General features: G+C 55.4%; 3 protein-coding genes across 11 annotated transcripts; 2 read left to right on the top strand and 1 right to left on the bottom strand.

The window, feature by feature from the left end:
• Positions 1 to 10,070: 10,070 nt before the first annotated feature.
• KLHL26 (kelch like family member 26) lies at positions 10,071 to 38,426 on the top strand. The gene is made up of 3 exons (XM_045081402.1): positions 10,071 to 10,230; positions 33,114 to 33,296; positions 35,529 to 38,426. The coding sequence occupies exons 1-3, from the start codon at positions 10,154 to 10,156 to the stop codon at positions 37,108 to 37,110; spliced, it is 1,842 nt and encodes a 613-aa protein (XP_044937337.1). The 5' UTR covers positions 10,071 to 10,153; the 3' UTR covers positions 37,111 to 38,426.
• A 9,229-nt stretch (positions 38,427 to 47,655) lies between these two features.
• On the top strand, positions 47,656 to 125,721 carry CRTC1 (CREB regulated transcription coactivator 1). 9 transcript variants are annotated; one of them, XM_013060611.2, is made up of 16 exons: positions 47,656 to 47,863; positions 91,632 to 91,748; positions 92,980 to 93,027; positions 94,569 to 94,706; positions 95,705 to 95,766; positions 97,502 to 97,596; positions 99,800 to 99,885; positions 104,217 to 104,257; positions 104,746 to 104,966; positions 109,846 to 109,979; positions 112,450 to 112,761; positions 114,852 to 114,956; positions 117,079 to 117,153; positions 117,978 to 118,064; positions 118,670 to 118,850; positions 120,119 to 125,721. In XM_013060611.2, the coding sequence occupies exons 1-16, from the start codon at positions 47,738 to 47,740 to the stop codon at positions 120,328 to 120,330; spliced, it is 2,040 nt and encodes a 679-aa protein (XP_012916065.1). In that variant the 5' UTR covers positions 47,656 to 47,737; the 3' UTR covers positions 120,331 to 125,721. The 9 variants fall into 9 exon arrangements, with proteins under 9 accessions (XP_012916065.1, XP_012916067.1, XP_044937327.1 ...); XM_013060612.2 differs by lacking the exon at positions 92,980 to 93,027 and having other exon boundaries at positions 47,657 to 47,863; XM_004760922.3 differs by lacking the exon at positions 117,079 to 117,153 and having other exon boundaries at positions 47,657 to 47,863.
• Positions 125,722 to 126,162: 441 nt separating this feature from the next.
• LOC101694423 (cartilage oligomeric matrix protein) lies at positions 126,163 to 133,756 on the bottom strand. The gene is made up of 19 exons (XM_004760918.3): positions 133,630 to 133,756; positions 133,296 to 133,381; positions 132,827 to 132,878; positions 132,246 to 132,415; positions 131,406 to 131,543; positions 131,050 to 131,124; positions 130,800 to 130,958; positions 130,597 to 130,701; positions 130,402 to 130,509; positions 130,034 to 130,193; positions 129,386 to 129,504; positions 129,131 to 129,183; positions 128,851 to 129,032; positions 128,554 to 128,732; positions 128,394 to 128,442; positions 127,857 to 128,053; positions 127,041 to 127,213; positions 126,440 to 126,579; positions 126,163 to 126,354 (listed from the first exon to the last, which is right to left on the bottom strand). The coding sequence occupies exons 1-19, from the start codon at positions 133,706 to 133,708 to the stop codon at positions 126,308 to 126,310; spliced, it is 2,271 nt and encodes a 756-aa protein (XP_004760975.1). The 5' UTR covers positions 133,709 to 133,756; the 3' UTR covers positions 126,163 to 126,307.
• Between the last annotated feature and the right edge of the window lie 4,729 nt (positions 133,757 to 138,485).

Here is a 138,485-nt window from a genome sequence, read left to right as displayed (position 1 = left end):
TGCCTGGCGACACTCATAAACAGATGGAGGAAAGGATAGGGACTAGGGGTGCCCAGGTGGCTCAGTCATGTAAGCGTCTGCCTCCCGTTCAGGTCATGATCTGAGGGTCCTGGGATTGAGCCTCGCATGGGGCTCCCTGCTCAGCGAGGAGCCTGCTTCCTCCGCTCCCTGTCGCTCCCCCTGCTTGTGCTCCCTCTCGCTCCCTCTGTCAAATAAATAAGTAAAAATCTTTTTTTAAAGATTATTTATTTATTTGAGGCAGATTGAGAGAGAGAGAGAGAGAGAAATCACAAGTATACAGAGAGGCAGGCAGAGAGAGAGGGAAAGCAGTCTCCCGGCCCAGCAGAGAGCCCGATGTGGGGCTTGATCCCAGGACCCTGGGATCATGACCTGAGCCGAAGGCAGAGGCTTTACCCCACTGAGCCACCCAGGCACTCCAATAAATAAAAATCTTTAAAAAAAAAAAGAAAAAGGGGCACCTGGGTGGCTCAGTGGGTTAAAGCCTCTGCCTTCGGCTCAGGTCATGATCCCAGAGTCCTGTGAAAGATCCATTTCTTTCTGAGTGGTACAGTACTTTTGGCGTAAAAATCTGTAGCCTATGGCGCCTGGGTGGCTCAGTGGGTTAAAGCCTCTGCCTTCGGCTCAGGTCATGATCCCAGAGTCCTGTGAAAGATCCATTTCTTTCTGAGTGGTACAGTACTTTTGGCGTAAAAATCTGTAGCCTATGGCGCCTGGGTGGCTCAGTGGGTTAAGCCGCTGCCTTCGGCTCAGGTCATGATCTCAGGGTCCTGGGATCGAGTCCCGTATCGGGCTCTCTGCTCCACAGGGAGCCTGCTTCCCCCTCTCTCTCTGCCTGCCTCTCTGCCTACTTGTGATCTCTGTCTGTCAAGTAAATAAATAAAATCTTAAAAAAAAAAAAAGAAAGAAAGAAAAAGAAAAGATGGGGACTCATGTCTTTCCCTTGGGGCAGAGTGGAGGGACAGTTCAGGCTGGATCCCAGCTGGGGGTTGCCCCAGTTCCTTCTCAGGGCCAGGAATGAGCCCAACAGGGAAGCTGAAGCTTAGCGGGGGGAGGGTCCTTTGTCATGTAACACTGCCCACCACCCCCTTCCCACCCAGTGCTGCCAGGCTCCCTGTGGATCCTGGCACCCTCCCTTCTCAGGATCCCCTCACAGGTTGTTCTCTCTGCCTGTACGTTTCTGCTCTCTTCCTGGCCAGCTCTTCAGCCCAAATATCCCCCTCTGACCTCCAGGCTCAGCCTGGCACTCTAAGTCACTACGCCCCAAATCAAACCTCTATCATGTTGACAATTAAGTTATTGCTTCTTTGCTTGTGTGATGATTGGTTTAATAAATGTTCCCCCTGCCAGATGCGACACACTAGCAGTCTCAGTCACAGCTGTGTCCCACACACCAAGGAGGCTGCTTTCAATACGTCATTGTTGACACTCTCCCTTCTCACTCCAAGCCTTGCCTACAACACCCCAGACAATGTGGTCTCATCTCTGTCTCCCAGGCTCTTTCTGGCATCAGGCTCAGACCCTACACATTACTTCTACCTGGAATGTTCTGAAACATTCTGGGCCCTTCTACAATGTTCTGGAATTTCTCAGAACATCTTAGACCAGTCTGTTCCTTTATTAAAGCTGGGACATCACCTTCTCAAAGAGGGTCTCCCCAACCTCCTAGTTAAAGCAGTCCCTTGTCTACCTGGTCACTCTCAGCCATTGCCTTTATGACAGTTACCACCTTTTAGAAAGGCCCTCATCACTGGCCCATTTAGCGTCTCAGGTCTGTCTTTCTCTGCTGTAATATACACAGCAGAGTCTTCTGTTATGACCCCCATGCTATTGAGTGGAGGAGTCAGGAATGAGACTAGGAGTTGGGACAACTCTGATGCTCTCCTGCTGGAGCCTTGGGAGAGTTACTTACCTCTCTGAACCGCAGGGTCTTTCCTTTTAATTAAGGTTTCATCTGCAAATGGCGAGGTGTGCCCATTTCACATTTCCACCAATGTTCACACTTCTGTGACCCAAATACAGAGCATCCCCCAGTCCCGGGGGACTCCCTCATGTCCTCTTCCAGTTGGTCACCTCCCAGAGGTAGCCCTGGGTCTGACCTCTATCACCTTGGCTCCATTTGACCAGTTTCATTTTTTGTTTGCTTTTTAATAAGTCAGCTTTAATGAGACGTAATTTACATCCAACGACACAACCATTTTAAAATGCCCAGTTCAACAAGTTTTGACAAATGTAAACCTCCCTGTTCCTCCATCGCCAAGATATAGAATGTTTCTATCACCCTAAGTGCTTGTGCCTCTTTGTGGTAATAGCCTTTCATCCCCAATGATCTGTCCCCCGTCACAGGTTAACATGGCCTGTGTGTGTCATGTTACTTTAAATAAACAGAGTCAAATGTCCTCTTTGTGCCTGCTTCTTTAACTCAGCATTGGTGAGATCCACCTGTGCGATGTACACGGTGGTGCTTAGTTCTTCTTCCTTGCTGTATAGTATTCAATTGTGTGATTGTGTCACGGCTTGCTTACCCACTGACCTGTTGACAGACCTCTGCGATATTTCCATTTGGGGCTCCTATGACCACTTGAGTTCATGTCTTTGGTAAAACCATACCTTCCTTTCTGTTGGATAAATACCTGTAGTGGGTTAAGTGGTATCCCCACTTAACTCACATCCACCTGGAACATTAGAACGTGACCTTATTTGGGAATAGAACCCTTGCAGATGTAATTTAGCTAAGGATCCAGAGGAGATAGTAGTAACTGCTTCCTTCCCTTTGTAGTTATGGTGAGAATACACAGTTTGGGGCATTGAAAATACTCTGTAAATGTAACTGATTAAAAAAAAAAAGTGACAGCCAAGATGCAACCTGTCTCCATCTATCTTTATGATTTTATTTATTTATTTGACAGATAAAGATCAGAGAGCAGGCAGAGAGAGAGAGAGAGGAGGAAGCAAGCTCCCTGCGGGGCAGAGAGCCCGATGTGGGGCTCGATCCCAGGGCCCTGGGATTGTGACTGGAGCCGAAGGCAGAGGCTTTAACCCACTGAGCCACCCAGGCGCTCCTCCATCTATCTTTAAAGTCGAGTTTTTCTGCTTGTCCCCAGCTGGAGTCACACACAGATGGGGACCATCACCTCCTGTAGGAAGAGCCAGTAGAGGCTGGGTTCTGGGGTGATGGTGGGGATACTGGGAGGCCTGAGAAAGGCCACAGGGCTGAAGGTAACTAAGGTGAAGCCAAACATAATCAACACAGGAGAACCCCATTCATTTATTCATTCATACATTCATTCATTCACCGACAGATTTGCTACCAGTTGATGTAGGATGTAGGAGTCTAGGATCCTGGAGAGGTCCCAACCTAGACACAGGCTAGGCAGCCAGGCTGGGCAGAAGGAAAATAACCCTCCTCTGCTGGGCAGCCAGGAAGGCTCCCTGAAGGAGGAGACCTGTGGTGGGTGTGAAAAATGTGGGAAGATGTCCAGAGACCTCTGTGTTCCTCACCTCCCTGGAAGCCAGCAGTCTGGAAACAAAGTTTTGGCAGGCATGCTGCCTCTGTAGACTCTCGGGGAGAATGTTTCTTTGCCTCTTGGAGCTCTGGTGGACCCAGGTGTTTTCTGGCTTGTGACAGCATCACCTCAGTCTCTGCCTCTCTCTTCACATGGCTTTCTCTCTGTTTGAATTTCCCTCTTTTTTTTTTTTTTTTTAAGATTTTATTTTTAAGGGGTGCCTGGGTGACTTAGTCATTAAGCATCTGCCTTCGACTCAGGTCATGATCCCAGGGTCCTGGGATTGAGCCCCACATTGGGCTCCCTGTTCAATGGGGAGCCTGCTTCTTCCTCTCCCACTCCCCCTGCTTGTGTTCCCTCTTTTGTTCTCTCTCTGTGTCAGATAAATGAATAAAATCTTTAAAAAAAAGATTTTTTTTAAATTTTAATTTTTTAAAAATATTTTATTTATTTATTTGACAGACAGAGATCACAAGCAGGCAGAGAGAGGCGGATGCAGGCTCCCTGCCGGGCTCTATCCCAGGACCCTGGGATCATGACCTGAGCTGAAGGCAGAGGTCTTAACCCACTGAGCCACCCAGGCACCCCAAAGATTTTATTTTTAAGTAATCTCTGCACCCAACATGGGCCTCAAACTCCCAACCCTGAGATCCAGAGTCACAGGCTCCCACTCTAGCGACTGAGCCACCCAAATACCACCCTCTCCCCCCCACCGCCCTGTCTTTCCTTCTTTTTATGAGGATACCAAGTTATGGGGTTTAGGGCCCACCCTACTCCAGGAAGATCTCATCCTGAGATCCTCACATTAATTGTATCTGCCAAGACTCTTATTTCAAAAAAAGTCTTTTTGAGCCTCCAGGTAGATATGTCTTTTGGGGGGACACCATTCACCCAGTATACTGAGAGTGTTTGTTCAATGTCTTTTCAGCGAGACTGTTTCCTCGAGGGCGGGGCTTCCTTCGTTTTGTCTGGTATGTGTGTCCCACGTCCACCACGGGGTCTGGTGAACAGGAGGCCAACAGCAAACTCTTGCTGAATGCCTGATTAAAAGAAAGGAGAAAATGGAGCCCCAGCATGGGGCCCTGGAGAGGCCTTGAGCCTCAGACTCAGAGAGTAAGGGTCCCATTTCTTGCTCCCGAGCCTTGGCAGCCTTCTTCCACTCTCTGAGTCTTGCTTTCCTTGTTTTGCAAGGTCATCGTGAGGACCAGAGGAAAAGTCTGGGGGACACCAGGCCCCAATAGGCCCCTAGGAGATGTAGCTGTGGTTGTGGTAGGAAGGGACACAGGCAGGCAACCTTCTAGACTGCAGGTAAGTTAGAGAAGGTGGACCTAGCTCAGACCTGCCTTGAAGGAGGCACTGGAGGTGCTGCCAGCTGAAGTGACAGAGAGCCCAAGATCAAAGGCAACTGTGTTTATTCTTCACTGAGCCCACGCATAATCCTGGAAGGAAGTGGTCTATATGCCCCTCCTTTTTTTCCCACCATTGAAGCGAGAGTCACATCATGTAAAATTCACCATTTTAAAGTGAATTCTGTGATGGCATTTAGTGCATTCACAATGTTGTGCGATTACCATGGCCAGGAAGAAAAGAGAGTCCTCGTCCCTTGGGGACCTGACATTCCTGGGGGAGGATGGATGGTAAACAAGAAAAGGAAATACAGGGGCACCTGGGTGGCTCAGTCATTAAGTCTCCCCTTTCAGCTCAGGTCATGATCCCAGGGTCCTGGGATTGAACCCTGCATCGGGCTCCCTGCTTGGTGGGAAGGAAGCCTGCTTCTCCCTCTCCCACTCCCCCTGCTTGCGTTCCCTCTCTTGCTGTGTCTCTCTGTCAAATAAATAAAATCTTTAAAAAAAAAAAAAAAGAAGGAAATACACGACAATTCCTCAGAAAGTTCCTCCAAGAGCTACCCTGTGATGTAGCAATTCCATTCCTACAGAGGCACCCAGGAGAAGTGAAAGCAGGACTGAGCTAGTCACAGCAGCGCTAGTCACAGTTCACAGCAGCGCTAGTCACAGTCACCAAAAAGTGAACACCCCAAATGCTCATCAGTGGACAAATGAAGAAATGACATGTGGTCCATCCGCACTACAGGATATTACTCAGTCATAAAATGGAAGGAAGCCCTGATAACATGCTACGACGTCGAGGAACTTTGAAAACACTACGTTGAGAAGGTCACGTGCAGTAGAATCCCGCATGTATAAAATGTCCAGAATAGGCAAATCCATAGAGACATGGGGTGCCTGGGTGGCTCAGTGGGTTAAGCTTCTGCCTTCAGCTCCCGTCATGATCTCACGGTCCTAGGATAGAGCCCCATATCTGGCTCTCTGCTCGGCAGGGAGCCTGCTTCCCCCTCTCTGCCTACTTGTGATCTCAATCTCTCTGTTAAATAAATAAATAAATAAATAAATAAAATCTTAAAAAAATAGATTTTAAAAAATGCATAGAGACAGAAAGCAAACTGATGGTTCTCAGGGGCTGGGGGTGGTGGATGGGGATTGACTGCCCCTGGGGACAATGGAACAATAAATTTTTTTTTTTAATTTTATTTGTTGGGGCACCTGGGTGGCTCAGTGCATTAAGCCTCTGCCTTTGGTTCAGGTCATGATCTCAGGGTCCTGGGATCTAGTCCCTCATCACAGGGAGCCTGCTTCCCCGCCCCCTCTCTGCCTGCCTCTCTGCTTACTAGTGATCTCTCTCTGTCAAATAAATAAATAAATCTTTAAAAAGAAAAAGATTGTATTTATTTATTTGACAGAGAGAAAGACTACAAGCAGGGGGAGTGGCAGGCAATAGGAGAGGGAGAAGCAGGTTTCCCGCTGAGGAGGGAGCCTGACGTGGGGGTTGTTCCCAGGACCCCAGGATCATGACCTGAGCTGAAGGCAGATGCTTAGCCAATTGAGCCACCAGGCACCCCTCAATTTTATTTCATTTTAATTTAATTTAATTTTTAAAAAGATTTATTTATTTATTTATTTGAGAGAGAGAGAACGTTGGGGGGCAGAGGGAAAGAATCTCGAGCAGACTCTGTACCAAGTGCAGAGCCCAAAGTGGGGCACGATCCCACACCCTGAGATCTTGATTTGAGTTGCAATCAAGAGTCTTAACTGACTGAGTTCTTCTTATTTTTCAATTTTATATTTATTTATTTATTTATTTGACAGACAGAGATCTCAAGTAGGCAGAGAGGCAGCACAGAGAGAGGAGGAAGCAGGCTCTCTGCTCCACAGAGTGGGGCTCGATCCCAGGACCCCGATATCATGACCTGAGCTGAAGACAGAGGCTTTAACCCACTGAGCCACCCAGGAGCCCCATATTTTTCAATTTTAAACAAAGGAAAACTGAAATACCATGCAGTTATGGGGAAAAAATCAAGCAGTGGTTGGGACAGAGAGTGGGCGTGGGAGGGGAAAAGTACTGAGAGCCGCCATGAACTTGGCGCTTACCACCTGAGCTGCCCTGAGTGCCCTATGTTTACTTCATCCTGGCCTTGCTCTGTCCTACAGGGATACTTTCAACATGTGGAAACTGAGGTATAAAAAACTATAAGGTATATTTTATAAGGTATAAAAAGCATCCTGCCCAAGGACTTGAGGCTTGCACGAAGCGCGTGCCGAACAAAGGGTAATAGCAAAGATAGCGGGCGTTTGGGGCGCCTGGGTGGCTCAGTGGGTTAAGCCTCTGCCTTTGGCTCAGGTCATGATCTCAGGGTCTTGAGATGGAGTCCCACATTGGGCTCTCTGCTCAGGTAGGAGCCTGCTTTCCTTTCGTTCTTTCTCTGCCTGCCTCTCTGCCTACTTGTGATCTCTGTCTGTCAAATAAATAAATAAAATCTTAAAAAAAAAAAAGATAGCAGGCGTTTGTCTTGTTGACTGTCTTGTTGACAGAGAAGCAAAAGGAGGTGCTGGAAGCATCAGCAGCTTTTTGTGAGGTTTCTCAGCGGGGAAGGGCAGACGGGGCACATGCTGGCCCCAGTGCAGGGCTAAGGGAAAACAAGGCATCCCCCAACTTCCAGGCCTCCATTTCCTCCTCTGTAACACCTGGGGGTTACAAGGAGGCCTCTGAACTCTGACCTGGGGCTGCAAGGCCCACAGCTGGTGTGGAGCGGGGGAGCAGGTGGCGAGGCCCCCGCCTCTGGGAGAACAATGCCAGCTGCGGGCCAGATGGCGGCCAGACCTGTGGACGCTGTCTGCTGTGTCCCGCTTCCAAGCTCTGCCAGACCACGGGTCAGCATTCTTGGAGGAGGGTGTGCAGTAACCTCCATGGGCCCTCCTGGTCCCCTAACCTGCCTGTGTCCCATCCCAGATATGACAGCCACCAATCAGGCTTCAGTCTAGAACCCTGGGGGAGGTCCCCCGCCTCGCTCTGCCTCACCCTCATATCCCATCTGCTGCATCTCCTGTTGGCTTCACCTGCAAAGTATATCCCAGCTAAGACCACCCTCTCCCTGGCCACTACCTTGGGATGAGCCCCATCACTTGGCCTGAATATTTGCCTTCTAAGTAACATCCCTAATTCAAGATATTACCCCTGACTGTTGGTGTTGGTTACACCCCTCTGCTCATAAGCTCCCTCCCCGTACTCTTCATTTCGTGGAGGGGAAATGCTTCCATGGTGGTCCACAAGGTCCTCTGTGACCTGGAGCATACCACTCATCCCTACCCACCCCATCTTCTCCCCTTTCCCTCTCCCTCAATTTTCCCCTGCTAGGCAACACTCCAGACATGCTCCTGCCTCAGGGCCTTCGCACAGGCTGTCCTGTGCCATGTGATCTTGGAATACCTAGTAGGTCCCTTGCACTATGCGTCTGCAGCATGCTACATGTAAGCACACAGCCAGGGGCCCAGGGAACCTCTCCTTGCTTATCTTCAGCCGTATGTCTGTGTGTCTGACATGTGGGGCGGATCTTGGTGTTTATGAAGTGTGAGTGCATATGGATGCCATTGACTGCAGCTGTATGTGTGGCAGGCGTGTGAGCTGTAGTTCTCCGCTGAGCGGAGTTTGATGCCTGCATGGGGTTCATTTGGAACAAAGGCTCAAGTGCCAACCTCAGGTGGGCAAGGGTGTGTGTGCAGAGCTTGCCAGAACTTGAGCTGCTCACGCATGCACAATTCAGCATTTATAGAGTGCTTATTGTGTGCTGGAGAAATCAGCGGGACCCCTCAGCACCTGATATCTGTCAACTTGCACGATGTCAACTCCTGAGCATTTAACACAAGCAATTGAGTATCTACTGTGTACCCACCTGATCCTTTGTGGCAGATGGATCAGTTGAGTCTGGTTCTAGCTGCAGGAGCCCACCCAGGCAGCCTCCTTGCTTCCTCCTTGCCCCATGCATGTCTAACCCTCTCTCCTAGCACTGATTGCAGGGAAAACTCTGAGCTTCATTTGGACACCTGGACCCTGCTCAAGGCTGCACGAAGGGAGGGTCTTCCAACTCAGAAGGTGTAAGTATAAATGGGCACAGGGCCGGAGAGAGGATCCTGGGAACTTGGACCCTTCTAGGATGGAGATTTCAGGCTTTCAGTGGATTGGGGGTGGGGAGTGGGAAATGTCCTTGAAAGGCTCTGGAAGCTTTACAAAGCACTTGCTGGCCCTGGGCTCCATGGGGTCTGGAGTGGGGAGCAATGAAAGAAGGAAGGGGAGGAAAAAAGAAGGAGGGAGAACAAAGAGAAAAAGGAAGGATATAGACGCACAAACTTAAGCATTGGCTGAAGATTGGGTAATTGGGGAACTGGAATTTGGGGAGTTCAAGGCCATTGGGTCTGGTGGTGTGGGCTTTGGGGGTGTAAGTATGGGTATGAAGGGCCTGTAGGCAAGAATTTGGGGGATTGGGAGTTATGATTGGAGTAGAGGATGGGGGAGATAATCTGAGGGGAGGGGTTTGGGGGTGTGAAAACCAGAATTGTGGATGAAGCAGGAGGCTTGGGGATCTAAGGGCAGATGACTAGGGTCTGAAGGTAGAGGTTTTTGGGTTTGAGGGTGGAGGTTCTGGGAGGGTAGATCAGGGGACGGTTGGGACCCAAAGCCGGGTTGGAAGTCTGAGGCCTGAGCAAGGGATGAATTCCCACATCTGAGGGAGGTCTTGGGGAGTGAGTGGTCATGGAGGGGAAGGGAAAGTTATCAGAGCTCTAGGATCCGTTTCTTCTTGTTCCTCCCATCTCGGCCTTGCCCCTCCCCCTTCGTAGAATAGACTCCTCCCAGACCTGCTGCACTTCACCTTCGAGCCCGCCCTTACTTTCTGAGCCCCCTCCCAGGTCCCATCAACCCCTCACAACTCGCCTTTGCCCCGCCCCTGCCCGGAGTAGGCCCCGCCGCCTAGATAACGCCCCGCCCCTCATCAAGAGTCCGCCCTCCATCCAGGCCCCGCCCCCTCCCTCAATTGAGCGGGCCCCTGCCTTCACAGTTTCCGCCCATCCGCAGACTCCACCCTTCTCCGCCCAGCTCCACCTCTCGTTAGGCCAGGCCCCATCCCGAGCCCAGGGCCCCGCCCCCTGCAGAGCCGACCCGGTGCCGCCCCGCCCCCCGCCGCGTCTCTGTCTCCCGGGCCGGCGCGCGCGGCTCCCGTCACTTGAACGCGCGGCGGTGGCGGCGGCGGCGGCGGCAGCGGCTGCGGCGGCGGCGGGAAGATGGCGGAGTCCGGTGGCGGCGGTGGCGCTGGTGGCGGCGGCTTCGGCACGGGCCCGGGCCCCGAGCGCCCGAGCAGGTGAGACCCGTCCGCAGGGTGGGCCGGCACCTGCCCGGGGCCAGGGTGACGTGTGGGGAGTCCTGGGGGTCGTGAGTACTGAGGAGCCATCTGGGCCGGCTCCAGGGTCTTTACGGGGGATTGCGGGCTTTAGGGGGTCATGGAGTACTGGGGGTACCGAGGGCTGCTGAAGGGCAGCTGAAGGCCGGCTGGGGACCCCAGGACCTCGAGGTATCTGCATGCGGCCCTAGGGGTTCGAGGAGGCATTGAGGAGCATGGAAGTCTGAAGGGAAAGCCATGGACTCCTGACTGATGGGACCATAGGGGAACTGGGGATGCCAAGGGATCTGGGAAGCAGAGAGGGCCTGAGGAGGGGGCCATGGGCCGTCTTGAGCTTGTTGAGGCTGTCTTGAGGACTCTAAAGGAGGAGATTGATGGAAGCTTGAGGGGCTGAGGCCTAAGGCTTCCTGGAGTGTGCTGTAGGACCCTGCCCTGAAGTGTCTAAAGGTGGTCCTGTGGGCATGCGTAGGGGTTCTGTGGAAGGCTGGAGGTAGGGCCTCAAGCGAATCTGAGGGCCTGAAAGAGGCCTTAAAGGGCCTAGGAAAACCTGAAAGGGGAGGCTGAGGTTGCTGCCCAGGGGTCCCAATGAGTCCTTTTGGTCAGGGAAGCATCTGGACTTCCCGGGGTCCTAAGTGCCTAGGGTGGGTCTTGGAGAACGTGTGGTTGATGAGAAAACCCTGAAAGTCTAAGGAGAGTCCATCCTTGGTGCTCCGGTCTCCCATCCCCATGGGGTTCAAGCTAAAGGACTTAAAGCAAGGTCTGGCCCACAAACCAAGGGGGCAGAATTCACCCCCTTTGGTCAAAGGGAAGCTCCCTTTTCCTTTGCCCAAGTCCGGAGACGGGTTGCTTGAACCCCAGAATTGGTGTAAAAATTGAAGGTGTTGATATGCATTGTTATGGCTTTTCAGAGGGGAGGAACATCTCCCTTAGGTAGCACAATCTCCCTCTTCTCACAGGGCCAGCATGGCCCAAATCCTCCCATCCCGGCCTCCCAGGAAAGCCTGCCACCTTCGATCGGCCAAAGAGGAAATCTGGGCTCTTCCTTGATGGTGAGCTTATGGGAACAAATAATTCCAGTGTGAAAAGTGAGGAAGTTGTTTACTACTTTTGTCCTGTGGAGGCATTTCTTATTGTGGAGACTTGGGCTGGTACAGGCCTGAAAGACCTGATGGCTTGAGGCATGATTTGGGCTTTAGAGGCCTACAGTGGGGAGTGAGGAGAGATCAGAAGATTTTAAGACATTCAGAGGGTAGATTTGGCAGGGCTTGTTGACCAGGCCTGAGGTGACATGTAATGAACAGATAGAAGGGGACAGCTAACCCCAGGTCCCTGCCTTGGGCCCTGGGATGGGATAGTCTGGGGGCAACAGCAGGGTATAACTTATTACATACCATATAAGTCACTTATTTTAGCTGAGCATTTGATTGAGTTTTAATTAATTTATGGCATTTTGTACCCTTTAAAACAATCCAGTTTTTTGAGAAGGTTTCCATCACCCCAAAGAGTTCTCTCAAGTCCCTTGCAGTCAACCCCCAGCCCTCAGACACACCCTGATCTGCTTTTGCTCTCTAGTTTTGCCTTTTTAGAAATTTTATATGCCGGCAACCCTACAATATGTGGGTTCTTATGTCTGGCTTCTTCCCCTCAACTGAATGGTTTTGGAAGTGCATCTAGGTTGTCACAAGTATCAGAAGTGTTTTTCTTTTTCATTGCTGTAGAGTATTCCATTGTGCGGGTGGACAGTTTGCTTATTCATTTACTGGTTAGTGGACATTTGGGTTTCCATTTTGACAATACAAATAAAGTCCCTGCGAACATCCAGATATGTGTTTTTTTATTCTCTTGGGTAAATACCTAGGAGTGGACTGACTGGGTCCTATGGTAGATTAGGTTTAGCTTTTTAAGAAACTGCCAAGCTGTTTTCCAGAGTGACTGTACTATTTGGACTTCTACCAGCAAATGTACAGGAGTTCCAGTTGCACTGCGTTCTCATCTACACTTGATGTAGCCAGTCTTTAATTTTAGCCATTTTAGTATATACTGGTATCTTATTTTGGTTTCAGTTTCTATCTCCCTAATAAGTAATGATGTTAGACACTTTTTCATGGGCTCATTGTCTATTCATGTCTTTGGTAAAGTGTCTTTTCAAAGCTTTTGCCCATTTTCTAATGAGTTGTCTTCTTATTGTTGACTTTTAAGAATTCTTTATATATTCTGGCTACAAGTCCTTTATCAGATATATGATTCGCAAACATTTTCTCCCAGTCTGGCTCCTCTATCTTTCTTTCATTCATTCATTCATTTTCTTTCTTTTTTTTTAGAGATTTTATTTATTTATTTTTTTTTGTCAGAGAGACAGAGAATGAGAGAGGGAGAAAGAGCATGAGAAGGGGGAGGGTCAGAGGGAGAAGCAGGGAGCCCGATGCGGGACTCCATCCCAGGACTCCAGGATCATGACTTGAGCCGAAGGCAGTTGCTCAACCAACGGAGCCACACAGGCACCCCTCATTCATTTTCACTCATTTTCTTAGTGATATCTTTCACAGGGCAAAATTTTGTCATTTTGATGAAGGGCAAGTTTATCAGTGTTCTTCCCTTATGGATTATACTTTTAGGGTCATATCTAAGAATAGTTTCTTTTTTTAAATTTTATTTTAAGCAGGCTCTGTGCCTGGCATGGAGCCCAGCATGGGGCTTGAACTCATGACCCTGAGATCAAGACCTGAGCTGAGATCAAGAGTTGGATGCCTAACTGACTGAGCCACCCAGGCATCCCCTAAGAAATCTTTTCTAAATGGAAGCACTTTTAAAAAATAAATATTTTATTTATTTATTTATTTATTTATTTATTTATTTTTCTTCGGAGATTGTATTTATTTATTTATTTATTTGACAGAGAGAAATCACAAGTAGATGGAGAGGCAGACAGAGAGAGACAGAGGGAAGCAGGCTCCCCGCTGAGCAGAGAGCCCGACGCGGGACTCGATCCCAGCACCCTGAGATCATGACCCGAGCCAAAGGCAGCGGCTTCAACCACTGACCCACCCAGGCGCCCCTATTTATTTATTTTTAAGATTTTATTTATTTATTTGACAGACAGAGATCACAAGTAGGCAGAGAGGCAGGCAGAGAGAGAGGAAGGGAAGCAGGCTCCCTGCTGAGTAAAGAGTTTGATGCGGGGTTCAATCCCAGGACCCTGGGATCATGACCTGAGCCAAAGGCAGACACTTACTTAACCAACCGAGCCACCCAGGTGACCTGGAGGCACTTTCCCCCACTTCTGAGATTCCCATTTGTCCCCCTCCATCCATCCTAGTGAAAAATTACAGTTGTCCGGAGCAACTGATAGGAGAGGAGCTCTTATCCCTGTGGTGCTTGAGTGGGGCAAAGGGCAAGAATCCCTTAAATGGTGAGATGGATCATGTGGGAAGAGGAGCAGGTTTTTTTTGTTGTGGTGGTTTGTTTGTTTTTTAAGATTTTATTTATTTATTTGAAAGAGAGAACACAAGAAGGCAGAGAGGCAGGCAGAGAGAGAGGGGGAAGCAGGCTCCCCACCAAGCAGAGAGCCCAATGCGGGCCTCGATCCCAGGACCCCGAGACCATGACCTGAGCTGAAGGCAGATGCTCAACCCACTGAGCCACCCAGGCACCCCAAGAGGATCAGGTTTTGAGGGGGATTGTGGCACACAATATTTTGCCAGGGATCCCTTGAGATATAGAAGCCCTTGTAACGTTCTTTGATTCCTTCCTTCATTTATTCCAGAGGGGCCAGCAAGGCCTGGTGTATCACTTGCCCATGCCTCATTTCTCTTCATCCTTCCACACTCCCGGGTCCTGGCGTCTCAGAGCCATCTGCCTGACCACCGAGCTCAGTTAGCTCCCAGAATGCTTTTCCTGGTCACCTTGGATTGTTCGGTAAAATTTATATAGCATAAAACTCACCTATTAAAACTGAACAATTCCGTGACATTTAGTATGTTCACGATGTTGAGCAACTATCCCATCTGTCTAGTTCCAGAACATTTCCACCACTCCAAAAGAAAATTCTGTACCTATTGGCAATCATTCCCCATTCCTCCTACCTCAGCACCCTACAGCCATTCATCTCATTTCTGTCTCTATAAATGTACCTGTTTCATAAATGGAATCATACAATATGTGACCTTCTGTGTCTGGCTTCTTCACTTCGTATGTTTTCAGGGTTCATCCGCACTGGAGTGCGCATCAGTACTCCATTCCTCTTTAGGACTGTGTGATACCTCACTGTGTGGATAGACCACATTTTGTTTAACCATTTGACCAGCAGGTGGACATTTAGGTTGGTTCCACCTTTTGGCTATTTGGATAGTGCTCCTGTCACCACGCATGTTCCAGTTTTTGTTGGAACACTTTTTTTTTTTTTAAAGATTTTATTTATTTATTTGCGAGAGAGAGAGAACACAAGCTGGGGGAGCGGGAGAGGGAGAAGCAGGCTCCCTGCTGAGCAGAAAGCCCGATGCGGGGCTCGATCCCAGGACCCTGAGATCATGACCTGAGCCGAAGGCAGAGGCTTAACCCACTGAGCCACCCGGGTGCCCCTTTTGTCGGAACACTTGTGTTCAGTTTCTTGGGGTATGTATCAGGAGTGGAGTCGTTGGGTCATATGGCTGTTGTGTGTCCTTGATCATGTTCTCTCAACCCAGTGCTCCTTGGTGTGTTTATTAGTGGAAATGCTAATCTGCCTCATGCTGTCATGTGCCTGGAGCAAGGGTTGCACAGACGAAGTAAATGTTCAAGAAATATGGCTGGAGGTGGGGAGGGAAAGAGAAAGGGATGGATGAAAGGGGGGTGGAAAAGCTCTCTAGGGCTTGCAGTCTGGCGGGTAGGATGTCCCTTCTGTGGGATTCGGTCAGTCCTTTGCCTTTTCAGGGAGACTTGGGGGGTTGCGGAAGACTGGGGGAGGCTGGCCTTATCCATGAGGTTGGTTTTGCAGTCTGCCAGGAAGCGTCTGCATCTGCCTTTTTGTCCCATGAAGGGCTTTGTCATTTGGCCAGGGATGGGGGCGGTTCCTGTCTTCCCCTTGGCCTTTCCAACGGTCCCACAACTCAAGAAACTGTCCTCAGGAGGGACTGAGTTCCTCCATCCCCCACCGCCCCCAGCGTTATATAACTTGTTTGTTCCAACTTCACTTTTCTGCAACCAAGGGGGAAAAAAAGAAAGAGAAAAGCTTATTCTCCTTCCTTCCCATCTCGAGGGATCAACAAAAAACTCATTGCCTAGTAGAGATGGTTGTTAATAACCAGGCCGAAGCTTCCGGATGGTGGGAGTGTGGCTGTCTCAGCCGAGGGCTTGCAGAGGGGAGGCGGGGTCCTAGCTGTAGGCTCACTCACAAGAAAGACACTTGTTCTCTAGTGGCCCCCTGCCCAGCTCCACCTCAGGCCTTCCACAAGGGTCCAGGCTCAGGAGGGAAGACAAGTTTATGGCCATGTTGGGGGTTGAGTGGTGTGGCGGGGGGAAATGGAGGAACTCTCCTGGGAGTTGGATGTCCCCAGCTAAATTTGTCACTGTGAGGTACCTGGATGGCTGAGTTCCAGAGGCTTCTTGCCACAGAGGCTTTTCAGATGTTGGGTTATTGGCATCCTCACTCCTCAGCCCATCTTCCTGAAAGGTGTCTGGAGGGGGCACAGTCTCGCTGACTCATGCAGCTCCCGGGGGTTGAGACGAAGGCATCGGGTGAGCTGTGCTTGCCACAGGTGTTTCATGGGCAGTTAGGGCCCACAGTGTGAGTGGGTTCAGCACAGTTCAGCGAGGCAACTATCTGCTTCTGGCTTGGTGATCTTTACTTGTTTAAACTTTCTTAACAAGCCCTCTCTGGCAGTGTCCTAGATTGTAGCCACTCAGCCCTGAGGCCCTGGAAGAGTCCAGTCCCCCAAACCTTGTATGAAAGATTGGGGGACCTTTTGGCCTTCTGAGAAGGTTCTTGTTCCTTTGGCTTTGTCCTCTTTTCAGCCAGGAGGGAGGTATAGGGGTTTGACCCTGCAGAGATGGGGCCTCAGCTCATCCTCTTGAGAATTCTGGGAGATTTGGTGATAGCAGGTGCCTTATCAGACCCACCTGTGTCTGTGGCCCCTCCTCTGGCGAGCAGGGCCACCCCACATACTCACTGTGCACCTTGGGCATGTCTGCAACTCTCTGCACCTCAGACTGCTCATCTGGGAAGTGGGACCATAGGCCCACTGGGCAGGGTAGCTGGGATAAAGGAAGCTAGGACCAGGGTGTAAATGTGAATGCAGAAGTGGCTGAGTTAGCCTGCAGTCCTGTGTGCCGCGCCCGCCTGGGGCCTGACGGGGCTGCGGGCTCTTGTTGGCAGGTCTTGCCTGTGAGTCAGTGTGGCAGGTGGGGAGAAAGAGAAAGTTGGTGTATTAGTCCATTCTGGCTGTGGAATACCCAAGACCAGGTGGCTTATAAACAACAGAAACATGTTTCTCAAAGTTCTGGAGGCTAGGAATTCCAAGATCGAGGCACCGGCAGGTTTGGTGTCTGGTGAAGCCACTTTCCAGTTCAGAGATTCCTGTTTCTTCAGTGTATCCTCACCAGGTCGAAGAGGTAAGGGGGCACTCTGCGAGTCCTCCTCCCCCTTTTAAAAAAGACTTTAAAGATTATTTTTTTTTTTTAAGTAATCTCTACACTCAATGTGGGGCTCAAGCTTATAAACCTGAGATCAAGAGTCACATTCTTGGGGCACCTGAGTGGCTCAGCCATTAAGCATCTGCCTTTGGCTCAGGTCATGATCCCAGGATCCTGGGATCAAGTCCTGCATTGGGCTCCCTGCTCCTTGGGAAGCCTGCTTCTCCCTTTCTCACTCCCCTCGCTTGTGTTCCCTCTCTCACTGTGTCTTTCTCTGTCAAATAAATAAAATCTTTTTTTTTATTTTATAGATTTTATTTATTTATTGGACAAAGAGATCACAAGTAGGCAAGAAGCAGGCAGAGAGAGAGGAGGAAGCAGGCTCCCTGCTGAGCAGAGAGCCCGATGCAGGGCTGGATCCCAGCACCCTGGAATCATGACCCAAGCTGAAGGCAGAGGTTTAACCCACTGAGCCACCCAGGTGCCCCAAATAAATAAAATCTTAAAAAAAAAAAAGGGTCATATGCTCTACCAACTGAGCCAGCAGGCACCCCAGGGTCCCCATTATAAGGGCACTGATCCCATTGATGGCTCCACCGTCATTACCCAATCACTTCCCAAAGCACCCCCCTTGGCCATCTTAGTACCATCACTTTGGGGGTTCGATTTTAACATATGAATTTCATGCAGTTGGGAGGATGGTGGCTCCGTTACTGGGTGGTCATGAGAGAGGGTCAGTGGCAGGGGCGGGAGGAGAATGGAACATTCCGTTCCAGGCTGCTTCTGCAACGGATGGCTCCGTGCAGGCCTGGCACCTGGCAGCAGAGCAGAGCGCAGCTCTGTGGGTCTCTGCAGAGTATTGGGATGGGGGCAGCTGAGTCTGAGGCAAGCTGTGGGGAGTGTTGGGCTGGAGGCGCTAGAGGGCTGGGCCAGGAAGCTCAGCTCCTCCTCAGGGAGAGAGGCGCCCCTTTCCTCACCTTCTCGCCAGCAGGGCCCTGCGAGCTCATGATGTGCAGTTGCTCTGCAGACTGCTCACTTCGCCCTGATTGTGGAGCATTTGTCTCACAGCTGGACCGCTTCCACCTGGTAGCTGCGACTCCCCTGGGGGACGGCCTTCTTGTCGTCGGCCATTGGGGTGGAAAGGTTTTATTAGCCTCCGCTATCATAGTGCCATCTCCAGGGAGCCCATGCCGTGTGTCATCCCGCTTTTCTTCACGCCAGTTATTTTTTATTGCTGATCCGCATGGGAGAGCTTAGTGAGACCAGGTCGGAGGTTTGTGCTCGCATACCCCCACCGCCCCAGATGCTTTAAAAGTGGGGCTTTCTCTGCATTCCTGCCCTTTGGTCTTAGGACATGTTGCAGACTTGGACTTGAAGGCCCCAGAGAAAGGTGGGAGGGGTAAGGGGACGGGGAGGAAGGACCCAGATAGAAACAATTCATCAACGGAGGTGACTTCTGGCATCCCTGGCTCCTTTCTCTTGTGGTCAGGACTCATTTGACAGCTTTCTCTTCCGCTGGTGATCATCGCATGGTTCGTGTACATCTGCTGCTGTGCTTGGTGCTGGGCATGTGGGCCCCCAGGACAGTCCGGCCTTGCCCACGTGGGACATGCCAGCAGGGTTAGCAAGACAGTTGTGCAGTCATTTCTCCATGCTTGCCATAAATGATCCTGAGGCCAAGTGGGAGGTTCCTACCTTTTCTGGGAGGTTCTGAGAGCCTCCTCATGAATGAGATTGAGCTGAGTCTGAGGGTTCATGTCATCAGCTTAGGGGGAAGTGGGTCATGAGGAAGTAGATTATTTCCTGGGTATAGGCAAGTGGCATGTGTAGGTACTGAAGGAGGAGCAACCTGGCTTTTCAGGGGTCATGAGGGCAAAGAGGAGCTGGAAGAGGTGGGAAGGAGGAGGCTGGGAGCCGGAGTGGGGGGTGTAAAATTTGAATGGGGGCAGGGACCTGGGTCAGAAGAATCCCTCTTTCAAGAGATAAGGGGGCCCAGGCCTAGGTGGGAGTTGTAGAGATGGTAAGATAGGCATGAGTTTTGGGGAAGATTCAAAACTGAACTCATGCCATGTGCTGATCACCGGGTCACTGGCTTTCAGGTTTCCTCCAGGGACGGAGGAGTGAGTCCTGGGGAAGAGGTGGACATCTGGCCTGGAAGGCTTGAGGGCTTGTCTCTACTCTGGAAAGCCCTTGTGCCTCTTCTTGCTCAAAGGCCTCAGGTCTTCCAGCGAGCAGCTCCTGATCCCCGGAACGTCCCTTCTTCTGAGAAGAGGCTTTGGCCTAGACTGAGCCAGCCTGGGAGGTCTCCCCTGTTACAGTTTTGCCGCCCTGCTCTGAGCTTTGCCTGGAGAGCGCTCACCACACTACTGTCTCCTCCCCTCACCTGCTGGCGCATCGTGCTGGTTCCACCTTTGAGCCACATCCCCGTCTGGTCCCTTCTTGCATCTCTTCCTCATCCCTGCTCTGAGCCACCATTGGCTCTTGCCCTCTAACTGCTGCCCCACACTCTGGCCAGTGAGCGGGTCCTTCCCAAGATAGGTATCAGACCACATCACTCTGCCTGCCACCTGCCAGGGGGCAGGGTGGTTCTTCACTCTCAGAACAAATTTTACTTCTCCATGTGACCCCCGCTCCCACCCTCATAGTGAGACCCTGCCCACCCGTGGGGCCCTCCGTGTTTCCACAGCCCTGCTGTTCTCCCAGCAGCACTCCTCCGGCACTCCTCCTGGAGGTTTGACCTGGCTCTTCCTTGGCTGGAGTGTCCTCTGTCCCAGTGCTTTGCACAGCTCCACCGTTGCCTCCTCGGGGCCTGGTGGCTCTGTCCACCTGCCTTTCTGCATCCATTGTCCTGTGCTCACAGTACATTCTGTAGGCTTAGAGACCCACATCCCCTCGAATGTCTGCTCCCTGGGGCAGAGCTTTGCCGTGGTAGCCCTGATTTGCTCCAGCAAATACCCCAACACATAGTCTGTGACAGGATTTTGAGGGGACCTGGCCTGACCTAGAGGCTTCTGGAAGAGCGTGCTGCACTCTGCTGGGTGGGGATCCCCCTTTTCCTCACTGTATTTAATGGCATGGTCTGGGTAGAGAAACAGAGGCAGGCATGTTGGCAGTGAATCAGCCCATTAGAGTAGAAGCCAGCGAGCAGTGCTCTTTTGCGTGTGCTTCGTGTAGTTAATGAACAGGATCTCAGCCCTGTGTGCTGAGGACGGGAAACGGCCAGCCGCTTGCTCTCCCTGTCCAGCTGCCTTCAGTGGGGAGTGGGGGCCGCGGGGTCCCCACTGCCGGCAGAGCCGCCTCCCTCCTGTGGTAGCCGCTCCGCAGCTGTGCAGCCGAGCTCTTAACACTTGTTAACCCCAAGTCTCCAGTCTCTTCCTCCTGCCCCCTCCCCTTCCCCATTTCCCTCCAGGGAGGGCTACTCAGGATTCACAGAACTCGTCCCCCACGGCTAGGAGAGCCGCTTCCCCAGCATTCCTCGTCTGCGGAGCAGGAGCGGGTGTTGGGGCGCCGCCAGCGTGGTTTCAGAGCCCCGGCTGACCGGCCAGTGGCTGATTCCTTCGCACACACCATCTCACTGCACACTGAAAATATTGTGATTCGGGAGGAAGTAACCGGCACCTTTGGGGAATCACAGACCTTTCCTGTGAGGGAAGCAGCTTCCGGAATTGAACAGCTCAGCCTAGAGGAAATCTTGAGGGGCGGACCTTTGGGGTTTTAAAGGCCTCCAGGGGGGTCACCCGAGATCAAGATCGAGGCTGAAGATGTTTTCTGATACCACAACTGCAGAATTCCACAGGGGTCAGAGACGGATCGGGTGGGAGCGGGCTGGGCTGCATATCCGGAGAGCTGTCCTCTCCATGGGATGTTCGAATTTGAAGCAGCCTGCTGGAGGAAGCGGGAGCAGAGAGACCCGATCTCCAGAATCTACCGAGATACTGGAGCTGCGAGTAGGGCGGTCTCCCGAGGTGGGGTTGAGGAGGTGGCGCTGTGTCCTGGAGGCGGCAGGCACATGAAGGAGCCCACCGAAGCCCCCCGAGGCAGCCCCCACATAGAAAACTGACAGGACTGTGTTTGAAAGTTGTAACTGTGTGCTTGCCTCGGTGAAATCTGGTGGGTCCTGGGATGGTGTCTCTTGCTCTTTTCTCCCCCTCTCTGTCATGCAAGGCGGTGAGGCAGGGCAGTTGGGAGCACGCAAATGTTTACGCTCCACGTGAGTCACTTACAGAAGCAAGATGTGGTGTTTTTCTTGCTGAGGCTGATGGCATCGCACGGCCCTGCAGCCCTAGCCTTGGGCTTGCTTCCAGCATTTTAGCATTTAGAGTTGCTGAACTTTTGCAGTGGGGGACACGAGGAGCTTGCTGACCTTTCGTGGGGAGCCGGCTGTCTTGTCACAGGCGGGCAGGACTTAGGCTGGGTACCGCCACTACCCACTTGCTGCACATCGCCCAGCTTGGACTTCCGCCCTGCCCCCCACCCCCGTCCCTCCTCCCATCCCCAGAGTAGAAAGCCTGTTGCAGCGCAGGGAGAGGCGGCAGCTGGAGAAGCGGTAACTCCCTGGTGGTTTTTTTCAGAGGTTCATCTGGAACGTGGTGGACAGGAGCCCTGGACCAGAGTCTTCTGACATTGAAGGTCCCCTTTGGTTATGAGTGCCAGAAATTCAATTCTCTGCCTTCAGTTAGAAAATAAAAGTTCATTGTTCACATTAAAAAAAAAAAAGTTCAGGGAGAGTTCTAGTTTTAGGTACATTGAGATTCAAGTCTGAGATGATTCCCTTGGACTCTGTGACTCCTTTCTCTCGGCTCTGCCTTCCCTCCTGGTTCTGCAAGGTGACCTGGCCTTGCAACCCCAGGGGGAACACTAATCTCCATTCTGGTCCCTCCAGCAAAAGTCCCAGGGAAGGCTCTGATTGGATCACATGGGTCACACCCCGATCCTGTGGCCAGGGATCTGGGAGGCTCTGATTGGTCGTGAGTCTCCCTTTTCAACCCAGTGATGGGGTCTCCTGATTCCTACCCCTGGGGAATAGGAGGTTCCCTGAGGAAAACAGGAGGCCCTTATCAGAAGAGGGGAAGGATGTTGGCACCCCTAAAATGACAGCAGTCATGACAGGCCTCTTCCCATGCCTCAATCTGTGCTGCTGTTGGAAGGGCCAGGCTGAGCCATCTCTGTATCTGCATCTGCCTGTGCCTAGCCCAGCACCACTGGTCGTGAGCATGTGCCGTTTGGCAGAACTGTCTCTTTTGGGCCTCAGCCTCTGTCCTTCCAGGTGAGGTAGCCGGACTGGACACTGAGATGCTGGAATTTGGCAGTGCTGGAATCGCACTGGGTTTATTGGTTGAGTGATGCTTTGGGCCACGTAGTCATGCCCCTACTTGCCTGACCTGTAGAGTGAAGAGGTTTTGCTTATTCGAGTGGCTCCATTTCCAAGCCCAGTGCCATGTGAGGGGATGGGCTCTGCCCAGGATCAGCCTTGTGTCAGTGGGTGGGAGCAAAATAGGCATGGCCTCAGCCTGAGCCTGGTTCCCTAGCTTGTCCCTGCCCCTGCCTCACGTGGAGGCCCTGGCTGGGCTTTGAGGGGAAAGAGAGGCTGTGGAGAACCCTGGCTGGGTCAGGAGGGCAAGCATGGCCATAGGGGAGACCTTCTCCTTTCTGAAGGCTTGGAGGGTAACATGGCAGAGGTGCATGGAAGAGCTGGTGGACTTGGAAGTGTGGCATAAGGAAGAAGGTTGGGTCGGGGGACAGGAGGAGTCAGCCCTTCAATATGGGGAATAGTATGAACAAAGTGTGGAGGTCAGACATTCTAGAAAAAAATCCTGCTGAGTGCTTCCTGGATTGAGCCCAAAGGATAACATACCCAGTCCCAGAACTTGGACCAGAAGGTTGCATGGAGGGGATGAAGAGAGCAGATCTCTGCAGTATATATCTGCAGCAAGCAGAGATATGAGTCAGGCTCCAGCCAGCCCATGCTGCCACCTGGTAACCGTCAACCATCCACCTGGCACCTCACCCATCCATCTACCCACCTTTCCACCCACCTATCCATCCGTCCATCCATCCATCCCTCCGTCTACTTACCTACCCACTCACCCATTCAGCCATCTAGTCAGTGGGCATGACAGCTCTGAGCACGTGGTGCCAGGTGCTGGGACACAGCAGGAGACGGAACCTGCCCTGTCCTTCCCTGGTGAGGCTCCTGTTTCAGCCTTGGAGAGCTAGGCTGTAAACGGATGGTGCACCAGACAGAGCACTGAGAGGGAAGGCAAATAGAGCTGGGCTGGGGTCAGAGAGACACAGGGGCCCGGGTGAGGCTCTTGCAGGGTGACCTGGCAGAGTGGGATTGTGTCCCTCCTAGTGGCTGGAGGGTTGGTGGGATAGTCCACATCCTTGTCCTGCCTGCATCGAGGAGCTACATCCTGCCCTTCCTGCTGGCCAGCTTTATATGCAGTCATGGTTCAGTGCCCTTGGTGAGTGGTCTCAGCCCAGCTTTGGTCTCCCCATCTATATCATGGAAGTGATGTGGGGCCTACCCATCTGAGGCTACAGAAAGGCCGGCACTAGCCAGGGCCTCTTGTGTGCTGTGTGGCCTTGGGTGGGTGCCCGAACCTCTCTGTGCTTCTGTGTCCTCATCTTGATAATAGTGGTATTCTCCTTTCCATATTGCCCACCAGGAGGTGAGCTGGGAGCCACATCTGCACAACCCTGGCCCTACCTGCATGGAGTAGGTGCTCATTCTGCAGGGCAGGGAGGGGTAGAGGTACAGTGAAGGCAGAGAGCTTGCTGCTGGTGAGGGAGGTAGGGTCTGGAGGTCCACTTTTCTTTCTAGGCTTGAGAAATGGCCAGAGTGGGACAGGTTGGGGATTGGAGGAGTGCTGCCCCTGGGTCTTCCTGTCCATCAGCAGTGGCTAGGTCCCTGTATGTCCTAGGCTTAGTCAGAGGCTGGTGTGATGGCACAGAGCCCAGGCAGGGGGTCACAGCCCAGCTTGCGGGACACTGGGCTGACAGTGGCCCATGAAGAAGGAGGCTGTGGAGGACCACGGGGCACTGAGGTAGGAGAGTGATGGGATTCAACATTGTTGACCTGTGCAGGTGGGAGATGGGCAGTGTCGGCAGAGTTCTGATTGTGACCCAGTGGATATTTGGGGAATGCAGGGCTCCATGTGGTTTGTCCCTGTCATAGAAGAGCGGGACAACCGAGCTGGCAGCGCTTGCCTTGAGTGGAGCTGGCACCTAGACGAGTCCGGGCTCTGTGGACATGGAATCTTGGGCGGGCTTCTGGGTGGGTTCGACGGGGCCTCGTTGTGAGGCTTGTGCTGTGCGGGGGCAGACCCCAGCCACTACTCCCAGCCCTGAAGTGTTCCCTTCTCGGGATGCCTGGGTGGCTCAGTTGGATAGGGTCTTGCCCTCAGCTCAGGTCTTAATCTCAGGGTCATGAGTTCAAGCCCCGCGAAGCTTTACTTCTCTCACCATGCTGGGTTCTTGGTCCTTGGGAGGGTTCGGGATGGTTCTTTCAAGGTAGATGGGGGTTCCAGAACCTCTGCCTGCCTGTCTTGATGACCTTTCCACCCTTAGGCTCCCCAGCTGTCACATGGGGGCTCTCTGAGTTGCCAGCCCTCGGGCCCTGCAGGGGGCATGGTTACTTCCTACTGGGATCTCTTTGATACCCCCTCTCTTCTGTCACCCTGTCACTGTTTGGTGAGCCCAGACAGGCAGGAGCCAAGGACATACACGTAGGGAGATGGCTGTAGTGGTGATGCCATGAAGAAGGTGAAGTGAGCAAGTGTGGCCTGGGGCTCTTTGCAGGACCCTGAGAGGGCGTCTTCATAGGCAGCGTGTTTCCAGGATGGACTCAGAGGGCTGTGGCCATGCTCACGCCTCCGGCACTTGGAGGCAGCTTGCGTGGGAGGGAGCGGATGAGACTCTGCCCCTGTCCATCGGCCTGGTGCACCTGCCCTCCTGGCACAGATCCACTCACGGGTGCACAGATAAGCTTTGGCTCTGGGCCTCCTGTTGAAAATTATCTCAGAAGATGTGGGGGAAAAAACAGCATGATGAGCAGGAATGAGAAATAAACAACCACTGATGGCATAGAGAGGGCCCAGGCTCGGTGGGGCGCATGGGATCCAGGGGCCCTGGCTGGATTTCTTCTCTCCCGTTCTAGGTCTTTGTCTCTTCCCCCCGCCCCGGCTGTCTGTCTGCGTCTGTCTGGGTCTCAGTCCCTTGCTCTCTGAGTCTTTGTCCCCCTGGATCTCTGCTAGTGCTTTGGTGTCCTGGCCTGCGGGGCCACTGCAGTGAGGACCTTCTTCTGCTGCTGGGCTCCATGCTTGTCCACTCAGAAGACCTGGCCTTTTGTCTGTTCTCCTGGGAGCCCAGGGATCAAGCCCTTATCAGGAGGGACAGCCCCAGGCATGGGCCTGTTGCCCTGCGAGGGGTGAGGAGGGCGGGCCTGCCTCTGGTGAGCAGTCCCAAGAGAAAGCACACTGACGTGAGCATGGGGGCTGCCGGCCAGCCTGAACATTTGAGGGCCCATGCAAGGTGCCAGAACATGGTGATTCTATCCTTTGGGCTGGGAGCACAGTACCCGGAACTGTGAAATATTGTGGTAACCGTGGCAACAGTAGCTGGGGATATCTGCCTTTGTGGGGCATATGGGACTCCGGTTCAGATGCACTTTTACCCACGGAGCTGCGTGCCTAGAAGCCAACGCCTGGGTCTCAGCAGTCAGCAGGTTGTAGTAGAGCAAGAAGTAGAAGCCAGTGCTGGAGCTGCTTGCGACTGGAGGGGCTGTCCTGGGCCTCAGTTTCCCTGTCTTGGAGTGGGATTCATGAAGTTGCATGCGAAGAACCACGCCTGGCCACCCACCACACACTCAGTCAGTGGGCCTGCCTTGTTAAGAGTCAGAGGTGGATGGGAGGGAGAAGGCAGAGAAGTTTCCAGTATGGCTGGAGGACAGGGGGTAGGGGGAGGGTGTTGTGTGAAATAGGGCAGAGGGGTGGACCAGCTGGCCGCCAGAGCTTCTCCACCCACCCCGCCTCTGGGTTCTGTCTCCCTCCCTGGGTCTCTATCCCCCTTTTTCTGGTTTTCTGTTTGCCCCCCCTTTCTCCGGTCTCCCTCCCCACTTCATTCTGGGTCTCTGTCCCCTCTCTCTCCTGTGAAGTGCAGCATCTTCCCTGCTGGTGCAGCCGGGACCCTCGGGTGGAGTGGCCTGGAGCTCCCTGGTACGACTTCGGCCGGGGTGTGAGCCAACCAGCTGTGCTGCGCTGCTGTGCTCCATCGAGCCACATGGACAATAAAACCAAAATTGGCTTTGAAAGTGGAAGTGCTCTCCGTTTTGAGGGGAAGTGAGGGAATTTGCATGTCAGAACAGTATGTTAAAGGGGCAATACCGTCAGACTCTGTTCTGGCCCGAGCTTTGGGCTCCATGTGGGGGTGGGAAAGGATTTTACAAAACCCCAAAGAAATGTTTCCATGAAATTCTTTCTTGTTCTTGCCTTGCCATTTTTTTTTCTCGACATTCCAATGAAAAGAACTGTTCCGGGGCTTCAGATCTCTCCTGTAGGGTTGAGAAACCAAGCATGGAGACCAGGGCCAGCAGCCAGATGAGGGCAGGACTTGGGGAGCACCCACCCCACCAGGTGTCGCTTCCAGGGCAGACCCCACTTCCACTGTGGGGCCCTGTCACTGGGGTACGGGAACTGCAGTTGGTGTGGCCCTGCCCTTCTTGTGGCCTCCCCCACTTGGACATCTTCTCTTGGGCTGGGTCCCCCTAAAGCAGACCCTCAAACAAAGATTCCAGCCCATGGTGTTTTGGGGGTGACCCCACGAAGGACTGGTGTTTTTGGGGAAAGGAGCCCACACGGGGGTACCAACCAGGAGCTGGAGACAACATGGGCAAAGGCCTTGGCTGTCTGAGGACCCCCAGGGGATTGTGGATGTCTTGCCATGGGTGGTCCACTCAGGGGTCTTTACCCTACCCAGTCCCACTTTACATTAGCCCTGGTGTAGGGGAAACTCCAAGGGACACAGTGGCTGTGTCCCCATGTCCAGCATAGGCCTGGACCTGGCCAGGGGTGCCTAATGACAGTGGTAGGGGATGCACTATGGGAGTAGGGGGTCAGGACAGCCTTGAGCCCAGGCCAGGCCTGAGGGGGCACGCATAGCCCCTCAGAGGCCAGATCCAGGCCAAGGGTGCAGCTGGGGCGGCAGTAAGCGGCCTCCAGAGACGTCCTGACCCGGCTGCTGACGCATTGGCTCCGATGACTCAGTGCGGGTGACCGTGGCTCGGGTGGCCGTCTGGAGACTCGGACAGGCTCAGGGCTGCCGCCGCCGCCTTCCTGGGGGCCCGTGGCCCCGCCGCGCCGGCCGCCCCCTGTCTGGGCTGGCCTGAGTAATGGGTCCTCCCTTAGTCATCGGTCCCAGGCCTCAGCCCTCCCTCCTCCTCCTGCCCACCTCCGCCCAGCCGAGCCTGTCTGTCCTGGGGACTCCAGCCCCTGCTGGCTTCCTTCCTCCTTCTCTGAGCTCCCCAGAGGCTGTGAGGTGTGTGTGGGGGGTTTTGATGGGGGCTTCAGGGACAACTGTGCCATCTGTGAGATGAGAGGGGAAAAACAACCTCTTGGGTACTGTGAGCCTTGCCAAGGGCATGAGGAGAAGGGCCTGGAGGAGGACGAGGTATGTACAGAAAGGGGCCATTTCCTCCCCACACAGTGTATCTCAGGCCTCATACCTTGTAAGCAGCTGTGGAGTGGACTTGGTTGGGGGCTCTGGGTAGGTATGTCCTAACTCCTGGGTGGGAGCATTTTCATGCTTGGAGTGTGCAGGGCCTCTGTGCTCAGTTGAAGGTCAGCCCTTTGTCAGAAGGTACGATAATTCTTTATACTCCTTTGGAAGGTGTTTAGCTTGTTTCTCATCTTTGGCCCTCAGAAACGGTATTTGGTGAATATCCTCCTGGATCCATCGTCTTGCATATGTAAGTATCCCTGAGATAAATCTCACCAGACTTGCAGGATCAAAGATGTAAGGCTTTAGAATTTTGCTAGCTCTGTTGAACTGCCTTCCTGGGGATTCTTCCACTTCACACTCCCACTGGGAACTGATGTGAGTGTCTAGTGCCACACAGCCAATGCTTCTGCTCACCTAGGGGTGAAGCCACTCCCTTGCTGAGTGTACTTCCCTTATTGTGAGCCATGCTGACTCTTAGGTCTCTTTAGTCAGGTGTGCTTCCTTTCCTATGAACCATCAGCCCACATCCTTTGTATATCTTTCTGTGAGATTGCTGGTTTTATATTGATTTTTTGGTGCTCTTTATATATGGAGGACCATGGCAGAAATATGTCCAGGGACCAACAGGCTCCAGAATGAAGTTGCCTCTGGTATGAAATCTTTCTTCTTGTGGAAATGTGTGTGCATGCCAGTCCCTGGAGCTTAGAGGAAAGCACATAAAGTCTTCTGGCCTTGCTTCATAATCAATCAGAAACTTCTAAGAAAAAAATGAAGCTAGCTGAAAGCAAAATGGCAAAGACTGGGGTGTGGGGGGGACACATGTACAGAATTTATGAGGCAAGGTGTCCACAGAGAGGACCTGCCATGTGCCAGTGCTCTGTGGGTGGTTCCAAGCTTCAAGTTTCTAAGCACTTGGCACCATTCAGGGGCATGTGGGTGGCTTGTATGGGTGGCGGCGGGATGTAGCCCCTCACTGGGCCATGCCACCTTCTCAGCCCAAAGGGAAGCCAAGGGAAATATCTGCGGCCCCTCATTTACCAGGAGGTTATGGGGACAAGGGGGAACCTCACTGCAGCCCTATGACATCCGTGATTTATTTGACAGACAAGAAAGTGAAGATCCAGAGGACTAGGGTATGTGCTGAAGTCACAGAGCTGACAGATGGCAGAGCAGGGGTTGGAATCTTGCCCTCTCTGCCTCTCACACCAGTAGCCTGATGGAGCAAGGGCTGTGGTGTGGCGCTGGCAGGCTTCCTGGAGGAGTGTGTCTCACTCACTTAGCTGCATCTCCCCACCTTTGCATCCTGGACCAACCTTGAAACACTCTGCTTAGGGCCAGGCTCTGGATGTCTGGGATTCTGAGGGATCCTGGTTAGGAAGATGGGATGTTGAAGCTGTCTAAGTGTCACCTTCTTATACCCCACCCCCAGGCTCTGCAATGTGGAGTGGGGTCTATGGAGAATGGTACTGCCATCCCCAGGGTGCCCACACCTGCTGAGTCCGGTCTGGGTCTTGATGTGGTCCCTGGTTATTCACACGCATGGTGAAGGTTGAGATATGCCTCTTCTCCACTCCCTGGCCCTGCTGGGGAGTCCCCAAGAGGTCGCACCAGCTGTTCCTGGCCTCTAGGCCACTGTGCTTCACAAAGAGGTCAAGTGCTGGCCTTTGGCAGTAGGGCCCTGTGGCATAGGGGAAGGTGGTTCCCGGTGTTGTCTTGGTGTTGGCCGGGCCCCAGGTGGGGCTAGAGGGAGAGGGTGGGCTTCTCAGGGTAGGCCTTTTGTGGAAGCCAGGCCTTTGGGGCCAAGATCCAGGATGCAGCCAAGCCCTCTGCTCCAAGGGAGAGGCTGGGTGTCACTGTCTAACAGTGGGGGTGGCAGGGCTGGGGACACCCCAACTTTCTGGCCTCTGCACATTTCTGCTCTAGGCTCCTCTCCCCTCCCCAGCCATGGGACGCTCAGAGCTGCGATGTGAAGCCTCTTCTGGATGATTTGACTGCTCTGGGTCTCCATTCCCCAGACTGTGCAGCCGGTGAGGGGAAGGCCTCTTCATCTCGTTCATTCTGTGTGTTCCCACCCATGGGAAAGGGGCAAGGGGCTGACAATGCCAGTGAAGTGAGAGGAGGGCAGGGGGTGGGGGCTCAGACCTGAGCACCTCAAGGGTCCTTAGAGGCTCCTATGGCATGTGGGCTTATCTCAGGCGGTCTGGAGGCCTGTTGGGGGGGTTGGTGAGAAGACCCAGTGGAAGCCCTTCTGGAGGCGTCCCAGTCAGGGCTGTATGCTGGAGGACAGCCCTGACCAGAGGATGGGTGCACTTTGAAGCCTAAGGGTCTGTGAACCAGTGACATTCCCTTTATGATCTGCAGAACTTGGGTGGATTGTGGGAAACTGGAAGAACAGAGACTTGAATTTCCAGCAGCAGCCGGGTCAGGCACGGTGGTCTGGACGTAACAATATGGGAGGGGAACGGAGGCATGTGAGGTGGGCATCCCCTCCACCTGGCAGGGAGAGGCAACCAGACCAAATTAGAGACTTGGGCCTTCTGGGCCTCTGTGGCCTTCAGGAGGGCTGTAGGCCAAATCTTCTGGGCAAACCAAGGCTCTGGCCACCGGCACCACCGGCGTCCCCGCATTACTGGCCCAGGGGAGCACGGTGCTGAGTTCTGAAGCATGCGCTACAGCCTCCCACGGGTGGGAGGTCTGCCAAGTGCAACCATGTCCCCCTGCCGCGTCCTGTGTCCCCCATGCCATGTCCCATGTCCCCTTCTCCCACACCAGGACCCTGTGTACCTTGCAGGCCTGTGGTCAGCACCCCAGGGCCTGCAGCTCCTCTGGCCCTCAGTTGGTTTGCCCCCCTTTCCTGAGGCTCTCATGGAGGAGCCACTGAGCTGGTGGTCTGCGCAAGTCAAGGACCATCGGCTGGCAGCAGCTGCGTTGACTGAGCGCCGACAGTATGTGTTTGGCATCAGCTCTTCTGTCCCTAATATTGTTTTGGGAGCTGCTGGACAGTGAGGGCTGAGGAGGCTTCTTTCTCCTGCTTTCTTGGAAAGACCAGTGCCCACATTCCTGGCCCTCATTTGTGGGCAGGCGTCAGTCCCAGGAATGGGAAACCAAGTTCCAGAGAGCTGGAAGCCGTGGGGAGAGAGCAGAGTACTTGGCCTTGGCCTGGAGTGGGTGAGGGATGGGCTGGGAGAGTCCTGGTGGGGGTTCTTGACCCCACAGTGGCCTGACCCTAGAGGTGATGGCATTGTTCCCTCCTGTTGTGTTCGGGGGGGTGAAGTGATGTAATAGGGCCCCATAAACCATTCATTCTTTAATATAGTCAACCAGTTTTTCAAGACAAAACAGCAGAGGGGACAGTGGTGCTGGAGGGGAGGGGATGTGGGGGTGAGCAGGGCAAGGGGGGAATAGAAGTCCTCATATACTGTGAGGGGGCGAGGGCCATGGTGGATGGCCATGGCAGGGTTTTATGCAGACCTAAGAAAGCTCAGATACCCTTTTGTTTAGTCTTATTTATTTAATCTGATGTGAAATTCACATAACATAAAATCTACCATTTCAAAATGAACAATTCAGTGGCATTTCGTGCATTTACAGTGTTGTGCACACATCATCTCTATCTAGTTCCAGAACATTTCCCTCACCCCCAGAAGAGACCCTGTGCCCATTAGCTGTCACTCCCCACCCGCCTCCTGTAGCCCAGCAACCACGAATCTGCTTTCTGTCTCTGTGGATTTGCTTGTTTGGGACATTTCATATAAAAGGAATCGTACAGTTTACGCCCTCGCGTGACTGGCTTCGTTCACTCAATGTGATGTTTTTGAGGTTCATTCACGTTGTAGCATGAATCAGCTTCATTCCTTTTTATGACTGAGGACTATTCCGTTGTGTGGATGACCACACTGTGTTTACCCATTTACCCTTTGGTGGACATTTGGGCTGTTTCCACCTCTTCTCTTTTTTTAAAGTTCATTGTTTGTTCTAAGAAGACCTTTGCATCCTGAACGATTATTTTGAGGCACAGCAATCTCTGTTTAACTTGTCCCCATCCCCGCATTGAATTACCCCCATAGGCAAACCCATCCTCTTAGGGTAGATATTCTTGGTTTTGTGGCTTCCCCACAATTTGCTGAGACTCACCCCCTGCCCGCTTCATTGGCCATGACAGATAGGGAGATCCCACCCACTCTGTCCCATCCTGAGCCTGGGTTCAAATCCGGCTGTGTGGTCTTACAGCTCTGGGCTTACAAGTTACTTATTGTGTCCTTATCCTTGGGAGGTAGGACCAATGGGCTTTTCGCTTCCATTAGACAGTCAAGTAGACCCCAGAGCCAAAGTCTTTGGAAAATGACTTTGTGGTTGTGTGGCTGCCCTCCCCTGGGGTGCTCATTGGAGCACAAGGGGCTCACTGGGCAGGTGGCCAAGTAGCTGGGCCTCCAAGGCGGTTGGCCTCTCTTGGCCTGTGAACCACCCCACCCCCGACCCTGGGGACCAGAGCTGCCCTGGAAGCTGTAGGTTCCTCCTCCACAGCCACACTGGGGCTCCGTGCCAGCATCTTAATCCCACCTTCACCCCCTGCAGGGGACGGACAAGGGCTTTGCCCTCGGGGGCGGCTTGCTAGGGCATGGGGGGGGCAGTGATGTGACACGGAGACTTGGTCTGTTCACACTATGGAATATTACTGAGCCATGAGAAGGATGACACGACAACATGGGTGAACCTTGTGACATTCTGAGCGAGAGAAACCCCATGCGAAAGGCCACACAGTACCTGACTCCATTTATGCAAAGTGTCCAGGAGAAGCAAATCCAGAGACAGAAGACAGATTGGTGGTTGCGAGGGGCTGGTGGAGGGGGGGTGAGGAGAGACTGCTGATGGGGATGGGGTCTTATTTTGAGGGGATGAAGATTTTCTGGAACTAGCTAGAGGTGGTGGTTGCGCAATGTTGTGTATGTACTAAACGTCACTGAACTGTTCACTTTAAAACGATAAAGTCATGGGGTGCCTGGGTGGCTTAGTGGGTTAAAGCCTCTGCCTTTGGCTCAGGTCATGATCCCAGGGTCCTGGGATCGAGCCCCACATCGGGCTCTCTGCTCAGCAGGGAGCCTGCTTCCTCCTCTTTTCTCTCTCTGCCTGCTTCTCTGCCTACTTGTGATCTCTGTCTGTCAAATAAATAAAATCTTAAAAAAAAAATAAAACTATGAATTCAATGTGACATGAATCCTAGCTCAATTAAAAACCAAAATGGGCATTAGAGCCTCCTCAGATCCTAGGAGAAACCCTGGCCTTTTCACAGGTGGCAAATGGAAGCCAGAGAGGTGATGTCCCTTGCCAAGGCCAGTTGCCAGGCAGGTGGCTAATGAGATGGAGACCCCGGTTTTGTGTCTGCTTCTCCAGGGCCAGTTCTGGTGATTTTGCCTGTGCCTGGGGCAGCTTCAGAGCCCAGGTGGGCCAGCCCAGTGTCACTGGGCAGAGATTAGACAGACCTCAGGCCTCTGAGCTCAGCCCCCACATCTGCTCTCCTACAGCATGGCTGACAAAAATGGAGCTCTCAAGTGCACCTTCTCAGCGCCCGGCCATAGCACCAGCCTCCTGCAGGGCCTTGCTGCCCTCCGTGCCCAGGGCCAACTGCTGGACGTTGTACTCACCATCAACAGAGAGACCTTCCACGCACACAAGGTGGTCCTGGCCGCCTGCAGCGACTACTTCAGGTGAGCCCAGGTCTCGGGGGCTGGAGAGTGTCCCCCCCAGCTAAGAGGGAGTGACCTCAGCACCAGCCGGCCAGCCAGCCAGGATGGCTGTGAGGGAATGTGGCTGGTGTTGGTCACATATTCAGTAAATCTGAAGCTTTTTCTAGGTTTATAACTTTCTCAGACTTTTGGGGGACATGGTATAGGCAAGCAGAACATGCCTGGGGGCTAGAGGTGGCCCCTGGTACCCAATTAGCTGCTTCTGCCCTGGGGGAATAGCAGGGCTTGACCTTGTTTTCATTCTGTCTTTACTTGACACCTGTGTGTACCAGGCCCTGTGCTTGGCCCGTGGGGATCCAGCAAAGACAAATCAGACACAAGTCTCTGCCTCCATAGGTTCCTGTACTCAGGCTGAGTCATAGGAAGGACGCCCAGATGGGGGTCCCCATGCATGCCAGGCTGTATCGTAGTCCCTTCACAACAGGTGAGGCCTTCCTGGGTGTACTGGTCAGTCTGCTGCGAGAGCCCTTTCCTAAAATCCCCTTCCCTGTGCTGGGCTGTGTGGGGGAGTGAGGGCCCCTTAGAGCAGGACTAGGGCCGTTCTCACCAGCTGGGGACTGTCATGGGCTGAGGACAGTCTCCCTCATTTCCTCAGTGACCAGCTGGCCAGTTCCTCCTGCCAGGCTGTGACCCTGCCAGAGAGAGCTGGGGTGCTGTCCTAGGGGTGGCTTTCTGACCCTGCTTTGCCAGTGGTGGCTGGGGCGACCCTTCAGACTGTCTCGCAGAGCCCCAGCTTAGGTGCGTTCCGAGGGCTGCATGGTCCTCGAGGCTAGGGTGGCAAGGCTGGGACGGCTTGCCTGCTGCGCCCCCCAGCTGCCCGCCCCCCAGGCTCAACAAGGCTGTTCTGGGGAGCTGGAGCAGCCAAGCCATCTGGGGCGCCGTGTCTATTTTTATTCTGGATTTGGGGACGGGTGGGCCGGCCCAGCCAGAAATGCCCTTTAAAGGCTCCTCTGCGCTGGCACTGCAGCCAGCGAGGCCTTAAAAGGCAAAGCTCCCTCCCGTCGCCGTGGCTGCCTCTGCCTTCGATGGGCTGATGGGACTCATGGGGACAAGAAGGGGCAGGGTCCGAGGGGCTGCCCAAGTGCTGCTCCTAGAAGGCTCCATGGTGCCGTTGCTCAGAGTGTTGGGCAGTTGTTAGTTGGCGGCCCCACAGCAGCATCCAGCTCAGCTGTCCCCACTCTGGGACCTGAGCCCAGGCCACACTGAGTGTGTGACTGGGGAACAGGCATCTGTTGGATGAATGGATGAGGGAGGTTCCTTCTCCTGGGTCAGCCATCACAATATGTGCTTGCCCCATGATAGAAACCTCTTATGCACTCCCAGAGGGTGTTGGGGTTCTTGCCCCTCTTCCTGTTGGGGCTCCCCCAAAAGCCAGGGGGTGCTGTGACCCAGGTCCTGTTTCTCGCACTGGTGCTCACATCATTAACACCACTTGCCAGAGCAGGACAGAAAGGCTGACAGCTAGTGTCACTCACTCCCTGGGGTTAGGGGATGTCTCACAGTGAAATAGGGCTCCTGTAGGCCATTCTCGGAGGGCTTTCCTGTCTGGGCCTCTCTCTAGAGATGACAGTGACCCTGGTGGGGCCTCCTAGTAGGTGCTCTGACCTGGGGACCCTCATCCCTTCCCCATCTGTGGGTGATGGGAATGAGACTTGGGCTGGGGTGGTGGAGACACATGCCCACATGTGTCTGCTGGTGTTGGTGAGGGGCTGGCCTCACCTGACCTCACCTCACCTCCTGAGGTCAGGATAACCATGGTGCACAGTGTTCTTGGGGTCCCCACCCTCTCCTGAGCCTGCTGTATGTGTGGTCTTAACGGCTGGGTGCCAAGGTGGGGGTGGCACTTGCCTCATGGCCAAAATCAACGTTTGGCCTTTTCCTGCCCTCCTGTACCTGCCCCGCCATGAGTGGCCCCCCAGCCCCCTCCCTCTGAGCCAGTCTTCCACACCTCTGGGTAGGCTGGACGTACCCCCACACAGAGGGGCCAAGGGGGGAGCTGCTGTTTGTAGGAAGACACATGGCTTGGGTGGATTAAAAATCCTTTTCTTTTCTACATGTCTTTAATGAGCATCTGGCCTCTTTCCCCTGGTTGGCTGTGCCCTGCTCGTGGTGTCCAGGGGCCAGTCTATTCCTGGGTGGCCATGAGGCCCCCTTGTCAACCCCGAGCCCACGTGCTGTGTTTCTGAACTTCAGGGCCATGTTCACGGGTGGCATGAGGGAGGCGAGCCAGGACATCATCGAGCTGAAGGGTGTGTCCGCCCGTGGCCTACGGCACATCATCGACTTTGCCTATAGTGCCGAGGTGACGCTAGACCTGGACTGCGTGCAGGATGTGCTGGGTGCGGCCGTGTTCCTGCAGATGCTGCCCGTGGTGGAGCTGTGCGAGGAGTTCCTTAAGGCCGCCATGAGTGTAGAGACCTGCCTGAACATCGGCCACATGGCCACCACCTTCAGCCTGGCCTCGCTCAAGGAGTCCGTGGATGCCTTCACCTTCCAGCACTTCCTGCAGATCGCAGAGGAGGAGGACTTCCTGCACCTCCCGCTGGAGCGCCTCGTCTTCTTCCTGCAAAGCAATCGGCTGCAGAGCTGTGCAGAGATCGACCTGTTCCATGCGGCGGTCCGCTGGCTGCAACACGACCCGGCCCGGCGGCCGCGCGCCAGCCATGTGCTCTGCCACATCCGCTTCCCGCTCATGCGCTCGTCGGACCTGGTGGACAGCGTGCAGACGCTGGACATCATGGTGGAGGATGTGCTGTGCCGGCAGTACCTGCTGGAGGCCTTCAACTACCAGGTGCTACCCTTCCGGCAGCATGAGATGCAGTCCCCACGCACGGTTGTGCGCTCCGACGTGCCCTCCCTGGTGGCCTTTGGGGGCACGCCCTACACCGACAGTGACCGCTCTGTGAGCAGCAAGGTGTACCAGCTGCCTGAGCCGGGTGCCCGCCACTTCCGGGAACTCACCGAGATGGAGGTGGGCTGCAGCCACACGTGCGTGGCCGTCCTCGACAACTTTGTGTACGTGGCCGGGGGCCAGCACCTGCAGTACCGCAGCGGCGAGGGCGCGGTGGATGCCTGCTACCGCTACGACCCGCACCGGAACCGCTGGCTGCGCCTTCAGGCCATGCAGGAGAGCCGCATCCAGTTTCAGCTGAACGTGCTGTGTGGCATGGTGTATGCCACGGGTGGCCGCAACCGGGCGGGCAGCCTGGCCTCGGTGGAGCGGTACTGCCCGCGGCGCAACGAGTGGGGCTACGCCTGCTCTCTGAAGCGCCGCACCTGGGGCCACGCAGGTGCCTCGGCGGGGGGCCGCCTCTACATCTCCGGAGGCTACGGCATCTCCGTAGAGGACAAGAAGGCGCTGCACTGCTACGACCCTGCCACCGACCAGTGGGAGTTCAAGGCACCCATGAGTGAGCCCCGCGTGCTCCATGCCATGGTGGGGGCCGGCGGCCGCATCTATGCCCTTGGGGGCCGCATGGACCACGTTGACCGCTGCTTTGACGTGCTGGCGGTGGAGTACTACGTGCCTGAGACGGACCAGTGGACCAGTGTGAGCCCCATGCGGGCCGGCCAGTCGGAGGCTGGCTGCTGCCTACTGGATAGGAAGATCTATATCGTCGGGGGCTACAACTGGCGCCTCAACAACGTCACGGGCATCGTGCAGGTGTACAACACGGAGACGGATGAGTGGGAGCGCGACCTGCACTTCCCAGAGTCCTTCGCAGGCATCGCTTGTGCCCCTGTCCTGCTGCCCCGGTCAGGGACCAGGAGGTAGCTCCTGGCACCCCTGGGAGCCGGGCCAGCCTCAGGCTGTCTCTGTAAGGGGTGTGCTGAGCGCACACTGGGGCCGAGAGCCACAGAACCACCCCTGCTACCGCTGTGGCTGACGTGGTGGGGGCTGACGCCTTGGGGCCTGCTGCATTGATAAGGCCCCCTCCTGGGGTCCCTCCTTCTTTCCCAGAGCAGATCCTGGCTTTGTGCCCACTGAGGGAGGCTGCCAGCGATGAGGCTGACGTGTTGTGGCAGCAGAGTCACACTTGAGGAGGTTTCTTTACCTGCCCCATGTCCCCGCTCAGGGAGGGAATCAGGGTCTCCTTTGAGATGTGGTTTTATGGCTTTGCCCCACTTCTCTCCTCTCCCAGCTTGGGGGCCTCAGACATTTGGATACGAGCTCCTTAACATTGATCCCCAAATCCCTGGTTTGCGCCCTGCCCCACTCCCAAGTTTCTTGCACCATCTATTTTTTAAAATAAACACCACCCCCAAACTCTAACATATGGACGTCCAGGAGCTGGTGAGGTGGCAGGGAAGCACCCAGCTCAGGGTTGACCTCAAGGGTGGGCACGTTTCTGCCTCCAACAAGTCCAGGCTGCTAGGGTGGGTGGGAGGGTGGCCTTGGAGGAGTTTCTCATTTGTCTCCATGCCTGTCTCAGTCCCAATACCTTTGGTATGTGCGGTTGTCCACTTTCAGAAGGAAAAAACATGCCCAGCTCTCAGAGACGGTCATCACAATTGTCCAGCCTTCCATTTGGCGCTGGGTGTCTCGTGGGGCCTTGAGGAGGAACGGGCTGAGATGGCCCTGTTCCCATCCTTGCCCCCTGGTTCAAGGGGGACACCTGCTTTAGAACTCAGTGTGTCTGCATTCCTACAGGTCTCATACTTTTTATTTCCCTCCCTTTCTCCAGCCCTCCACTCCTGCCTTGTCCTGTGTGCTGGTTGTCGTGCCTTTAGGCCTGCCTGGGCCCCCTCAGCAAGGGAAGTCAGGGGAGTGGTGTGGCCTGTTCTTTTAAGGGCTTCGCGACATCTCTGGCCACATCTGTTTCGGTATCAAAGCTCTAAAGCTGTTCATTTTTATTATTATTATTTTTTTGGGTGGGAGGGTTCTGTTTTGCTTTTTTAAGACACCGGCATTACTGTCTTATAAATGGGATTTGTACCCTCGGGGCAACTTAAAGTGTCTCTTGCTGCTAATGCACGATTGATGTTGAGTCTCTGTGACCCACTCACCGTGTAAAGAATTAACCTCCTATCTTAGCAGATGTTGTCTCCTAGTATTTTCCTTCATTTAATAAAAATGTTTTGGTGAAAAGATGGAGCAGGCCCAGTGCTGAGCTTGTGGGGCCTGATGGGTCACAGATTCCTCATGTCCTCTATGTGGTTAGGGGCTCCCCTCCCCTCTTTGCCCTTTTCTAGCATTGTGGGGGAGCAGGAAGGGGGGCTGGCCTTTGGCTCAGGGGTGTGGGGCAGTGAGAGGTATGGCCAGAACTCCTACTGGGTGCCTGGAAGACAGAGGGCAAATCTGTCCTGGGCTGGGTGGCCTTTGGAGAGACTCTCTCCAGGTTGTTCCATGGGCCTGGTGGCTTGGCCCCTTGCCACCAGACAGCCCCCAGCTCCTGGCAGGTTGTCTCCATCTGCTCAGTCCTGGGGTGTGAGATGGGGGAGCTGAGGAGCCCCTCTCCCTGGAGGGCATGGTGGGGGAGACACAGGGCAGGTCCTAAAAGAAACACGAAGTCATCACCATTCCATATGGGCGTAAGAGCTCTGTGAATTGCCCCCAACCCCTGCTCCCGTGGCTGGCCTCGCCGCGAACTGGGCTGTATGTTGGTGGAGAAAGCCTCCTGTTCACAGACAGCTTTCTGAGAGGCGAGGTGTTCAGGGTCACCCTCAAAGCACACCCTCAGGCCTGGTGCTCCTGTACAGCGGCTATCGGGGCCCCAGAGGAAGGCTGGATGTGTGGGTGGGGGGCAGCGTTTAAATAAAAACTTGGTTGGGAACCGGGAAGGAGCCCATGCTGCCAGGGGCATTGAAACGAAAGCAGGAGCCCTTGGGGACTTACCAGAACATTCCAGTCCCTTTTCATCCCCCCCCCCCAACCTGAGCTCCCCCAAGGAGAACCCTTCCCTGCTAGAGGCATGGCCCCTTCAGGGGGGCAGTGAGAATCTTTTGCCAGCTGCAAGTCCCCCCAGATCAGCTCACACCTCAGAACATCTTGTCCCCAATGAGCTGGCAGGGGTGCCGGCGCGGGGGGTGGGGTTCGGGGGGGCTCTGCCGTATCTAACCGGGTCGATTGTGCATAACCGTCTGGGCTGGTTCATGGAATGTTCTCAGGGGCCCCCTGCCCCTCCCTCTTCACCGCGCCCCCCCCCCCCGCCGGAAGAAAGGAAAATTATTTTTCGTATTGTAAACTTTAAACACGAAAAAGCTGTTTTTAATTTAGCAGAAACTGGCTTGAATCTTCACTTTGTGAACGTTTGTGTCCTTCAGAGAAAGGCGGAACATGCCTTTGCACACACATGCTTATACAAATGCACGCACAGGCGTAAGCTCACAAGAACACCTGCACTCACGCACTGTGACATGCACACTCACATGGTCACAACTGGTGCTCACACAGAGCCTTGCTCATATGCCCAACGACATGCTCACGTGCTTGCTCACACAAACACACACTCACCCTTGGACCAGCCTGGGCCTCTCTGCAGAGCACCCTGAAGGGGTCTCGAGCCTGTCACCTCATCTCCTCCCTTTACCTTCCATCCTGGGCGCTGGGGCCATGAATGGCCAGCCACTGCATGTAGGGACTGAACTTGGGAAAGCCCGTCTGCTTCCAGATGGCCTGCTTCCCCACCAAGGCCCTGGATGCAGCCGGCAGGAGCCTCCCTCCACACCTGGGCTCGGGCTGTGGGAAAACACTGTCTCCGGGGACGGTGGGATTCAGGCCCGCTAGAGGCAGGCCAAATGTGACTTCTGGGGCCTCGCAGCAAGAGAGGCCAAGGGGGCCTCTGGGGAGCTGTGTGAGGTGGGAATCTGCCCCGGACCTGGCCAGCTTGGAAACCTGCCCCTGGCTTTGTCTCCGAGAACGTAGCTCCTTCTCCTGTGTTCCCACAGGCCCTGGAGATTTTGCTTCTCATGGTGCAGACTCGGTGCATGGGTTTTATTAGGGGCATCTGGCCTTGGAGGCACGGTCCGAATGTTTACCACACAAGCGAGAGGTCCTGGGCTGGGGAGGTGGGAGCAGAGCTTCATCCACTCCATGGTCTGTGGGTACCATCTGCCTGTGGACCCCACAAGCAAGAGGGCCATGAAGCCATACTCCTGCCTACAGCAAGGCCCCAGCTTACATCTTGTGGCTGACCCTGGTTATTGCCATCCCGGCAGCCATTTCTTCTTCCTTGCCAATAGAGCCCTGATTTGGTGCCAGCAGCAGCGTGCCCAGCCTCGGGGGTTAATTTAGGATTTGGCTGAGCCATTCTTGGCAACGCCTTTTGCCGGGGTTGTTTTTGATTTGGGCGTTTCCCAGATCTGGCCAGCAAGCTTTAAGGGGAGGTCTGGGGTGGGGGTTTCTGGACAAGAGAGAGGCCTTATTGCCCCCTTCTCTCCCTTACTGCTTCCTGTGAGGACACGATGCCAGGAGCTTCTGCAGCCATCTTGTGGCCATGAGGAGCAAGTTAAGTGAGGTGTAGAGATGCCGCCTCCCAAAGCCCCAAAATCACAGGGCCACCTGTCCCACCCTGGAAACCTCTGACTGCCAGACTCCTTTTTATGGGAAATCACAATGCCTGTGTTGCTGAAGATACTAGTGGTCAGATATTCTGATACTTGTAACTCAGTTTCAAAATTATAAATGTAACATGCTGGGATTGCCCATCTTATATAAACCAGGGTTTTTATTGCAAGCAACAGAAACTGCCTCAGGCTGATTTAAATGGCAAAAATGTGCATTGGAAGGCTGTTCATTTCCTTACAAAAGAGGCAGGAAGGCTGGAAAACCAGGCTCAGAAAACAGTAGAAACGTAGGGGGCGAGGCAGCCAGGGCGATCAGCTGAAATCATGCCGGGGAACTGGTTGGCGTGGACACTTTTGCCATCACCATGGACTCCAGATGCCTCAATTAGCACTGCCACCTGCCCTTGGCACTCAGCCACAGCTTCCCCTAAAAACCAGATGCCCATCTCGATGCTGCTTCTTTGCACCACTTGCTCTGAGTGCAAATATCCTGTTGGCCTAGCCCACATCCTGTATCAATGCTGTAGCTGCCCAGAGAGTGGGGAAAAGGACGATCTAAAGTGTGTTAGCTGCCACTACTGGGTAACAAACAGCCCCATGTCTCAATGGCATGCAAAAACGGATGTTTGTTTCTCATGTGTCTGTGACTGAGCTGGAGGGGGCTTGTTCTGGGCTGCCCTCGGCTGGGCATGCTCTCTACTCCGGGTGGAGTAGCCAGGAGTCTCAGACCCACCTGTCCCACAGCCTTGGACTAGCAGCTGGCCAGCATGCTCTACAGTGCTACCAGAGGACAAGTGGAATCACGTGAGTCTTCCAAGGTCCCAATTGGGAAACATGTGCTGTCTCTTCTGCCTGTATGCCTTTGGCCAAAGCAGATGACAGGGTCAAGTCCAGAATCAGGGCTGGGGACGTATCTTCAAACTTAAGAAGGTAGACCTGCATAGGAGTGTTGCAAAGGCCGGGACACAGGAACAAAGGGGGACAGAGGCCCATCATTTGATCAGTCATACCAGAGGCTTTGAGGCTTGTTAGTGGGGCCTATTTGACACTGTGAGGACTCCCCAGACTTGGAAGGGGACTCAGACACTGGGCCACCAAAAAGAAAAGCCAGCTCCATGACTCCTGCAGCCAATCTACCCCCTGGTGGCTGACCCCTTTTCTGTAATGTAGGTTGTGGCTCTAAGTGTCCTGGGCTTTTGGGCTGCAGGGAAGGGGTCTGTGTGGGGAGTTCAGTTGGAGCGTGTCCAAGTCTCAGGCAACACGGTGTCATTGGAATGCCTACCCCAGACATCCCCTCAGCATGGGTGGTTTCTAGGGAGCCAGTGGACTGTTGACTCTGCTCCTGTCCCGCCATCCCATAAAGCTGTTCCCTGGTTCCCTGTCCCCTTAGTTCCAGCTTCTTGTTACCCTCTTTGGCAGCCCCACCCTGTTCCCCCTTTAACCTACACTCAACCTGGGATGGGGGGATAAGGGGCCTCGGTCCTCAGCAAACCCCTTCCTATTCTATAGTAAAGGGTGCGTTCCATGCCTGGCCATTTCTGGCTTGCTTCAGGTTCTCCCCTTTTGCTTCATAATCAAACCTGGCTCTTGCTTCGCCTTTTCAAAACTTTGACGAGGGCCTGGTTTGGAAGTCAAAGACGGGCCCTGGATGGTTTTCCTCTTTGCCTTCCCGCTCCAATGGCCCGAATTCACCTCTATGCAATGTGGGTACCCCGGATTGACTAAGATTCCATATAAGGCAGTGCAGAAAAGCAAGGCACGAAAACTAACATCTCGAGGTAGGGTTTTCTTCCCTAACAGTTATTGAATGCTTGCAAGGAAGCAGGCGCTGAGCTAAGTGTTTTACATGCTTTATCTATTTAATCTTCCCAAGAGCCTGCAAGAAGGAGTACCACTGTTCTCATTTAATACCAGACATCCTGGCTCAGAGAGGTGAAGTCACTTTTCTTTTGTCACACAGGTGGAGAATTGGTAAGGGCGGGACCACAAAGGAATGCTCAGGAGTTTAGGTTTATTTTATTTTATTTTTTAGAAGATTTTATTTATTTATTTTAAAGATTTATTTGTCAAGGAGAGAGAGAGAGCATGCGCACAAGCAGGGGGAGCAGCAGACAGAGGAGAAGCAGGCTCCCCAAAGAGTAGGGAACCCAACATGGGACTCAATCCCAGGACCCTGGGATCATGACCTGAGGTGAAGGCAGACGCCCAACCGAATGAGCCACACAGGCATCCCTAGGTTTATTTTATTATTATTATTTTTAAAGATTTATTCAAGTAACATCTATGACCCCAAGACCAAGAGTCGTGTGCTCCTCTGACAGAGCCAGCCAGGTGGCCCAGGAGTTTAGGTTTTAATTTAGGATGTATTTAGAAGCTTTATGCTGAGGAGTGCGATAGTCTGGATGCAGAGGAAAGGCCTTCTAGGCAGGGAGAGAGCCTGTGGCTGAATGCAGCCAGGCTGGAGTTGTGGACACGAGAAAGGGAAGAGTGGGAGCTGATGCTGGGGAAGCTGGCCAGGAACAAAGGAAGCTAGGCAGAACTATGAAGCAGAGGATAGAAAACCGTATCCTGCATGCAGCAGAAAGTGGCTTAAAAGGACTCACTTCTTAGCTCACACTTGGATGTGCTATGTAATTAAAGTGGAACTAGTCAACAATTGGACCCTCTCAGACCCTTTGGGTCAGGATTGGCTGGAGAAGGACTCAGGACTGGGTGACCCTAGAGGGAGGAACACAGCTCTCCTTAGGGTTCGGGATGGACTTTCTGGACGTGGGGGCATTTGAGGTGGGTTTTGAGGGATGAATAGGAGTTTTCCAGGCAGAAAATTATTCACTTAACAAACACTTCCTAACTCTCCCTCTGTGCCTACTTTTCTGTTAGCTCTGGGGACCCAGAAAAACAAAATGAATAGGCAAGTATAAAATGAGGCTTAGGGGCGCCTGTGTGGCGCAGTCGGGTTGAGCGTCCAACTCGTAATTTTGGCTCAGGTCATGATCTCATGGGTTGTGAGATCGAGCTCCTGTATCAGGCTCCGAGCTTAGCAGGGAGTCTTCTTGTGCGCTCTCTCTCTCTCTCTATCTCTCTCAAATAAATAAATCTATTTTTAAAAATGAGGCTTAAAGTACACAGAACCTTCAAGGGATAAAGAATAAGCCTTAAGACTAAGGAATTGGTATGTCTCTGTCCTTTGTGCCTCAGACAGGGAACTTAAGCCCAGGAATGTTTGGGTAGGGTGAACATACTTTCAGCTTCTGGTCTCAGTTGGTCTAGCAGGGTGCAGACAGGATCCTGGAAACAGCTGCCTTCAGAGAGTGGGATGTTCCCAGGTCATGAGACACACACAGGGACAGATTTCCGTTAGGCCCTCAGGGAGGGTCTCTCAGAAGAAAGACCTGAAAGATGAGAAGGTGGAAGGTGCCACGATGCAAAAGCAGTTAGCAGAGGCAGCAGTGCATGCTGAGATCTGGAGGTGGTACAGCAAGGAGGTTGGACTGGCTGGAATGAGAGGCCAGGGAGGCGGAAAGGGGATGAGGGCCTCCTGAGTTGACAGTAGAAGTGTGGATTTTTTCCTAAGTGTGATGGGGAGCACGAGATCCACCCTGATTTACAGAGACTATGGGCTGCTCCGAGAAGCCAGGCCAGGACACACTAGCGTTAGCAGCTTTCTTTGATGAGTGAAGAACCAAAAACAGTCAGGGTTGGGTTCTGCCCTGGTCACCAGACACTTCAGCCTCGCCTTCCTTGGGACTGGGGGTCAATGGAGCGGGAGGAGGGCTTGGGTCACTGTCCGGCCATTGCACAATAAGCAGGCTCACAGCTTCCTCTGACTCATCACCAGGGTTTAGGACAGATTGGGTTACTGCCTGGGTGTGGGGTGAATGGGAGTGAGTAGGGTGAGCACTGGCTCTTCACCTCTGCGCTGCAGGCATGGCCCAGTTCGGTGACCTGATAACCCCTGCTACTACCAAATCTTTTTTGTTTTCTCTGCCCAGAAACTGGCTTAGTGCAGGCATATGTAAGTGATAAGGGTAACCAGCAATTTCTGAGCACTTGTGAGCCAGGCACCTGACATGTATTAGCAGCATTTAAACCTTACAAAACCCAGTGTGGAGAAGGAAGCCAAGCTCTGCTGTCAGACCTGAGGTCTAGTCCTGGCTCTGGCACTTAACTTGGTACAGGCAGCTGCCATTCCTGCTCTGTCTCTATTTCCTCTCTAATCTTATAGGATGGTGGCTGGAACTGGAAGTCGTATTTGTAGAATGCCCAGCTCTGCACCTGACTCCCAGAAGCTGTGGTCTTAATGCTAGAGACAGAAAATAGATCTCAAGCCAACTCCAGCAAAAGAGAGAATAAATTATTGGCTCGTATAACTGAAAATCCAGGAGGGTTCAGCTTCAGGTATGGCTGGACCCAGGAGCTCAGTGTCTCTGTAACTTTGCTTCTTTCTCTCTGTGTACGGTCACACTCTTGGGACATCTCTCTTACCTAGTGACATCTGGCACTGCAAATTTGTGTTATCCTTCAAACCAGCCATCCAAGCAAAAAGGCGCTTCTCTTTCCAGTGGTTTAAGCAAAAATTCCAGAATTGCATCTCACTGGGCAAACAGAACCACATGCCTGCCCTAGCCAATCGTGAAAGCAAAGCAATGGGCCCTGATGATTGGTAAAGACTTTCAACTTGGGAAGGCGTGTTTGTGGGGAGAGAGGGTAATGAAGCCCATGCGATCTACATATCATGGACTGAAAATTGCAGAATGTTCCCTGAAGGGCAATTGGTTGTTGGCACCCAAAAGAGGAGGGCAGATGCTTGTTAGTCAAAAAGGTTAGAAGACCACAAAAGGGGGTACCTGGGTGGCTCAGTGGGTTAAAGCCTCTGCCTTCGGCTCAGGTCATGATCCCAGGGTTCTGGGATCGAGCCCCACATCTGGCTTTCTGCTTGGTGGGGAGCCTGCTTCCTCCTCTCTCTGCCTGCCTCTCTGCTTACTTGTGATCTCTGTCTGTCAAATAAATAAATAAAAATCTTAAAAAAAAAAAAGACCACAAAAGGACTCAAAACCATTAGAACAAAAAAGGATAAAGTAATAGTAGTGCCCAAGACAATCCAATTAAAAAATATATATATACTTAATATGGACATTTCAGCAAATAGTTGTAAAGTGTGAATAAAAGCATGTTCAGAAAATACTGGTGATCCCTCTATGATCACCACCAGCAACCCCTCCAGCCATCCCTTACCCTAGTAAGAAGTATGTTTTAAAAAAATGAATCTATCTTTCTTTCCTTCCTTCTAGTGTGCTTTTTGTTTAATTAGAGGTTTTCCACTATTCCCTAGCTGCCCCTCTTGGCTCCCACCCTGTCTGTGCCTGGAAATCCCTGGAGCCTTCTGAAAATAAACCTTTGATATTGGTGGTCATGGTTCCTCCACTTGGGAAGGAACAGTTAGATGTGGGAGGGAACAGCTAGATGTCAGAAGTTTTTTATTTCCCCTGGTCAACCTCCTGCCACTGGGAAGACCCTGCTACCCTTTTCAGGGCTGGATCTAGTCTAGGTGGGGTTTCTGGACCTTTCCTATAGCACCCCATGGCAAACCTGTGGTCCTTCTGCCTTAAGGATCCAGAAAATAGAAACTGGTCAAGTAAGGTGATGGGGAAAGCAAGGTGTTAAAGATGATGCCTGGGATTTGGGACCGTGGGGGCTGCTGACAAGGTTCAGGCCTCAGCTCAAATACCACCCCCCCCCACTTCCCTGACAGTAGTGGCCCTGAGCCTCCCTATCATCGATGTCCTGCCAGTCCAGGGGCATCTGGGTGGCTCAGTTGGTTAAGCATCTGCCTTTGGCTCAGGTCATGATCCTGGGATCCTGGGATCAATCCCCACATCAGGTTCCTTGCTAAGCAGGGAGCCTGCTTCTCCCTCTTCCTCTGCTGCTCCCCCTGCTTGTACTCTATCTGTCAAATAAATAAAATCTTAAAAAAATAAACTCTGCCAGTCATTACTAGTTTTCTTTCTAAAAAATATTTTATTTATTTGACACACACAAAGACACACACACAGCATAGGCAGAGGGGGAAGCAGGCAGAAGAGGAGGGAGAAGCAGTCTCCGGCTCTAGGGAGCGTGATGTGGGCCTTGATCAGAGGAACCTGGGATCATGACCTGAGCCAAAGGCAGAGGCTTAACCTACTGAGCCACGCAGGTGCCCCTAGTTTTACTTTCCACATCACAATTATTTCCATCAGAAATGTTCTTGGGTCATTTTTTGGTTGGTTGTGTTTGTCCCCCTCCCTAACTGCGCACCCCGTCAGGTCAGGGAGCACGTCTGCTTGCTCACGCCTTTCCCCCACTGTGCCTGGCACATACAGGCGCTCAATAAATATGGTTGAATGAATGAATGCATGAATGAGCATCTCCCTGAAATGGTCTCAAAGCTAAACTAGTCCGAGCCCCAGCTCAGCATCGGGGTGCTACCTGTCCTTGTGGGTTGCTGGCCCCATCCTTGTAAACTGGAAGGTTTTGGGTCCGGCGGTCTCCTTGGGGGCTCCAGCGTCCCAGCCCGCCCGCGAACCACGTTTGCCCAACAGCCGGGCGGCCGCTGTCCAGCGGGCCAGGAGTCTACTCACTACGCATGTGCTCAAACCCTAGTCTTTTTTTTCCAGCCTCTCCTCAACCCCGCCTCTTCTGTTGTACCCCAGCGCGCCGCTAGGGCGTGCGCATGCGCTGTCGCCCCCGCGCCGCGCGCCGCTCCCGTACGCCTGCGCCGCACTCACGAACACCAAGGCGCCTGCGCACTGCCCGCCGCCCGCGGGCCCGGCCGGCGCTTGCGCGGTGGCACTGGCGAGTGGGGGGGGGTGTGAGGAGGTGGAGGAGGAGGAGGAGGAGGAGGAGGTGGCGGCGAGAAGATGGCGACTTCGAACAATCCGCGGAAATTCAGCGAGAAGATCGCGCTGCACAACCAGAAGCAGGCAGAGGAGACAGCGGCCTTCGAGGAGGTCATGAAGGACCTGAGCCTGACGCGGGCCGCGCGGGTAAGGGGGCTGTCTGCCCCGACCCTTCGGGGCCGGGAAGGAAGGGAGGGAGGGGGCGCGTGTCCGGCGTGTGCACGGGGCGGGGGGCGCGCGGCGGGGGCGGGGGGCGCGCGGCGGGGGCGGGGCGCGCGCGGCTGGGCGGGGCTTGGCACAGCCTGAGGGTACAGGTGTCCCTCCGCCCCGGGCATCGTGGGCGGGACAGGTGCCCCCCACATCACCGATATCTGAAAGGGTTCAGGTGCCCCCACATCATTGCTACCTGGAGGCTGGGATAGGTGTCACTATATCATTATTATTTGGAGCGGACAGTGGCCTCTACCTCATTACTATCTGGAGGGAGTAGGTGCCACCACATCCTTGTTACCTGAGGAGGGACAGGTGTCCCTACATCCTTGCTACCTGAGGGGGTCAGATGCCTCCATATCAGTGCTACTAGGGGAGACAGGATGGCACCGTGAGGTGTATGAACTGGGAGCTGCTTGCAAGCATCATTGTTACCTGGGCAGGGGGTGATAGATGTTCCCACATCGTTGGTACCTAATGCGGGGAAAGTGTCCCCACATCATTGCGACCTGAGGGGAACAGCTGTCCTCACATCATTGCTACCTGAAGGGACGGGTGTCTCTACATCTTTGTCACCTGTACCTCCACTCCCTGGGTGTTAGAGGAAGGATAGGTATCTTCATTTGTAATCTGTAGACTTGAGGTAGGGTAGGTATTTCTCCCTTTCGGATTATCTGAAGGAAAGTTTTGGTGCCCTCTTCTGTGGGGACCTGAGGGTGGTCAGGAAGACAGATTGTGCTCATCCTGGAGCTTGGAGTGGAGACAGCTACCCCTTCCCCATGTAGCCCATATGGTGGGGACCAGGTTGTGTTCCTCCCACTGAGACAAGGGACAGCTGGCCATGGATGGCTCCTGGCCGCTCAGGACCAGAGTGGAGGGACAGTTCTTCCTCAAGTTGCTTGCTGTGTTTGGCGTGCAGGGGCCCAGTTACCTGCTCATCTCACCTGGGAAGCTACTGTGGGCCCTGAGAGGAGTTGGAAGCTTGGCTCTTCTCCTGGGCCCAGCTCTCTGGCCACATGAGTCCACTGAGGTCCCAAGCTCCTCAGTACTCTCTTTTGTCAAGTCTGTCTAGCAGGTCCTTCCTTGTGTGTCAAAGAGAAGAGCATGCTTTGCGCAGGTGACAGTAAGTCTCTGCTGCATTCCTGCAGAGTGGTGAGACCCTCCCTGCTGTCCTGCATCCTGAGGTCTTGGGAAGGGTTTGAATGGGAGCTGCAGACACCCATATGTCTGGTTTCTGGATTTGGCCTCTGATCCGACTGTCCCAGGCCGATGTACCTCTGTGACATGAGCCTCAGTCTCTGATTCTTCAGGTGGAATTTTCCAGTCATATTCTTTTCTAATTAGCACCTAGTTTCTCTGTGAGATCATGACCACATAGGCTAGAATCCGTATCTTCATTTCTGTGGATTTATTTTGTTCATATTGATGGGGTGCTTACCATTGACCAGGTACTTGCCCCAGCAGCTTATGTTCTTGGTTAGCATGTAGAGGAAGAGATGGCCGGTAAATGAATCAATGAAAGCAAGCAAGCACCTTGAGTGTCCCCATAAGTCAGCGCTGTGGAGGGCAAGAATGTCCACTTTATCTTGTCTCATGCAGTCAGTGTATGTAGTATGACAGGAAGAAGAGGGTCATACTAGGTTGATGGCTGTTTTCATGACTGGAGGTCTGGTTTCTGCATTGAGGTTGGAAATGTATTACTGTTTTTTAAAAGGTTTCATTAAAATAACAGCTTTATTGAGATCTAGTTTGTGTACTGTAAAATTCACCTGTTGAAAGTGTAAAAATTAGTGGTTTTTAGTGTATTTTAAGACTTGTGCAAGTATCACCAGTGTCTAATTCCAGAACACTGTCATCACCCTCGAAAGAAATCCCATCCTCATGTGCAGTCACTCCCCATTCCTCCTTCCCTCAGCCCCTGGCAACCACCAATCTGCTTTCTGTCTTTATGGATTTACCTATTCTGGACATTTCATATACATGGGATCCTACAACATGTGGCCTTTTCTGTCTGGCTTCTCTTCACTCAGCATAATATTTTTCAGGTTCATCCACATTGGAGCGGGTATCAGAGAACTTCATTGCTTTTGATGGCCAAGTAATACTCCCTTGAACGCAGGGAGCACATTTGCTTACGTGTCATCTATTGATGGTGTTAGAAAAGATTTGTAAGATATGTGGACAGTCATTCTTTTGGTCCTGGTAACCATTTTTTGTCTCTTTCCTCCCTGTCACCTTCCTTTACACTGGGAGTTGGGCGTGAGCCCTGGGCAGAGGTGAGCTAACACGGGATCTTGTGAGACAGAGCAGTATTCTGTACTAGGGGGTGATTCTGTCCTGCAGGGACATTAGGCAGTGTCTGGAGACATTTTGGTTGTCTTGTCTGGGGGTGGGGTGCTCCTGGCATCTGGTGGGTAGAGAATAGGGATGCTGCTCAACACCCCACAATTCCCGGATGGCCCCTACCGCAGAGAAGGATGTGGGCCCAAATGTCAGCAGTGCTGAGGCTAAAAACCCTTCAGTTTGGAGGAAATGTTGGGGGTGCGGGGATACAAGCTTTGCACCTGGGCAGCTAGAGTTCAAAGCTCTGCACTCACCTGGATGGCTGGGCCATCTTGGATTGGCTGGTGGCTTTTCCCACACCTGGTAGCAGGATGGGCAAGCTCTCTCCAGGCCCTTTGGGCTGTTGCGTGTGATGAGTGGCACATCCGCAGTGCCTGGTGCGGGGGAGAGAATCCACGGGATGCAGGCTCCCCTCCCGCCCTCCTGTGGGTGCAGCCTTCCCCTGTGATAGACGCCAGAGTGTTGCCCATACCTGAGAACAGGTGGGATGCGACTGGTTCTGTACCTCCTCCTTCCCCTGAATTCTTTAGGACAGCATGCCTGAGTGTCAATCTATAGTCCTGGGTGGTGATAGGCATGCCATTACCACGTGAAAGCCAGCGGTAGTGCAGCCTGATGCAAAAATCCTTCCTGTGACCTTACCCAGGGGCAGGGACCCTAAGGACCAGGTCAGGTGTGTGGATGAGTTGTGATGTCAGTGAGACCACTTTGAGGTTGCAGGGTAGAAGGGTCAGTGCGGGAGTATTACATTCTTGTCCTCAGACTTGGGGGGGCTGCCGGAGGTGCAGGGAGGGCTGTGGTGCTCTGCTGTGTGACTTTGGGCCGGTCTTGCAAGCTCTCTGGGCTTTAGCATCTTGACCTGCAAGGTGGGGCAGCACATATCAGGGACTGGCCAGGGACCATGTTGGGTGCTGGAGAAACAGCAGCATCAGAGGCACGTGAGGGCCTTGGTCTTGGGGAGCCAGGGTGGTTTTAGGGGGGACAGGAGAGAATTGCTGCAAATGAATAAAATGGATGTTCTCAGAAGCGACAGAGTGACATGTGGGGACTGGCCGGGGTGGAAGGTTGACACCCCGACAGTGAGATGCAGCCACCCAACATGGGGGAAAAATGTCCCAGGTGAGGGACAGGCAGGCACAGAGGCCCTAAAGTGGGAAAGGCTTGGCGAGATTGAGGACAGATCAGAAGACAGTGAGGCTGGCACGTAGAGAGAGTGAGAGTCAAGGTGAGGTTGGCGTGGCTTGGCGAGCCCTGGATTTCACCGAGGGAGGGGCCCCGGGAAGGTTTGTGATGGTGAATGGCTTGATCTTTTGCTTTATTGAGATATATTTCCCCATATAGTCAGTTTGTGCACCGAAAGTGTACCATTCAGTGGTTTTTAGCATGTCCACAGAGGTGTATAACCATCACCAGTCAACTTTGAAGTGCTTCCATCACTCCGAAAGGAGGCCCCATGCCCTCTCCCCCCGCCCTGGGCACCCACTCATCTGTTTTCTGTCTCTGGATTTGTGCATTCCGGGCATTTTAAATATGTGGAATCGTGAACCACGAGGCCTCTTGTGGCTGGCTTCTCACTCAGCACAAGGTCTTTGAGGTCCATCCACACTGTAGGGTGTGTCAGGCCTTCATTCTTTGTAAAAGTAAATTGTGGTAAAACATATAGATCATAAAATTTACCACCTTCGGGGCGCCTGGGTGGCTCAGTGAGTTAAGCCGCTGCCTTCGGCTCAGGTCATGATCCCAGGGTCCTGGGATTGAGCCCCGCATCGGGCTCTCTGCTCAGCGGGGAGCCTGCTTCCTCCTCTCCCCCTCCTGCCTCTCTGCCTACTTGTGATCTCTCTCTGTCTAATAAATAAATAAAATCTTAAAAAAAAAAAAATTCACCACCTTTACTGTTTTTAAGTGGATAGTTCCGTGGCAATGAGTACATTCACCGTGCTGGGCACATGCGTCATTTCCTGTTTAAGGCTGCATATTACTGCTTTTTGTGGCCCTGCCATGTTCCTTATACGCGTTTATCCACCAGTGGACGTTTGGGTTGTTTCCACCTTTGAGCATTGTGATTGTGACTATCCCTGCCACGGACTTCCGCGCCCGGGAGCTTGTGTGGCTGCAGCCCTTCTTCTCCCTTGAGTGTGGACCAGGGAGCGGAGGTCACATGACAGGTGCCAGGTCATAGGGTCACTGTCCATTTAACCATCTGAGGACTCTTCATGTCTCACGAAGGTGGCTATGGGCCGAACGGGACAGGGGTAAGAGGGAAAGCAGGCAGACAGCGAGAGGCTGCTGTGGCACCCAGGTTTGGGATCGGGGAGCAGGCTTGAACAGGGAGGTGTTTGTGGTGGAAACAAGGGTCAGGGGCTTTGGGTGATATTTCGGCAGCAGAGCCGCCCGGATGTGCAGGTAGATCTCCTGTAGGGGAGTGAGGGGAAGGAGTATGGGGTGTGTCACCTGCCTGGTGGGGGCTCAGGACACAGCAGGCTCTGTGTGTGACCGATCACTAAGCATTACAGGGAGTGGCCCCTGGGCCAGAAAAAGTCCACACGCAGAGCAAAGCAGTCCGTGGTGGCCCCGCTGGGGCTGCCAGTTATGGCTGCACTGAAGGAGGGTGTTCTCCCGGCCCTACCCTGCTACGGGGGTGGCTCTGCACAGGCGGGAGGAAAACGGGTCCCTGGGCGGCAGGCAGAGCGCAGCGGTGGCTCGGGTTCGCTGAGCGTGAAGGCCGCCCCCAGTCCTGGCCCCAGTCCTGGCTTTGGCACTGTTTGCCTCTGTGCCGGCTGCTTCAAGTGTCTGGTGCCATCTGCAGCCTCAACACACACGCACGCAGGGCTCCCCGAGCTGCTCTGTTTGAGAGGCTGGAGTGAGCCATCTCCCGCCCCCAGAAAGCCCCAGCAGGCTCAGTGCTCTCCAGGTTGTGAGCTGCACGCCGAGGATCGGGTTGAATAGAATGGGGGCCTCTCAAGAGATTTGTCCGTGTCCAGACCCCCAGAAACTGTGGCTATGACATTTAGAAAAGATGTCTCTGTAGATGAAATTCGGGTAAGGATCTTGGGATGAGTTCATCCTGGATTTATGGTGGTCCTGAATCTTGTGACTGGTGTTCTCGTAAAAAGTGGACACATAGGCACGCTCAGGAGAAGGCCACATGATGGTGATGATGGAGGCAGAGACCAGAGTGATGCTCCCATGAGCCAAGGATGCCAGGAGCCCCCAGAAGCTGGAAGAGACCAAAAAAGATCCTCCCCTAGAGCCTTGGGAGGAATGCGGCCCTGCCCAGATCTGGATTTGAGAAGTCTGGTCTCCAGAACTGTGACAGAATAAAGTCCTTTTGTTTTATATTGCTCAGTTTATGGTCCTTTGTGACGGTGGCCCCAGGTTGCTCTCTCGCTGGGCTAAGGCAGAGTCTGGGTGCCTTGTTGAAACCATCTCAGGACAGTGGGCCTCGGGCTTATCTGCAGATGCACACATCTGTCCTTCTCTGGGCTGGTCATACAGGTCGTGTGGCCTTTACCATTGAGGCGTAGAGGGGACCCTTCATTCATCTATTGTCAGGAACTGGGGACCCTCACCCCATTGCTGGCCCCGAGCCAAGGGTGATTAAGCCAGAGGGATGATTCTAGGAGCAAGGCCCAGGGGCGAGATGAAGGTTTATCCTAAGGCAGTGGGTCAAGTTAGCCCTCTTGGTTCCTGATCCCTGCCTGGCACCATGTGCCCTTCACTAAGTCCCCTGATTCTTTTTTTTTTTTTTTTTTTAAGATTTTATTTATTTATTTGACAGAGATCATAAGTAGGCAGAGAGGCTGGCAGAGAAAGGAGGAAGCAGGTTCCCTGCTGAGCAGAGAGCCCGATGTGGCTCGATCCCAGGACCCTGGGATCATGACCGAGCTGAAGGCAGAGGCTTTAACCCACTGAGCCATCCAGGTGCCCCAGTCTCCTGATTCTTGATGCCCAGCCCCCCTCATAGAGGAAGTGTTGTCTTCCTCACCATACAGATGGGGAAACTGAGGCCTAGAGTGGTATCCTAGCTGTGAAGAGATAGAGTTGGTGCTCAGCCCCAAGACCATCACACACAATGTGTCTAAAACAAGGACTTAAAACCACAGACTGGAACCTTCTGTTGCTTGCCAGAGCACATGTGGTCTCACTTGGGCCTTGATTTCTCTGAGATGTGGTTGTTTCTGCCGCTAAGCGCATGTTCGTGCTATGACCCAGGCATACATATTTCTTGCCATTGACTATTGTTGTCGCAGAGGTGGTGGCTCTGGGGTGCATCACATGCCCCTTCGTGTGTGGCTCTTCTCCCTCTGAAAGTCACTGCCTAGATCAGACTGGGTGTTCCAGTTCTCCACAGCCCGCAAGAGACAAGCTCCTAAGGTGTTGTTTGGAAGGAGGCTTTGCATGGGAGTCCCAGCACTTTCCCAGCCTTTCCATGCGTGCTTCCCACAGGTGACTTTTGAGTGTCCCCCACCAGCCTGAGGTCCTATGCAGAGAACCCCTCCCAAAACTCACACCTAGTCCCAGACACCCCTGGTTCCATATACACTACAGCTCCAGGAAGGCCTCCTGGATTCCTCAGAGCAGGTAGGCCCCACCTCTGCGCACTGCCTAGTGAAACCATATTCAGGGCAGTTCCTGTCCTGAGCATGTCCCCATGATGTGAAAACAGGGGCTCAAGCAAACACTTGCTGGGCGAGGTTCAGGGGCAGGGGGCTGAGAGACAGGCATGGGAACAGAGGGCTTAGTCCTGAAGATGCCTTCTCACTTTCTTGACTGTGACCCAGGTGACAGGGTTAGAAATTACTATTTCATGGCATCCAAGCACCCAGCAACAAACATGAAATCGAAATAACTTTCTCCAAGGAGTCCTGCCTCCCCATCCGTGGGGGGAAATTTGATAAAATCCGTTCCCTTCTGTGTAACATAGAATGCTAGTGGGAACTCACTGAATTGATTTCTAACCCCACTAATCCGGAGTTGAGTGACTATTCTTGTTTTTGTAAATAAAGCTTTATTAGAATGTGGCCATGCCCGTTCGTTTATGCCTTATCTATGGCAGAGTTGAGTCATTTTGACAGAGACCACATGGCCTGCAGAGGCTAAAATATTTCCCATCTGGAGATTTGTGGAAGGTTTGCGGGCACCAGGACAATGGGTCTGGCCCACAGCTTGAGACCTTCTGACTTAGAGCAACAGGGAAGGTTGGGAAGATGGTGGGTGGTGGTTCTGTCACTTTGGGGGCCTCTAAACCACCTATGAGATAAAGGATGCAAACTCCTGGGCTCACCCACGATTCTGCTTCTGCAGATCCAGATCCGGGGGGAGCCTGAATTCTGAGTGGGGGCTCGAAGAGCCTGCCACACAGGCCTTGCTGGCAGTCCTCTGCCCTGTGGTCACCAGGGCTGTGCCACGCAGAGGGAGAGTGTCGGCCTTGGTTGGGGGTGTGAACCAGCTGCCTGGCCCTTGCTTGGTGGCACAGTGGTATTTGTCGGTCAGTAGAGCCAAGGAAGGTGTTCCACTGTCACTGGTCCTAAAGCTGGCCCGGGAGACAGTGCAAGGTGACTCTTGTCTTTGGTTTGGACCTTTTGGTCCTGGTTGGGATTAATTAGATTTCTCTGGGTTAGAGCTGGGCCATTGCAAGAGCTGTGGAAGGGTGCACATCAGTGCTTTTCTTTCTTCTTTCTTTCTTTCTTTCTTTCTTTTTTTTTTTTTTTTTTAAAGATTTCATTTATTTATTTAAACAGAGAGCGAGAGAGCATGGGCAAAAGCAGGGGGAATAGCAGGCAGAGCACACAGAGGGAGAAGCAGGCTCCCTCTTGAGTGAGGATCCCAATGTGGGACTCGATCCTAGGACCCTAGGATCATGACCTGAGCTGAAGGCAGCTGCTTAACCAACTGAACCACCCAGGTGTTCCCACATCAGCCCTTTTCTGCTGCTTTTCTGTGCTGGGGGCTTTTTGGTCTTAGCTCAGGGGTCTGGGGCTCCTTCTGGTGCTGTTCCATGAGACGAGGTACAGGTACCTCAGTGGTCAGGATTAAGAGACCGTGGTGCTGGTGATTTCTTTTTAAATGGGACCCTCTGGAAAATGCCATGCTGATGTCAGGGGTGGGATCCCTGGGGAGAGACTGGCCTGAACGCAGTACCAGGGAAGCATCAGAGACAAATGGCACAGGGAGGGCTCACCCCGGCCTGTTCTGCCTCCAGGGGCTTTTGGCAACATTGGGGACATTTGAGGTTGTCCTGACTTGGGCTGGGAGGATGCTGTTGGCTTGTGGGGGGTGGAGTCTGGAGATGCTGCTCAGCACTCCGCAGTACCCTGGACAGTCCCAACCCAGAGAAGGATGCAGCCCCAGGCATCTGTGGTGCCCAGGTTGGGCAACCCTGCTCTTGCAGCCCCCAGTGTGCTGGGATTGTGCAGGTGCGGAGGGGCCGGGTCGAGGCCCCACATCCAGAAACTACAAGTGTGAAGCCTAGTGACAGGTAATAACACCCCTGGGCAGCTGATGGTCTTCTCCCTGGTTTATAGAGGGGGAAACTGAGGCTTGGGGAATGTCACAGCACTAGAGACAGGTGAGCTGGGATTTGACCTGAGTCTTCTGTGTGTTTTCGCTCTTCTCATGCTGCTCTGGGACTTTGTCAGCTGGTCAGGGTGGAGCAGAGCCTGCCGGGCTCCTGAAACCCTGCGCTCGGGGAGCATAGGCAGCATAGGCAGCATGGGCAGAGCAGCTGGGAGGGAGGCGGGGCAGGTGGTGGAGGACCCTGGGCCAGACCCTGTGTGTGGGCCATGGGGAGCCATGGAATGTTCTAGCAGGATGGTAACATGAGTGACACAAAGATGCAGGGAGAGGCAGGAGCCAGACTTGCTAGAGCCTGTGTCCATATGCCCAGTGGGTTGTTGTAGTAACCCATGAGGAAGCCTGCTGCTTCTCCTGTTGCACAGATGAGAAACGAGTGGGAGGAGTGATTGGCTCCCTGTGCAGAGGGGCTCCCTTTGAACCCATGTCTGAATCCGGGGCTCATATTTCTCTTCATGTAGGTGCAGAGGACCCTGTTGTATGCTGAACTTCCATTCACATCCATCTGTTGAGGATCATGGAGGTTATCCCTGGTTTTTCGCAAACCAGACAATTGTTAACATTTGTCCCCATGGATGCATGCACCCAGCATGGCCCCACCTGTGTGTCCTTTTGCCCCATGGCGGGGAGGGGGCATAGAGCAGCTTGGGGTGGGCAGTGGGGCAAAGAGAGGGCTGATTTGAGATACTTAGCTGTTAATGATGACAGAGTTAATCAGGAGGTGAGAGGAAGGAGGGCAGGGTGGAGGCTCTCTGGCTGTGGTGGGGGAACCAGAGAGAAAGGGGTGCGGGGGAGAGTCCCGCTGGGCCTTGGAGCCTGTGGGATGGAATGGCCCCTGGTCCTGGCTGGGCTGTTTCTGACTCCCTGCCCTGCCTCCTGCTACCACATCCAGCCCCATCCTGGGGCAGAGGTGGGTGGCTTGCCCTGGCTGGGTGTGGCCCGGTGCTGCTAGCTGGATGGGGGTCCAGGTGCACAAACAAGGAAGCCACGGCCTGCCTTTTGAGCCAAGGACACAGAGAGAGTCCATATTTATTTGCCAAATGGAAAGGGAGTGCAGAAAGTCTGGGGGGATTCTGTAGCAACTGTGCCCCCCTCCCAGGGCCACGGCTGCTGGGCTTCTCCTTGCTTCCTTGCAGGTGAGTTTAGACCTGGCTGAGCTTTCTCTGTGCTCTGCTCCCTCTCTGTGAAGCAGGGGTTCCAGTGGTCTTGGTCTGGTCGGACTGAGATCAGATTTAGGTTATTGCAGGTGGCACATCCAGAATGGGGCCAGCGGGGAGATGCTCACTGCGTGGTCGCTGCTGCTGCTGAGATTCTGGAGGTGTGTGCACAGTGAACACATGGTGGCGCTCAGTGGGCACTCCTCTGATAGGCACACTGTGTGTGTGTGTGCTTAGCGGGTGCTCGGTAGCTCTTGGCAGCAGGCACACGGTGCACTGCGGGTGAGCACACAGCTTACAGTCAGCAGGCAGTTAGCCTGCATACAGTGTGTACTCAGCAAGCATTCAGCAGGCACACAGTGTGTACTCGGCAAGCGTTCGGCAGGTGTGCAGAGTGTACTCGGCAGGTGTTCGGTAGGCTCAGCATGTACTCGGCAGGCGCCCGGCAGGCACCCGGCAGGCACTCAGAGTGTACTCAGCAGGCGTCCGGCAGGTGCGCAGAGCCTATTCGGCAGGCTTTCGGCAGGTGCGCAGAGTGTACTCGCAAACACTTGGAAGGCGCAGTGTGTACTCGGCAAGCGTTGGGCGGGAGCGCAGCGTGTACTCGGCAAGCGTTGGGCGGGAGCGCAGCGTGTACTCGGCAAGCGTTCGGCGGGAGCGCAGCGTGTACTCGGCAAGCGTTGGGCAGGCGCGCAGCGTGTACTCAGCATTCGGCAGGCATGCATAGTGTACTCGGCAAGCGTCTGGCGGGCGTGCAGCGTGTACTCGGCAAGCATTGGGCAGGCACGCAGAGTGTACTCAGCAAGCATTCAACAGGTGTGCAGAGTGTACTCGGAACGCAATCGGCAGGCGCGCAAAGTATGCTCAGCATTCGGCAGGCGCAGCGCGTACTGGGCAAGCGTATGGCAGGCGCGCCGCAGCGCGTACTGGGCAAGCGTCTGGCAGATGTGCAGCGTGTACTCGGCAAGCAATCAGCAGGGCCGCAGAGTATACTCTGCATCCGGCAGGCAGAGCGTGTGCTAGGCAAGCGTCCGGCTGGTGCACAGTGTGTACTCTGCAAGCGTCCGGCAGGCGCACAGCATGTACTCGGCAAGCATTTGGCAGACATTTGGCAGGCACACAGGATATACTCAGCAGACACACAGTAGGCGCATAGTGGGCATTCAGCAGGTGCTAAGCAGACACTGAACTGAGACCTCCCTGAAGGCCGGCCTGTCTCCAGTTCATTCTGGAATTGCTCAGGTGCAAGTGTCCTTTAAAAGGGCCAGTTTCCCATCACACAGTCAGGCTTCCCCATCTTATGTAGCAGGAGTGTGATGTGTGTTCCTCTTCACCGTCTGGGAACACATCCACGGTGCTGAGGGGCCAGGAGCCTGGTGGGGTGCATGGTGGTCTTACTGGAGCTTCAGTTTGGCTGAACAACTTCAGGGAGAAAGTGTGAGTATTGACCAGGCATGGTATGTTATGGCATGGACTGCAGACCCATATGGGCTTGGGGCTAGTGGCCCTGGGGCAGCGGTGGTGCCCTGGGATGGAGAGTAAGAAGCATCAGGATTGTCCAGTGAGGTCTCCCTGCAGTGACCAGAATTTGGACTGGAAAGTCCATTTGTTCAGTCAGAATTTACTTATTTTTAGGAATTTTATTAATTTGAGAGAGAGAGCACACACATGAGTGAGAGGCAGAGGGACAGGCAGAAGGAGAAGCAGACTTCCTGCTGAGTAGGGAGCCTGATGTGGGGCTTGATCCCAGGATCCTGAGATCATCATTCAGTATTTATTGAGCACCTACCCTGTGCTTTGTCCTGGAAAGGCCTTGCAGAACAAGTCAAAGGAAACAGTGGCCAGCTGGTCCTCAGCCCTGAAGTCATGGCTCTAAGAGAGTGAAATGGGATGGGGACCTTTTGGGGGAGGTGACGTTTGGGCTGAACCCAGGAGATGAGGATGAGCCATGGAGATTAAGAGTGTGAAGCTTGTCATGGGGGAGAGCCTGACCTGACCGAGCTCAGTGAATGGATTGCTCCTGGGCCCTGGTCAGTGATCAGGGTCTGGTAGTGGGCTGCTCTGGGAAGGTTTTAAGCAGAGCTCTGATACAAGATGTCGGTTTAGCAAAGATCCTTCTGGCCATATGGGTGGTTCAGGGGACCCAAGAGGGGGCTGGGATAGGGGTCTCCCCCCCCCACCCTGAGATCATGGGCGTTGAATTCATTACAGACCAGGACTTGCTGACCTGGGAGATGTTCTTTCATCCTAGAATCAGGAATCTGATTCTCCAGGAAGGTGATGGGAGCAGTTTATATTATATAGTTTCGATTTTGTGCTCTGGTGGCTCCTGGGCTGAGGAAAGGCATTTTTTTTTTTTTAAGATTTTATTTATTTATCAGAGAGAGAGAGGGTGAGAGAGCAAGCACAGGCAGACAGAATGGCAGGCAGAGGCAGAGGGAGAAGCAGGCTCGCTGCCGAGCAAGGAGCCCGATGTGGGACTCGATCCCAGGACGGTGGGATCATGACCTGAGCCGAAGGCAGCTGCTTAACCAACTGAGCCACCCAGGCGTCCCAGGAAAGGCATTTTTGCAGTCAAGACCTGGAGTCCGAATTTCATATGCGAAATTCCTCTTTGTCTTGTGGTCCCAACCTGACACCCCACTGGTCACAGTGTTTTCCCCCAAAAGGGGGTGTGTGGCATCTGTCCAGAGGAGTGAGTCTCTGCTTTGAAGGACAGATTCCTGTCAGCTGTTCAGTGGACCAGCATCCATTCCCAGCCACAGCCTCAGAGTTCTGTGGTCCCTCCCTGACTGCCCAGGACTCCCCTGTCAAGCGGTGGAGTCCCCTGAGAACTCCCGAAGCTGCCTTCCCTGCCTGCTGGGCTTGCAGGGGAGCTCTGTGCCACACCTTTTTTTTTTTTTTTAATTAAAAAAAAAAAAGAAATTATGTTTCAAAACTTCGATGAAAGTTGAAAACAAAACCCAAAGCACTTCCCCTTTCTTCTGTGCATCTGACACAGCTCACCTGGGCACAGAGGGTGGGTGGGTGCGTGCCAGCTGGTCATTTGCCTGGAAATCTCAGGGAGGAAGTGTCGGCCCAGCCAGGCACAGTGCCCGGGGCTGGCTCTGCAGGGCCAACCAGTCCTCGGGCTGGGGGGCTGGATAGCCGGGGACAGGGGGAAGCAGAGCACGTCCCAGCCTGGCTAAAAAGCGTCTCTTGGTAAGTTCAGTGGTTCTCAAGGAACTGAAGGAGCAGGCTCCTGTGGCCGTCTTCTGTGGGTCCTTGTGCACCTGTGAGCAGCGTGCTTCCTCAGTCCCTTCTGTCCTCCCAGGCAGGCAGGGTTTGATAGCTGTAATTAGGACGGGAGTGGCTCATTAAATCATCACAGAATCAATGTGGAGCCCAGGGAGTGATTTGTAGGCCCAGCAGCCTCAGTCTTTGCCTGCAGGTGTCGAGGAGATGCTAATTCCCTCACTGCTGGCTCAGCACATGCAGGGGTGGGGGAAGCCCTGGGAGTCCACAGCCGGGCCCTACTGGGGGCCACTTGTGCCCTAAGAGCCTGCCCATGGCCCTGCCCTGTCACCCCAGTGGCTGGCCAAGTGGCTTCCTCTGGCTCCAGCCCTGCCTCTGTGGACTTCCCTCAAATGACTACACTTCTCAGTGCCTCAGTTTCCCATCAGTAGAGTTGCACAGCTTAGGACATGCCTACACCAAGTGCTTGACTCCTTGCCTAGCTGGCATCAGGGTGCTCTGTGGGGCATTGTGAGGGCAGGGTCTTACCCTTTGGACCCATATGCCGTGGCTTGACATGTGACAGATTCCACGACGTGGCTTAGGAACCATTTGCTTGGTTTCATTTGGGGGCTGGGCAGTGAGTGTATTCATTTCTCTTCATTTTTTTCTTTTTTCCTTTCCTTTTTTAAAAGATTTTTATTTATTTATTAGAGAGAGCGTGCACAAGAGTTGGGAGAGGGGCAGAGGGAAAAGCAGACTCCCTGCAGAGCAAGGATCCCGATGTGGGACTCCATCCGAGGACCCTGGGATCATGACCTGAGCCGAAGGCAGACGCTCAACTGACTGAGCCACCCAGGCACGCCATTCATTTTTCCTTTTGAGATAGTTTTCGATTTCAGAGAGGAGTACAGACCGTGTCCATACCTCCTCACTCCCGCCCTTGAACATGTCACGTGACCAGCATGGGCTGGTCAAACGAGGACAGTGGTGGCACTCTTCTATTGACTAGGCTCCGGACTGCGTTTGGATTTCCCCCAGACGTCCCACAGTGACTTTTCTCTGGCCCAGGATCCCATCCAGGCTCCCGTGTCATGTTTGGTCATCATGTCTCCTTGGTCTCCAACCCACGACCATTGCTCAGGGTTTCCGTGTCACCCGTGACCTTCCATCCCTGCATGAGAACTGCTCAATCTCTTTGTTGTTCAGGGTGGTTTGTCTGATGTTTTCTTGCAATTGAGCTGAGGTGGTATGTTTTGGGCAGGAATCCCACAGTGCTAATTTTCTTTTTATATTTTTCCTTTCCTCAAATTGTGGTAAAAAATGTACATAAAATTTATCATCTTACTCATTTTTTTAAAAAAGATTTTATTTATTTATTTGACAGAGACACAGCAAGAGAGGGAACACAAGGGGGAGTGGCAGAGGGACAAGCAGGCTTCCCGCTGAGCAAGGAGACTGATGTGGGGCTCCATCTCAGGACCCTGGGATCATGACCTGAGCTGAAGGCAAACACTTAACAACTAAGCCACCCAGGCGCCCCTTACTCGTTTTTAAATGTGTGGTTTGGGGCACCTGGGTGGCTCAATTGGTTAAGCATCCAGCTCTTGATTTTGGCTCGGGTCATGATCTTAGGGTTGTGAGGTCGAGCCCTGCGTTGGGCTCTGTGCTCCGTGGGGAGTCTGCCTGGGATTCTCTCTCTCCCTCTCCCTTTGTCCCACGCTCCCCGTCCCCACTCATGCATGTGCACTATCTCTCTCTCTCTCACTCGCAGATCTTAAAAAGAAAGAAAGAAAGAAAGAAAGTACGTGTGTGGCTCTTGGGCATTAAACACATTCTTACTGTGGTGGTACCATCCCCGCCGTCCATCTCTAGGTCTTCAGAGGGAACTCTTTGCTGTTAAACGCTAACTCCCCATCCCTTCTCGCCCTGCACCTGGTGCCTGCTATTCCGCTTTTCTAGCTCTATAAATTTGACCACACTCCTAGAAATGGACTCATAGGATTTGTCTTTTTGTGACTGGCGTATTCCAGTCAGCATAATGTCCTCAATATTGCAGTGCATGTCTATGTTGTAACATGTGTCAGAATTTCCTTTCAGGGTTGAATAATACTCCATTACATGTATGCATCACATTTGATTCATCCATTCCTCATTCATCTGGGCACTTCTTTGTCTCTTTCAGATAATGGTGCTGTGAACATGGGGGTACGAATCCCTGCTTCCATTTTGGGGGTGTATACGCAGAGGCGGGATTGCTGGTTAATTTTGTGAGGAATCGCTGGAATGGTTTCCACAGTGGTTGTGCCGTTTCACATTCCCACCAGCAATGCACAAAGGTTCCAGTCTCTTCACAGCCTCACCAATGCTTGTCCTTTTATGGTGGGTTTTTTGTTTTTTGTTTTTTTGGGTTTTTTTTAAGATTTTATTTATTTATTTGACAGAGAGAGATCGCAAGTAGGCAGAGAGGCAGGCAGAGAGAGAGGAGGAAGCAGGCTCCCTGCTGAGCAGAGAGCCAGATGCGGGACTCGATCCCAGGACCCTGGGATCATGACCTGAGCTGAAGGCAGAGGCTTTAACCCACTGAGCCACCCAGGCGCCCCATGGTGGTTTTTTTTGTTTTGTTTTGTTCTGTTTTGTTTTTGGTATCAAATCCCTGTGGCTGTGAGGTGGTTCCCATTTTGTTTTAGTGTGCATTTCCCTAATGTTGAGTGACATTGAGCATCTTTTTGTGTGCATGTTGGCCATTTGTAGATCTTATTTGGAGAAATGTCTATTCAAGTCTTTGGCCCGTTTTTGAATTTGTTTTTTGTTGTCGAGTTCTGGACACATGCTGGATATCAATCCCTTATCCAGTGTACGATCTGCAAATGTTTTCTCGCGTTCCTTGAGAACAGGGCCTTTACTCTGTGTCCGTTGTGTCCTTCATAGCACAAATGGTTTTAATTTTGGTAAAGTCCAATTTATATATTTTTTCTTTTGTTGAGTGTGCTTTTGGTTTTATAGCCAAGAAGTCACTGCCAAATCTAATATTATTAAGCTTTTCCTCTTTTTTTCTTCTGAGTTTTATAGTTTTAGCTCTCAGTCTTTGATCCATGTTGATTTTTATATATGGAATAAGGTGTGAGTCCAACTTTATTCATCGCATGTGGAGATCCATTTTTCCCAGCACCTCGTTGAAAAGACTGTCCTTTCTCTCTTGAATGATCTTGGCACCCTAGTCAAAAATCATTTGACCATGCATACAAGGGTTTATTTCTGGGCTTTCTATTCCATTGGTTTCTAGGTCTGTTTTTATGCCAGTACCACACTGTCTTTGTTACTGTAGCTTTGTAGTAAGTTTAGAAATCAGGAAGTGTGAGTCTGCCAACTTTCTTCTTTTGTAAAGATTGTCTTGGCCGTTCAGGGTCCTTTGAGATTTCATATGAGTTTTATGGTAGCCTTTTCTGTTTCTGCAAAAATCATTGCTGGGATTTTGATAGGGATCGCACTGACTCTGTAGATTGCTTTGGGCTGTGTTGTCATCCTAACATTATGAAGCCCTGTTCTCCTCCATCCGGCTGTGTGACCGTGGCAAGCATATATCTGGGTCCTGTCAGGTTGCCCATCGCCAGTCCTCAGATGTGCTTGTGGACGGGGTCAGCTCTGTCAGCGCATGAGGAGCCCTTAGGACTGGACCTGCACGGGTTGGTGCTCTGAGGAGGAGGTGGTGTCTGTGGACTGGCTCAGGGAGCCACTGACTTAGAGGCAAGAACAGGCTATGGGAGGGTGGGGCCGAGCTGGGAGGGCTGCCTGGAAGAGGAGAGCTCTGTGGTGGGACACGAGAGGGGTAAGGCGGGGAAGGGTCATTAGAAAGAGGAGGAATGATGTGTATGGAGGCACAGATGCTTGAAGAGGGGCTGTCTGAGGCCTGACTGTGGCATAAGACGAACCTCTGGAGGGGGCAAGTGGTGAGAGAGGAGTGAGGGGTGGGAGTCAGATCTGGAAGGGCCCTTCTAAGAGCCAAGGTGGGGAGCTTGGGCACTATCCAGAAGCTAGCTGATGTGGTACAGAAGGGGAGACTCAAATTAGCTTTGGGTTTTAGGAAGAGCTTGAGAAAAGACTGGTTGGTGGGGGGAACAAGAGACCAGGTGTGGGAGGCACGGGGTCCTGGGGAGCTCAGGAGCTGTGAGAGGTGCCTGCCAGGCTAGTGAGGGCGTGAGGCCCGATGGGGGTACGGGCTGCAGCACAGGTAGGTTGTGGTGCCATCTGCCAGGGCTGGGAGGAACAGGAGGGTGGAGTGGAGGATTCAGGAGGAGACAAGCCTGGTCAGTGGGCTGCTGGGATAGAAGAGGTTCCTCTGAGCATCAGGGGGCATTCCAAGGGCAGGGCCAGGTCCCACTCGGGAGCTGCTGGCCAACTTGGCATTAAAAGGCCTCCCTAGGAGGGGTGGCACATGAGGGACACAGAGGCCTGAGCCCTTGCAGAGTCACATTTGAAGGGGTTGGGGGGGACCACAAGGCACAGGCCAGAGGAGGAGCCATGGGGTGAGGAGTGGGAGGGGATCCTCTTGTGAGGGCAGCCATGGGTGCCAGGCTGGAGAGGCTTCGCCGGTGAACGGATGTGTAACCAGTACCTGCTTGGAGCCTGCTGGTGCTGGGAGGTGCGGGACTGCAGCTGCTCCTGGAGCAGTTGGTGCCGGGTGGTGCATGCGGACAGCCACATCGAGCACAGTGGTTCCCGAGTATGTGCATAGTGGGTAGGAGGAAGGTGCACCTTGTAGGGGCACAGGAGCTGCGGAGGCTTGGCATGGGGGGCATGTGCGTTAGAAGGCGGGCCCAAGGGGATGGTCCTGGGAGTTCCCCAGCTTGTTCTCATGTTCCCTCAGGCATGATGGACTTCATCCCAAGGGTGGTGGCGGGAACCCTATGGTGCGGGGCACAGGTGCTGGTGCAGGGAACAGGTAGGGTGATGGGAAGCAAGGACAGCTGTGGCACCTTTCGTGATTCTCAAGTAGCCACACTGGACATGAAGGAGAGAGACATCAGGAGGAAGGCTGTCCCGCGCCTACATGGGGGCGAGAAAGGGACAGACAGAGTGTCTGGCCAGGGGCTGTATCCACGAGAAGCTGTGGACAGGAGTTGGGTGAGCCGACCTGCCTGTGGACACCCTCGTGGGACCCTTTGGGAAGCTATAAATCCATCCACGGTGCATCCTAGGAGCACTTAGCCCCTGGGAAAGGTGTCTTCAGGTTCTTCCTGCCCTGGGCAGTCTTCCTTGTATCCGGACAGAAGCTGATAAACCAGATGTCCCATTGGGCCCTATCCTGGAAGGTACTAGAGTCAGGGGTCCCCTCCTGATCTGCCCTGTGTCCATTTACCAAGAATGAACCACCCTCTCCCACATTGCCTACCTCACCCGGGCCCCTCAGTCCAGCTCCTCCTGGCACGGAGGACCCTGTGCAAGGGAAGGTGGCTCAGGTCACTTTGCCTTAAATCTTTCCAGTGGATTCTCATCATATTCAGAGTGAGGGTCCCATGAGGCTCTGAGCCTCCCCCTGCCCCAGCCTCCTTGTTTACTGGTGGGCGGTCTGGCCCCCTTGTCCCCTCCATGCTGGTCCTCCCCCCATCGTGCTCATTCTGACCCCAGGGCCTTTGCACTCTCTGGGCCTCCTGCCTAGAGTCCTCTTCCCAGCTCCAGTGTCACCTCCTTGGCCACCTGCCTGCTCCCCCCTGCTTCCCCCTCCTATTTCCTGCTTGTTTTCGGCACAGGCCCTCTTACTTGGAAATCCTCAGGCTCCTTCCTTTTTCTCTAGTCTCTCTGCCTAGAGCACAGCAGGACCTGTTTGTGCTTTGTGCTTGGGGGCAAGCTCGTGAGTGGGTAGAGCTTGTCCTCAGACACTACAGGGCTGCTGGCTTCCTCTGCCAGCCTCCTTTCCAGCACCTTTGGGTGACAGATTCCCTCTGTTTCCAGCTGCCTGCCCAGGCCTCCCGTCCTGCTGACCCTAGGCAGTGCCCTTTGGACCCTCCCTGGAAGGGACTGGCCCTGCCTGCTGGTTCAGACAGGCAGGATGTTCAGGGACTGCTGGAGGGCAAAGCCAGGAGCCAGTGTGAGTCGCTGGGCTTCTGGGCTGTGTTGGGGCGTTCCCTCAGGTGGGTGCTTTGGATAGGGGTGTAGTGCGGGCTGCCCTCCTGGAACCTCCGGCTCTTGAGCAAGCCTCAGGTAGGCCTGGCTGCCGACCCCTCTGCTTTTACCACTGCCGTACCCTGCCCCAGTGCTTGCTCTACAGGCCTCTCAGCATTCACTCACGCCTGGGCTGCTAATGGTTAAATGCTGAGCAGGCAGCAGTGGATTTCTTTGGGGTTTTGGCTCAGGGTGAGACCTGCATTCCGGGCCTTGCTTGGCCCACATGCAGCATCCTAGCTCTGCACCTTCCCGTCCCAGTTGGCCTGCTTCTTGGGGTGGGGTGGGGGCTTCCTCCCTCTAGGCCTTGGGTCAGGCCACGCAGCTGCCGAGCTGGAGTGAGGGCAGCAGGGATGAGCTGGGCTCGGAGGCCCCGGGTCTGCAGCCAGCAGGGTGACCTCAGGCTGTGCCGACCCTCTTGAAGCCTGGGGTTGGGTGTGGGGTACAAGGGGACCCATGATGCCTTTATGCCTGGCCCTGCACTGACCGATGAAAATTCACCAGCCGGGAATCCAGGCCCTGAGTTGTTGGCACTTCTGGTGCTTCAGGAGAAGCCAGCAATTCTGGTGTTTAAGTTAATTAAAAAAAAAAAAATTCTTTTTTCTTTTAAAGTTGGCCACCAGTTCGCATTCTTTAAAATGCTTCTCAGACCTCAGGAAGGCCGCAGCTGCAGCCACCGTGCTCCTGCCTGCCAGGTGGTAGGTAGGCTCTGATGTGGGCCAGTGGACCCTGAGGGCGTCTGGGTTGCAATGGACAGGTGGCTGTGTGACTCCAGGGATGGGTGCCTTGTGGGTCCCCCATTCCTGGGCTTCCCACAGAGGGAGTGTGCTGTGGACAAGGAGCCACATGGCCCAGGCCCTCTTGCAGGCCATGGGCTTCCTCTGGGTACACACACGGGGCCACAGTGGCTTTCCAGTTAGATGACACCGCTCTGAGGGCAGGGACGCTGTCCTTGGGACAGTCCCCTACCCATGCTTCTGTCCCAAAGGCACAGGCTGGGGATGAGATACTCTGGGCCCTGCCTGCTGCTCACCCTCATGCTGACATGCACTTTGCTCTTGGCCAGAATGTTGGGAAGGCTATTCATCTCTTCTTCGTACTTTTGTGTGTGTGTGGCAAAATTCACTTAACAAAAGTCACCATTTTTTTAGCAAGCAATTTAGTGGCATTTAGTACATTCACAATGTTGTGCCAGCACCACCTCTGTGCTCCCAGAGCAGTTTTATCACCCCTGCAGGAAGCCCCAGCCCCCTGAGGAGTCACGGCCCCTCCTGCAGCCCCTTGGCACCACTGGCCGTCGCTATGGGTTCATGTGTTCTGGACATTTCATGTAAACGCGATTGTACGATCTGTGGCCTTTTGCATCTGGCTTCTCTCAGTGTGATATTTCTGAGGCTCCCCCACGTTGTAGCATGAGGCCGTGCTTCATCGCTCCTTTTTATGGCTTAGTAATATTCCACTATGAGGATGAACCACATCTTATCTGTCCATTCACCCATCGGTGGGCTTTGGGGTTGTTTCCACTGCTTGGTGATTGTGACGAGTGCTGCTGTGAATGTGTGTGTATAAGTTTTTGTCTGAACACCTGAGTTCTTTGGGGTCTATACCCAGAAGTGGAATTGCTGGGTCTTATGGTAATTCTGTGTTTCACTTTTTGAGGACCTACCAGGTCATCTCCCGAGAGCAGATCTGTAAACACCTTATTTTTTAAAATTTTTTAAAATTTTATTTTGTTTTATCTTTATTATTTTTTAAAATTAACATATAATGTCTGATTTGCCCCAGGGTACAGGTCTGCACACCACTTCTTCCATGCCCCTGGCTGCACCCCTGCTTGGGAGCTGGAGCTCTCAGCCCCCTTCTGGGTCTTCCACCTGCCCTCCCCACGTGCTCCTGATTTTATTGGGTGTGTTACTACTTTACATTGTTGAGGTTTGTGGCATTTGCTCATGGCCCTGTAATTGTAAAGCTCACTGCTGGTTGGTCTTAGCTCAGCATCCAAGGAATCGATGAAGGTTGGGATTCCTGCCCTGGTGCATTTGGAATATCCCGTGTGTGCTAGGAAGTGAAGGCCTAGGGATGTGACGCAGCACACTCAGGGCATGGATCGGAGTGGGGAAACCCTTTGTGTGCGCAGGGGTCGCTCCTGGGTGCTTATGCCATGGCTGCCCTTGAGTCCCCAACCCAGCTGTGCTCCAGATCCATGCAGTCCATTCTCTGCCCTAGCGGGAGGGCGTGTGAGTGTGGAAACCACTTTGAAAATAGCAGCCACGTGGTCCCCGTGAGCAGCCTGTGCTGGCTTCCTGTCTGTGCACGGGGGCCTGCCCAGGGGCCTCGGAGTGAGGGTGCTGGCCAGGGCCCACATAGCACCCCCATCGGCTTGCAGCCTATGCCACGATGCCAGGCAGGCCGTCTGAAGCAGGGGGTCACGAGGGCACCAGATATCACATCGGTTCCATTTTCAGGAAGGTGGCTTAGTATGCCGACATGAGGGAGCCCCCTCAGTGGAGTCTGAGCAGCCTCCCAGTGTGGACCTGGGGATATATTTGCAACAAAGCGATGCTCTGAGAACAGACCAGGGCAGCCTTCTGTCCACTGATCAGATGTGTCTCCTGGTGGGCCTGTGCCGTGCTCACCAGAAGGGTTTCTGCGGAGTTTTCAGTATTGCAGGATGGCAGGACTGGGGCATTGTTACCCCCCATCTGCCGTCCTAGGGCTGGTGATGACCTCAGGGGCCTCCATCCCCCGGCCAGATCCTGTTGCTTGCACCTTTCTTGCCCTCCTTCAGTGCCTCTGAGGGCCCCTGCTGCTCCCCCTGGGCTCTGGGGCGCATGGCCTGAGGGCAGTCTTGGGGAGGTTCTTCTGGGAATATTCCCAAGGTTCTGGTATTGTGTGTTTTAGTGCCTAGGGGCTGCCGCAGCAAATGACCACAAACTGAGTAACTTAAAACGACAAGAATTTATTGTCTCATATCCTGGAGGCAAGCAGTCTGAAATTAAGGTGTTGCCAGGCTCCCTCATTCCTTCCAGGAGCCCTGGGGGAGGAGACTTCCTTGACCTCTTGCAGCTTCTTGCGGTTCCCATCGTCCTCAGCCTGTGGCCGCATCACTGTGGCATCTGCCTTCCCTGGTGTGTCTCTGTCCCATCATCTCAGAAGGACACCCATCATCGGGTTAGTGCCCACCCCACTCCAGAGTGGCCTTGCTTAACTTGATCACATCTGCAGATAACCCCATTTTCAAAGTCACATTCCCCTGTCCAGTGGTTAGGATTTGGACATATCTTTTTGGGGGGACATAATTCAGCCAGCAACAGGAGCTCTGTGAATGAGGCAACAGCACGGTGAAGCCTCGGAGCCCAGCTCGGGGTAGAGCATCCCCCTCGACCGCCTGACACCCTCCACGGACACCCCTGTCTTCCCACTCCACCACACTCCTCGGTGCACTGGCATCACACTCTGCCTTTGTCACGGAACTTTCAGAGCCCAGAAGGGAGTGCTGTTTGCCCATGTGCAGGTGGACCCCCAGGTCTGGCATCTTTCTGAGTTGTCCTGGGTCTTGCGGTTCATCTTGGCCGAGGAGTTAGCATGCCTGCCCTGCTTGGCGCCGGCTCGTCTTCCTTAGCCGGGCTTGCCGCGGTTGGTGCTCCTGCCCAGCGTGGCTCCCGCTTTGCTGTGGTGCGGGGCTGCCCCGTGCATCCCTGCGGTTCTAGCCCAGGGCATGCATGCTGTGAGATGCGGGGGGCCGCAGAGAGGGCTCGATGCTCTGGGCAGGCCCCACACTGGGCTGCAGGCGGGAAGAAGTCTTGGGGGCTCTGAGGATTCCACGGGGGTGCACAACAGCCGTGCCTCCCCCATCCTGCAGCCCAAGGAGGGGACCTTGGCCCAAGGATCCTTGTTGGAGGTAGTGCTGGCATGCAGCTTCTGTGGAGCCCGGGGTAAGTGTGGTCGGGGGGAGCAGGGCCCGTGCTGGTAGAGGCTCCTCGGGAAGTGGGGGTCAGAGGGCCCAGTGAGGAGAGGCCCTCTGCTCAGGTAGGCAGTTGGGCAAGACTCTGGTTGCCACCTGCAGAAGGGGTTGGGGACTGTGGAGTTGATTCAGGTGCCCAGGCGGGAGACTTTTGCATTTTTGGAGCCAGAGGTGCTGGGGCTCAGACCCGGTGGGGAGCAGTGGGAGCAGGTGATGGCTGGGGGTGGCAGGGCCTGGCACTAGAGCAGGTGTGGGAACGAGTCGGGGGACTGTGTCCCAGGGGACAACAGGAAGGTGTGCACAGGTCAGCGTGCATAAGTGAGCGAGCATGCGCATTTGTGAACAAGTGTGCACACAGGAGAGTGTGGATAAGTAGTGTGCACTTGTGTCTGCGTGTATGCCTTCGGCAGCTGGGTGTGTATGAACACGTTTGTGTTGGTGTGTATGCCTGGGTGTGCATGCGTGCTTCTGTGCATACACATGTGAGGAAGAGTGTGAACATATGCTCGCCCGGGCTGTCTGTACAGTCTCCTCAGGAGCATGCAGGCGCTGGGTGGGAGGCATGAATTTGGGGGCTCCAGGAGGATCCTGACAAGCGTGAGGTGGGGCAGGAAAGAGGGCTGCTGCATTAGGGAGTGGGCATCCAAGTGGGCTTCAGTCAAGGGCCGAGGAGGGTGTCCTCTGACCCGGCACTCGCTCCCAGGGGGTCTTCTAGTTTACGGGGCGTCCAGGGTGTGTGGAGCTCAGGACAAGGTCTCTCTCTTCCAGGTTCTCTGTCTTGGGTGCATTAATAGCTTCCAGATGGCAGTCCTCGGGGTCAAGCCCAGCTTCAGTCCTCTCAGGGGTCCGTGAAGAGGATCAGGGTTGCCACCGTACCCCGCATGCAGGGGCAGAACCACTGTGCGCTGGCAGAGCCAAGGGGCCAGGCCTTCCTGTCCTCAGGGGCAACCCCCATGCTACCCCAGGCAGCTGTGACACTGCTCCTGTCCTCCAGCACCCGGGGACGGAGGTAGGGAGCTGATGAGGCTTGGGGATGAGGCAAGGCTTCTTGGAGGAGGGGGCTCGGTGTGCCAGCCCCAGGCTGGGACACAGCCATCCCAGAGCTGGGCAGGTGGAGGGGCCGGCACAGACAGAGGTCCCAAGGGCGAGGGACTTGGCCATCTCCTGGAGCAGGAGGAAGACCCGGTAGGTGGAACAGGGAGCAAGGGCCAAGATGGCAAGGCTCGGCCAGCATGGTAATGGGGTCTGGTTTGATTTTCATCAGTCATCTATTTATTATTGAGGTGACTTTGAGAGAACATAAAATTAGCCATTTCAGATGAACAGCCAAATGCCACTTAGGACATTCACAGTGTTGTACAGCTGACACCATCATCTCATTCTGAAATATTTCCGTGACCCTAGGAAGGAAACCCCATCCCCACGAGCAGACACTCCCTGCCCCACTCCTTCAGCACCCGGCACCTGGTGGTCTGCTTTCTGTGTCTGCGGACATGTCTGTTCTGGACATTTCACATGCATGGAATTATGAACCATGTGGTCTTTTGTGACTGGCTTCTCTCACTGGGCATGGGGTTTTTGAGGTTCTTCTGGGTTGTAGCATGTGTCCGGGCTTCGTTCCTGTTTATGGCTGAATAATTCCATCCTGTGGATGCCCTCTGTTCTGTTTATCCATTCATCTGGCGGCAGACCCTTGGGCTCTTCCCACCTTTCTGGCCGCTGGGAACCTGGGTGTGCAAGTGTGGGTGTAGCTGTTAGTCTTCGTTTTGTTGGGGTGTGTGCTGAGGAGTGGAGTTGCTGTGTTGTGTGGTAACTCTGTTTAATGTGTTCAGGAGCTGCGAAACCGGGGTCGGGTTTTATTTTAAGTAGGGTGGCAACCTACTGGTGTGTTTAAAACAGGAGTGTGATGTGGTTTGTACTTCACTTTTTTTTTTAAAGATTTTATTTATTTATTTTACGGAGATTACAAGTAGGCAGAGAGGCAGGCAGAGAGAGGAAGGGAAGCAGGCTCCCTGCTGAGCAAAGAGCCTGATGTGGGGCTCGATCCCAGGACCCTGGGATCATGACCTGAGCCGAAGGCAGAGGCTTTAACCCACTGAGCCACCCAGGTGCCCCTGGTTTGAACTTCATTAATCAAGAAAAGGAGAGGAAGCGTTCCTGACAGCGGTGTGCAGGGAAGAAGGCTTCGGACAGGAGAACTGGGAAGGAGGTGGTGTGGGTGTCCCGGTGTGAGATGACACGGGCTGGGACCAGGGGTGAGTCGCACGTGGCCCTGGAGGTTAAGTTGCTGGGAGAAGGGGGCCTGAGTAGACCCCTCGGTGTTCCCCTGCCAGCCCTTTACTTCCTCAGGGCAGTGCTCAGGCTTCACCCCAGCCCATCCTGGCAAGCCCTCCGGCCTCACCTCTTCATGGTCTCTCTGCCATGTCGCCTGTCCAGCTACCTGAGCCACACATGGTTCTGTATGGTTCACGAGGCTGAGCTTGTGGTCTGAGGGCAGTGAGGCAGCTGGAGGGCCGACCCTGCTCCGTCCCCTTACCTGCAGTGGGTGCTGCCCCTGGGTATTTGGGGTCTTGGGGGGGCTTGGGGCAAGACAGGTATCCAGGGGGTACAGAGGGGGTCTGGGTGGCCTTCAGGATCCTGCCTTCCAGACCACAAAATGGCTTTCGTTGTTATTATGTAACTCCATAGTTGTGCTATGTCTAAAAAATGGAGCATAAAGCTATTTTGGGCCCGTGGTAATGAGGGCATCTCGCTTTTGTCTTATCTTCCCATGGCCCCTGCCAGCCATCTGGGGGGAGGCAGCATTGAAGGAACTGCTCGCAGGAGGTGGTTTCCTCCCAGAACCCCAGCAAGGCTATGTGTCAGCATGTGGGTGCCGTTTTCAAAAATCATTTGTTTGGTATCAGCCCGCGGCTGCTGCTGGCAGACCGCCCTGCGGTACCTGGGATAGGGGAGGCTGGTAGGCGCTGCCCGCCTGGCAGGGGAAAGGCTGACTTCCATGTCACCTCTGGGACCCTCCTCCCCGAGGCCGGTCATGCACCTGTCACAGCCTGCTTTTTTCCAGGTGGGCCGGGCCGGGGGAGGTGTGGGACCCGCTCTGGCGGCAGCATCCCCGTCTGGCTCCCTGCCTCGGCTGGCTGGGGGGCCACTCACTGGGAGGCAGCCCCCGTTTCTAGTGGCCAGCGTTCCGGCTGGTGATATGTGTTATCCAATTGGTGACAAGATTTAAAATTAAACTGCGAAGGATCTGTTCCCTCAGCTACAAATAGAGACGTGTACTCGCTTGCTCCAGAAGCTGCGTGCACCTTCGGGCTGTGTTCAGAGTCAAGGCGGAGAAAGGACAGGTTTTAAGTTTTCTCTCGCTCTCTTCTATGTACCGCACGCATGTACGTGTGGGGTCTCGTGGACATTCTTAGTGTCCTGGGGCCACTGTAATAAATAACCACAAAGTGGGGGGCTTAAACACTGGAAACTGATTCTCTCACAGTTCTGGAGGCCAGAGGTCCAAAATCAGGTGGTCGGCAGGGCTGTGCTCCCTCCAGAGGCTCCCTGGGAGAGATTCCTTCCTTGCTCCCTTGCAGCTTCTGGAGGCTCTGGCATTCCTCGGCTTATGGCTGTGTCACCCAGTCTCTGCCTCCGTCTCCGTGTGGTCCTCTCCGTGTCTGTGCGTCTCTGTCTGCTCCTTCTCAATAAGACACCAGTCAGGGGATCAGGGCATGTCCTACTCCAGTATGCTCTTGTCTTAACTAATGTCATCTTCAGTCTCCAAATAAAGTCACATTCCCAGGAACAGGGTGGTCAGGACATGGATGTAGATTTTGGGGCGACGCAGTTCATCCCACAACGGATCCTCCACCGGGTGGGTCCCCTGGCCCTCAGTGAGGCCCACGAAGAGGTACGGCGACATACCTGCCTTACATTCAAGTACATGGGGGTTACCTGGGTCACACTGAGGCCAGAGGCTTAGCCAAATGTGGGTGGGGTCTCTGCTGTCTGGTCCCAGAGCCATGGGTTTTGTGGACAAGCACTGTGGGCCCCTGATGTCTGTGCACAGGCTTACTGCATCCTGGTCACCACGTGACGCTTCCTGTGGGAGAATCATCTGTGCACTCAGTCTTACCGGAGAGCCCTGTGTTGCAGATGGGAAACTGAGCCCAAATGATTACAAACTGGGCTGTGATACTTGGCCAGGGACTGGCAGGCCAGGGCTGGGCACGGACACAGGCCATGTGCACACCGGACACCCCTTGCTCCCCGTCAGTCTTACAGCAACCCTGGTGGAGCAGGTTGCATGGTATCCCCCAGACATCTGTGTCTGGGTCCTAAGTCCCAGAATATGTGGCCGAGACCCACTTTAGAAAAAGGATCTTTGGAGATGTGACTAAGTTAAATATTTGGAGATGAGATCATCTGGAGTAGGGCGAGCACTGAATCCAATGAACTTGTGTCCTTCTAAGGCCACGTGAGGACAGAGGTGGAGGTTGCTGTGAGGGCATCCACAAGCCAAGAAGCACCAAGGATTGCCAAGAGCCCCCAATGCTTATTTTAATTTAATTTAATTTTTTAAAGATTTTATTTATCTATTTGACAGAGAGGGAGAGAGATCACATGTAGGCAGAGCAGCAGACTGGGAGAGAGGGGGAAGTAGGTTCCCTGTCTGATGCAGGTCATGATCCCAGGGTCCTGGGATCGAGCCCTTCATAGGGCTCTCTGCTCGGCAGGGAGCCTGCTTCCTCCTCTCTCTCTGCCTGCTTGTGATCTCTCTCTGTCAAATAAATAAATAAAGTATTTTTTTTAAAAAGATCAAATTTATCATATATTTTTTGGAGATTCATCTCCTTTATTTTAGAGGAAGAAGGCAGGCATGTAGTGGGGGAGGGGCGGAGGGCAAGAGAATCTCAAGCAGACTGCCACCCACATCCCTGCCCCCCTGCCGAGCGTGGAGCCTGACGTGGGGGCTTGATCCCAGGAGCCCGAGGTCATGACCTGAGCTGAAACCAAGAGTCAGACGCTCTACCGACTGAGCCCCCCAGGAGTCCTAAAATTCACCATTTTTAAGTGAACAGTTCAGTGGCATTCAGTGTATTCACAGTTGCCCTCAGGCTGTCTGTCTCATTCCAGAACATTTTCATCAATCCCAAAGAAAGACCTGTCCCCCTGAGCAGTCACTCTCACTCCCCACCTCTTTGCTCTTAGCCCCTGGCACACACATATCTGCTTTCTGGCTCTGTGGATTTGCCTATGCTGGACATTTTGTGTACGTGGAATCACACATGGTGTGGTCTTTTGGGTCTGGCTTCTCTCACTCAGCATAAAGTTCCCAAGGTTTGTCCATGTTGTAGTTTGTGTCCGAGGTTTCCTCCTTTTTATGGCTGAATGATGTTCCACTGTACAGATGGGTCGCATTTTAGTTACACCTTCATCGTGGGGTTGTTTCCCCACCTTGGCCGTTGTGAATGGCCCATCTACAGGTTATACGTTTATTTACCCCTGACCTTCAGCCTCCCCACCATATCTGTCCCTGTCTGCCCTGGTGTTCCTGCCCCTGAAGCCAGTGCTCAGGAAGTACCTGGGAGCCAGGTGTGGATGCGAGAGGCCCTGGGAAGGGTGAGTGTCCGTCCTCCTAAGGCCAGCAGGAACAGAGCACTGTGGGGCCGTGGGGCCATGGGGCCGCCCAGCCTCGGGACATTAGCACCACCACACTCCAGTTTAACATGACAGTTTTAACGTGACACAGTTTAACATGTCAGATGTTTGTGGCTGTGGCCGCTTCAGGGCGGCGTTCCCAGCAATGGGCTTGGTGCCTGCTGGCTGGGGGACCCTGTGGGGAACTCTAGGGCATGTGCTTATCTGTTTGGTGTTTCCTGCTTTGGGGCCCTTTGGGGGTGGGGATGCCTAAAGAGCCATGAACCCTTCTAAGCCAGAGGGAAGGGGGAGTTTTCTAAGCAGGAGGGCTGCAGGGCCCAGATGGACGGAGAGGGTTGCCCGCTGGCCGCCATTGCCTCAGAGCCCCTGGAAGGCCAGACATGAGTCAGTGCGTCAACAGTCGTGACCTCCCGCATCATGTGGAGGGAAGTGTGGTGCAAACACAGGTCACTGGCAGCCTCCTCGGGGCCCCCTCTTTGTGGAGGCCAAGACGACGTGACAGTGACAGCCGTTAGGTCTCGGGCTGGGGCGGAGGTATGTTGTTTTTTGTGCTTGTGGGATGTCAATTTCATGTTCACGTTAAAAGGAAGAGCTAACGAGGTGCTGTCTGTGTTTGGGGGGGTTGGGTTTCCTGGTATGAGGTTGGGCTTCAGGGCCTACCCACCTGGCCTCAGCTTCCCCTGGGCAGGGGAGATGGCAGCCCGTGTCCTGGCTTAGGGGCACCATGCCTGTGCGTGTCTCAGGGCTGCTATAACGAGGGACTTCTGCTACAACAGCAGAAGTTTGTTATCCCACCATCTGGAGGCCAGATATCTGAAGTCAGGGTGTCACAGGGCCACGCCATCTCGAGGGCTCTGGAGGAGGATACTTCCGGGTCTCTTACAGCTCCTGGGGATGCTGGTAGTTCCTGGCTTGTACTGTGTGAGCCCAGTCTCTGCTTCCATCTCCACATGGCCTTGTCCCTGTGCATCCTTATAAGGACACTTGTCTTTGGATTGAGGACCCACCCGGCAAACACAGGAAGATTTCTTCTTTCTAATATACTTATCTTAATTTACATCTGCAAAGACCTTGTTTCTAAATAAGGTCAGTCACAGGTTCCGGGGTGAGGATGGGGACATGAGTTTTCCAGGGCTCGCGTGAACCCACTGCACGTACCTGAGTTGACCCACCTTGAGTGCTTCAGTGACACCCCCGTGACGGGGAGACACATGCTGGATCTTGCTGTTACTGTGTTCTTGACTTTGTCAGTTTAGGGGCTTCCAACCCTGTTGCCTGCCCATCCCCCACCCCGTTTGCCTCACCATGGTTACCTGCCCCTCCCAACCTCATGCCCTTTTTGGAGGGGCCTCTCTGGAGCTGGGGAGGCCCCTGTGTCTTGAGTATACCAGGGTGATGTCTGTGACCTGCTGTCCATATGTGGGATCACACACCTGCCACTCCCCTGACCCCTTGGCCTGAGTAGGGGGAATCTCCTTTCTAAACTCTGTGGGGCCTCATGGGGCACCTGGGTGGCTCAGTCTTAATTAAGCATCTGCCTTCTGTTCAGGTCAGGATCCCGGGGTCCTGGGCTCGAGCCCTGCCATCAGGCACCCTGCTCGGTGGGAAGCCTGCTTCTCCCTCTCCCACTCTCCCTGCTTGTGTTCCCTCTCTTGCTGTGTCTCTCTCTGTCAAATAAATAATAAAATCTTAAAAAACAAAAAACCAACTCTGTGGGGTGTCTGCACCCTGAGCATCCCCCTTCCCCAGCACCATCCAAGTGGGCTGTCCCTCCCCAGGGTCTTTGGGGAGCCCTCCCCATTCTCACAGAACCCCTCACTGTCCAGATCATTGCACTGGCCTGTGTTCAGGTTCATGTCAGCCTCTGGCCTGGAGGGGGTAACATGGAGTGTTGGGCCCTCCTTTGAGCTCAGGTGGCCTTGGTCACTCCAGTTATATGGTTCTCCACAGCCCTTCCTGTGTTCTGGAGAATTCCTCTCCTGTCCCAAGGGGCATTTATGGGGCTGCTGGCCACCCTGCTCCCCCACCTTCAATCCCCCCCAACTCCAGTGTCTAGCCCACTTGGGGACATCCCTGGAAAGGGAGTGGCCTGGCCTTACCCTAGGGCTGCCTGTGCCTGCAGGGACGGATCTTTGCAGAGGGGGCCTTCCCTCCATGGAGGCGTATGTCGTCTCTTCTCCTGAGTGGAGGCTCCGCCCTGGCCTGGCTCGGTCCTGCAGCACAGTTTAGCTCCTTGCTCTGAGGACTGATGGTGCAGGAACATCTTTGTGCATAAATCCGCATTTTGGATGATCTCCCTCAGGAGAGCTTCCCAGAAGTGGAATTACTGGGTCAGAGGGCAGGAACGTTGTTCAGGCTCCCTACAGACCCTGCCAAATGACTCTCCAGAAGCTGCCGGCCACCTGTCTGGCAGGGTCCCAGTTATCTGCAGTGGCTAATGGGTGCTAGGTGGGTCCACATGCCACCCACCTTTACCCCTCTACCCTCCGCTGACCAGTGGAAGAAACGGAGGCTCAGGAGGGATGGGCACTGCCCAAGAGGCCCAAGGATTGGCTGCAGGAGAAACCCGGGGGCTTGAGCCAGAGGGTGCTGCCGTCGTGGGAGGTTCTTGGCAGGAGGTCCGTGGCAACACAGGGTGGGGTGACTATGATGGGTTGAAGAGTGTCCCCTGCCCCCCAAATTTGTGTCCAACCAGAACCTGCAAATGAGACCTTTTTGGAAATAAGGTCTTTCAGATGTCATCAAGTCAGTGTGAGGTCGACCTAGAGTAGGGCAAGACCTTAGTCCAGAGACTGGTGTCCTTACAAGAAGGCAGCACAGAGACACACAGGCAGAAGGCTGTGTGAATGTAGAGGTATGGGTCAGAATGAGGCGTCCACAAGCCCAGGGATACCACGGAACTGCTGATAGCCTCCAGAAGCCAGGAGAGAGGCCTGGATAGATTCTCCCACAGGCCTCTGGAAGGGTCCAGCCCTGCCACACCTTGATTTCAGTTGTCTGGCCTCTGGCCTGCTGAGGGAATACATTCCTGTTGTTTGAATCCCTGTGAAGTGTGGTCTTCTGTCACGGCAGCCCCAGGAAACTTGTTGAGTGCCCAAGAGTGGGAGTGGACAGAGAGCCTCTGGGGTCAGGATCCCTGCCCTTGGAGAAGCTCCCGTTTCCCAGCGCCCTGCCGCCCACCCTGTGCTCACCCCTCTCCCTCTTTCTGGCTCTTTGTTTTTGTTATGAGGCGAGGAACTTGATTGGCTTTGTCCCGCACTTTATTCCCAGGCTTTTTCAGCTTGATTAGCTGTGTAGAATGGGTGATTAGCTGTGTAGAATGGGTGGTGGGGGAGCAAAACCCGGAAAGAGCTGCAGGGTCCAAATGGTTTGGACTTAAAAATATCAGTGATCTAGATCTTATCGTCTCCCGAAAGCAAATCACACTAGGACGTAGTCATAACCAGCAGCTCGAAGTGACTTGTTTAAGCCTGGTCTTTAGAAGTTGACTTGATGCCATTTGCCTCCTTCTTGAGGCCTCCTGGCCATGAGTCCTCCAGCCCTGTGGCCTCCCCAGAGCCTCTCGCCGAGGCTGGGAGAGCTTCCAGAAGTCACAGGTGAAGCCAGCTGCCCCAGGACCTTTGGACGGGGCCTTGATGTGTGCCGGGGCCAGCTGCCTGTCTCAGGGGACGCTGGCCAGCAGCGAACATGCTCGGCTATGCTGTGGGAACCGGCACTCAGATCGTTGGGGGGTGGGGTGCCTCTCGAGTGTTGGTCACCCTGTCCCCTGTGGGCCAGTCGGCTTCCTCTTCCATGGCCACCGTGACGTGGAACTAGGGGGAGCAGATAGGGGAATGTGAAAAGCCGCCGGAGCAGTGTGGGTTGTCCGTGGCCTCCAGCAGATGACAGCAGAAGGCGGCCTGCATCTGTTGTTGGCTGTGCTGGTGGTGCTGGGCTTTGCTTTTGAGCCACGTATGGACCCTATCAAGTACTGCCCCATCTCCCACTTGGGGCCCTCACGCCTCCTCCGGGCCTGCCTGGGCTTATACAGTGCAGAGGCGGGTGAGTGAATGCTAGACCCCCCCTGGCCTGCTGTGCGTAGCCCCATGGGGTCCAATGACGATGTGTTGCGACCCTGCAATCAGTATGTGGGTGAGGGAATGGGAGGGGTCGTGCCGCCCAGGCCCCAGCTCACCAGATCCCACCCCAGGCCTGTAGGCTGTGGTGCCCTCACGCCGGCGGGAGGCCCATGAGCCAGAACGTGATACCCTACATTCTTCTCACTCCACCTCTTGCAGTCCCCGGGGACCTGGGGCTGGGGTTGGCATGAGGTCATGGATGGAGTCTCCCATGACCTAACAGGGAGGTGTGTTTTGGGGATGGGCCCTCTCGCTGCTGCTGATGTGCCGAGACTCCCTTGGCTGGTGAGCCCACTGTGGTGTTTCCAGCCCCGGAGTCACTGTCCCTCGTGCTGCCCTGGTCTGGGCCCAGCACTGCCCAGCCTGCCCCTCCGCAGTGCATGCCCATCAGAGCTGACCTGGCCTTGTCTGTCCTCCCTCTCTCCCTGGGCCTTCACTTCTGCCCCTGCTGTTCCCTCTGCCTGGTCCCTTCCTAGCTTATTCTTTGTGGGTCCCCATGGTCGGCTTTCCCCAACTGTTTAATTTTCGGGTCCCCTCTTGCCCCAAGCTTGGCTCTGAGTGGCCCTGCCTCCCCCTGGACCCCCATGGACTCTGCTCTGCAGGTGTTCATTTCCTGGGGCTGCCACAGCAAGGAACCGTCAGCTGGGAGGCCTAAAATGACAGAAATCTGTTCTCTCGCAGTTCCAGACAACAGAAGTCAGAGGTCGGGGTGTGGGCAGCATTGGATCCTTCTGGGGCTTCTGCAGGGGGATCTGTCCCAGGCCTCTCTCCCAGTTTCTTGAGGCTTCCAGTAACCTTTGCAGTTTCTTGTCTTGTGGCTACATCACCCCGATCTCTGCCTCCATCTTCACGTGGCCTTTTTTGTGTCTCTGTGTCCTCTTATCATTTTAAAGAGTGTTTTTTTTTTTTTAAGTAATCTCCACACCCAATGTGGGGATCGAACTTACCACCCCAAGTCTGAGTGACGTGCTCTACCGACTGAGCCAACCAGGTGCCCCTCTGTGTCCCCTTCTTATAAGGACAATGGTAATTAGGGTTTAGGAACCTTTTTAAAACCAGGATGATCTCATCTCAAGAGTCTTAACTAATTTCATTTGCAAAAACTCTCTTTCCAGACAAGGTCCCATTCTGAGGATCTGCTTGGGTGTGAATCTGGGGGACACTGGCCAGCCCAGTGCAGGGGCTGAGCTGATCCACCTCAGGCTGTTCCTGCTCTGTCACACACCCTTGCAGCCACCTGAGCTGCTCTCTGGGTACTCTCCCCCCGCGCCAGCCCATAGCCCAGGCGAGTAGCAGCGTCATTTTATATTGGGGCAGTGGTGCTCCTGATTTCCCACCATCATGGCTCGCTAGCCCGGAGCATGCGCTGTTTGTCATTCTCACGTCACTGACCCTGGGGCTCTCCAGGGCCAGGCTCTGGGCACCTCATAGGCCGCCGCACCCTGCATCCTGGGGGCTCCTGCTGGGATACTTCCGGGGTCCCCGGGCTTTGTCTGGGACTGGCTAGCAAGGAGTGTTCCCAGAGGACTCAGCCTGAGGTTTCCCATTCCAGGGGTCACTACCTGGAGGTAGGCTCTGGTCCCTGAGGTGATCATAGGGGCCTGTGAGGACAGGCCAGCCTGCCAGACAGACACCGGCAGGCAGCATATCTGTGAGAGGGTGTCGTGCACTGAAGCATGTCCCCCAGATTCCTACGTGGAAGCCTTAATCACCAGCGTGCCGGTGTGTGGAGACAGGGTCTGTGCGGAGGAGGTGACTAGGGTGCATTGGGGTCATAAGAGTGGGGTCCTGATCTGCTAGGACAGGCATCCTTATGAGAAGAGGGAGAGCCAGGAGAGAGCATCCTCTCCACCCGCATGCACCACCCGGAAAGGCCACATGAGGACACGGAGAAGGTGGCTTTCTGCAAGCCGGCAGGAGGGCTCTTACAGGGACAGCACCCTGGTCTCGGACTTCTAGCTTCCGGAATTGGAGAAGTAAGTGTCGTTCAAGCCGCCCAGTCTGTGGCATTTTGTTGGGGTGGCCAGAATGAATACAGAGGGTTATTTTAGAAGGAGGGGGTTGAGGAGCGCTTCTTAAGGAGGTGATGTTTGAGCTGAAACCTAAATGATGAGAAGGAACTCCATGGAAGTTTCCAGAAAAAGAATGAGTTGGGTGCAGGGGCCCAGAGGCAGAAAGCAGAGCATTTGAAAGGACCTTGTGGGCCTCGCTGGAGAAAGTCCCTGGATTGTAACTGAGGCCCCCTCCTGTCACCGAGTGACCTCAGGGCAAGCCTGTAGTCCCTCAGTGTTTCAGTTCCCCCCCTTGTAAAATGGAGGTGAAGCTGTGTCTCCCCGTCCCAGAGCTGCTGCAAGTCCCCACCCAGGTTTGGCTTGCAGCCGGCTGGCAGGGCCGGGGTCTCGTTCACAGGGAAAGAGGCCCCCGTGAGCCAGCTGTGCTATGCTCAGGCCCCGAGGGACCCTTCACACATCCCAGCCGGAACGTCTGTGCTCAACAGCCGCCACCAACAAGGGAAGCAGAACGTGCTCACAGAGGACCCTCTGATTCAGCCGGGGCTGGGAATTTGGCAGCGGCAACGGAGCCTGATTAAAGGCATTCCGAGGCACACTCGGTGTTTGTGTATCTGGTTCTGTATTTACACTTTGGGAACGAGTGAGGAGGCAGCTGGGGAGTGTCTCAGTCGGCCGGGGGGCCGGGGGCAGGGGTGACTCAGCCTGGAATCCACGCTCGGCCACACGCCTGTGACGCTTTCATTCATTCCCTCATTCATTCAGTATTCCCTCCCGCGCTCAGCGGACGCTAGATGAGCCACTCCAGCGTACCAGCACGCTTCCGCGGGGTCAGCCGGGTGCTCCTCCCAGCAGAGCCCTCTCAGGCTGCCAGCGGGGGGGGGGGGGGGGGGTACCGCCAGTGAGGGGGGACTGGGGCAGCGAGGGACTTCAGAATTAACTCACAGTGTACCAAAGAGCTGACTCTGAGATCTGGAAAGCTCCTGGAAGGAAACATAGGTGTGAATCAGCCCAGACTTAGCTGAGGAGATGGGTTTTTATTTTTTTAAGATTTTACTTACTTGTCAGAGAGAGAGAGAGCACAAGCAGCGGGAGCAGGCAGAGGGAGAAGCAGGCTCCCCGCTGAGCAGGGAGCCTAATGTGGGGCTCAATCCCAGGACCCCGGGATTATGACCTGAGCAGAAGGCAGATGCTTCGCCGACTGAGCCTCCCCGGCTCAGGGGTGATGGGTTTTTAGATATGACGGTAAAACAATAACAGGGACGCCTGGGTGGCTCAGTTGGTGAAGCATCCAACTCTTGATCTCAGCTCTGGTGTTGGTCTCAGGGTGGCAAGTTCGAGTCCTGCATTGGGCTCCATGCTGGGCAGTTCATTCCCTCATTCACTCCTAGCCGTTTACCCAGAGATTTGAGGACAGGGACTCAAACAGATACTGGTACTTGCCTTTTCCGTCACAGCAGCACTGGTCACCATTGCCAAAGGGCAGAACCAGCCCAAATGTCCATCAGCAGCTGAACTGGTAAGCAAAATGTGGTCCAGCCCTATGATAGAGTATTATTCAGCCACAAAAAGGAGCAGATACCCGACACGTGCTACAATGTGGATAAACCTTAAAAACGTGGTTCTGAGAGAGGAGCACCTGGTTGGCTCAGGCGGTAGAGTACGTGACTCTTGATCTTGGGGTGATGAGTTCGAGCCCCATGTTGGGTGTGGAGATTACTTTAAGAAAACAAAACAAAACAACAAAAAAAGTCGTGCTGTGTAAGAGAAGCCTGTCATAAAGGGTCACATGTGATTCCATTTAGATGACATGTTTAGAACAGGCAGATCTGTAGAGACTGAAGGCAAGGTGGTGGTTGCCAGGGGCAGGGGGATGGGGCTATTGATGGGAATGGGGTCTCCTTTTGGGGTGCTGGAAATGTTCTGGACCTGGACAGAGGGGATGGTTGCAACTAACACTGCATGCGTACTGTGTGCCACTGAACCGTACACGCGGAAAGGGTGCGCTTTTCTGTTATGTGACTCTTACTTCGATGAATAAGTTGAGAAGGACAGAAAAAGCCATCACGGACCTTCCTGGTTGGGTACCTGTGCATGCCCAGCTGTCTCCCTCAGAGCCCCAGGTGCTCAATGTTCTCCAGAGAGTGTTTACTCTGCCTTCCTCTCCCAGGTGGATCTTTGCCTCTGCACTTGGGCAATGGCCCTTCTCCCTTGGGCCTCATTTTACTAACGGTGGGGAGGGCGTCCAGGTAGTCCTATGTGGTTGTGGGAGAAAAGTGGTCCCTGCTTGGGACTCACAGTACACCTCAGTACGTCCTACACTTGTGTGTTTGTCCTGACAGAGGTTCCCCCTGTGGATGCCAGGCCCCTCCATTGTGCCAGGGTCCTTGTGGGGCTGACAGATTAGAGGAGAAGGACCTGAGTCCAGTGGGTTTGGACACTGAGCTGTGGAGCAGGGGATCCTGTGTAGGTACACGGCATTGGCGTGACCCAGTGGGGGAGGGGTGCCAGCGTGAGCACCCCGAGGCAGCGACTTGCTCTAGTGGTGGAGAGCAGAGGGCCAGATCATGCACGCCTTTTTTGGTGGTGGCGGGGGTGGAATCAAGGTCCATTTGGAGCACACAGCTCCTCTCTGGGCCTCTGTAGCATGGCCCCCACGCTGGCCTTGGCTTTGCGGAGGATAGAGCTCAGCCTTCAGCAGGTCTGTTCCCCTTAATCTCATTAGAAGGCCAGCCAGTTGCCATGGCGATTGCTGGGTGGGGTGGGGGGGGAATGGGGAAAGCCAAGGGCAGCTTCATCTAGAGAGTGAGGACTGGGCGGGGCTGGCAGGTAGGGATGTTGCTGCACCCTGCGCAGGGTCCTGGGGGGCTGCCCTGGAGAAGTGTGGGTGTTTGTCACACCAGGCCTTTCCAGGGCCACCGGCCCCCATTGCCCAGCCTTGTGGCTTCCCCTCTGCCTTGCTGGAGATACCAGCAAGTGGGGGATGTGTCCAGCGGGCCAGCAGAGGCTGTGGGCATAGAGGTGGGGGATGTGCACTGTGCTAGAGGATCAGCAAGGTGGGGCTGGAAGAGGCTGGAGAAGCTGCTGTTTACTTAGGGCTGGTGTCAGGTTGGGACAGGGGAGGGGACTTTGTGTGGGATAGTGGAGGGAGGTGGTCTAGGCCTGGGCTGTGTCAAGAAGTGGGGATGCCCTGTCTGGAAACAAGGGTCCTCGGGCTGGGGCAGAAACCCAAGCGGCTTTGTATGGAGAGACTTGTGTTGATGGCATCAGTGTGGTAGACTTGTCCTCAGAGCGATGCTCTGACAGGAGGCTCCCTGGGGAGCAGGTGTGCTCTTATCCTTAATGCCACATGGCCTCTGACACTCTCTGGTCCAGCTGCCTCCTAGTCTGCGGGGTCACGCAGGGGTCAAGTTCCAGAAGTGAAGTCTGTGCCCTGCTCAGCCACTCCCAAGCTGGGTGGCTAACAGTCTTAGGCAGTTCCCTTGCCCAGTAAGTCTTGCTTTTCCCATCTGGAAAGTGGCGTGTGCTGGTGCTGCTCTCAAAAGGCCTGTCTTGGGCGCCTAGGTGGCTGAGTGAGTTGGAGCCTCTGCCTTTGGCTCAGGTCATGATCTCAGGGTCCTGGGATCGAGTCCCACATCCGGCTCTCTGCTCGGCGGGGAGCCTGCTTCCCCCCTCTCTCTGCCTGCCTCTCTGCCTATTTGTGATTTCTCTCTGTCAAATAAATAAATGAAATCTTTGGGGAAAAAAAAAAAAAGGCCTGTCTTGGTTGAATTGTATCCCTCCAAAACCTCTGTCCATGTGTTTACCCCAGGACCTGGGAATGTGCCCTTATTGGCAGGTGGGTCTTTGCAGATGTAGGTAGACAGCTCAGGATGAGATCATTCTTGATTGGCGGGGGGTGGGGGGGATCCTGAATCCAGTGACAGCTATTATAAGAGAAAGGAGAGGGAGATTTGAGGCACACAATGGGGGAAGGTCACGTGGGGATGGAGGTGGAGACTGAAGAGATATGGCCACAACCCCAGGAACCCTGGAGCCACCAGAAACTGGGACAGACTCTCCCTCAGAGTTTCAAGAAGGAAGGAACCAACCGTGCCCACACCTTGATTTTGAATTTCCATCTCCTGAACCGTGAGAGAGTAAATTCTTACTGTTTTAAGCCATGCTGTTTGTGGTCATTTGTTACGGTAGCCCTGGGACGCTGAAGGTGGTAGGACTATTGTTGATACTTTAAATCTGAGAAGGAGCCGTGGCGGGGACTCAGGGACACTCGTGGTGCCATCTGTAACGCTTGGGGTGGGGAGTTGTTGAGTGCAGGATGGCCAGGGTCTGTGCTGGGCTTCTAGGCCATCCATCGTGGATCAGATACCTCTGACCCCAGGGCCTGCTGCCCATTGCCCAGTCAGTTCAGACCTGAGAGCAAGGGGGTTTGAGAGGCAGGGACTGCACATGTTGTTCTGGAAAGATTTGAGCCTGCGGCAGGCTTATGGGAGGTAAGGCAGACACGTGATACTATTTATGGGGGTTCTGTGACCACGCACAGTCCTGTGCTAGACACAGTGTGACCAGCACACTGTGAGTCTTGAGTCCCCACTATTTGGTGGGGCCCGGATGGAGATGGTGGACAGGGTCCCAGTACAGCAAACCTGATGAGACCCACTGGAGGCTTCAAACGAGTGGGTCTGGGTCAGCCAGGGATGCCAGCCTACCTCCACTTCCCTAATTTTGTCCCAGTAAGGCAGGAGGGTGGCTTTAGGGAGAGGTGTTGCAGAACAGTCTTTGCAGTTTTTCTATAACTCTAAAACCTCTGCGATGAAAACTTTATTAAGAACAACACAAACCGGGGCACCTGGGTGGCTCAGTGGGTTAGGCCACTGCCTTCGGCTTGGGTCGTGATCTCAGGGTCCTGGGATTGAGTCCCACGTTGGGCTCTCTGCTCAGCGGGGAGCCTGCTTCCTCCTCTCTCTCTGCCTGCCTCTCTGCCTACTTGTGATCTCTGTCTGTCAAATAAATAAATAAAATCTTAAAAAAAAAAAAAAGAACAACACAAACCAAGCTGGAGGCTGATGTGATAGTGACTTGGAGGGGCTGCTCCCTGGGTGGGATGTCAGGGAGGCCCCTGTGGGATGGGCATGGAAGCGGGGGCTGTCACAGGCCAAGGCCCTGGGGGTGCACAGACTCAGGGTGCTTTGGGGCCAAGGGGTGGGGAGAGCAGAAGGCAGGAAGTTTAGGTACAAGCATGGGAAATGAGGCACTCACCCACCCTCAGCCCAGGCCCTCTGAATCTGGAGTGGAGGCCACTCTCATAGTCGGGAGGCGCAGACTCCTGCCCCAGGCTATCGGACCACAGGCCGCAAGCAAGGGGGAGCCCTGAGAGATGCAGGTCTCCTCTTCTAGCACCTGGCCTCCAGCACGTGATGGCCTCATGTGGGCCTCGCTTTCCCATCTGCACTGCCCTTTCCAACATCCATGTGGGTGTGGGGGATGTTGGGGGAGAGAGGCATCCAAGCCCTGTTTGACCTTGAACCTCTAACTGTATTGGGAGCCATGTGGGCCTTCTGATAGGCGCTTGTGTGGTCTCCAAATGGGCCTGTTACCTGGCTTGTGAATGTCGGCCCTCGAGAGCAGGAACAGCGGTATTCAGTCATTCCCTTACTCAGGTGTGCACACGTGTATTTGTTCCACGAGCAGGTGCTGCTGAGTGACATGCCCTGGCTTGGATGCTGGGTTTATGGAGCTCTGTTGGCGAGGCTTGTGTCCCACTAAGGGCAAGTGCCATTTGGGGGGGACACAGAGTGAGGACTGCTGGCTGGAAGGATGCACAAGGGGCTGTGGCTTGGCAATAGCGAGAGGCTCGAGCTTCAACCTTTAGCTCATCAGGTCCTGCCTCGTGATGTCATTCTGCTGTCCTTCCTTCCCAGGCAGCAGGTTCTTGGGCAGGGCCCCAGCTGGCATCTTCTCACCTCATTTCCCAGCTTCTGGGACTTCCTGGCCAAGGCTGGGAGGGCAGTCAGCTCCTGCAACATTGGGGGGGAGCCCCAAGATCACACTCAGGTCAGCAGGTCACTTGAGGGACACAGGATTCGCGGAAGCTGTTAAATGCTCACACTTAGGGTTTATTACAAGCGAAAGGACACAGGTTTCAACGGCAAAGGGAAGGGGTGTCTGGGTGGCATCCTGAAGAGTTCTGTGCATGAGCTTCCGGGTGTCCCCCGTCTGTGGAGTCGTGTGGACAGCTTTCAGTTCTCCCAGTACCCCTTGTGGCCACACACATGGTGTATTGCCATCCAGGGATGCTCCCTGAGCCTCGGGGTCCTGGCTTTTTACTGGGACTTACATGGACCTGGCTGACTGCCTCTCTAGCCCTACAGGGGGCGAGCTGATTCCACGTGGCCCAAGACCCCTCCCCTAAATCACACTGTTGGCATAGACCACCCAGTGTGGCCTGAGAGTGCAGGCAGACAAAGAGAGTCTTGTCAGGCAGAATGTCCAGAGGGCTTCCACCTCTCAGGCACTGGGGACAAAGACCAGACCTCTCCAGGCCAGGTGGACACTTTCCTGTGGGGGACAGGCACCGGGTGCCCCAAAGAAGTGCAGGGCCCCACACACCTCCCACTCCAAACCCAGAGGCTGTGCTCCAAAGCCTGACAGTCCTGGAGCAAAACAGGGAGGCGGGTGGGAGGTCGTTGCTAGAAAGAAGGGGGCAGAGGTGGGGCCTGGGAGGGCTGGTGTCCCAGCAGTGTGCGAGCGTGGGCTTCCTGTCAGTCCCCGGTCCTATAGATCATCCCCAACACCAGGCTCTCTCTGGCCTGGAACATGGCGGCTCTGTGGAGCGCTTGGGCAGGATGCTGGGGCTCCCTGAGCTGGCAGTTCAGCCTCTGACAAAAATACTTGTTTTGTAAGCACTTCATGTGCCACATGCCAGGCGTCCCTACCCACTTCTGGACTAATGGAGGGGGAAACCGAGGCCATGAAGGGCAGTGGGGGGGTGGGGCACATGGTTCTTGAGGGTTGGCTGCAAGGCAGGCTTCTGTCACAAGCCTCAGACACAAGCCTGTGGGTGTCTTGGGTCTGAGGTGACTCGTGCCCAGGCAGGGGTGAGGGCCCTACCCTGCTTGGTCTCCCCCTGCCTGTGGCCGGAGGCTGGCCTATTTCATCTCTCATGACTATAGGGTAGGAGGGACACAGTGGGGTATTTACAGTGAGGTCTCTAGCCATTGGAGACCGATCCTGGGCTGGGCCCCGCAGACCCCAAGAACCACCCGCGAAGGATGGAATGGGGTCAGTCTCCCTCCTGACTCCACTGTCGCTCACAGGAAACAGCTGTTTACCTGGGTGAGGTACTCTACTGGGCAGGCAGCCAGTTCCCGAGTCTCACTTCCCCCTCCAGTATCCTGGGCCCCCCCAGGAAGCAGGGGCCGGCGTGGGAGAGTGGGGCGGCGCGGGCAGCCAGCTCACGGAGCGCTGCCAGGAGCTGTTTGTGAGGGAACGTGAGCCGGCCTTGTTGTGTACACAGTATCGACCCTAGCAACCGCCCTGGCCAGGGCCAGAGCGGACGCCCACCCTCCCTGAGTGCCTGGCCACCACCTCTCGGACACGACGCCTGCCTCCCAAGGGAGCAGGACAGGTGTCGTGGACCATCAGCCCTGCAGGTCACGAGTGGTGCTGACTACACCAGGGACCCAGGAAAGTGGAATCAGCTATTCGAGGGAGAGAAGGAGAGGTCCCAGCCTCACCTCAAGGCAGCCGGCCAGTCAGAGAGCTGGGCTCCTGGGTCTTAGGTGTGGCCCAGTGGGACAGATCCTTATGTGAATGACGGGGGGAGGCCCATGCAGGCATCCAGCCATCCCAGATGAAGGCCCTCCGCTGCGCCCAGCTCCAGGGAGGCCAGCAAGAGAGGCAGAAGGAGTCTGGGGGCTTGGGCAGGACCCCTTACCACTTGGGCGGGATATGGCCGCCCTGCTTGCCCCATGTGTGTGGCTGGTGGGGTCATACACCCTGTGCTTTGAAAGGTAGCCCTGGGCTTCTGAGCCAGCCCCTCTGCTTCAGGCCATTGGAAAGACAATTCCTCGTGTGTCCTGGTGTCAGCTTCTGATGTCTGGCCTCTGCCCCGGGAACACAGTCTTTAGCTGTGGAAAGAAATGGCTCCCCTGCGTGGGTGAGGGGCCTTCTCCACGGGCTCTGGGCTCCAGGTCTATCTGATACTGTCTTGCTCGTTCACAAACGATGCACGGGAACCAGCAAGGCTCCCCGAGTTCATGGAGGCAGCCCCCTCAGGGCCTGCTGCCTTGCCTGGGGAGAGCTGCCTGGGGGCACTGTGGGTTTCTGGTTCTGCTCTTTGGGGTGGAGAGACATGGGGCTCTTTTGAGTATGTGAGTCACAGGGTCCCATACCCTCTGTGACTGGTGCCATCATCCCCATCGCTTGGTACCTTTCTGGGCGCCCCCCTGGGGTGGCACTCTTCATGATGTGCTCAGGAAGGCGTCGGGCCTGCGTTGCAGCTGCCAGCTTCTCTTACAGCTCCAGCTCCAGAAGTCTCAGTACCTGCAGCTGGGCCCAAGCCGGGGCCAGTACTACGGTGGGTCCCTGCCCAACGTGAACCAGATCGGGAGTGGCACCGTGGATCTGCCCTTCCAGGTGAGCCCTTGCCCACTACAGCCTCCCACCTGGTGCACATTGTATCCAGGCCCCACCCTGGCCACAGAGGGAGCGAGCCAGCATGTGTGTCGGCTGCTGCGGAGAGCTGGGGTCACCAAATAATTGGTGCAGCTCGCCTCCCCCGCCCCCACCTACTCTTTTCCTGTCCCTGGGACAGCTTGGCCAGGCCTTCCCTGGATCCCCCTGCCTGTCCTCTGTCAGCAGAGCCCGCAGCGAGGCTGTGGTCTGGCCCAAGAGCGTTTCGGCAGCCGCTACACCTGTTGGCCGGCTGTGCGGCATCGGGAACCGCTCGGGGCCTCTGGGGCTTGGCTCCATCCTGCCTCACTAATCCGCAAGCCCAGCAATTCTCAGAAGGAGGCCCTGTGGCCTGACCCCACTTGTCTGCAAACGTTTCTTGGCAGGGACGCACACAACACGGCTCCCGCAGGCCACACAGCCGCCGTGCATGTCCTTATCATAAATAATGAGAGATAAGGCCCACCACCTGGGTGCAGGACTGGCCTCTTACCCCAGACTGTGCCCTGACCCTGGTCTGCAGATGGAAGCAGGGGTGAGGTGGGCCTGGGAGCGGGGCCCGGAGCTGGGGCCACCCCTAGCTTGTCTGGGCTCTGTAGGGACAGGTCCACCAGACGGCCACACACCTGCCCCTTTGTTGGGACAGGGCCTCAGAAATAGCCATGTCTATCCATGTGTTGACAGGCCAGGTGGAGCCCAGCCTGTCCCGCATGGAGCTTAGTCCTAACCCCACCCACCTGAGTCACTCCCCAGTTTCTCCTCCTCCCACACTACTGCTGGAATGCAGCAGGGCACTGGCCTGGGGTCCCCTAAGCTGGCTCGGGGTACACCTGGCTCAGCCCTATGTCCCCCGGGCTTCTCGGAGCATGGCCCTCCTCAGAGGGCCCCCTTGCAGGAGCAGACACATGGGGCCGTTGTGCCGATCCTGAGTGTGCTCCACGAGTCTGACCTCTTTGTCAAGGCCCTTCCTAGTTTGTGTTTTTCTCCCCTCTTCCTGCCTCTCCCCTTCCTCTGTTTCCCCCATCTCCCTCTCCCTCAAGGGGAGCATCTCTCTGGGCAGCCCCCGAGTACGGCCATGGCTAGTGCCGGCATAGAGCCTCCTTGGGCCAAGGGTGCACTGGGGCCTGTTGGGCATCCCGCTGGGGGGCCGGACGAGGCAGGAGTGTCTCAAAGTCTCGGTTCTTTGCATTTTCAGCCCAGCGGATATCTGGGGGAGGCCCTGGCGGCGGCTCCTGTCTCTCTGGTAAATGAGCCCCTGGGCTGAGGCCTTGGCGTCCCTGGCACGTGTGCGGGTGCTGGGTATCCCTGTGTGGCTACCCCAGTGGCCTGGTGGGAAGTGTCCTGTCTGCCAAAAGAAGTGGACCCACGCTGCACCTTCCCCTGCCCTGTGTGGGGGAGCGTGCGTGGTTGCGTCACGAGGGCGAGGCCCCCGCCTGGAGGATCCGAGCATGGGCATCAATGCTGCATGGTTCGTCCCTGTGACACATGCACATGTGTGTGTGTGGGTCCCAGGTGCGGCCTGGTGAGCCGGGCTGTGGCCGGGCCCGAGCTTCTCTCTGCCTCTGGCTCTGCTTCAGCTGCCTTGGTTTTCCCCCCAGCCTTCTAGGCGTCTCTGGGAGGTGATGAGCAGCCCCTGCCCTCCGTTGTTTGTGCCTGGATGGCAAGGTTCCCACCTTCCCTCAGTCTCTGAAGTCTCCAGGCCCAAGGCCTTTCGGAGGCAAAAGTGCAGAAAGACCCAAGCTGGCAGGATTCTTTCTGGGTCAGGGAGAAACAGGGGGCCCCAGACTCCAGGGAGAGCTGTCAGCCCTGAACACTGGCCCAGGCGTTCGGACGGGTAGGGAAGAGCAGTGTTTCTAGCCAGTGACAGTCTTCCGGAAGGAAATTGCTTTTGCCTGACTGCCCAGAGAAGGCAGAAGGGCTCGAGGGCCAGATGGCGGGGCGGGGGTACTGGCTGCCTCCAGAGCTGGCTAAGGTTGCCAGTCTCACCCCAGTCAGATGGCAAGGGGCCTGAGGGGTCCAGAGCCCCAGGGCAGGCAGGGAGCAGACTCCCAGGGGCCCCAGGGGCATGGAGCTAGGAGAGGGAGCAAGGTCTGGCTGGAGGCCTCGTGCCAGCCCCAGGTGCTGGAAGGAAGCCCCTTCCGGCCCAGCCTCGGGCCAGGGCTCTGGAAAGTGCTTGCACTTGGCTCCCATGGTGGAGGGATGAGGTGGTGGGGGAGGGTGTGGGGAGCTCATCTCAATCAAGACCGGCCAGGGCTCAGTTAGGAGCCTCTGGGGAGTCAGCACTTGGCCAGGTGGGCCCCTTGACGTCCTCAGCTGGAAGCCCTGGGGGCTGTCTTTTGGCAGGCCCCTCCAGGGATGACGTAGGTGGGGAGAGGAGGCCAGCCAGGCCCAGAGAGAGAAGGCAGAGGCCTGTCTGCACCTGGCGAGGCTGGGGGGCGCTTGGGCCGTCTGCACCCCTGGCACCCCAGCCGGCACCGGGCCCCAAGCTTGCGCTGCCCTGCCTGGCCCGTGCATGCCAGCCGCACTGCACGCCTGCCGCCCGGCGCCCAGGATCCCCAGCTCGCCCCTACCCCGGCAGCACTCAGAGGCTGGGGGCCCTGGCTGTAGGAGGAAGCCTGTCTGGGCTATAGAATGGTGACAAAGGGTAACTCAGGATTGGGGGGCCCTGTGGTCACATTCTGGGGGCAGAGCTGGGTTGGGTCTCAGGCCATGGCTGATAACTGTTTGGGTTTCTCTCTCTTTTCTGGTCTCCTTCTCCCCACCTCCCCACCCCGCCTCGCCCAGACACCCTTCCAGTCCTCGGGCCTGGACACCAGCCGAACCACCCGGCACCACGGGCTGGTGGACAGAGTGTACCGAGAGCGTGGCCGGCTGGGCTCGCCACATCGCCGGCCCTTGTCAGTGGACAAACACGGACGGCAGATATCTTTTACCCGGAGGACGGGAGGGGGGCTACTGGTGACTGCAGGACCCGGAGTCTAGCTGACTGAGCTGAATAAGGGCTCCCCCTGTGCTCCGGGGCTCCGGGCAGCCCTGGGGAGGGTGCACTTGTGGGGCAACCCTGGCAGAAGCGGTGTGGCTAGCCAAAGGGCCTTGGGCTAGGGCCGGGGCCCATGGGACTGAGGCCCCGGGCTGCTGGGGTGTGCAGGCTGCGGAGAGGGTTGGGGAAGGTAAGGTCGGACCCACACTGTGTTGGACACCTGGCTGGGCAGTGGAACCCAGAAAGACTGTGACAGGGTGTCCACATGTTGGGGCCGTGCAGAGGGCAGCCCAGCCGAGGCAGCCGAGCCGAGGGGGGTCTGAACCAGACCCAGACATATCCAAGGGAGGCTCCATCTGAAGACAGAATTCTCCTCTGCACCTTGGCCAAACAGAGATCATCAAGAGTTTCTCCCCCACCTCCAGACTTGGCCGCCCCTTGGTGCTTGGCCAGCCAGCACACACCCCTCCCCCCATCACCAGAGTCTGAGCGGCTGCTCTTGGGACATGCACCCCCCACCCCAAGCATTTGAGAACAGAGAAGCCTGTCATTTCCCACTTCTCATTTCCGTGGCTGGGGCAGCCGGACCAGCTAGGCCCCAGACAGAGCCCTCGGGCCCCAGGAGCCACCCTGTCAGCCTAGAATTAAGAGTCAAGACCCAGGTCAGCTGAATGAAACTCCCCACTGCCCCCCACGGGCCCCAGTTTCTCAGCCGAGGCCCCTCTTGGAAGGGGCGCAGCCCGCACGTGTGCTTGCAGGGGGTGAGTGCTGAGTGCTAGGTGGACAGGGCCGAACCCCGGGGGCTGCTCGCAGCCAGGCAGGAAAGGTCCCCGCCCTGCAGCCCCAGCTGTTTGCAGGCTCCCAGCAGCCTGGCCACGAGGTTCCTGGGGCTTGGGGTGGGGCCTGAGCCAACAGTGCTGTCCCCTTAACTCACACTCAAGCGGACAGCTGCCCGTACGGCACCGTGTACCTCTCGCCGCCCGCGGACACCAGCTGGAGAAGGTCAGTGACCCAGAACCGGCCCTCAGCCCTCTTGTTGGAAACAAAAACAAACTTACATCATGCTTGTGCTTGGAAAACCAATATGCAGTTACTTTAAAATGACAAAGCTAAGAAGTCTTCAGAAGTTTCTAGAAATCAGCTCTATCCTTGTAATACCAAGGTCATAGCTTTGGAGTCTTCCAGGGATTTTTTTTTCTTTTTCCATGACTTTTTTTTTTCTTTTATAGACAGAGTTGCGATTAGGTTGGATATTTAGTCTTGTAACTTGCCTTTTTCCATTTAATGTTATATTATGAGTGGTTTCTCATATTGCTGAACAGTCACTGAAAATGTGATTATATAAGTATTCTATATTTATTAGCAGAAGTTTAGGAATACACATAAGTGTACCTAGAAGGGGGAAAAAGTCTATAGTGCCATCATCTACAAAGATTTAGAATAACAATAATATAGTTAGTGTTAATGCCCACAGCAAATAGTGGGATGATTGTGCACCAGTGTGAATATGCTTATATCATGGAAGTGTATACTTAAAAATGGTTAAAATGGTAAATTGTATGTTATATTTATTTTACCACACATAAAAAAATATGTAGGTGATTTCACCGAAGACTGAAAGTTATTTAAAAAAACCCATGTGTATGTATGAAATATAATTTATATGATGTATCATTCAGTAATGTAATTAAACTCCTGGGCATGTATCGTATATCAGTTTTAACCATCATAGTTATTAACTGATACAAAATGCACAGAGCTTTGTGGAGCTTTGTGGAGTCGGTGCTTTTATTCTCCACGTTTTAGATATAAGGAAAGTGAGCACAGAGAGGTCAGGAGACTTACTCAAGGACACACAGCTGATTGGGGGGGAGCCGGGATCCGGACCAGCTTCTCATTGCTTGTATGGCCCCAGGGTCAGAGGTCAGCTGGCCCAATCCTTTGTAAACTGCTCTTCTCCTTGAACTGAGTTTCCTCCATGTCACTCTCTGTAGCTAGGATGTCCCTTTTGGATTCATGCTGCTCTTTCATCCCCAGATTGCCAGCCGTGTGGCTGGACCTGCCCAGCTCCCCTTGGGTGCCCACAGTTTTCTGGGTACCCAAGGGGCTCTTCTGGGGACCATCCCTCCAGGCATATGCAGCTGGGAGTACACTGAGTTACCCCATCCCTGGTGCAGAAGGCAGAGCTAGCAGCTCTCATGCCACACCCCCTCCCCAGGGGCTGCATTCTTTCTGGGTTGTTCTCTGAGCCTCCTATTGCTGCCTCTCCTTTTTGCTTATTACACCTGGTTTGCAACTGAGCATCCTGGGGTGGCACAGTTGCCCACTGGTGTTTGTCACCAGAAGGGGACACAGTGATGGGCCTTGTACTCCCAGAGCTGGGCCATTGTGGGACCGTGGGGCCCCTTCTCCAGAGAGTTTCAGGAGGAAGGCACCAGTGTTTCCCTCAAAGCTGAGAAGCCCACAGAAGGGTGGTAGTGGGGAGGGGCTGGTGGGAATGGAGGGGCATTTCTACTGTAGCTTTTTGTCTTCAGCAGTCTTTGTAGATGAAAATCAGGGTCACTGCTGTGGTTCTTTTGAGAAAAGTGTGCCTGTGGTTTTATGCAGGTTTAACAGCTCCCAAATACCACTCACCATTCTCACCCTGTCCCATGAGCATATCTTGGATAGAGTGGGGCCAGGACTATCCCTTTATCCCCGTTGGGGCCAAGCCTCACTGTCTCTCTCTTCTTCTCAGGACCAATTCTGACTCTGCCCTGCACCAGAGCACAATGACACCCACCCAACCAGAGCCCTTCACAGGCGGGTCCCAGGACGCACACCAGAAAAGAGGTATTAGCAGGCACGTGGGCTCCCAGAGGTCACAAGCTTATAGGTGGAGAGACCTGCCAGGGAAGAGTCAGTGGGTGGTATGGGACAAGGGGAGAGGCTTGAACATGTTCAGAAATGGTGCTGCTTGAGTTGGGTTTTGAGGAGTGCATAGGAGTTTTCTGGGCGGAGAAAACTGCCCCTGCAAAGACTCATTGGCTTCCATTCATGGATTCAGGGCATGGCCATACAGTATGCGGGCCTTGCCAGTTCTTTTGGTTGTAGAGGACAGCCAGCCCCACCAAAAGGAGGCATTTATCAGCTCATGACCAAGCAGTCTAGACCTAGATGTCTGCTTTAGGTGCAGTTCAAGTCAGGGCTTCATGCTGTACCACTTCCTGGCTCTGCAGCTCAGAACCCTCCTGGTTCACAGTCTCTGGGCCCATTCTGCCTCCTGTGGGTTGAAATGGGGCCAGTCCTTTCCCACCTCTTCCCTACTCTCCTCTCTGGGCTCTGTGTACCAGTAGCTAGGGCAGATCTGTACCCAGGCCCTCAGCCCCTCCCCAGAGCTGGGCACAGGGACAGTGTCCCTGGGATCTTCTGGGAGGGTGCATGCCATCTTAAAAATTGGGCAGTGTTGCCCAGAGAGGGGAGCACAGTGCTGTGAGGCTGCAAGAATCCCCACCCAGGCTTGATCTGCCCAGTTAATCACATGCCGTTAAGGTCCGAACACTTCCCAGTTTTTTGGGTAGCATTGCACTGTGTGAATGTGTGAACATACAAGGGAGATTCTGCTGGTAGAATGAGGATTATCAAGCAGATCTTCACCCCTTGAGGGGCGGGGGTCTTTGCATGTGCCATCGTCCCGGGATCCCCGCTCATCAGACAGTGAAGGTGAGATTGCAGAAAGAATGGGCTCCGTACTGAAAGCAGGAATTCCAGGTGTCCTGGGGGTGAAGAGAACAGGGCGCCAGATGCTGCCCTCCTGTTCCCAATGTTAGGAGCCATTCTGAGGGGGCCGTCTCCTTGATGGGCTCCCCAGGAAAGTGAGACTTTCAAGGTAGGCTTTCCAAGGCAAATGTCATTATCCCTTGGGACTCTGTGACCATGGAAGGGAGTTGCAATGCAGGGGCCCTTGATAGTGCAGAGTCCAGCTGTCCTCGGGGTGGAGAGAGGGGAGACATGTCACCTGCTCCCGTTTCTCTGGAAGGGACCCAAGCAGTGACAGGGTGAGGAGTTAGCCTGGCTGCCCTCCCACCCGTCACAGCTGCTCTCTTTGGGTTTGAAGGAGGAGGAGGTGACCCATCTGGCTGTGTTCAGTGTAGCTCTATTGCAAGCGAAAGACTGAACCTCCAAGAGGCATAAAGAAACTGGGTCTCATAAAGAAAATGTTTAATCTCACCTTAACCAAAAGGTCCAAAGAAAGGGGCCTTCAGGCATAGCTGGTTCCAGGGCCTTAAATGATGCCCATCCAGTCCCTCAGACCTTTCCTCCCCTCCTCTCCTCCTGTGGGGCTGGCTGGCATTGCAACTAATTTGCGAGGCTGCAGCTACAATGAGTGGATCAGTCAACCTCAGGCTGACACTGAGCATCATGGGCTGGGAGACAGGTGACCACAAGGTGGCAGGTGGGGCAAGAGTCTGGAAGAATTTCTCTGCTGTTCTCTGCAGCCTGAGACCTCCAAAGCCTGTATCAGTCCCATGGGAGGCAGAAGTAATACATGTCCTCAGCTCCAGAGCTCCTATTTTCATTTCTTTTTAAGTCACAGGGTCTCTAGTTTATTTATTTATTTATTTATTTATTTATTTATTTATTTACTAGATTTACCTATTTGAGAGAGAGAGAGAGAGCATGCTCATGCTTAAGCGGGGGGGGGGGCAGAAGGAGAGGGGGATAGAGAATCCCAAGCAGACTCCCCACTGAGTACAGAGCCAGATGTGGGGCTGTATCCCATGACTGAGATCATGAGATCATGACCTGAGCCAGACCGTCACCTGACTGAGCCACCCAGGCACCCCCACTTATTTATTTTTTTTAACTGTCCTTCCTCTTGCCTTGCATGAAACCATTTTTTGTACTTGAGTGCAGTCCCCAGAAGTTACTGTTGGGGCAGTTACACTGGTGTCACAGTCATGATTGTATATGTCGGGGCAGCTCCCCCCTTGGTGCCACATAGCTTCAGAGTGAAAAGGTTGTGATCATCCTTCTCTCCCCACCCCACCCCCAGTCTTACTATTAACAGTTCCAGGAATGGAGGAGACCACGTCGGAGACAGATAAGAATCTTTCTAAGCAAGCATGGGACACCAAGAAGGTAAGAGAGTCCTAAGGGCTTTTAGAAATGATTTTCCTTCTTGATCTTTTTTTTAAGTGTAGCCTGGCCCAAGGTGGAGAATTAGCCTATTGGGGAAGTTTTGCCTTCCCTCAAGTGTAACCTTCACACAGATTTGACCAGTCATATAGGCCCTTTTAACATGAATGGCAGACCTGTCAGGCTGGCAGAAGCGGTGAAAAATGAAAACCCATGTTTGCCATAGTGGAGTGTGTACTAAAAGTGCAGTGGTTCAGAGCTCAGCGTGGCCGCTCCCCAAAAATGCCCAGAGTGCCCAAGAATGACGTGCAAATTCATGAAGCATTCCGGATTTCTGTGTATGGTATTGGCTGTGAACTAGACTTACTGTGGTGACCACTTCACAGTACATACAGCTAGCGAACCATCGTGTGACCTGAAACTAATACAATGTTATAGGTCTGCTATAGCTCAAAAAAAAAAAAGAAGTCAAAGCTATGGAGGTTAAGTGACTTGTCCAAGGCTATGAAGATACTCAGGGTTTAGAACTTGTACCTCCTAATTCTGAGCCTGTGATGTTCCTACTAACCCCTAATATTGGGTCATCATCAATGTTTATAAATGTTGATGGTCATCCTTAAAACTTTTATTCATCTGCACAGTAACTACAACGTTTATTAGATTACAAAGTCTACTTGGAATTTCCAATTGAGTTGGGATTTCTGTATTATTTCCAGGTCCAGAAACAAATTTCTGAAGTTCAACCTATAAAATGTCTAGCGGTAAGATAGAATTTGTGCCATGAATACAGATTTCAAAGAATTTGCATAGAACAAGGTACACTTAAAAAGAGAGCTATTTTGAATATTAAAAAAAAAAAGAACTAAAACCCATTGCTGGTCAAGTTGTGGTGAATGGGGAAGCAACATGAATTGCTCATCCCCTTCAGGGAATCGTAGGGAGGTGACAAATGAGCAAACCGATGTGTTCCTCAAAGGCGTGTTAGAGCTTTTGGAATAAACTGGAAACAACCTGAATGTTCAACAGTAGGGGATTTATAATGAAATTATCCTTTGTCCCTTGTGGAAAGTTCCACATATGTGGAGTAGAGATTTTGTTTTTTAAGTAGGCTCCCTGCCCAGCATGGAGCCCAGTGCAGGGCTTGAACTTATGACCCTGAGATCAAGACCTGGAGTCAGACATTAGGGATGCCTAGGTGGCTCAGTCTGTTAAGTGACTGCCTTTGGCTCAGGTCTCAATACCAGGGGCCAGGGATTGAGCCCCGTGTCAGGCTCCCTGCTTAGCTGAGGAGTCTGCTTCTCCCTCTCATCTCCCTGCTCATGTTCTCTTTCCCTCTCTCTCTCTCTGTTTTTTTCTTTTTCTTTCTTTCTTTCTTTTTTTTTTTTTTTTTAAGATTTTATCTATCTATTTGACAGAGAGAGAATGACAGTGAGAGCAGAGGGAGTGGGAAAGGGAGAATCAGGCTTCACACTGAGCAGGGAGCCTGATGCAGGGCTTGATTCCAGGACCCTGAGATTATGACCTGAGCCAAAGGCAGAGGCTTAACCCACTGAGCAACCCAGGCACCCCCTCTCTTAAAAATAAATAAATCTTAAAAAAAGAAAGAATAGGACGTTTAACCGACTGAGCCACCATTCGCCCCTGGAGTTAGGATTTCTGATGGAATTTTGGAGGCATGAGTGATGCTTCTTATAATACTGTTGTGTGGAAAGAACGGGATAAAGCTATTTGGAAAGGTGTACAACACTTAGAAATGGACAGGCACACCTCATTTTATTGCACTTTTCTTTACTGTGCTGTGTTTTTTTTTACCAGTGGAAGGTTTGTGGCAACCTTGTGTTGAACAAGAACATCGGCACCATTTTTCCAACAGCAATTTTCTCACTTTGTGTCTCTGGGTCACATTCTGGTAATTCTCATGGTAGTTCACGTGTTTTCATTATTATTTTTAAAGATTTTTCAAAAAAAGATTTTATTTTTTTATTTGTCAAAGAGAGGGAGAACACAAGCAGGCAGAGTGGCAGGCAGAGGCAGGGAGAGAAGCAGGCTCCCCACTGAGGAAGGAGCCCGATGCGGGACTGGATCCCAGGACCCTGGGATCATGACCTGAGCCAAAGGCGGCGGCTTAGCTGACTGAGCCACCCAGGCGTCCCAGATTTTTTTTAATCTATTAGAGAGACAGAGAGAGAGAGATGGGGGGAATGGATGGTGAGGAGGGGCAGAGGGAGAAAGAGAGAAAAGCAGACTCCGTGCTGAGCAGGATGCCGGATCTGAGCTGAAGGCAGGTGCGTTTTAACCAATTGAGCCCCCCGGGTACCCCTGTTCTCGTCACTGTATTTGTTGTGTGATGTTTGATTCATGATTACAACTCGCTGAAAGCTCAGATAAATGCTCAGCATATTTAATTAAGGTACATAAGTTTGGTTTTTTTTTTTTTTTTTCATAAGTTTTTTCAGATATAGTGCTGTCACATACTTAACCACTGCAGGAGAGGGTGAACATAACTTTTATATGCACCAGGAAACCAAAAAATTCACTTGTCTTACTTCGCTGTGATACTTATCTTATTGGGGTGGGTCTGGAACAGAACCAGCGTATCTCCCAGATACACCGTCTACACACAGATGCCTGGGGAGATGTGCACGGTGTGGGGGCGGGGAGGGGGGCAGTGTCCTCTCCAGTGGCAGGTGTGGGCGCCACCGGCAGCCCTTATCCCTGTCTACATCTTCCAGTTTTAGATAGAGAACACGTGTGATTTTTGACATGTTCAGGGAAGAAAATAACTCAAAAAGAATTCTACCAACCCCGACAGAATTGTGGTTGCAGAGAGGTGGGTAAGGACAGACATCAGGATCCTTCCGAGTGTTCAGTGTGCCACTGAGCCCTCAAGCGAAAGCGGCGAGTGTCGGTGGAAACACACTTGACATCCTGGGCGTGCGGAGAGGGTAGCAGACCTCAACATCGTGGCCCAGCTTTTAACTGCCTCGTGCGCAGATGCGTTCTGAAGGATGTCGGCAAAGGGATTCCATTGGAGTCACTGGGAGTGGGGTGGCGTTGGGGGGGGCAGGCAATGATGGGTGAGTTTTTAATACTGTTTAGAAATCTGCTGTTATCTCCATAATGTTCATGGGAATGCTTTTGAAAAGATTCTTTAGAAAGTCATTGTCTTCATGCTTTGCAAAAATCCGGTAATGAAGTGAGTGTTTACTCACAGAATTAAGGAGCCCATGGCCAAGTAGAAACCCGTTCCTCTGGCATACTCTGCAGAGGCTTAACCCTCCTGGTCGCACACCACCCCTCAGGATCCCCAATCACTGCTGGCACACCCCCGCCACCTGCCCCCAGCCTCCCCCCACCCCATACATGCTGGGCCTGCGCATAGAGGCTGCCAGCCCAGGCCCCCACTAGTGCACCCACCTTCTTCTAGCTGATAATCCCCAAAGAACACATCAGCCTGAGGGCCTTTGAGGCGGATGGGGAATTAGGGAATGTGACACAGCTGGAGCCCTCACATCAGCACTCGGGGCTCTGTCCAGTCACGTCTGCTGCTGTCTGAAGAGTTCTCTCCTTTGTCCTTGAATGAGAGTCTAGGATCTCTGCCTAGAGCCTGTAGTTCTCAGGTGACCTAGTGGCCCCAGCTCGAGGGCGAGAAACCAGGGCCTTGCTGCCAGCGGGCTTTCCCTGGGACTCCTCCCCAGCCCACAGGGCAGCCAGAGTCTTCGACCTTCGTCCTCAGGTGGTGGGACGTGGGCTCCATGGGTCCCTGTGAGAGCCAGAACTGGGGGACCACTGGTAAGTGAGTCCATTAGGGGCGTGGGCAGCACCCTCTGTGTGTTTGTTGTGCTGTCCCGCTCTCCCCAGGAGCTCTACCGCTCTGATCTAGGAATGGAATGGGGGACCAGCCTTGGGCACCTGGGTTTCCAGTGGTGCCATCGCTGAGCTGGTGTCTGACCCCTGTGGCATGGCCCTGGGGTTTTCAGGTGTAGAGTAGACAAGGCACGTTCTCCCTCAAATGTCTGTTCTGACAAGGGACCTCGTCACCTCTGTCCGCTGCCCCCACCTTAGGGGCAGGCGGAGCTAGGCTAGGATGTGCCTGTTGCCCCCAAGGGCAGGTGCTGGTGGTGGGAGCGGTAGAGACTCCTCTGCGTATGACTCTTGCTTTTGCCCCTGCACACGTCCAGGACAGGCCCCTTGGCTTTGAGGCTGCCTAGTTCTGGTTTGTGAGACATCGTGGGACCTTATAAACTTCCCCTCTTGCTGGCATGGTCAGCTGCGCCCCAAGGAGCCACGGTGCGTGAGGAGGCCCACTCATCCTCTATTGTCTTTTCTTTCAGGCGGGGTCCAGGCCCAAGTCCTGCGAGGTCCCCGGGATCAAGTAAGTGTCAGCAGGGCTCTCCCTGCATGCCCAGGGCTGGTGGGGCTGCTCCGATGAACCCCGGGCTTCCCGTCTGCTCAGGAGGCTACAAGTCCTATAAGAGGACTGCCCCGCGCTGGCGGCTGTCTAACAACCCTCACTGGGTGGGGGAAGAAGGGGCCCTCCTTCCCGTCCCTGCATGCAGGGACTGAGCCCTCTCTCGCCTCCACTCAGCCTCAGCTGGCGCGCTTGTCAGCCCCAGCCTGTCCCAGGCCAGGAGGACCCTCACCCCAGCCCCCTCTCCTGCGTAGATAGGTTGTTTCCCAAGGTCCCACTGGAGGTGTGGGCCAAACATGGCAGCACCTGATCCCAGGGTACCATTCTCTGCCTCCTGATGTTTTTGGGCCAGTCTCCCCCCACCCACCCCCTCACCCCCCACCACAGCTCTTGGGGGAGAATGGGCCGGGGCGAGAGCTCACCTCCCCCCCTCTGTCTGGCCTTCCCCCCAGCATCTTTCCATCCGCTGACCAGGAAAACACTACAGCCCTGATCCCTGCCACCCACAACACAGGGGGCTCCCTGCCCGACCTGACCAACATACACTTCCCCTCCCCCCTCCCGACCCCGCTGGACCCTGAGGAGCCCACCTTCCCCGCGCTCAGCAGCTCCAGCAGCACCGGCAACCTCGCAGCCAACCTGACTCATCTGGGCATCGGCGGCGCCAGCCAGGGTAAGGCCAGGCCAGGCGGGGGCAGGATTGCCTTCCCCGGCAGAGCGCAGCAACTAGCGGAATGATGATTTGGCAAGGTGCCCTCCAGAATGCCGGGTACCAGGTGGGAGCTAGAACCTATCCCAGGGGCTGGGCATTTCCCAGTACTGCCTGGGAAGGCATCCCAGGTGGAGGGCACACAACCTGGAGGTGGGAAAACTCCCAGTGTCCCCAGGGATCAGACAGTGGTTCTGAGGGGAAACTGGGTGAGTCCAGAACATTCTAGGAGGGGAGCCCCCAAGGGTTTCACTTGTGGGGTATACCGGGCTTTTCCCCTGCCTCTCCTTGTCCTCAGCTCTTCATGGAGGGACGGTACCAGGCCTGACCTGCTCCGTCCACACTCCCTCTTGCCCAGTGGCTGACGGTGTCCCCTGCTTGGGACACTCCAGCCCAGGCCATGTCCATGGGGACATCCCATGGGCCCATCACCTTCCTCATAGCTTCCGGTGCTGCCCTAGTGCTCCTCCCCTAGGGATGAGCAGCTCTGTTTCCCAGTGGCTTGCCTTCTTCTCTTGCCTGCCCTGACCTGTGGATGCATCCCCTTAGCCCCACCATTAAGGACCCAGCCCAACCTGGAGCTCCTCCACCTTGCATGGCCTCCACCTGTCTGCCCTCCATCCGAACCCCATCCTCTTCTTACCCAGAATCCCTTTGTGACTCTTGTCTGCTCAGCACCTTGCACGGGTCCTCATCTACCTCCCAATGAAAACCCGAGACCCCTGGGGCCTAGGAAGTCCAGTTCACCCTCCAACTTGGTCTCCGCCCCCACCCCTACCTCTGTTGCCTACACCATCTTCTGTCCAGCCAAGCAGGGCCTTGACACATGCTGCCCCTCTCCCACAGTCCTCCTCTTCCTCCAGGTGGCTGCAGAGCCCCTCACCCACTCCATCCCCACTTATACCTCCTCTTCTTGGTGAGCCATCTTGGTCCCCTGCCCACACAGCCTTATCCCCGGTCTCACTCGGCACTGCTTTTCTGCATTCACCTGTTGCTCTTGAGTCACTCCTTTGCTCAGGCCGAGCTCTCCTGTGTCCCCACTAAGACTCCGCTGTCCCCAAGTTCCTGCTGTCATTCTGCACCCATGTGGACTGTGGGATGTGTGGGTTTGCATCCAGGGAGGAGATAAGGCAGCCCCAACAGCCTTGTGGCGGGACAGGCAGGATGGGCTATGGGGGGACCCCTCTGTGAGTCCGCACATGTCAGGACTTGGCAGCCAGTGCGAGCACAACGTTGCTGTGCCCTCTGTCCCGCCTGGAAGCCAGTGCTCATCCCATCCATCTGCGTGTCACACCTCTGCCCCAGGTGTGATGGGCAGCACCATGCGGGGTTTCGTCTGGGAGAACCACGTGCTCCAGTTCACATCTGCTACAGCCCTTCTGGCTCCGCAGGGAGAACGGGCTATCGGGAGGGGTGGCAGTGCCAGGGCAGGGCCCCATCAGACGTTCTAGAGAGACTTCCAGGTGAAGTTGGCTGGCTTGGGAGCTGGGTCAGTATGGGGAGCAGAGGACTTGAGGAGCCTAGAGTCATTCCTGGCTTTGGTGCTGATGGGGCAAAAGTCAGGGCAGGGGTGCCAAGAATAATGTAGGTGTTCCTAGGATTCTAGACAAGAACATAGAAGCTGGCACAGTACAAAGGGGAGCAAGACCCTGGCCTAACACTGAGGCTTTGTTCCTGCTTGTGCACCCCTGGCCCCGTGCCCACCCAGGTTCAGCCACTAGGCAGAGGGCACTAGCCCCTGCTGTACTCCCCCCAGCCCCAGGAAGGCCTAGAAGACAAAATGAGCAAATACAGGAGAGCCTGGGACTGACGGCCTCCTGAGAGGTGGGTGGGCAGGCAGCACCCACACAGGCCTGCACGAAGCAAGAAATCAGAAGGTTGGCTCTGGGGATGCCGGTGGGGGGCCCCTTGTGCAGATACCGCTGTTTCCTGGCCCCCCGTCTTTCTCCTCACGTCTCGCCGTGGCCTCTAGAGCACTACCCCCTCCTCCAGAGGGTCCTTGGCAGCCCCCAGCACCCGCCCGGGAGCTGTGCACCTCCGGCCCACGCCGAGTCTAAACAAGCACAGGAAAACACAACACATGTGAAAGCCATAGACGCGGGAACAAGCGCAGACCCCGAGTTTGGGGCCCAGACCCTGGCCCGCCTGGCTGGGAGCGTCAGCCCAGTAATGTCTGACATGTGTTCGGTTGTTTGCGAACCTGCCGCTCGAGCAGCTCGCCTGGCAGGGGCTTCACTTTCTGGGCGCATTTTAAATCAGGCCGAGCCGCCGGCCCCTGGCACACGTGGAGATCACCCCCCCCCCCCCACTAGCCCACCCGCCAGTCAGAACGTGAGCCCCTCAAAGAAAAATGGGAGGTGTCCGCCGCCAGGGAGACAGCGGCCCCTCTCGTCCTCTTGAATATTTGCTGAGGTCGTTTTCCTGGTCGTCGGCCAGAACCCGGAGGAGGGCAGGCCCGGGTCCTCCTTCCTGGCACAGCTCCGAGGCCTGCCGGCCCCGCACACAAGGCTTGCGTGCCTGAGGCTGGGCCCCTGCCACCTGGCTTGCCCTCCCCTGGCAGCTCTCCCTGCCCGCCCCAGACTTCCCTTCCAGCTGGCCTCACTCCTTTTCCCAAAGGTGATCCAGGTTGCCAAAAGGAATTCAACAGCAAGGCGTCTGTCCACCCTCCTGGCCCAACTGGCCTCTCCCAGGGTGGTGGCCCTCCCAGTGTGAGACCAGGAGCTCACCCTGCAGCCCAGCAGAGGATTAAAAACCCCCTTGTATTCTGGATAGACAGAGGCTGGCAGCGCAAGCACAGATGCAGCCTGCCAGTGTATTTTGTCTGGCCTGTGGTTGCGTGCGTGATGTCTGAATCAACATGTAAAAATCAGGACTAAGTACATGTTAAGACTTGGGATTTCTGGCTTCTCTTGAAGAATTGGAAGGCCCAGCAGTGGTGGGTCGAGGTTCTGTGCCTTGAGATGGTCCGGTTTGCCCCCAGCCCCTGTTGCTCCCCTGACCCTGTCTCTCCTGGCCTTTGCTTCTGCTGCTACTGGGTCCTGACATCACTGCTCCCTGGGTGTAGTGTGTTCTCAGCCTGGGGACATAAGGGCCGTGGATGCTCAGAGAAGGAGCAGCCTGTGGGCCTGATCTGAATGTCTTCCTACCAGATATCTCCTGGACTCTGCCTACTCAGGCTTCCTGTCCATGCTGTGCGTGCAGCAGCATAATTCTGGGGCCCAAGGTCTGTGCATAACCTGGAAACTGGGGCTCTGCCTTAGGAGCCCTCCGAGGTGCCAGGCCCTCCTGCGATGCACGGCTGAGTGGAGCTGCCAGGGCGACTGAGGGGAAGTGCAGGCGTGACCAGGCTTGCCTTGCACAGTGAGCAGCCTCCTTGGGTAGAGGGAAGGCTGCCCATCCTCTCCCCTCGGTGCATGCTGGGTGTGCTCCCACTGACCTGGGAGCCCGCTCTCTCACCTGCTGGAACCAGGTTGATCTGATGCCCTTGGCAGGTTGGGCCCAGCCACCCTGGGTGAGTCAGGCCCCTGCATTGGCCTTAACTGCAGGCTGGACTGTCTTCTGAGCTTGCTCCCAGCCTCACCAGGAGCCTCACAGTGAACTCTTGAGGGTGGCTGTTACCATCTCCATCTCAAGGATAAGGACACCAAGTCTGGGAGATCAAGCCAAGCCCCCAGGGCTCTCCTAGGCATCATCAGGAGGCCTGTTGCCTCCCTGGCACAGTGCCCCAGGATGGGGCAGGCCCCAACTGCTGCCACACTGAACTTGACCTCAGCTCCTTCATGACAGACGCATCCAGGGATAGGATTGCTGGGGGAGGGGCGCAGGGTGAGGGAAAGTTCAACACGGAGCCTTCCTGACGGAGCTCAATCAGGAACGTAGGTATTGTAAGAAGGTAGAGAGTGATTGAGTTTCCAGCAGGACTGGTGGTTCAGCATGGGGAGCACAGAAGGTGGAGAGGTGTGGGGGGAGGGGCCAAAGGAGCAGTTATAGGAAGGTACAGTTTTGTTGGAGGAGGATAAGGAGAGCATGGGGCTTTAGAGAAACTGCAGCCTCTGGACAGGACCAGCTTTCTTTTTTCTTTTTCTTTTTAGGTATTTTATTTATTTGAGAGCAAGCGCACACACACTAGCCAGGGAGGGAAGCGGGGGCAGAGGGAGAAGCAGACTCCCAGCTGAGCAGGGAGCCTGACTTGGGCCAGATCCTAGGATCCTGGGATCATGCATGACCTGAGCCAAAGGCAGACGCTTAACTGACTGAGCCACCCAGGCACACCCAGGAGCAGCTTTCTTGAAGCTAACCCACCCCCAAGCCAGTGTAGGCAAAAAAGGGCACTGATTATCTCCCCAAACCAGGAAGCTCCAGTTAGGCCGGATGCAGGGCTCAGGTGCTGCCTCTACCCCTCAGCACCTGATTCTCCTGCTGGCTCTTCCACTTGCAGCCATGTGATGCCCCTTCCTACACAGCTCCAGATGTCACTCCTTAGAGTTCATCAAAAGTCCCAGGGCAGGCTCTCATTGGGCCAGTCTGGTAACATGTCCATCTGGGAGCCAATCATGTGGTCCAGAAGCAGGGAAGTGCTGATTGGCAGGGCCTGTGGATCACACCCCTCTTGGAGGGATGGTAGGATCAGTGGGAGAGTGTTGACCAACATGGGGATAGGTCAGGAAGGAGAACAGAGCCCACACTAGTCTGGGGCCTTGGAGGGGGCACCCTGGGTTTGGTGATAAGGACACAGTAGATTTTGTCTGATTGATTGGGCTGTTCTTAGCAGTGATCGTGGTGTTTGAGCGGCCCTCTGGAGGCTAGAGTCATGCCCGCCCTTCTCTCCTGTCCTCCCTTTCAGGGATGAGCACACCAGGCTCCTCACCGCAGCACCGCCCGGCTGGCGTCAGCCCGTTGTCCCTGAACACAGAGGCGAGGAGGCAGCAGGCCCAGCAGGTGTCATCCACCCTCTCCCAGCTGTCACCCATCACTCAGGTGTGAGGGCCTGGTGGGGTGGGGGAGGTGTGGCCAGCTCTACCTCTCTGGGAGACCTCCCCATCCTCCCTGGGGGTCATAGACTCCTGAAGACAAAGGTTCCCAATGCTTTTGGCTGTTTGTAAGATTTTCAAACACACGGAAATGGGAGTGTTTTCTGGCCTGTGTGTTTTCTGTGTGTGTTTTCTTGTCCTGGAACCTCCCATACCTGTCACGGGCGGATTCGTGTGACTGAGCATTCTTCATTGTGCTACTTTCCCTTGAGGATCTAGTTGAAATTCTCTGAAATAAAAGTTTAGAGTTATTTTGTTAAACATTTTTTTAAAGATTTTATTTATGTATTTGTCAGAGGGAGCACACACAAGCAGTGGGGAGCGGCAAACAGAGGGAGAAGCAGGCTCCCTGCCGAGGAAGGAGCTCGATGCAGGACTCGATCCCAGAACTTCCGGGATCACGACCCTAGTCGAAAGCAGACGCTTAACCAACTGAGCCACCCAGGCACCCCTAGAAAGCTTTTTGTTTGTTTTGTTTTTTGTTTCAGTTTACCGTAATTTTGTTTCATTTGCTTTTTTGGTAGCTCGTGTGTGTTCAGGATGAAAGGATAACCTTTCATCTAGGTTATCCATTGTGCTGGCATACGATCATTCATAGCACTCATAATCACTTTTCTGAAGTCTATAGTAATATTCCCACTTTCATTTTTGATTTCAGCAATTTGATTCTTTTTTACTTAGTTTATGCCCACAAAACAAGTTAGGAAGTGTTCCCTCTTCATCTGTTTTTTTCCTTTTTGGGGTGGGGGAAGTGTTTGAAAAGCACTGGTGTTGTAAACTCTTTAAATATTTAGTAGAATTCACCAGCAAAGCCACTGGTCTGAGCTTATCCTTATGGGGAGGGTTTTTCTTTTTGAAGTTTTCATTTAAATTCCAGTTAGGGAGCATACCGTGTTGTAGTCGTTTCAAGTGTGCAGTACAGTGATTCATCACTTCCACACATCACCCTGTGCCCATCACAACACGTGCCTCCTTAATCCCCGTCACCTGTTTCTCCCATTCCCCCACCTACCTCCACCTCTGGTAACCAGTAGCTTATTGTCTGTAGTGGAGTCTGTTTTCTTGGTTTGTCTGTCTGGCTCTCTCTTTCTCTCTCTTGCTTGCTTGTTCTGTTTCTTAAATTACACGGATGAGTGAGATCATGGGGTATTTGTCTTTCTCTGATTGACTAATTTCGCTTAGCATTACAGTCTCTAGGTCCACCCATGTTGTTGCAAATGGCAAGATTTCAACTTTTTTTAATGGCCGAATAATATTCCATTGTTTATATACCACACCTCCTTTACCCATTTATCAATCAGTGGACACTCGAGCTGCTTCCATGATTCAGCTCTTGTAGGTAATACTGCCATAAGCACTGGGGTGCATGTATCCCTTTGAATAAGTGTTTTGGTGTATCTTTGGGTAAATCCCTAGTAGTGCAGTTGCTGGATGGTAGGGTAGCTCTGTTTTGAACTTCCTGAGAAACCTCCACACTGTTTTCCATGGTGGCTGCCCCAGTTTGCATCCCCACCAACAGTGCAGGGCTCCCCTCTCCACGTCCTCACCAACCCCTGTTGCTGCTTGTGTCATTGACTTTAGCCATCGTCACAGGGGTGAGGTGATACCTCACTGTAGCTGTGATTTGCATTTCCTTGATGGTGAGTGATGTTGAGCGTCTTTTAACGTGTCAGTTGTCATCTCTATGTCTTTTTTGGAAAAATGTCTATTCATGTCTTCCGCCCATTTTTTAATTAGATTATTCATTTCTTGGGTGTTGAGTTTTGTAAATTCTTCCTGTGTTTCGGAAACTAACCCTTTATCAGATATGTCATTTGCAAATATCTTCCCTTGGGAGGTTTTTGATTATTGATTTAGTCTCCTTTCTTGGTGTAGGTCTATTCAGATTTTCCATTTTTTTCTTGAATAAGTTTGATAGTTTGTGTTTTTCTAGGAATTTGTCCATTTTTTTAATCCCTGAAAGATAATATTTTTGGTGTTTTGTTTTGTTTTGTTTTTTGATTGAGTAAAGCAATAGAAGTTTGTTAAGTAAAGATACAGAAAAAGCTCTCCAGAGTGAGAGGGGTCCCAACAGGGTCACCCACCAGGGACCTTCTGAGCCTGAGTAGGTACAGAAGGGGGTGCCCACCTTTCCGTGTGGGGCACAGCTGGAGGAAAGGCTCATTGGGAGCAGAGCACTTACAGCTGGATTAGAAGTCCAGGCCCCATCCAGCTGTAGCCTAACCCTCTGTGACCCTGGGCAAGGTCTGCCCTCTCTCAGCCTGTGCTTTCCCAGTCCAGGCTCTGGATGTCCCTTTGTTTACCTGTGACATCTTTGGTGAGCATGTCAAGCATGGGGTGTTCCCAGGGACCAGGTATTCCCAGCCTGGCCCCTCCTGTCTCGTGGCCTCCCCCCTGATGCCCTCCTCTTCCCCCAGGCTGTGGCCATGGATGCCCTGTCTCTGGAGCAGCAGCTGCCCTACGCCTTCTTCACCCAAGCAGGCTCCCAGCAGCCGCCGCCGCCGCAGCCCCAGCCCCCTCCACCGCCGCCACCCGCGTCCCAACAGCAGCCACCCCCGCCACCCCCGCAGGTGCCCGTCGGCCTCCCCCCAGGCGGCCCCCTGATGCCAAGTGCCAGCTTGACGCGGGGGCCCCAGCTGCCCCCACTCGCGGTCACGGTACCGTCCTCTCTCCCCCAGTCCCCCCCAGAGAACCCAGGCCAGCCACCAATGGGGATCGACATTACCTCGGTAAGCCCAGGATGGGGTTTTGAGGGGCCTTGCTGGGGCGGTTGGGGGGGCTCATGTAGGAGTATCCCAGAGGCTGTGGGGGCCCCCACTGGGCTCCCAAGACCCAGAGACACTCAGGCATCTGGCTGAAGCTTCCTCAAGGTTCCACTTCAAGGCCAACTTGGCCAGGGGTCAGGGCTGAAGCAGATACTGCTGGGCTGAGGTCGTCATCTCATGTGTATAGATGGGGAGGCTGAGATACAAGCAGGGATCATTTGACCCAAACTTCACTCGAGATGGGCCACCTGTGTCTGGCTGCCAAGGCTCCCCCCCCATGGTCCTTGAAGCCCAGTGCTTCAAGCTTTCCCACCTGAAATGGCTCCTTGGAGGCGGGGAGGACGCAGAGCTCTTAGGGCCTGGGGACAGATTCTGGGAGCCTGAGGCACAGGGGGAACTTGGAGGAGAAGGGATAAAGCTCCCCTGTGGTTTAAGCAGCATGGTGCAGGGGCCCAGAGGTGCAGGGTAGCCCACGGGCCTGGGCCTGGGTCTGGGCTCAGGGAAATGGGTGCTAGGTTTTGACCTCTGCACCCCCAAAGCTTCTTGTTCTGGCTTTTGCCCTGGTGTCAAGGGGCTAATCTTTGGCCATATCCAAGGAATAGGGACCACATTTGGGGTACAGCAAGCCCTCTCCACTCAGGCCATTGGCTGTCAACCCCAAGATAAATGTCTTCAGACTATCTTGTGCTCTGCAAAGACTAGACCCCCCTGAGTTGGGCAGCCTGGTTGAATGGAGACCTGTTTCCAAGCTGCTCTGACCCCTCATAGGGCAGACCCTAGGGGTCCCCGGCCAGGAAAGTGTGCAAGCCTTTCCTTTGTCAGACACACAGCTGGTATGGGAGCAGTCCTGATGGTGGAGCCTGCCTGGGGGCACCTCATTCCCTGAGTGGTGCCTCACTTCTAAGCTGGGCAGACAAGGGAGGCATGGGTGTCTGGGCCAGGGGCACAGATATCACCACCCCAGTCTTGCAGGCCAGCACATCTGCACCCAGGCACCTTCACCAGGGACTTCCTGACTTCCTTGGGGGAGGGGCTCTGGTGGCCACTTCCTTGGGTTTGTGCTGACTCAGCCAAATAAGGAGAATGTCCCTCTGGACATTTTCCTCTTTTCAACCCTGAAAAGGCCCGGGCCAGTCATTGCCAAGTGACCATGCTAGTGCTTCCAGCACTGATCCCTGTTAACTGAGCCCCCGTGCCGCCCCTCCCCTCATGCTCCACCCCTGTCCCAGACTACTTGGAACGGGCCACTGAGGAAATGGAGACCGAGTGCTTATGGGGCCCTGGGCTGGTCCTCTGGGTCTCAGTGAACAACAGGCCCGGAGAAGTCAGGCAGCCTGTCCAAAGGCACACAGCATGTCCTGGCTAGACTGGGAACAGAGCAGGGCCTAAATCCAGGTTCCCAATGCCGCCCATCCTGTCCCTGGGGAGAAGCCAAGCCACCCCCTACACCACCCCCACTCCTTCAGGTGAGGAGGTTGCTACCCCGTGGAGGTCTCAGGACAGCATACTCATCAGGCTTGTCTCCAGTGACGCTGCTGATCGAGACTTCCCAGTGCTGGCTGTCCTGCAGTGTGCCCCAGATGGCCTTTGCTGTCAGTTCCACCAGCCCTCAAGGTGGGCAGGACGTGCCCGCGCCCAGGGCTGGAGCTCAGAGAGCCGAGGGTGCTGCCCGGAGTCGGCAGGCAAGGCAGCACCTCCCTGCCCTGCCCTGGGCCTCCTGTGCCCTGCTGAGTGTGGGTGTGTTTGTACACACGTGTGGCAGTGTGCACAATATGTGGGTGTAGGTTGCGTTCATGTGGGTGCTCTGGAGCCCACTGTGCCCCTCCCACAGCCCTCCAGTGTGATTCCAGGAAGCTGGATTCTCTTGACACCACACCCCTGGAGCCCCAAAAGGTGCCAGGCTCAGACTGGGTTCAGGGACCCACACTTCTGGCAGGTGCTCCCCTGCCAGGTGGAGGGGGCCGTCTTTGGTGGGGGTGGCCAGTGGGGAGCAGCCAATCCTAGGACACCAGGCCTGGGGCCCCTCGCGCGTCCTGACCTGTCTGTCGTCACAGGCGCCGGCCCTGCAGCAGTACCGCGCTAGCGCCGGCTCCCCGGCCAACCAGTCTCCCACCTCGCCTGTCTCCAATCAAGGCTTCTCCCCGGGGAGCTCCCCGCAAGTAAGGGACGCCGCCTCCCCTCTCCCAGCGGCCTGCACTCCAGCCCCAGCATCGATCCCCCTGCCTTCTGTGCTGCGCGCGCCTCATTCCATCCCATCTCGTCCAGTCGGGTGGGGCCGGGAGCAGAAGGCCCTGCACGCCTCCCCTGGCCCAGCCCAGGAGCTGCCACATTCCCTCTGTGTCTCTGTGGCCTCTGCGGAGACCCTCGCCTAGAAGTGGCAGGCTCCTCACTCGCATTAGTGATCTCAGTATTGGCCCCACCCTGGTCCCTTGCCTGGCAGGCAGGGACACCTCCATGTGTGGCTCAGAGCATGTGTCCCACAGCCCCTGCACCCGTGCACCCGTGTCCCCGCCCCCCGCACCTGCCCACACGAGGCTCTCAGTTGGGGGGGGGGGTGTTCTCCTCCCACTTTGGGGGGAGTAGCTGAGGTGACAGCTGGCCTGTGGGTGGGGCCCCGACTCAGGTTCTCCTGTCTGCCTCGCTGGAAGGCGGGTCCTCACAGGAAGCTTCTCTGAGTGGTAGTGCAGCCTCTCAGGGCCTTCTGTCCCCGTCTCAACAGATGAGGAGACTGAGGCTTTCTCAGGCAGTGGAAGGGCTTGACCACATCATCAGACTTGGCTTTCCGCCCAACACCATTGGACCCCAGTTTCTGATGCACGTATATGCACACATACCCCCCCCTGGGTTCCTCAGAATTTGCCTTGGTGCCGCTTTCAACCCGTGGCCGAATTCCATCTGGAACATTCCACCAGAGGAGAAGAGGTGCCCACAGAATTTCATCTGGGCTCGAAATTTCCATGCTGCAGAGCCTCCTCAGGACCCTGCCACTCCATCTGCAAAATGTCACCAAGCTGAGAGACTCCCAAGAGCTGCTGCCATAGGGCAGTGCCCGAGGCTCAAGCCTCATTCTTGGCCTAGAGGGCAATAGGACTTTCCTTCCCTGCTAAAGAAGGGAGAGGAGCTGTCCTACCAGGCAGGACCATGCAAGAATAATGTCGGGCTCCAGGGCACATGCCCTTCTGTCCCCATATCCCCAGTTCCCAGAAATATACCCAAATTGGGCCCTGTGTTGAGATTGTGGGTGTCCTGTTCAGGAAGGCTGCCCTCATGGTCTAATCTGCCATAGGAGGGCTCCTGCTGGGACCATCGGTGTACAGCTTCTTGCTCCACAGCCAGGTGGGCAGGGTATTAGTGAGCTCAGAGAAGCCAGAGGTCGGCCTGGTGTCTGCCAGCTCTAGACCCATCCATGTGGGCTCTCAGTTCTGTGGCTCCCGAAAAGTGTCTTGTCGGGTCTCATGGTGTCACAGGATGCTGAGGGAAGGGAGAAGCAAGTCCAGGCAGGGGAAGGAGCAGGTGCCGCCTGTTCCTGGGGCTGGACCTTGACTCATGTCCCTTTTTACATAGGAAGCAGGACAGGAATTTAAGGGTGGAGCGGATCTCTTGGGAGAGGTTTGCGTAGACCAAAGTGGGTTTGTCTATCCTAGGCAGGAAGTGTGTTGTCATCTCGTCAAGCCCACGTCTGTGTGTCTGTCAGTCTGTCCATCCATTCACTGGGTGCTGGCGAGGGAGGTGGGCCGCTTAAGAGGCTGTGAGGGCTTTTAGGTTGTCCGGACTCAACCAGACCTGGGCTTAAGATGGCCCAGAGGCTCGCTGGGGGGCAGACTGTGCTGGGTGGAGGCCAGGCCTGGCTTCGCACTGCAGCTGGGGCTCTATGTTGCATTCGGTGGCCCTATGGGCCAGGACCTCCCATCCACAACCTCCCCAGCCTCTCAGGTACACGTTCTATCTGTCTGACCATACCCTGGCCCTTAGGCAGCTGGCCTTCGGTACTGTGTTCCTCCCTTCCACTCTGAGTGGACCCTTCTGGCAAAGTCTAATGGCAACTTCACAAAAGAAACCTTAGCCTGGGTGCCCTGCTTGTGGCCGCCCCTTTGAGGCCAAGGCCGTGGAGATACACAGAGATAACCCATAGACACAGATAACCCAGGACAGGAAGCAGGTCTCCTTTATGGGGAAACCCAGCCACAACCTTGCAGCTCCCTTTTCCAAACCTGAAGCTGGCTGTATTTAGGGCAAAGTGGGCTTTTTGCCACATGGGGCTGTTTTTCTTTCTGCTCTCAGCTCACTCACCAAGGAGGAAGCAGAGTTGGGTCTGGGCTGCGGATGTGTTTCCTGAGGCCTGGTGCCGCGGGTGAGGTCTGGCCACACTGTCCCTCCCTTGCACATTCCACCAGGCTCTATCCTGCCATCTCTCGCTGGCATCATGGGAGTAGGCAGGGGCTCCCAGCTCCTGTCCTGTTGTCTCTACTGCCTGTGAGGGTCCCCAGTCCCCCGCTCTTCTCCCAGCAGCAGACCTGGCCCCCGGCTGGCCTTGGAAGAGCAGGAGGTGGGCTCCCTGCCCACCTATGGGCCCTGGGGTCCCCCAGGCAGCAGTCAGGGGGAGATAGCCGGGCAGGGGGCTTTCCGTGTAACTGTCCTGTGCTCGCTCAGCCAGCATCTGGCTCCGTATACCCGTCCTGTCCACGTGTATCTGGCCTGCCATCATGTCCCATGTCTCCCTGGGGGCCTGACAAGGGTCACCAAGTGCACTGCCCATCCTGAAATTCAAAACACCTCCCTCCTTGGCCCCCCACGTGTTTTCCTCTGGAACTTGTTGGGGGGGTTTCCTGATCCCTGTGGGCCCCCTGTCCTCTATCCGATGGCAACAGGGTCACCCGTACTTGGGCTCAAGCAGAGGAGATGGGGATGGTGCCTTGGCTCTTGGGGTAGAGAGGCCCTCCAGGAGCAGGCGGTGGAAAGAGGCATCCTGAGATGGGGGGCACCTCTCCTTCCTGGAAGGTGTGGGCTCTCTCCCAGGAGGCGTGTGAAAGTTGCTCAACCTCCTTTTTCCTGAGTGCCCTCCAGGAGGTTCCAGGGGCTTCCCTATGGGCACAAGCAGCCTGTGGGAGGCCCCCCATCCCGGCAGCCCCCGACCTGGTTTTGGGGACCATGATGACAGCAGGCCTTTCTTCTGTCTGCAGCACTCCTCCACCTTGGGCAGCGTGTTTGGGGACTCGTACTATGAGCAGCAGATGGCGGCCAGGCAGGCCAATGCTCTGTCCCACCAGGTGAGCGGGTGCCCGGGTCACAGCGCCCACAGCAGACGCTCACCCGGACCCCGCCCGCCCCTCGGGCGTGAGCTTCGCTCCTAAGGCTCCCTCCTGTCTCCAGGCCTTGGAGGGGGTGGCTTGGCTTGGCCTCCCCGGGCGCTTGTGCCACGCCCACAGGATGAGGCCAACAGCAGGGGGCGGGGGGGAGGGCAGCAAACAGGGACAGGCAGCTGCTGTAGCATCGCCTCAGCGTGGGCCGTGCATGTGGGTTTGCCCGGGAGGTGGAGCTGGCTTTGCGTGGAAGCAGGGTCAAGGGCATGTGGGCATGAGAAGGGTTGGTCGCTTACTGGAGCAGGTCACTCACCCATCCATCCTTCCATCAATCCATCCATCCAGCAAGCCCTGAAGGGGCAGTGTGTGGACAGGCCCGGGAAGGGTCAGAGATGGAGGAGGGGGAGACCCTAGACCATACGGTCTCCTAGTCAACAAGCCCTCTGGGCATAGGCACTGGGCATCCCCCTGAGGAGCTGGTCCCGGCGGCTGCCGGCTGCAGAACGGACCAGCCAGCAGCAGGCAGGGCCTCAGCAGGGCCGGCCTCATGCCTGTGTGCTTCCACCCCCCAGCTGGAGCAGTTCAACATGATGGAGAATGCCATCAGCTCCAGCAGCCTGTACAGCCCGGGTTCGACGCTGAACTATTCGCAGGCGGCCATGATGGGCCTCACGGGTAGCCATGGGAGCCTGCCGGACACGCAGCAGCTTGGCTACCCCAGCCACAGCAGCATCCCCAACATCATCCTCACAGGTGAGGCGCCCCTGGCTGTGGCATCCTGGGGCTGGGGAGGGCTACTCTTGGGCACAGTGCCTCGATTGGGCCTGGCAGCTGCAAAGGGCCTCATCCCCAGGAGAGATGTCCCTGCCCTGCAGGATGAGCCATGCCATGACCAGGCCAAAGGGAGTCAGACCCCACTGATCTTGACCTGTTGCTGGACTGTGTGGAATGGGCCCTGGGGGACACACTGCACACTGGACCAGGCTTCCTGTGTCCCGTGCTCAGAGCAAGGACAGGACAGAGCCGGTCACTCACCCCGCCCTGTGTCCTCTGCCCGGGTCCCTCTGCCCCATTAGCTGAGTGTACTAGGGTCACAGGTAATGGGGATGGGCCCTGCCCGGCAGGGCTCTTGCCATGCAGCCAACATACCTGCAACCGCCCCGACACTGCAATGAGCAGCCCGAGCGAAGTATATGTAAACAGGTCCCTGCTCCGTGCAACAGAGAACCCAGACCCTTTGCTGCCCCCGCCCTACCCTGTGGGTTCTGGATTTTACCGAAAGAAGCATTATCTTATAAGCCAGCACTGTCTGATTGAGAGTGACACCCCCTGGTGGTCCCACTGACATCTCCAGGATGGAGGAGTCCATGCCAAAGCCACCCCCCCACCCCACCCCACGCCATGGTGCTTCCTGCCTACCTTGGGGGTGCAGGCAGCGGTCCGCAGCAGGTGCTCTGGGAACAGTAGCTTCCGATGCGTGAGGAGGCTTAGGCCCCTGTGATTGCCCCAGTGGCCCAGAAAGACTAGAATTTTCATACCCATGTCTCAGATTGGGAGACTAAGGCCTAAGGTGGCACTGCAAGTAAAGGAGAGAGCCCAGGGTTGACTGGCTCTTTGGGGAGTGGGTGGGAATTCACACACACCCCAGGCTACTTGTCAGGGATGCATGTGAAGGCGACATCCTGGCAGAGCCTGGCAGAGCGGAAGAGGACCCAGCCCAGGGCTTCGCAGCCTTGGCACTGCCAGTATGTGGGGCTGGATCTTTCTCTGGGGGTGGTGCGGCTCACCGTGCATTCTGAGGTGCTGAGCAGTATCCCTGCTCCCCACTCGTGACAACACAGAATCCCCCTAGTTGTCACCAGTGTAACCCCCAGAGGGCCAACCCCCATGTAAGTACCCTGGGGTGGCCCAAGCCCCTCTTCCCTGAACATTGACAGGGAGTCATGGAGGCACAGGGTGTGGAACAGAGAGTCAGGGCTGTGCTGAGACTTTTGTCCTGTGCCCCCCCACCCCACCCCCAGTGACGGGAGAGTCCCCTCCCAGCCTGTCTAAAGAACTGACCAGCACACTGGCAGGGGTCGGTGACGTCAGCTTCGACTCCGACAACCAGTTCCCCCTGGACGAACTCAAGATTGACCCCCTGACCCTGGACGGACTGCACATGCTCAACGACCCTGACATGGTCCTGGCCGACCCGGCCACCGAGGACACCTTCCGGATGGACCGTCTGTGAGCTGCACACCCGGCACGTCGCCGCCCAGCCCCCGGCTCCATCACCCCGCCGGTCAGTGGTCCCGACGGCGTCTCCCTGAGCCCAGGGACGGCCGCGCTCCGTCCTTCGCAAACGGCCGAGCTTGTGATTCTGAGCTTGCAATGCCGCCAAGCGCTCCCTGCCCACCCGCCCGTCCCACCCCCCAGCTGTCCACCTCCCTCGGGAGGCCGCGTGTCACCCCCGCGGACCCTCCCTGCGCGTGCTCTCTCGACCCTCACCCTGGGCCATGAGCCGTCCCCCTGTAAGATGCGGAAAACGTGTTGGGCAGGGCCGCCGGCCTGGAGGGGGCGCTGTGGTCCACGGCGGCGGTGGGCTGAGGTGCATTTTCCGACTGTTTGTCCAGCTCTCACTGCCTTCCTTCGTTCCTGGTCCCCCCATCCCAACCCGCCCGCCACCCCCAGCCCGAGGTTAGGTAGCGAGCCAGCCCCACCCTGCCAAAGGGAGAAGGTGCCAGAGAGGGGCAGACACAACGTGAAATAAACACTATTTTGACTGCTGTCTTTTATATTTCTGAGCACATTCAGAGAATGCTATGCTCCGTCCCACGGAGGTAGAATATCAAAGGTGTGAACAGAGCATGGCAAGCAGCTAAATCTTCCTGGGACCCGCGCTCCCGCTTTGCCCGCCCCCAGCCAGGTCCCTCTGCGGCCGCCTTTGCCCCAAAAATGAAGCCCCTGGCCGGGATGGAGGGGCCAGCTGGGGGGTGCATGTGGGGACCGCGCGTGTTTCTGGGGGTTGTTTTCATCTCTCAACTCGTTCTCATCTTTTCTTCTCTGTACCGTGGTCACTGTTACTGTTGTTTAAAGAGCGGGGTGGGGTGGGGACTGCCAGGGCGGGTTTTGTTGTGTTTTTGTTTGTTTCTTTCGGTTTGTATTTACACTTTGGTTGTAGACGAGTAGCTGACTCCTTCAATCCAGTACTTTCCTGAGAGCATGTTTTTATTCCGGAAATCCCATGTTACATATTTTTTAAGCTAACCGGACGCGGCCTGCGGCCTGCCGGGCCTGAGCTGAGTCTCCGGCCACTTGAGCTAAGGCTGAGTGAGGGCAGCTGGGGCCTGCTGGGGTCCCTGGCAGAAGCTCCAGGTGGCCGGGGATGCCTCCCCTCCAGCCACATGACAGACTTCCAGGAAGGAGCCACGGCTTTTATTAAGGGTCCCTCGAAGGCCCACCCCTGCCTGGTCGTCCTCAAGGTGCCTGCCGCTCCTCAGGAAGGACTAGACCCAGACTCTGAGGCTGGCGGCAGCAGCAGCCCCTCTGCCTCCCCTCACCACCCCCCCCCCACCAGGGATGGGGCTGCCCTCTCGCCCCGCTCAGCCCGGAGAACTGGCTGACATTCTTCCCTTCCAGCCACCCCTGTCAGGGCTCCTCCCATCAGGGCTGGCTCCGGAGGCCAAGAGCAGTGTGTGTTGTAGGGGCGGCCTTCAGGGAGGCTGAGGTGACCCTTGGGGCACAGCCACCGTACTGGGGACTGTCCCTGGGCCTGGGAGGGGGTGACAGGGCTGTCTTTCTTTTCTGTCAGCTGCCCTGGGATCGGAACTGCTGTCTCAGTCCCTCCAAAGCTGCACCTTGAGCGCTGGCTGGCTCTGCGGCCTGCAGGCTGGGCTGGCACCTTCTGCTCGGTGCATTCCTCTGTGGTGTCCCAGCCACTGTCTCTAGGTCTTTTGAGCCCTCGGCTCTGTCCTCGCGGGAGCCAGATTCCATCCTAGTCATATCCCTCCCTCTCTTCCCTCGGCCAGGCCATTAGCATCTGGCCAAGCAACTGGGCAGCCCCAGGCGTGAGAAGACCCCGTCCTCAGTCAGTTAACCCCTGCTGCCCGCGTCTGGGCTGGGGGACACAGGGTTGGTCTGTCCAGGTCGGGGGCCCAGCCTCTTACCAAGGCAGGGGCTGGGAGCAAAGAGTGAGACTTTTTCTTCTTCTTCTTCTTTTTTTTTTTTTAAAGAAAAAACTACATGTACATAGAAGAGTTTGATTACCATTAGACTTGTGTGTAGAACTTTTTTAAAAATGGCCTTAATAAAACTACAAGCAACCTTCCTGGATGCAATTTTCAAAACAAGGCATTGGGGACCCCCGTGAGGGAGCCTTGTCCGCCCGTACTTCCCACCTGCTCGGCGCCTGGCTCTCAGCACAGGTGGGCAGGAGAGGGTGGACGTCCACCCCTGCGGTCCGTGTCCGACAGCCCCTTGGCTTGGGGGGCATGGGAGACATTGTATTTACATGGCCACTTTCGCCCAGGAGGGGCGTAGGTGCAGTTTTCCGAGGGAGGGGGTCCCAGCCAGGAGCCAGTGGCCAGGCATCCCTGTGTCCTCAAAAGGGTTCACACCCCTGCCTGGGCCTGGGCAGGCCTCCTGAGGTTGTAGCGGGGGATTTTGCTTATTTCGTAAATATTGCTTCTCTACTAAGTATTCTTGAATTGCCAAGATTTCCTGAAACAGGACAGCCTAAGGGAACCAGCCCTTTGACTTGTGATGTGAAATACTGTGATTTCAGGCGAGCTGCGCCGAGAGGGGTGGGCCGGGGCCCCTGAATATTGTACATAGACCCGCCGCCTGTGTCCTCGCTCATGCGCTTGGGACAGGCCTGGATGCTCAGCCCGCGTGAAGTCAGAGGCCAAGCCAGTCTGTCCCTCTGCTGCTGCACCACCACCCCCCCCCCCCCCCCCCCGCTGAGTGCTCTCGATTTTAGTCCCTTCAGCTGTGTGACCTTCTGCCCTGGGAACAAGCTGAACAGTGTGTTCCCACCTCCCTCAGTTTACCCTCTGTCCCCCAAGCTCCCAGGACAGTGAGTTGTTTACCCCCAGGGAGGCTTGTGGGTCAAAGTAGAGCCTGGGATCAGCCCCTCTGTGTCCTCCAGAGAAGAGGGCTTCTGCCCCTGTCCCCTCAACACACACCCATCAGAGTCACCCCCACAGTGTCCAGGACTCATGTGGGGGAGGAGAAGGGGTCTTGTTGGGACCATATTCCCTGTGACAGGTATCCATGCCAACCTCCATCCCCACTGAGTCCTTTCCGGGGGAAGACAGGCAGTGCTCTTCAGGACCTACTGTGACCCCCTCCTTGTTCTCCTCATACCCCCCGGCTTCCTCCCAATGCTCTTCTGGGCAGGAAGGGTTGGGGGGTGCCAGTCCCTTGGGGCAAGGAGCCCTGAGACACTCAGCGGAAAGTTCAGGAGGCAGGTTGACCCTTCCACAAAATTTAGGGACCTCAGCTGATAGATTCAAGAACTGTGTATGCTCTCCTCTGGGGGACAAACCAGAGCGGAAGGTGCCCTAAATGGCGTAAGTCCAGTCTCCCCTGCCACTGCACTCCAGAGGACTCCCTGGGAGCAGCTAGGCCTAAGGGAAGGGCATCCATGTGTGTTTGTGGCCCTTTCCCCAGACACACCTCCATGCAGATCTCCCTTTGGGCTTCTGAGCCACCTGCCTGCCCCGGGCTTGTGCCTTGAGGGCAGGGGTCCTGCCTTTGCAGGTCTTTTCTTGTCTCTTTTGGGGCTTGGTGGGCTGGGAAAAGGGGTTCTGATGTCTGTGTTTTGGCCTGATTTCTTTGGGTGGCTGAGCTCCCCAGAGAGTGCCTCGCTGGGTGGGCCCTGTTGCAAGGCCCATGCGTCATAGTGGGGCAGGCAAGGATGGGTGTCCAGCACGAGGAGACCCCCCGCATGAAGGGTGAGAAGGCTCCACGTCCATCCAGATGTCTTGGGGTGGCGGTCTGGTTTGTGGGCTGTGTGCCAGGTGCTAGCTGTGGCCTGGTCAGGCAGGATGGGAGCCAATGCCCGGGCTGTGGGGAACTGGGTTGCCTACCCCCATCCAGCATCCTGGACCTGGTGAGCCCCTGTAAGGGACTGTCCTTAGAGGGGCCCTCAGTGGAGCTGAGGACACGTGGAAATGCTCCCCCCTCCCCAGACCTCCACATCTCAGCCAACCCTGAGCTGGTTCATAACCAAACATCCTTCCAGACTCCCACCCCCAGCTGGATTCTGGGTTTTGTGCATTTCCAAAGAAGGCATCCCCACTCCTGGGTACAGGCTGGGTGTGGTAAGGCCTGTTGGTATTGGGAGGCCTTCCACCCCCTGCCCTGGTCCTGACAAAGCAGCAGCAGCACCCATCACCTTCCCTGGGATCTGATGGAGCCCCAGGTCAAAGGCCACAGAGGTTCTCAGTGTGGGGGTAGAGTGTGGGAGCTGCAAGGTCAAGGGTACCTTGTACCCCTGGTCTTGGCCCATTGTTCCTGCAGGTGCCACTGCAGGGAAGGGAGCTCTGGCCATCAGAGCCAGTCCCACTTGGCTTGAAGAGCTGTTGGGGGGAGGGGGAGGGGCGTACTGTGTGCTTCCCCCACTGCTGGAGGCCTGCCTAGGGTGAGTAGGCTGTGGGGTCTGTTGCTGCCCCACCTCCTGGGGGTTCCTGAATCATTCCCCCATCAGGCCCTGCCTGGCTGGAGCTGACTCTGTCCTTGGTTTCTCTTGATCTTTGGTCTCCAGGGTTCCCGGTTGGGTGGGGCCCAGGCACCTCTCATTACCCTTCCTGTGCCGCAGGCAACTGGCCACAGACCCGTTCTCTCCGAAGTGGCCTCTCCCCAGGAGGGAGGTGGGGTGACCTGAACCCCCAGGCCTGAGCACTGGAGTACTCTTAGAGGTATTGGGGTGGGCCACGGGTAATGCTAAAAAGACCCTTGTGACCCAGGCCTCAGCTTCCCTCCTGTCACTGGCTCAGACCCATGGGTCTTAGGGCCTCCGGCTCCTCCCTGGCAGGGTCAGGGATAGGGGCTAGACATGAGAGCGTTGCTGGCTCCAGACAGTTCCCTCTGCCTTCTGTCTCTCGGCCAGCCCTCCACATCCTGTCCCTAGGATGCCACTGACAGGCAGTACTTGTAGGGGAGTGGCATCGCCCCCATTTAGCAGGGTTCTGGAGCTCGGGGGCCGTTAATGCCCAGCCCATCCTAGCCCACCACTTCTGACCTCTTGCCCACTCGGGACAGGTGGACATAGCCGTGGCCTTTGCCACCAGGCCCTGAGAGGAGGGCTTTGGCAGCCAAGGTCCACCTGTCCCACTGTGCCCCACTTTAGGAGAGTGTCCCCCAGGGGGCCGGGCGGGCCCACTGATATATGCAAACCGCCCTCCGAGCTCTGCTCCGCCTCTGTTCCTCTGTCCGCAGGCTGGCTCTCCCCCGCCCCCAGCATGTACACTCTGCTGTGGATGTCCCATGGGCCGTGGGTTGGGTGCCCACGGCGGGTGGGGGCGGGCGGCTCAGGGCGCACTCGGCCGGCCCCTGCCCATCCCTTCTGGCGTGGACGCTTTTGTCTTTGTACCTTTGCATCCTTTGTAATGAAACATAATAAAAATCCAATGTTTTCGTCTCTGCCTCCTCCCCTTTTTTCCTGCTCTTCCCCCCCACACCAGGGACAGAGCCTGGGCCCAGTCAGACAGGCCAGGTTGGGAGCCACACACAGGCACCCCCCCACACACACAAAACACACACATGAATATGGACACACAGACATGAGCCACCCCTAGCCAGCTAGTCAGGGCTAATATCTGAAAGGGGAAGGACCCCCACCCCATCATCCTGGGGCAGGCACTCCATGGTGGAGATGGAAGCCCGTGACTTCAAGTGGGTGGGGTGCCGCAGCAGGCCTGTGTCCTCCCCCGTCAGGGTTGGACACCCCTAGTTGGGTCATCGGGCCCTAACCAGTCAGGAAGGGAGTCAGCCACAGGCCTGGGTTTGGGGGTCCCTGTCCCAGCACTCCCTCTGAGGCCCCCGCCACCATCTCCCCACAGCAGACCCAGCAGCCAGCCACTCCACCGCCCACACTTTATTCTGTCCTCCCTGAGCCCCTCTAGGACAGCCACCCCTTGGAGCTGTGTGTCGAGTTCCCTGCTTGTCGCAGCGAGGGCAGCCACGAGGGTGGCCATCTTCCAGCAGTGGGTCGCCACTCCCCATCCCTAGGCCTGCAGCAGCCTCTGAGTCTCGTAGTCCTCTGGGATGGTATCTGCAGAGAAAGGGCAAGCAAGTGAGGAGAGATGAGCTTGGGCAGGGTGAGCGCCACACCCTCCCCGGCAGGACGCGCCCCTCACCGTTGCATCGGTAGCGCAGATTGGCCCAGATGATGTTCTCTTGGGAGAAGCAAAAGACCCCCAGGCGGCCACCCCGCATGGTTGTGTCCAGGACCACGTTGCTGTCGGCCACCAGCTCAGGGCCCTCGTAGAACCGCACCCTGTGAGGAGGACGGGCTGGTGAGTCAGGGTCCTGGGCTAGGCCCTCCCTTCTGAGGCCTTGGCGTCTGCCTTGGAAGATGGGTCCCCTCCTATCCCAGGGTGGGGGGCCCTGTGCCTCCCCCGTGCCTGGGCCACATTTAGGGCAGGTGGGGCTGCTGAGCTGAGCCTGTTTCTCGGTGTGAGAGGATGGATACAGCACCTGCTAAAGCAGAATGCCCGGACTTGCTGGCCATGCGGAGTGAGAACCAAGAACAGAGTGAGTGGGACCCCACCTTCTATCTGATGATCTGCTGTGCCCTGGATCTTAGGATGTGTGCCATGTCCCTGAGCCAGACACAGTGAATCTAATGGCGCATATCATTCCCATTTTACAGATCAGGGGACTGAGGCCCCCTGAACCTCCAGGAGCCAGGACAGAGCAAGGGACTCCTGGTCCACCAGCAAGGGGTGGGGACCCCACCTGATGTAGCCCACTTGGGGCCGGTGCTGCAGGAACCAGCGGTAGGATGTCTTGTCCTTCCAACCCACGTTGCGGGGGTCCTTCCACAGCAGCCGCACCTGGGATGCTGTGTCCCCAGTGTGCCAGAGTGCATTCCGCAGCTGTTCCCCAGGGCCTGTGGAGGACTTCACAGCCTGCGGAGCCCAGCAATGGGGGAACAGAGTCAGAGACCGCACCAGCTACTGGAGACCCCCAGAACCCTGCCTGCCAGAACAGGTGGGGAGCTGCAAGTCTTGGCAGTGGGGTGGGGGTGGGGGCTTAGGGTTCCTGGATGGGAGACCAGCAAGAAAGCTTTCTTGAGGGTCACGTGGAGATTCATAGGTGGGATACAGGGGGCAGGAATGGTCCAGGATCTCATGAGAGGATGTGGGAGTCCATGGACAGGTTTGGGCTCTGAAAGGATTTGGAAGGGTCTGCAAGAAGACTTAGTGACCTACAGAAAGTCTTGGGTGTCCATGGGATTAACTGGGGGCTGGAGGATTTGGGGGATTTACTGCAGGGTTTTGTGATATACTGGGGTCTAGAGGTTCTGCAGGAGGATTTGGAATCTGAGAGAAAGTTTAGGCTCCATGAGTAGGTTTGGGGGCCTAAAGGCAGACTGGGGGACCTCAGGGAGTGTGTGATCAGCCTGTGGGAATCCAGAGGAGGTCTGGGAGGACTCTGAGATCCATAGAATGATGCTGGGGGGCTGCAAAGGCTTTGGGAGTCCAGCGAAGGACTTGGGGCCTTCTAAGGAAGGACCACAGGGACCTAGAGGTCAGGTAGGGCCACAGACACCTTAAGCTGAATGCCAGGTTCAGCCACCGCCCGGAAGGGATTGGCCTGCCAGTATGTCTGCTCCATCTGCTTCCACATAACCACATAAAAGCTGGAGCTGTCCTGGTAGCCAAAGATGAAGCCTGCGTAGTCGTCATCCGTGACCGTGTTCACGTGGAATGTGCCTTCGAAGTCCACTCCATTGAAGGCCGTGTAACCTGGGCAAAGAGAGGGGAGCGGTGGGGCTCCGGGACGCTAGCCCTGCCCCCACCCAGCCCTACCTAAACCGGCGCCCTGTCACCCCCCCCCACACCCTGGATTTCCACTCGCCTCCTAGACCCGGGTCCCCACTCCCCAAGACCAGCCATGACCACTCCCCTAAGCCTGCCCCAACCGCCGAGGACCATGCTCGTTCAGAGTCCAGAGCTGTCTGGCCCCTGAGCCCAGTCCCAACCTGGCTCCGCCTTTCCTGAGTTCAGCCCCGCCCCCGCACCGCCCTCCTCTGACCCCACCCTCTACTCCGCTCGCGGCACCGCCTTGCCCTTCTCCGTGTCTCACCCACAGCCAGGCCAGGATCGCTGTTCATCGTCTGCACTATCTCCATACCCTGAAGGGGTCAAAGGAAGAAGGGCCTCAGGCTGGCCGCGGGGGCCCTCGGTTCCCCCGCCCCCAGCTTAGAACCCTCTCCCATCGCCTTCTGCCAGGGCCAGGTCCCAACCTGGTTGAGCACCACCCAGTTGGGATCTATCTGCGCGTCACCCTCGGGGTCCAGTACGACGGTCTGGAAGGCCCGGAAGTCGGTGAGGGTGACCTCGGCGTTCTCCGGACACACATCGATCTTGTCCACCACCTTGTCCGCGTCGAAATCGCCCTGGCACGCGTCGCCCACTCCGTCCCCTGAAAGACCCGGACGGTGGGGTCAGCGGCAGCCCCGCCCAAGACCTAGCCACGCCCACACCTGCCAAGGTCCCCACACCAGCCGCAATCCCACCACAGGCCCCGCCCTCTGCCTTACGGTCTGCGTCTTCCTGGTTTGGGTTGGGCACCAGGCGACAGTTGTCCCGACTGTCAGGGACTCCGTCGTTGTCGTCATCCTCGTCACAGGCATCACCCTGGCCATCGTGGTCCGAGTCCTGCTGGGCACTATTTGGTACTGTAGGGCAGTTGTCCCGTGAGTCCTGGTGCCCATCCCCATCCCTAAAATTGGTGGGTGGGACACAAAGTGAGATTTCCCAGAGTGCTGGGTCAGGGCCGCCCACCGTCGGTCCCACTCCCACCCCAGATGGTTTCCTTACTGGTCTTGGTCGCTGTCACAAGCGTCTCCCACAAAGTCGTGGTCTACATCCCTCTGGGGAGGAAGAATGCAGGAGTCCAAAATCAGGGCAGGAAAATTCAGAAGCCTCCCACCCACCCCCAGTTCCAGAGCCAAAGTCATCCTGACCCCACGGAACAACCCACCACCACCATACTTAGACTAGAGTTCAGTCTCCTTAACTAGCGTGGAGCTCCTCTCAGGGATCTGACTCCGCTGGGGTGTGGCCTGTGCTCACCTGGTCTGGGTTGCTTTTCTGGGGACAGTTGTCACAGGCATCCCCTACACCATCACCATCTCTGTCCTTCTGGTCTGAGTTGGGCACCCTTGGGCAGTTGTCCACCGTATTTCGGATCCCTGCGAGAAGCGGGGGTACAGCATAGGATCCCAAGATGGGGGCGGGGCCAGGCTGACCAGGAAGGCAGATGCAAAGCACACCTCTTCAGTAGATACAAGTGCTCCTGCAGGGACCCACGTCTCAGAGACTTAATGATGGACAGGGGGTCAGGGAACAGGCTTTCACAGGGGAAGCTCAGGGGCACCCTCCACTGGTACTGTGAATGCACCCTGAGTGTGAAGACACTTAGGGTGCCAGGTGTAAAACTGGCATGTCCCTGGCCCTAAACCCCAAGTTCGCGTCCCTGTTCTACTTATTCCCGGCAGCATCTGACAAAGGGCCCACCTCCCCCTCCTCCAAATGTTCCTGCCTTTCACCCTCTGCGTTGTGTCCCGGGTTGCATTTTCTCTGCCCACCAGAGCACAGTCCACCGTCCCTGGACCGCAGGACAGGCTCACCCGCTGCTGCTTCCAAAACTAGCGGAGCCCCGCCCTCAGGCAAGCCCTGCCAGCCCTCGGTGCCAGCCCCTCCCCCTGCTGCAGCGCTCACGATCGCCGTCGATGTCGTCGTCGCAGGCGTCGCCTTTGCCATCCTGATCTGTGTCCTTTTGGTCGTCGTTCTTCTGGGACCGGCAGTTGTCGCAAGCATCACCCCACTTGTCGCCATCTGCATTGCGCTGGTCTGGATTCCGCACCAGCTTACAGTTGTCCTGGGGAACAGGGCCGGTTAAGGAGGGGGGATAGGCCTGGAGGGGCAAATGTCACTCCCCTGTCCAGCCCATCTCCGAGGACCCCCCTCCTCCGCAGAGACGCCCCATCCCTCCTGAGCCCCCGTAGCCACACCTTCTGAGGCCGCTTCCCTCACCCAAGACACACACACCCCCAACAGCCTTGCCTAGGACTCGACGTTGGCCCCACCTGCTCATTGAGGACCCCGTCCCCATCGGCATCCGGATCACAGGCGTCTCCAATGCCGTCGCGATCAACGTCCTCTTGCCCTGAGTTGGGCACCGTCACACAGTTGTCCTAGGGGCGGGCACAGCCGGCATGAGGGGCGTGGTCGGGGAACCCCGCCCACCATCGTCCATTTCACGCCTTTCAGACCCCGCCCACCTTACGGCACTGGCGTTCTGAGCAGCGAAGCTTCTCGTCTGGGAAGCCGTCCAAATCCGTGTCTCTGCCGCAGAGGAGCCCGTTGCCCGCCCAGCCAACGACGCACTGCGGGTGGGATAGTGAGTAGGTGCCCCGGCGTGATAGCCACCCCGCCTCACTCCTGCATACCCACGCCACACCCCTCCCTGCCCCCCTGCACTCACCACGCACGATCGCGAGCCATCGCGTTCCAGAATACAGTCGGCTTTCTCGTGGCACGGGCTGGGCGTGCCGTCGGGGCAGAAGCGTTCTGAGCGCCGCTTGCAGCCAGATGTCTGGTCGCCCACGAAGCCAGGCTGGCAAGGGCCGCACTGGAAGGAGCCCTGGGCCCGGACGGCGGGCAGTGAGCTTGGGCTGCCTGCCACTTCGCACCCACCCCGTGTTTCGATCCTATCCACTCCTCCCGGGCCTTACCCGGGTGTTGACACACACGGAGTTGGGGACACAGTTATGCTGCCCGGTCTCACACTCGTTAATGTCCGTGCAAACCTGGATGGCAGGGAGCGCAGAGGTCACCGCCCACACGCACAAAACCCTCAGACCTCCCTTCCAGTTCATGTCTCCTCTGCATCCTACGTCTCCCCTTTATTCCTCCCCCAACCTCAACCATCCTGATGAGGACCCTTCCCCCATCAGTCCCCCAGGCCCCGGACCCCCACCCCTTCCCGCTGAAGCGAGGCAGGAAAATGGCCGCAAGACTGTAGGACCAGTTTATTAAACAAAACGAATCCCCCATTCCCTCCTGGAGTCCACCCCTCCAGGGCCCTCACCTGCTTGTTGGCCTTGGCGAAGGCCAGCCCCACGCCCTCGTGAGCCCGGCCGCTGTACCCCGGCGGGCAAGCCTCGCAGCGGAAGCCCGGGCTGGTGTTGATGCAGCGGACGCGAGGGAAGCAGGGATGGGCGTTGCACTGGGGGAGGAAGAGCCACGTAGGGTCAGAAGATGCAGGTGGTGGGCCCCCTCGAGAGCGGAGCCTCAGGATCTTTTGGGCTTAAACTTAGAAAATTCAGGGACCATCAGCCAGCACTTGGGGTCGGGGGTGCCCTGTGGGGCAGAGGCCATCGTCCCAGCGGTCAGACACGACTTTGCCTTGATGGGGCCAGGGGAGCGACCTGGCGGGGAGAGGGGAGTGCCTGGAGGGGGCTGTTCCCGGGAGCAGATGAGCTGGGTGTTGAAGGATGGGGGAAGGAATTGCGAGGGCGGGCGTCCCCAGCAGAAGGGGGAAGTGGTCGTCGGGGCGTGCGTGCCCGGCGGTGGAAGCGTCGTCCCGGCGGGGGCCTCGCGGTGGTGCAAGGGCCGTTGGGGCTTGTGAGCCCGGGAGGTGAGGGGGGTCGTTGGGGCGGACCACTCTCGGAGGTAGGAGAGTGGTCGGGGCGGGCGTCACTGGCCACAGAGGGGTTTGGCGGGACCGGCGTCACTGGTGGTGAGGGAACCGGTCGGTGTGAGGGCCCCCTGCCGGCAAGGTCGTCTGGACTTGCGCCCCCAGAGGTGAAGGGGTCCTCTGGGTGAGAACCCTCAGCTGGGGAGGAGATTGCTGGGGAGGTGGGTAGTTGCGGAGGCAGGCGTTAGGGGGATCGTCCGGGCGGTGGGGGGCGGGGGGGGGCGAGCGCACCTCGTTGACGTCCACGCAGTGCGAGCCATTGCCAGTGAATCCCGCGGGACAAGGTCCACAGCGCGCGCCGCTTGAGGTCTGAGTGCAGACCACGCCGGGGTAGCAGAAGCCGGGCGCGCACTGGGATAGGGGCCGCACGCTCAGACCCGGTGTGCGCGCAGGCTGCATCCCTGCCGGCAGGGATACAGGGCAGGTCAGGGCCACGCCCCGGGGCGGAGTCTATGGGACCACGCCCCGTCCTGGGCCCTCTAAGACCCCGCCCCGGACCACGCTCCCCGCCCGCCAGATTTTCTCAGTCACTGTATCTCGGCGCCCGTCCGTTTTCGGCTTCTCCCTCTGCGTCTCTGCATCTCCCTGCATCTCTCGCACGGCCTCTGCTTCTTTTCGTGTGTCCCTTCCCATAATCTCTGTCTCCGCTCCTTGTTCGCCTCTCTCCATCCCTCGTCCAGTCTCTCCATCTCTGTCTCTCTCTGTCTCTTCCTCTTTTCCTCCCGGTCTTTCCTTCGCTGTCTCTGCCTTTGTCTCCCCATCTCTTCTCCATCTCCCGCCTGCCACGTCTCTGCCGCCCCAGCGGCGCTCACCGCACGCATCACACTCCATCACAGTGTTTTTCAGAAACGTGATCTCCTTGACCTGCGGTGCAGGAGGATGGAGTGTAGTCAGCGGGGCCCCATCCTTCTCTTCCTCCCTTGGGTCTCCCCTCCCCCTCCCCCAGACTCCCTTTCCACAGGCCCACTCACCACCCTCGGATCCTCCCTCTCCCCTGCACACCGCTCCCCCCCCCCCCCGCTCCGTACTCCCTATCCTCCCCGCTCCACCCCTCTTTCCCAGGGACTTCCTTCAACCCCTCACGAACCCCTGTCTTCTCCCGGGGAAACTTCTACCCCTGGGACTCCCCTTTCCCCCCTTTCTACAACTTCTTCCCCGATCTTGGCACCCAGAACCCTCTCCCTCTCCACCGGGACCTGCTTCTCCTATCCTCCTCCCCACGCTCCTCTTTCAAGCCTCTCCCCTCCTCCGCGCTCCCTGTGTCCCCACCCTGGCCCGCACCTGCTGCCGCAACAGCTCCCGCACGTCCTGCAACGCCGCGTTGGTCTCCTGAAGTTCCCGAAGCATCTGCGGGCCCAGATCTCCACCTGCGCCGACAGGAGGCGCTGATGGGGCATGGGGGTTTGGGGACCCCCCCCCCACCATCAATCCTCACCGCAACGCGGCAGGGACCCGGGACGCCCTCATTCCTTGAAGTCCGCCCTGCTGCCTGCTTTCTCCGTCCTGCACGTCCCGATGAACAGTCCCCGAGCCCCTAGGAGCCTCGACCCCAGGCCTCTTGGGTCCTCCGGTATGGTTAGGGGTCGAGGCCACGCGTGGGGAAGGGGCGGCTTACCTAGTGGTATCTGGCCCTGACCCGATGCGCCGAGGGCAGCCAGGGAGAGAAAGAGAACGCAGGCGGCGGCAGGAACCATGGCGGCGGCGGGGAGCTGGACTGCAGCTCGCTCTCTGCTGCCCACGAGGCCCGCGGGGCCTATTTATCCCGGCGGCGCAGCCTGCTCCCGGGACGGCCCACCCGCGGCCCTGCCCAGAGTCCAGCCGCAAGGTAAACAGACGGCGCTAGTCTCAGCGTTCAAGGGCCCGCCCGGTGTTACTGAACCTGGACACGACAGGGAAACTGAGTCACGGGGGAAACTGAGTGTAGAGATCGGTGGCGCGGGTCGTCAGGTGGGACCACCCTCTAGCCTTCTTTAACTTATTTATTGAGTGCCTGCTGTATGCCAAGATTGGGACATAGCTGAGTACCAGGCGATTCCTATGGCTGCTCCCCTCAGCTCACACTTGGGGAAACAGAGTCAAGGCAGGCTAAAGACTAGGGCCTGCACCCCCCGACTCTGCTTTAAGTCAGGCTGACTGGCCCTCCACTCCTTCCTCACTTGCTTCAAAATGCGGCCAATGACGTCTCTGTGCTTCAGTTTCCTCCTCTGTACCATGGAGGTAATAAGTTTCATTGTTGATGATTATCATTATAACAGGAAAATGGGGGCTCAAGTGAGAGTGGGGACTCTTGGGTTCCCTGCCCAGGTCTAGAGAGTTGCAAGTGGGTCCCCGATCGGCTTTATGGTCTTCTCTGTCTGTGGTTCTCTGGCTGGTGAGTGCTGGGGGACAGCCTGGTGGTGAGCCCACTCAGTTTCCCAATCTGTGTAATGGGCTGTGTGCAGATCCATCCTCAGCAGGGGAGTGCACAAATTCAAGGGCTCCAGCTGGAGGAGGTCTGCGGGGGATGGCCAGGGCTTCTGTTTGTGGAGACCTTGCCATACCTTCCGAGCTCCGCTCCAGCTGCTGTGGGAACAGCCTGAAATAAAAATAAGAATTACTGCTAATCAGGAAAATCGTTCCTCCCAGCTCCTGAGCTACAAAACACTTCGACTTTCTGGGATTAACCCTCTCCACCCCACCCTCCAACTGCTCGAAGTCTCTATTGTATAGATCAGGAAACAGAGGCTGGGAAGGGGAAGTGGCTAGCCTAAGGCCCCTGCAAGGGGCAAGAATGAAGTCAGAGTAGGGTCATAGCCAGAAGGCTTCAGAGAAGTCACTGAGGGCTTCCCGGAGGTGGAAAGGAAACCTGAAGGAAAGGAAGGACTCAGATCAACAGAGGGAAGGTGAGGACAGCTCCAGCAGAGGAAGCACCTATGGCTTGGAGGTAGAGAAATTTCAGACACATTTATTTCTTCCACAAACACACACTGAGCATCTACTATGTGTCATGACCTAGGCTGGACTCTTGACACAGGATGAACAAGACAGATAGGGCCCCTCCCTCTAGGGGAGCCCAGGTTGGTAGGGAGGCAGCTGCATTATCCCCCAAAGAGGGTGGAGCTGCGACAGCAATACACAGGCAACAGTGGGAGCTCCAGTGAGGTGCCTGACCTAGCCTGGGGTGGGGTGGGGTGGGGAGGATCTAGGTAGGCTTTTCAGAGGAAGAGGGAACATGAAACCAGGAGCAGGAAGGTGAGGAGGACATGGCCAGGCCAAAATAAATAAATAAATAATGGTGGTAGGCATTCAGGTAGAGGAACAGAATATGCAAAGGCCCTGTGACAGAAACGAGCATGGTCCATTAGAAGGAATGATCTTAGGGTGGAAAGATGTTGGGGCTCAGGAGATGCAGTACCAGTGGTGTGGAGCTGGGCTGTTTTCTAGAGCAATAGGGAGCCACAGAGAGTAAGTAAGAGGGGATGGGTCTGGCGAGGAGACTGAGTGGGAGCAGTCAGCCCCAACCTGGGCATTTCTAGTGAAGCCTGTGCCCTGACAGTGCCCACCTTGCCTGCTGCCTGTGGCTGGGCCATGAGCTCACCTCCTGTTTTCCTTGGCTTTCAGCACACCTGGGGGCCGCTCCCGGCTAGCACTGGAATTCTTGGGAAAACCACAAACTCCAGCAGGACCTGTGGGCTTGCGTGTGCCTCATGCAGCTGAAACAAGAGTGCATGGAAGCCAGCCTCTGCCACAGGCTGGACACGAGGCTGGGACTTGGATGCACGTGGCCTTGTTCAAGGCCAGGCCATGGGGAGATGCAGGGAAGAGCATTCCAAGCAGGGGGAATGGCAAAGACAGAAGTCCTGAGGATGTCCCAGTTTGCAGATCAGACAACAGAGGCCCAGATGAGCAGTCTGGTTTCAGGATCCTGCCTCCTGGATCTCACCGACCATGAAATCCTCCTTCCAACCAGTGACTTCTCTTGAGAACACCACACTGCTCACATTACAGAATAACTTACTCTAGGTGTCCTCCCCGGTCTTTGCAGATACTGTTCCCCATCACCCCGAGGACCTTCTTCCATCCTTCAAGTCCAGGATCCAATGCCTCCTCTTCCATGAAGCCCTCCATGCTCTTCCTGGGCCAGGCTCAGGGGCTGGTGCCTGTATGACAGCCTTCTGGGACCCCTGGCAGAATATTCCTGGCAGAAAAGGTTGGGATGGCCTGACTCAGGGAACTGGGATTGTTTGTTTGGTTCTGTCTCTCACAGCCTGGGGATCCCTCGGTGCTGAGAGAGGAGGCTGGTGAACTGTGAGATTACCTATTGGGATTAGCAGATCACTTCTTATTCCTTATTATTGCTGGGACATCATTATTATTACTAATAGTAATACCTGCCCCCACTGTACTTTACAACGGACTTGGGGGCTACATGGTCTAGGTTCAAATGTTGGCAGGGCGTAGTCTTGCTGTGTGACTTCGGGCAAGTTGCATGACCTCTCTGTGCCTCAGTTGCCTCACTTGTAAAATGGGGGTCGAGAGACCATGGTGGTGAGAATTGAAGGAGCTAACCTGTACTGGATGTCTGGCTCCTGCGTTAGCCTTGTTATGCCATATGGAACGTATACCCTGTGTCACTTATACCTCCGATTGTCCTTATTCACATTTTCCTTAGAGAGGAGACGAGACAGCTCGAGGTCACACAGCAGGAATTAGAACTGGGGAAGGCAGGACCCCTAAGGCCTTCACACACACCCCCATTGCCCTTGGCCCCAGAATCTAGACAGAAGAAATGCTGGCCCAAGCACCTCATTAGCTGTGAAGATTCTGCTGCCCAGGACTGCCTGGCCTGAGCCTTTGGCTGGCCGCCCCAGCCAGCTCCCCTTCCCATCACGCCAGACCCAGTGGTTCTGGGACCCCGGCCAGGATAGGGCAGAGGGGCTGGTGCCTGTGTGATGATGGGGCCCCGGGGCCCTTCCTGGCAGGGGTTTGCTGGGCCAGGAGACATGTGGGCGCCCCCAGCTTAGCCAGCCGCCTCTCCTCATGAATCCAGAGGGAAAGTATGTCGGGAAGGCAGCTGCCCTGCCCTGGGCGGGCCCGGCCACAGGCCCCGGGTCTGGGGAATTCATCAGGGCCATGAGGGAGGCCACTTGGCCACGGCTGCATCCGTAGCTGAGATCCCGACCCAGCCTGCCTCGCACGGCCCCACCGGACCCATCGGACCCAGAAGGACCAAGTAGCTGAGGGTATGGGAGCGGGTGCCAGGGTGCTACCCAGACACTGGAGTCAGGCACACCCATCGTGACTTACGCTGTGAACTTCAGGAAGCCCCGCCCACACTCCCATTTTCCGTCTGCCCCAACCCTGTCCCAGTCCGGTCCTAGGAAGGTGCTGATAAAGAAAGGAGATAACAGGGTGCCTGGGTGGCTCAGTGGGTTAAGCTGCTGCCTTCGGCTCAGGTCGTGATCTCAGGCTCCTGGGATCGAGTCCCACATCGGGCTCTCTGCTCAGCGGGGAGCCTGCTTCCTCCTCTCTCTCTCTCTGCCTACTTGTAATCTCTCTCTGTCAAATAAATAAATAAAATCTTTAAAAAAAAAAAAAAAGAAAGGAGATAACAATAAATATAGTGGCTACAATTTTATTGGGCAAGTGCCAAGTGCTCAAAACCTTGCCATACCGCATGTGTGGCTTTCCCCTTTCTGCTCCCCCAACCTCCACCCCAGGGGTGGGGAGCAGGGCACAAGCATGAAGGTCTTGTTTTCCAATATGGGGGCCGTGGGCCACGTAGCCCAGCTCTGCTGTGGGGCCTGAGGCAGGTTGCTTAACTTCTCTGTGCCTTGGTTTCTTCTTTTTTCTTTTTTGGAGGGAGGAGCAGAGGCCCCTTCAAAAGTTTATTATCATGGAAATTTCGAATTCCCAACATTTGTGAGTTGTACTGAAGAGTCGCTGCCAGGGAGAAAGTACTGGAATTGACCCAGTCCGATGTGACATTCAGCAGGAACTGATTTGGGAGAAAGAAGTTAGAATTTTCCAGAGATAACTGTGGCAGAGCGAATGAGCACCCTGGTCCTCTCTCCTTGCCTCTCACACTGAAGGAGAGTTTTGTGGGGTAATAGGAAAACCAGCCTGTGTCTGTGGTACAGGGGGACAGACAGTCTATGGGGCTAACTACACAAGTTTTGTTCTCTCTCTGTTAAACAAAGTGAAGCACAGAAATGGCTAAAGTTTGGGGCACATTAACAGGAGCAGTAAAAACTGAGATGAAATGGGGACAAGAGCCCCCACATCGTAGGGGTGTCAGGAGAACGGAATAAGTTGGTCCATGAGAAGTGCACTGAGCACTTTTCCGTGGGGACACTCATGAACGTCCCCACTCTACAGATGGGAAAACTGAGGCTCAGAGAGGCAGGTTCAGCCTGTTGCCTCGGTTTGGGCACTGGATGCTCAGAGAAGGAAGTCACCCACTCCCCTCCCCACGAAGGCCATAGGGAGAGG

The sequence above is a fragment of the Mustela putorius genome, unplaced genomic scaffold (genome assembly GCF_011764305.1).
Source record: "Mustela putorius furo isolate JIRA1106 unplaced genomic scaffold, ASM1176430v1.1 tig00000095_pilon_pilon_pilon, whole genome shotgun sequence".
Lineage (NCBI taxonomy): Eukaryota > Metazoa > Chordata > Mammalia > Carnivora > Mustelidae > Mustela > Mustela putorius.
Note: the sequence above shows the minus strand (reverse complement) of the source record. Positions and strands in the feature narration are given on the sequence as shown.

Coding starts and splice junctions, on each gene's coding strand:
- KLHL26 (XM_045081402.1), top strand. CDS start 10,154: ATGGCGGAGTCCGGTGGCGGCGGTGGCGCTGGTGGCGGCGGCTTCGGC. Junction 10,231..33,113: donor GGCCCCGAGCGCCCGAGCAG/GTGAGACCCGTC, acceptor GCTCTCCTACAG/CATGGCTGACAAAAATGGAG. Junction 33,297..35,528: donor GCCTGCAGCGACTACTTCAG/GTGAGCCCAGGT, acceptor TCTGAACTTCAG/GGCCATGTTCACGGGTGGCA.
- CRTC1 (XM_013060611.2), top strand. CDS start 47,738: ATGGCGACTTCGAACAATCCGCGGAAATTCAGCGAGAAGATCGCGCTG. Junction 97,597..99,799: donor GGACGCACACCAGAAAAGAG/GTATTAGCAGGC, acceptor CCCCACCCCCAG/TCTTACTATTAACAGTTCCA. Junction 104,967..109,845: donor CATCGGCGGCGCCAGCCAGG/GTAAGGCCAGGC, acceptor CCTCCCTTTCAG/GGATGAGCACACCAGGCTCC.
- LOC101694423 (XM_004760918.3), bottom strand. CDS start 133,708: ATGGTTCCTGCCGCCGCCTGCGTTCTCTTTCTCTCCCTGGCTGCCCTC. Junction 130,194..130,401: donor ACGGGGTCCTCAATGAGCAG/GTGGGGCCAACG, acceptor CCTGTTCCCCAG/GACAACTGTAAGCTGGTGCG. Junction 129,505..130,033: donor CGACGACATCGACGGCGATC/GTGAGCGCTGCA, acceptor CGCTTCTCGCAG/GGATCCGAAATACGGTGGAC.